This window comes from Cydia strobilella, chromosome 12 (assembly GCF_947568885.1).
Source record: "Cydia strobilella chromosome 12, ilCydStro3.1, whole genome shotgun sequence".
Taxonomy (NCBI): Eukaryota; Metazoa; Arthropoda; class Insecta; order Lepidoptera; family Tortricidae; genus Cydia; species Cydia strobilella.
In genome coordinates, this window is record NC_086052.1 from 7,301,769 (window position 1) to 7,445,947 (window position 144,179).

The 144,179-nt window shown below is 37.6% G+C and overlaps 9 protein-coding genes across 10 annotated transcripts in view; 3 read left to right on the forward strand and 6 right to left on the reverse strand.

The window, feature by feature from the left end:
* Positions 1-559: 559 nt before the first annotated feature.
* On the reverse strand, positions 560-2,259 carry LOC134745768 (protein hairy-like). The gene is made up of 3 exons (XM_063679847.1): positions 2,143-2,259; positions 1,438-1,705; positions 560-820 (listed from the first exon to the last, which is right to left on the reverse strand). Exons 1-3 carry the CDS (start codon positions 2,221-2,223, stop codon positions 564-566), a joined length of 606 nt encoding a protein of 201 aa, XP_063535917.1. The 5' UTR covers positions 2,224-2,259; the 3' UTR covers positions 560-563.
* A 17,067-nt stretch (positions 2,260-19,326) lies between these two features.
* On the reverse strand, positions 19,327-32,243 carry LOC134746042 (putative inorganic phosphate cotransporter). 2 transcript variants are annotated; one of them, XM_063680260.1, is made up of 11 exons: positions 31,871-32,243; positions 30,656-30,855; positions 30,342-30,422; positions 29,647-29,890; positions 26,516-26,730; positions 24,746-24,907; positions 24,029-24,161; positions 22,874-22,987; positions 22,444-22,574; positions 21,690-21,788; positions 19,327-20,879 (listed from the first exon to the last, which is right to left on the reverse strand). In XM_063680260.1, exons 1-11 carry the CDS (start codon positions 31,962-31,964, stop codon positions 20,805-20,807), a joined length of 1,548 nt encoding a protein of 515 aa, XP_063536330.1. In that variant the 5' UTR covers positions 31,965-32,243; the 3' UTR covers positions 19,327-20,804. The 2 variants fall into 2 exon arrangements, with proteins under 2 accessions (XP_063536330.1, XP_063536329.1); XM_063680259.1 differs by having other exon boundaries at positions 19,330-20,879; positions 30,656-30,858.
* Positions 32,244-33,921: 1,678 nt separating this feature from the next.
* On the reverse strand, positions 33,922-40,380 carry LOC134746000 (transmembrane protein 19). The gene is made up of 5 exons (XM_063680164.1): positions 40,044-40,380; positions 38,972-39,220; positions 36,883-37,032; positions 36,184-36,504; positions 33,922-35,707 (listed from the first exon to the last, which is right to left on the reverse strand). Exons 1-5 carry the CDS (start codon positions 40,192-40,194, stop codon positions 35,547-35,549), a joined length of 1,032 nt encoding a protein of 343 aa, XP_063536234.1. The 5' UTR covers positions 40,195-40,380; the 3' UTR covers positions 33,922-35,546.
* A 299-nt stretch (positions 40,381-40,679) lies between these two features.
* LOC134746052 (arf-GAP with coiled-coil, ANK repeat and PH domain-containing protein 2) lies at positions 40,680-71,562 on the forward strand. The gene is made up of 20 exons (XM_063680271.1): positions 40,680-40,868; positions 40,982-41,098; positions 41,522-41,695; positions 44,278-44,362; positions 45,008-45,151; positions 53,071-53,166; positions 54,131-54,384; positions 55,455-55,571; positions 55,969-56,136; positions 57,183-57,289; positions 58,578-58,666; positions 58,824-58,918; positions 59,287-59,427; positions 65,668-65,738; positions 67,036-67,179; positions 67,948-68,105; positions 69,045-69,158; positions 69,404-69,510; positions 70,620-70,768; positions 71,424-71,562. Exons 1-20 carry the CDS (start codon positions 40,816-40,818, stop codon positions 71,441-71,443), a joined length of 2,403 nt encoding a protein of 800 aa, XP_063536341.1. The 5' UTR covers positions 40,680-40,815; the 3' UTR covers positions 71,444-71,562.
* A 7,195-nt stretch (positions 71,563-78,757) lies between these two features.
* On the reverse strand, positions 78,758-86,984 carry LOC134746047 (uncharacterized). Its single transcript, XM_063680267.1, has 7 exons — positions 86,799-86,984; positions 85,201-85,312; positions 82,391-82,492; positions 81,893-82,009; positions 81,284-81,432; positions 80,760-80,937; positions 78,758-80,222 (listed from the first exon to the last, which is right to left on the reverse strand). Exons 1-7 carry the CDS (start codon positions 86,889-86,891, stop codon positions 80,035-80,037), a joined length of 939 nt encoding a protein of 312 aa, XP_063536337.1. The 5' UTR covers positions 86,892-86,984; the 3' UTR covers positions 78,758-80,034.
* A 3,906-nt stretch (positions 86,985-90,890) lies between these two features.
* On the reverse strand, positions 90,891-106,214 carry LOC134746051 (uncharacterized). Its single transcript, XM_063680270.1, has 3 exons — positions 106,058-106,214; positions 96,107-96,240; positions 90,891-93,567 (listed from the first exon to the last, which is right to left on the reverse strand). The coding sequence occupies exons 1-3, from the start codon at positions 106,121-106,123 to the stop codon at positions 93,435-93,437; spliced, it is 333 nt and encodes a 110-aa protein (XP_063536340.1). The 5' UTR covers positions 106,124-106,214; the 3' UTR covers positions 90,891-93,434.
* A 32,908-nt stretch (positions 106,215-139,122) lies between these two features.
* Positions 139,123-140,701, forward strand: LOC134746001 (transcription elongation factor SPT4). The gene is made up of 4 exons (XM_063680165.1): positions 139,123-139,318; positions 139,416-139,522; positions 140,110-140,165; positions 140,505-140,701. The coding sequence occupies exons 1-4, from the start codon at positions 139,244-139,246 to the stop codon at positions 140,621-140,623; spliced, it is 357 nt and encodes a 118-aa protein (XP_063536235.1). The 5' UTR covers positions 139,123-139,243; the 3' UTR covers positions 140,624-140,701.
* Positions 140,658-141,593, reverse strand: LOC134746002 (TP53-regulated inhibitor of apoptosis 1-like). Its single transcript, XM_063680166.1, has 2 exons — positions 141,357-141,593; positions 140,658-141,159 (listed from the first exon to the last, which is right to left on the reverse strand). The coding sequence occupies exons 1-2, from the start codon at positions 141,501-141,503 to the stop codon at positions 141,061-141,063; spliced, it is 246 nt and encodes an 81-aa protein (XP_063536236.1). The 5' UTR covers positions 141,504-141,593; the 3' UTR covers positions 140,658-141,060.
* Positions 141,594-142,114: 521 nt separating this feature from the next.
* The window catches only part of LOC134746003 (ESF1 homolog), a 14,057-nt gene continuing 11,992 nt past the window's right edge, over positions 142,115-144,179 (forward strand). The window contains exons 1-3 of the mRNA XM_063680168.1: positions 142,115-142,671; positions 143,202-143,325; positions 144,152-144,179. The exon at positions 144,152-144,179 is cut by the window's right edge and continues 75 nt beyond it. Of these exons, the coding sequence (XP_063536238.1) occupies positions 142,221-142,671; positions 143,202-143,325; positions 144,152-144,179 (603 nt within the window). The 5' untranslated portion in view covers positions 142,115-142,220. The remainder of the gene's footprint in view (positions 142,672-143,201; positions 143,326-144,151) is intronic.

Below are 144,179 nucleotides of genomic sequence, written 5' to 3' on the forward strand. Positions count from 1 at the left end.
TTAACATAACGCACAATTTACTTACTATTGAATACTTGTGCCAGGGTCTAATGAAAACTAAGTAAAATAGGACCCACTTCCCCCTTGCAAACGGCACTAGTATTCGTACAAAATACTGACTTAGATGTCTCATATATTTACAAATAATTTCTACATTTAACTGAAGGAACACTGAATAAGTTTCATCCGTTCCAAATAAAAAAGCTCCATTTTTCCTTTAATTTAAAAATTTGGAGTAATGCTCACGTTTCTGCCTCATAAAAGTCTACAAGTTACTGTAGATTTTACTTGAACTAAATCCACAGACAATTGCGTCTTAATATCGTCAGATGACAACCAAAACTCCATATCACTAATGATAACCACGAGTTCATATAGCCATAGTGACCCTAACGAGTAATAAACAAGGATGATTTTTGTTTAATTATTTTTTGCAATTAGGGAGTTTTCCGAGTTTTGGTTGTTACCTGACTACTACTCTTAATACTGTCTATAACTTGTTATTTCCGCGCGCTTAGTATCACAGAAGCATCATCATACATGCAATTATTATCAGCTAGCCGTCACCAAGGCCTCCACGGTTTGTCCTCTGGTGCTTTTCTCGCAGTCAAAGCTAGAGGGGCAACGTCCGCGGGACGTGGGGAGCCCACTGAACTGGCAGGCGAGAAACAAGGGTCTCGGGAGAAAGGTATTAAGGTCGGTGCCCCTACAGCAGCTCTTAAAGACCCTAATGTGTTTGCGTTCACGTTGGCTGGGAGAAGCAATGCGATGTCGCCGTTGGGTAGACGTGTAGGGACTAGGTGAACTGAGCCGGGGCCAGCTGCAACAGAAGGGGGGAAAGGTTAAAAAGGGTAGATAAACATTTGAAATATTGAGGTACCTATCTTCGGTGATGTAACACAGCTCTAATCTATATAACCCATTACTATATTCGTTTAATGTAAAGGTGTGCCTAGATCTGAAGAATGCGGTACTAAAGCGCCATTCGCAAACTATTTACGAAATGATATCTACGCTATATCGCTATACGCTACATCTAGACGGTCTTTTAAAAAATCGCTGATGAGATTAACTCGCTGATATGACACGGTCTAAGCAGATATTACCTAAAATAAGTTTTTTGCCATAACTTTTAATTTTTGACACACGCTTTTATCGCTGACTCTACTTTTCTTTTAACAGTCAAATAATACTCCTCCAGATAATTGTAACAAACCCAAACACAATGAGATTGCGCTGTTTTATCCCAGAGTTCCTATGGCCATGCTGGATGGTATGATATTGAATTTGTCACCCAATTTACATAAGCGAGTTTCAGCTCAATCGAATAAGGACAAAAATACAGACAACGGCACAGGTGAAACTAAATAAAAATTTGTAATAATACAATACAAACCTCACAAAGTATTTCGGACCAAATAGTGTAAACAGACTAACCAGTAATCAAAACAGTAGACGGCAGAACGGCATCTTCGACATCAGAAGGCGGAGTGGATATAACAGGCGGCCTGGCTTCCAATCCCTCTAAATGTGTCACCAGCTTCCTTCTTAATTCGATATCTAGCCCTGGAAACCGGGCCACCTCGGACAGGCAACGCCGGTAGCCGGCGCGAAATGTGTCCGGTGCACCGGAGCGTAAACCGCCTAAATGTTTGACGGTCATCTCGAGGATGTCGGCCTTTTCTAGCTTCGAGTGACTTGCTGGCTGGAAGGAAAGTATTCGTTTTTAATCATGGTATTCATGGTTAACAATGGATAAAAAATTTGGGCTCCAAAGAGAGAAAGAAATACGGAAAGCATAACAAATGGGTGTGCTAGTCGAAGAGGATTTTGTGTATTATGTGCTGTAGCAATACTGTTTCTGAACCATCTTGAATAGAAATAGAAAATAATGATTGTTGTGATAAATATCAGGTCTAGACAACGAAAAAGTAGTGTAAAATATTGAAGCCGAAAATTTTCAGCTGTATAATTTGCGTTATTTGCGGCTACAATTAGGTTTGTATTACTTTACGCGTATTTTAGTACCTATAGTTCTGTTAGTCTATCATAAGTAGGTAGGTATGTATTTAAGCCGCAACCGAAAATTTCTAAGTAATTAACTTATATTTATAAAATTTATAATATATTAACTATACTAACGTCTTTTTTCATAACATCCAGTATTAGCGCTTTCAGTTCGTTGAGACAATTGTTGATTCGCGCCCTTCTCCTCTTCTCCATTATCGGCTTATTGCTCTGCAATAAATAAATATCCTTATTAGACATAGACATTCATTTATAATATTTTAAACGTCAAGTTATCAGGGACACAGGAACATTTTATTACTTAAGGTTACGGTGCCGCTGACCCGAATAACTAGTGATTATTATGGGTTTCTCTGGCCTTGGGCTATATTCTAGGCTAGTTTTAGCTAACGTATAGTGTTTTGATACTCTTTAATTGCTCAAACCTTATTGATTCTCTAGACTCTACATAATCTAGGATCTAGATATTAGAGGTACTAGAGAGGTATAGGCATATTTGTGCGAACTTGCACGACGACGGCCCTCCTCGGTGGGTATGTAGAGGTCACATGCGCGTGGCCTACCCATTATACAAGGCTATACGAAGATTTACTGGGTTTACAGTGTATCGACGCAGAATTTGGATAGATTACTCAAAACTAAGTTGCGAAGTTTTACTATACGCGTTGATGTCTTTTATTGAATATGTATTTTGTCCAAAAAAGATAATTACTAGATTTACTATCACTGGATAAGCGGACAGCGGAAGCGGCGATCTGGGGTTGGCTATATCCTGAAGTCCATAAGGTCCATCCTGAATCCACTTAAACTCACCTTCCTATTATCACCCCTTCTCTCCAGTTGCTGCACCACCGCTGTCTGTCCAACATCGGCAACCATGATGCGCTTCTTGAACTCAAAGACTTCGCCAAATGTCAGGGACACCTCCTCCTCAAGGTGGTCCGTTCAGAACAGGATCTTCAAAAATAACATCCACTTTTTAACTGTCTTAAATACGCGAAGCGCGAACACAAGTTGTGTTACAGTTAATGTATTGGTGCTTAGCTAAACTGTATCGAAAGTTTGACAACTACGAGTATTATTATCACTGGTCACTGCAACGTGTATCTGGCACGGGTGTCGGCGCGCGACTGACTGAATCGACTGATGCAGGTCGGAAGCTACCGAGGTAGAGGCCGAACCGCCGGCCACGCGACCGGCGTGCTGTCGGGAGAGTCGCACGCGACCCGCCATCGGCAGCCACAGTTAGGTCGCTTTTCTACCTGAACCTGTAGAAAACCGACCTTATGGCCATTGGCTATGCAAATGCCAGCAAATAGAGTTCTACTGCGCCCTTCTTAAGTCGGCCTCGAAAAATATTTATTTTAGTGCCGTTCTAGAAAAACATGTATAGAGAGACCTATCTAGGTATATGTGTAATTGGTCCTGTTTATATGTATAGGAAACGTTACCATTCATACCTACCTATTGTAGGTTTCATTTAAAAAACGCTGCAATTTACATAGCAAATATTGCTCTGCTACACACCTCGCTTTTAAGTCATTCTGTACGAGTATACCTATATATTTAAGTATATATTATCTACACAAAAGTGTCATTTAGCTCAGGTGTGGTGGGATCCATCAGGACATGGCATGATAATAGGCGGCTCGTTGGACTGAGAAACAGCCTGATTCAGGCAAAACTATGGGTGTAACTTTATTGCCAGCCGACTTAAGCTTCGCTACGAATTTGGCGTAGCACACGCGCGTAAAGGTGACTGTCCAATTGTAACTGCCGCTGCACTGCAGTTGCGACGTTACGCGGTGCCGCACTACTGTAGCAGCACGACTGTGGCTGTTGCGGCGTGCAGTCGCGACAGCGTTCGTTGATGGCTTGTCAATGTCAAGTCATATAATGTCATACGTACAAATAAAATACTAATTTACTTTTGTATTTTGTACGTGAAGAAGCGAGTGACGATAATGCTACATGCTACATGAAAAAGAAGACCAGTTTGCCTTTCTACAATAGTCAGAGTCCGACGAAGGCAGCTACGCAATATTAATAAAAAATCTGATATTTAATGGTGATCCTTTATTCAGATAATATTGCCGATTAAATGAAAAGCAATTCAACATTGAATGAGACTTAATAATTGACGAAATACAATCAAATTACTCAAATAAAATTAATGCAGAGGAAAAATTATTCTTAACATTAAGGTAAGTTCACAATGTGAAATTTTCTTCCCCATCCTCTTGCCTAAATGCGTGACCACCGCACACAGCAATCCGACGGAAACGGGACTCATGGAGTTCGTGATATATACGGGGGGAGTGCGCACTTGATCCACCTGCATCACGTATAGGTACTCGGCCGTCAGAAACGTGCGGCTGGATTTAGAAGTCTGTAATAAACGTCCCCTCAAAACCATGCCAGGTAGGCTCTTTTAGCAGGCCTTTTATTGATTTCTGCAAAGTGATTCGTGGGTTCTGGAGATGACGATGCGACACGTAAGAATAAAATTATCCAATGGTGGGCAGGCAGTCGTTCGGTGTTAGCAAAATATTACAGATTTATCTTTCTAAGTATCCATATTAAGCCAATTTTACTTTCCTTAGGTACCAAACAGTGAAGTATGATGAATAAAATAATTTGTAATTTACACTTCATATTGTCCAGTTGCAGGTGTGAATGGGCGACGGCACTCTATGATATGACCGCACCATCCATATAAAACTTGACGGGCGAGACAAGAAATCCTTTATGAAGGAAGATATTTCCCTCGCCTTGGCCGATAGAAAGAACTTTTAATAAATTAATTTGAATAATAAATGGTTTCCTCGTGTTGGTGTGAAGAATTACGTGTTGCACTGTAACACAGTTTGTTTAACCCTCATGCCTTGAGACCTCCGCAACTGTCAATATTCTAAATTTTAAACCATTCGCTTCTCTCGTGGTTCAATTTTGTATCGTTTCGTATGTTTGGATATCAATATGTTACCATGAGGTATTAAATAACATCTTTGCCCCTTGTAATAAAAATAAATGATTGCTTCTTTTATTTAGCTCAGGAATGGCTTTGCAATGACAAAATGAGAGATTGTCACCATAAACGACATTATATAATATGATATATTACAATACTATTACAGTTGCCAGGAATATTCGGCAACTATTCGGTATTTGGCCACTTTGCCGGATATTCGGTATTCTATTTGCCTCTCTATCGCTCGTGCCCTGTCGAGCTTATAGCTATCCTCGCAAAACTACGAAAAAATAAAAGAACAGTTTATTTAATGAATCTATAAATAATATCGTCGTATTATTTGAATCCCTAAATCAATAATCTCAAAATACGCTAAATTTGTGAAAGCTGATTCCACAAATCTGCCTTAAGTTATATACCTTAGTTTTATTGGATGTATATAATGTACAAATTTCTAGAGAAGGCGGAGAATGTAAAGTTATAGCAAGAATAGTGCCTGGGCGTGGGCATAGATTTAATAATAAACTATACAATTATTTTCTGGATCAACAAGAGTAGAACCTAAATCAACTTCAACTGAATGCTACTAAACAAAGCCCTCAATGTCAACCTTACGTGCAGAACATGTTGAACATATAATGTATACACTTTTTTGGGAAACAGGTTTTTCGTAAATTAAAAAAAAAGTAAAAAATAAGACATGTTTTATTTTTCACAACTCTTTATTAACTTTAGTTTTGTCCGCCATGATCGTGATATCAGCAGCTTGAGCCTTGAACTGCAACTTGTAGGTACTTACCTGGAAATTAGAAATTATCTTTTCAGTTTCATGTTGTATTTTGAATATAACTATGTATTTTTGTATGTATATGATTTATTGCTTGCAAGTTACATAATATATGTATGTCTGTTTGTTGAATTTAACTTCAAATCAGTAAAACGGAGCTAGTAGCGGACAAGCTGTGTTAAACGATTTGTCTTTAGATATTCTGGCCACATCATCACAGAAAATAAATAGGTAATAGTGACCCGACCACCAAAATGGACTTTTAAATATTCGTAGTAAAATAATATTAATTTTATACTTACATCGACGTGATCCTCACAGCAATATTGTGTGTAACACTTGAGGTATTCCATTCCACATTTACTTCACGACAACACCATCTTTCACGTAGGTCTTCGCGGACTATAATTTTTGTAAATCATTCCCACAAGTGGAAACAAGGTTTTTGATATATTAAGCAATCAAAATCTACTGTTTAGGTATTAAAAATTATAAATCAAATCGTAAGAAACTAGCGGTTTAACTGAATTTTTTTATTATGACAATTGATGACAATGACATCTTTGACAATTACGTGAGTGACGGATTTATTTACTATGGTTCGATAACTTTTACTATACGATGACATTATTATATTCAGTCTCGCGAGAAGGTCAAAGGTTTGTTGAAATATCTTCAATCCTCGATTATTATATCGCAGCAAATGTCGGAAACTGTTTAAAAACCTAATATCTCGAAATGGTTTTCGAAATAGAACATTAAAAAAAAATTAACAATCCTAATTAGAGATTGGATTTTGCAAGTAGTGAGTGAGAAGTGCGACTGTGTGCACGTTTTCCCCCGCAAAAAATGGCGGAACGATTTGTACGGTAAGATATCGCTTGGGCTCCTCCCTTCCGACGTGTCGGAAGCCGGTGTTGCTCGAAGGGTTTGCCAGACTATAGTTAACTTCCGAATTTGACACTCTCTTTTTCGGACCTATCATTCTAGTTTCCTAACTGGCTCTGTGATACTCGTATGGCTCAATATAGATTAGCAAAAAAGTTTACAGTAGTACTACAGTCGCCATCAGATATGTCGGAGCGACCGAGGTGCTAAATATATCTGAACATGCACTCTAGCGCCTTGACAATAAAGGCGTGTTCAGATATCTGTGAGCTCCTTGGCCGCCCCGATATATCTGCGATATATGGCGACGGTACCATCGGGGTTGTTTATCCGTGGGTGTAATAACTCCTTAGAACGTAGTGGTTATATCCTCTTTGCTTAAAACTACTAATATCTGTGATCAAAGACAATTCAGTGCAGGTGACAGATTTGACGTGCGGTCTGCAGCCGCAGTTGCAATAATACACCAAATACGCAAAAATGGCCATGCTACGTGCAGTCGGTCTCGTCATTCATTTTACTATGGAAATTGACAATAACACCGACGTGTCGGAGCAGTAGTGCAGCTGCGGTCGGGAAAACGTTAAAATCACCATATTACGTGCAGTCGATATCGTCATTCATTTTACTATGGAAATTGACAATAACACCGACGCGTTTGGGCCGCCGCAGTAGTGTCGGAGCAGCAGTGCAGCTGCGGTTGGAAACGGACAGTCACCTTTAGGCCACATAATATTAGTTCCATAGAGTAACTTATACTAGAGCGGTACTGTCATAGTAAATTTTGTAACACCAGTAAATTCACTGCCATCTTTAAAACTAAAAATAAATATTTATAAAAATACGATAAAATGTATTTAAATATGGATATTTATCCATTTGCATTAATTATTTTTATGATTTTGACTCATGTTCTTTCACTGATATGCGTTAAAATTTGTTTAAATAACAAACGAAACCGTCAACGCCATCTATACGACAGTAAGCCAAAGCTAGTAGCGCCCTCTGAACGAGAATCAAATTTTCTTGATTTTCGAGGCACGTTTTTTCTTTAGACTGTATCCATCTATTACGGAGTTATATCTATCTTTGATTAGTACTCTACAATAATTTCGTAGCATTTTGGTGGCAACCTAAAATGAATGTTTATATTCGGTAAAACCAATTTAAATTACTAATTCCTAACTGTTTAATAAGCAAAAGAAGTGCGAGTGGGACTCGAGCCCAAAGGGTTCCGTATCACACTTTTTAACCGACTTCCTTTGCCAGAAGGAGGAGGTTCTGTTCTGTATTCGATTGTGGCTATTTTTTGTTATGTACCTATGTTCGCCGATTATTTTATCCTTATTAAGATCGGTTGGCGTTTGCCTTCCTTATAAATTTCCTGTAATCTATGGGTAATAAACTTTTTATTGTTTTTTTTTAAACGTGGCACATTTGTTTCGGAGATAATGGCCAATTTTCGCTTATTCCTTTTTTCAAAAATAACTTCAAAATTATCTCCCTTGAAATAATAAAAAATATATATTTATAGAAATCCTCACAAGCTCTTTCATATCATATCATGTCAAGCGATAAATGTAGTTTGAAAAATGTTTTTTTTACCCCCAAGAATAGCCGCCAAGTTTCTTTAATTACGTTACTCGTCTATGGGTCACTGATTTACAACGAGTATGTGTATCAAATTTTCAGTCGGTGTAGTAGTTTCGGAGCAAATTGGTTGGACAAACAGACTGACACACGAGATACTAAAAGCGTTCCGTTTTTCCTTATGAGTTACGGAACCCTAAAAATGACAGACGAGTCTCCTTAGTACACAATTAATTCAATTGCTTTATCACCCTTGAAAGGGCTGTTGTCCCAACTCTGCTAGTAATTCCTCAAATTTCCTTCCATTTATAGCCATTTAAGTATGTCGTCCCGAATAGGCAGCCGCAGCGCACGCTTTTTTAACCGACTTCAATTTCATAGAAGGAGGAGGTTCTGTATTCGGTTGTGGCAATTTTTTTTTTTTTTTTATGTATGTTCACCGATTACTCCGAGACCCGTGGTCCGATTTGAGTAATTATTTTTTTGTTCGAAAGGAGCTACTTCCAAGTTGGTCCCATATTAATCTGGTTCTGATCTGATGATGGGATCCCTGAGGAATTAAGGGAACTCCTCAATTTTTAAAGGCACATGTATGGTGATTTGGGTGTTTTCTTAAGCAACTCGAGCATTTTCTCTCGAAAACCACCAATTTGATGAAGTGGAGCTGATGATGATGATTGTTTTGATGATAATGATTTCAGCGATTACTCCGGCACCCATGATCCGATTTAAGTAATTCTTTTTCTTTTTGAAAGAAGTTACATCCAAGGTGTTTTCGTAACATTTTTTGTTTTGATCTGATAATGGAATCCGTGAGGAATTGAGGGAACTCCTCAATTTTTGTGTATGGTGATTTCGGTGTTTTCTTAAGTAACTCGAGCATTTCCTCCCAAAAACCACCAATTTGATGTAGTGCAACTGTAGCCTAACCACGAGTGTGACACTAAATATTCGCTAGCGTCTTCGTAACTTTGTACACTAATATTCCAGTACGAGCGAGATGCATAAACAGTAAGTTACGCACACGATAGCGAATATATCAATGTCAATCTCGTGGTAAGGCTACTGATGATGAAGACTACGGACGAAATGTGGAACTTCCCTCGTATGTGTATTATGATTTTTGATGTAGGTAGTGTTGGAAACAACCAAAGAGACTGAGAAGTGAGGGGTAGGTGTGAGAGGTGAAGGTAGCGGGTATTAGTATTTGGGGGGTTTGGGGGTTGAGGGGAGGTGAGTTGATGGGTCGGGGACTGAGGGGTTGGGAGTTAAGGGATTGTGGGTTAGGGTTAGGAGTTAAGGGGTCTGGGGTTGGTGGTTTAGGGTCGAGGGGTTCAGTAATCAGGGGTTAATGTGCTGTGAGGTTGAGTGATCGGGGGGTTTGAGGGATTGGGACAGTGGCGGGACGGAGAATAGATTTAGTGACAGGAATGATTTCCCAGACGGACTCGGGGAAAATTCTGATTATTTAATAAAGTTTACTAATTTAGAGTTAAACATGATTATGTTTTTCATTCATGCGTCACGCTCTTAACAATGTCAAAACTAAAAATGGAAAAATAAAAACTTATAAAAAAAAAGATAAACCGACTTCAAAAAGGATGAAATAAAATATGATCCTTTTTAGGGTTCCGTGTTTAAGTATATGCGTTACCAACTGATATGTTTGAAGTCGGTGCCAAGCCAAGTAGTAACAATACCAGTCAAAAATAATGAGCTTTATGTATATAAATCCCATTACAACTGTACAAATATTATAAACGTGAAAGTAATTCTGTCTGCCTCTTTGTTACCTTTTCATGGCTAAATAACTGAACCGCTTTAGCTGAAATTTGGCATGAAGGTTCCTTGAATTGTTTTATATTTTGAAATGTAGTCCTCTGGATAAGCTACAGAAAATAACTCAGTCCCAATCCCACACTTGCGTGCTATGGACTGTTCAAGAATTAGTAAGAAATGCTCTTTAAAAAATACGATGACAAATAAACGCATTATATTTACACTTTATTTAAGATTTACACTAATGTGCCGACAAGCATGGTACGAACTGCGCCAAGAAGGTTCAACCGTGTGTTCTGTTCTGAGGTGTGTTCTTAAATACCTACAGAAAGTTCGTTTATTGTCGTCGTGTAACGCTGCGTCTTACATAGGCGAACAGTCGCGAACGCGAAGCGAAGCGACACGGCGCGGCGCGGCCGGCTCAAGGCGTTCGCGTTCGCAAAAAGATCGCCCACGTAGGACACTTCTAGAGGTATCAAAGGATTAATTACGGCGCCGTGCCGCGCCGCTTAGCGTTTGCGTGTTGTTCGCCTACGTAGTACGCTGCGTTAGGCAATCCAACGTACATACTTATATAGCCGCAGCCTTTATCGAATTGCACCAAAATCACTATGAATATATGGTTCAAAATTTGGCTTGGCACCGACTTCAAACATATCAGTTGGTAACGCATATACTTAAACACGGAACCCTAAAAGGGATCATATTTTATTTCATCCTTTTTGAAGTCGGTTTATCTTTTTTTTATAAAAGTTTTTATATATATTTAAATCCTCTGACGTCACCCGTCCCGTGCCTAACGTGTTGACACTGCGCATAATGTTTTGGTTTGCATCTATTACCGCTGACACTTTAAAGCACCCGCGCTGCCTCCTAATGCAGTAGCTTCTTGTTAGCAGCAGGCGCGAAATGACTCCAGAATATGCTTTACATGGGTAAGTTATTTCGACAACGCAGTGGTGACACCTCCGGGGTTGCAAGTTATTATACTAGTTACACATCTCAACCGGCTACCTCACCTGCTCACCTCGCTAAATACATACATATGCCAAGCCAGGGGTCACCAATTAGTTTCTTCAGGGGTCCGGTTCTTAAAACAAAATGACCATCGCGGTCCGTTTCTCTTTGAGTTTATTAAATAAGCAAAAATATAAAAAAGGTTGGCGGTCCGGATTCGAGCGAGCCCTGTGCTAAGGTGTCCGCTCACCATTAAGCGAGCCGTAAACTTGTTTGCCACCGTCATGGTATCAAAAAAAACTTCTAAGACGGCTCACGCCCCAATGTAGAGTCCCGTTCCAAAAACATATTTCTTGGAATCCAACGGCCTTCTGATGTTTTATTATAAAAACTGTTACAATTTCGGTATTTTCACTAACGGACCCACTTTTTAATGATTGCGTACTGGCCCCAGTAAAAAAAAAACACAAAGAACTGCTCTATTTTACTTGTAGGTATACTACAAATATTTACGAGTTTAAATTAGAGCGACTGGTTTTTTTTTTAAAGCATCTGCTGGCTCAGGGGCGAAAATTGAGAAGGGATAAAATAGAATTAGCAAAATAATAATAATAACAGCAAGGTTTAGACTAGCAAGAACTTACATGCAATTTACGTTACATTGCCGACTACTAAGGTAAACTGCATTCAAAATGTTTATCAGATACCGCAATGTAATGAAAATTGCATGCAAGTTCTTGCTAGTCTACACCTCGCTTAACACTTAGGGCCACTTGCGCCATTCACTAACTCGGGGCATAGAGAAATAAGAATAAAGCATCGGAGTGCTCACTCCATACATCAGTTTTGTTACCAAAACGCTTATATTTGTCGTCGACATCTAGCGTCAACTAGCGGGTTTATCAGTATTGCTACTTGACAATAGATGTCGACTACAAAAATAAAAGGCGTTTCGGTAACAAAACTGATGTATGGAGACTATAAGTCTGTTTCCAGCAATTTTACCTACCTATTTAATGAAAAACGAAGAGTGCTATTTTCAAATTTTTGAAAAGTATGCAAATGCAAATTCACGCGTATCAAGTGTGATATGCGGCATTGTGCAATTAGAAAAGACTCATCGAATATCTAAGATGATCCGACTCTTCCCTCTACCAGTCCCATGTGTAGAGTCCCGTTCTAAAAACATATTTCTTATTCTTAGAACTCGACGTCCTTCTGTAATATTTTACTATAAAAACTGTTACAATTTTGCCAACGGACCCATTTTTTAATAACTGCGTAAAGTGCGTAATATCGGTCTCTCGCCTTCACAAAAAAAACAACAAATGAATGCTCTATTTACTAATTTTTATAAGCTTAAAGTAGAGCGGCAGGCATTTGTTTTTTTTTTAGTTTCTTACTCTTAGGAACAGAAACCGTTAGGCGATATTGTTTATTGTTTAAAAAGATAAGCATCCTGTGTTTGTGTTTTTGTGGCCATGCTAATATGTAATATTTGTATAGATCGAAAAGTGTTCAATGTTAGTACCTAGTTTTATCAAATATGTTTTACAACCGACACGACACACGACTTACGACGACGGCGTTGGGCTTATTGTTCTCGAATAAAATAAAAAAACTTAATTAGAGACAAGCCAAGCCCCAACGTTTGCCATGTCATGGCTGACTGCCATGATTGAATCCCATTCATTTTATTAAATGTTTAGAAATGAACCATGTAATTTTTAACACACTCCCAATTTATTGTTTATTAATATAATAAGATTATTACAAAGTAAATAGAAATACAATTTGAAAACACAACCTACCTAAATAAATATATGTAATATGTTTGGCTTTGCATATTACTTACTTGAGAAAATTCGACCCATGCCGCCGTGGCCCGGGTAGCCGAGTGGTTTAGGCATCTACCGTGAATGTAGAGGACGCTGGTTCGATTTCCACTGTAGCAGTCTTGGTCACTTTTTCTTTTATATACTTAATGATATTATAACAAAATGTGTGTGTCTAAAATTAAAACATTATTAACTGTAGGTTCGCAAACCGCGGTCGAGATTGCGCGTACTGCCTATTCATATTCACTTAGCAACCACTAAATATCGGTAATTCGTGCGGTACAACCACAAAGCATTCGATACGGGATCCATGCCTCGCCGATCGACTTTACTCCTTAAGAGTAAAGCTTCCTGGGAGTTAAGTCATTTTTACCAGCACGAATTAGACGGTGTCTAGTACCGCGAAGACTATTGTTTGTGTGAAGTTTCAATCTGTTTGTCTAGTTCGAGGAAAGAACAAGCCGGGAAACCCTTTGTTGCCACGCAAGTTTATTGCTACTGAAACCGACAACACCGTAAGTAATTGCTTTTCTAAAAAGCCGCTAGTTGAGGCATGGACGTATTTAACAATGTATTTGAGCGTAACGAACTCTGGGTTCTAGCTGATTATGGTTTAATTTGTGCGTAGACCTCCGCGGTAGAGCTGTGTCGTTGATGTCAAAAAACACTATTTTAGGTATAGATAAATAGGTAGTAAGTTAGATATTAGGTAGGTATGTCGCTTCTTTCCTGCAGGTCGAATGGAATTGGCAAAGGCTTGCGGGCCGTAAGTAGTTTTGTAACACAGTAAACAAAAACATGCACCCGATAAGCAAAGCAATGCCCCTCAGGCTCTACCGTTATCATCACATTATTATGCTAAGTACATAATATTTGTAAACAATCTACCTATTCGTTCCCGAATCCAATCAAGCGATAAATTACTTAGAGCCACGGGGCGTCCAGGCTTCAGTCTTCACATTCCCATTTCTCCTTGATGCAATTACTTGTAGTACTTACTATTGTTAACTAAAAAAAAATGTTATACCCCTGCCATAAAAACTTTGGCCGCGATGCTTTACTAGTTTCGCTTGCGTTGGTCGTAAACTTTTTCTTTAATATTATCACAGCGCCCGCAGCATCGTTTTTAAACAGTAAAATGACGGGTTAACTTCACAAAGATTGACAAAAGAACAACGGCCGAATGTTTAGCAAACACGCGTCAGGGCCGGCGAAATACTTTGTACCTAACGACACTTAATTGCAAGGGTTCGCCATCGCCAATAAATTCGCCATTGTTAAAAAATCCGTTGTTTTTTATATGACGTCGCGGAAAGGTTCGGTTTTTTATATTTTTAAACGTGCAGTTTAACTACCAAAAAAAGTTTAAAAATATTCAAAAACATGCGGCTTCTTGATCCTGATCGGTATAAGGAGCAAAGTTAGCAGGTAGACGTTATTATTTATCTAAATAACGTGCTAAAAATGTTGCTTGGTCAGTCTGACACATATTTCCATGATGTAGTACCTATAAGGTAGCTATTTATACCTATAGATAGGTAGGGGCTTAAGTTGTTATGTAGATTGCGTTGCTATAGATTGATAAAAACATTGTTGTAATGATGTGCAGAATAATAAGATACATCGCTTCTTAGTGATAAGACCGTCTGATGTTTTTAGGATACATATTTTTCTATATTATCACATAATACCGAGTTTGCGGTTTGAATCTCTAACCATTATAGACATAAATTTATAATTTTATTATTTGTTGTTGTAGCGGCAATAGAAATACGTCAATAATTTCAGCTGTCTATTTATTGCGGTTCTTGAGTATAGCCGATATACTTCGACAGACGGACGGACGGACAGACATGGCGTAAGCATACCGTTTGCCACCCTTTGGGTACAAAACCCTAAAAACAATAAAATATTTTTTTCGGAAACCGCCCTTAATTTTCAATTTAATTAAATTTTTATCATTTGTTGTTGTAGCGGCAATAGATATACAAATTACCTTATACATATGTATCTATATCTATCCATGGTCTCATGCACCGTTCCGGCCTCGATGTGATTCAATAGAAAACACTTACATTAAATTTTGTATTGTTATTGTTAAATACATAATACGCACAGCTTCCTGCACGATCCTTCAGACAGCCAAATTACCACAAACCCAACCCAGAAATGTCGCTCGCAGCTGTCGTAATCGGTCATCTTCATAATTATACCACCACACCTCGTTAAACTCGGCGAAAAATCACCCCGGGGCGAAAACAAATATTAGCATTGACGAGGCGGCTCACACCCGACAATTACAGCCGCCCAAAAACATGTATACAATTTCGAACCTTCGGCCTTTGAGATTGTAGGAAAGATACACTTTTTTAAAGATGTACGCCTCTAGTGTTAAAGTTTGCAGCTGACCGCCGCGCCCTTGGTGCACAACATATAATTTTCTCCCCAGTTTTAAGTTAGACCCGCAAAAAACTAAATGTATCATAATTCATAATAAGGCTCGTTCGCGGCAACTCAAATTTACTAATTTTGTTTTGGTTTTAAATATTGGTGATAGCGAATAATAACACATTTTTTTTTTGAAAAAATATTTATGTAAATATAGAAATACATTTTTTTTCTAGTAAATATATTGTCTAGATTACCTAGATGAATTAAAATATGAATAATCACAGCAACTTAATTTTTTATTACTTATGATATTAATGAACGTATGCGTAACACTTGTAATTGAAATATGAGATTCTTAAATCCAATAATATTAGAACTAATAAAAACATTGACAAGCCTAATTATAAACATAGTTATTGGTATCAATACATGTATATAATAAATGTATTATTAATTAGGTAAAGCAAATTGACGTATATACGCGCGCATGTCAGCTAAACCAGACCCCCTAATATAACTTGCATTGTCGCGCGCGACATCATTATGTCTAGCGTCAAGCGCGACTTTAAGTATGCAGTCGCGCGCGACAACGCCAGTCACGCTAAGGGGTCAGAAGTTCACAAACTTACTAGTTGTGCGACACTTCAAACGTTCTAACTATTTTGCCGCTCCCTTAAAAATGAAAATACCTACGTAAGAAAGCTAAGTTAGCAACCGTTAGCAAGCAAAGTTAAAGAATAACTTACTGCATCGTCATAATAAGCAGAACACTTATGAATTAATGTTATACTAAATTCACTACTGTTATTTCATTTCTGTATATATTTTAAGAAATACATGCCCCGTCAATTTACTCTAGCTTTATTGAAAATATGACTTAAGTATATTATCATAACTTGAGCGGACAAAAGAAAAACAATATTAACATCTTTAATAAAATATATTTCATACATGCCTGTAACAAAATCACATATGAATACTGATCTACGAACCAACTCACTAAAACATACTGCAAATTAAAATAATCGGGTAAACTTAATGCATGCATATTATTAGTTTATTACATTTATAATTGGAATGATACACTTAACTGAGAGCATTTCGCCTTAAAAAATATATGACGATGTATTTGAAGAATAGTTACAATATTGTCTCTTGATCTCTTTTCTTGTCTATTACAACAATAGCACTGTTTAATTATTTGATTTGTTTAAACATTTGTAGTTGTGTAAATTCGTTTAATTTGTTGACAACCACTGGGTCCTTAACCCTATGATCGCCAAAGATGTCAACTGACGCGCGCGGCTACAGTCCAATATCAACCTTCGTGCATACCGACAAGGTTCACTATGACGCGCCGCACACGATAGGGTAGATGTCATGTTATGAACAGGAATGAGGATTGTTTTGTATGAGTTCTGGGTACATATAATTAGAATTTTAAAGTAAAAGAAGGTCATAGCTCTAAATCATTTTAAAATTTGACAAAACAGATATAATAAAATTATTCATGCACTTCGTGCAAAATTGGCTCTAAGGAATGATGCTAATAATGCTAGGAACAATTGACTACCTACTATAGGTACATAAATACATTATGTTTTAAACTAAGGATTACGCATGCACCTTAATGAAGAAATAATCTTCTTAGTTTTTTTGTTTCGGTTTTGTTTGTTAATCAATAATTCTGCATTTCATTACAACGCCAACTTAAACTAATAAAACGGTTTAACTCACGTATTTTTAGTCACTCACGCGATATGTTCCAGAGAGCCTATAGGTCTCAATTTTCAAGCACTAACAGTGCATAAGTAGCGTTCATAAAGCTGCGCGCCGCATGCGTGTGCGTGCGCACAATGGTGCATGTCGTGAGAGTGACTAAAAATACGCGAGTTAAATCGTTAAATTAGGTAGGTAGGTAGTTTAAGTTAGTATGACTAACGACAATTTAAATTCGGTTTACAAGTTTATTTTATGTATGGGTCAAATTACATTAACTTGTAACTTATTGATTCCATGATGCATGATGACGATTTCTGATTTTTACGATTCATCATTATCATTTATTTCTCTACGATTTGTAGGATACAATTTTGTAGCAATTAGAAGCGTAAGTATGTTAGCCTGATTTCTTAAAGAAACGGCTTTAATAATCATTATTGAAAAATAAATCATTGCTTTCGGGCAGGGTGACGCTAAGAAAAGATAAGTTAAGGCGGTTCCCTGAGCCAGAAGGCGAAAAATCTCCTTATATGATCATGTTTTTCTAAGAGGCGTTGATATTCGTAGACGTGGAAAAAATATATGTAGTTCTTGACTATATTATCTTTAACAACATAGCTTCCGATACACGAATTATGACACTTCGCTCGATACAATTAATTCCCAAAGTAACCTCTAACTCGGACTTTTAATCCTACTTTACTCGGTTATTTATTATGTGATACTATAAACAAAAAAAGAATAAAATACAATCTTAACATAAATAGTAATTTCATAGCTTTAGAATTTCGATATTGTAAGGTAACGTTTTTAAAATAAATAAAAACCGACAAAATTCGATCAAAAATGACACTTGGCGCGTATGTTCTTTCCCGTTCTTTCTTGCGAAATGTGACAAAGACAGTTGCAAACCGATGGAACGGCCTTAACCGAACTTCTTGGTTCTTTATCAAGTTTATTATTTCATATCATATCATACTAACAAATACGTCAAACCGAAAACTGGAATAAGATGAAAAATTAAAACATTTGGTTTGGCATAATTGGTTGCTGAATACACACTGTTTAAAACTGGTATTGTCATTGTCAATTTTAAAATATAATAGCAACACGCTTAATAGCAATTGACAATACCTATTTATATACAATTCCTTTGCTTCCAGTCTCATTATCACAGTCCGCTAGGTTTATACATCCAACACATGATTGCCATTCCATTTAAACAGTAGAGTAAACCATCAAATGATTAACACTTAAAAGTACACTTAGTTTAACGGGAGAGACGGTACTTCGACTTAAAATATGGTTGAAGGTGCCTACCATTGGAGGGGTGCGAAACAGGTAGTTTACCTTATATTTAAGTTAACGGTTAAAAGACCATCTGACAACAGTATTCTACAGTAGTAACAACATGCTGCGAACTCGCGAGAGTGGGTAAATAGTCCCATACCCATAGTAGAAACAGTAGGCGCACAATGTGGTACACAATATCGCAGACATGGTATCAAGTCTTAAGGCACACCGGATACGTGTGCGTTGTAAAATACAGATTCTTGTGAGATACGTCACATCGCTTGCGTGACGTATGCGTGCACGGCTCCAACAAATCAGCGCACGCGCAGGTGCACGTTTACGCACACGCAGCCGGTGTACTCTGACCTTTAAAGTTTGACAATACCACAGTCACATCAATTATGGAGCCTTGCAGCGCAATCTAGGTCGGCTGTGAAAAACTGATGATTTTGGCTATCAAAACAGCTGATTTAGTGTTATGAAATAGTACATTTTACAACTAGTGTGAAAAGACATTTCACACGTGTTGTAAACGACGTTTTTTAATACAATTGCGAAAAAATAATAAATTAATATATCATTAGTAGAATCATACCACCAAACCAAACCAAAACCAAAAGTACCTATACAGCCCTTGATAGTTGAGCTGCCGCAGCCCGCGATACCTTCATACTCGTGCGCGCCCCGGCCGCGGCCGCCGCGGGCCCGGCGCGGGTTGCTCAACGACACCGAGGAGCAACGAGTGAGGCCCCAGTACCTGCTCAAGCTAAATTACATAAAAACTGCGTTTCGAAAGTATAGTTTGGAACTAAAAAGTAAAAAGCACTAGTTCGAGAAATTGAGCTTCTCGCACGCTACGCAGCCACAAAAAGTACCACTTTTTGAGCAACTGTATTAAAATATTTATTTAAACATCTATGTCTACAGTAGTAACAACATGCTGCGAACTCGCGAGAGTGGGTAAATAGTCCCATACCCATAGTAGAAACAGATAAACAGACAGATAAAAACAGATTTTGATTTTTATTATATCAGTGTATGGCTTGAAACATCAGCTTTAATGTTGTAGTACATTGCTTTAACGTCGACTTTTGGTTCGGTTGTAAAACCCAAATAATCGAATTTTTTTTTCATTATTTTGATTTCTTTTTAATTTTCTCTTAAAATGTTGTATATGTTGGTACATAGTGTAGAAATGAAATAATTTAATTGGCTTTCGTTTAATACCCCACACGTGTATGTGCAATGTATAGTTTGGGTGCAATATGCAATATTCGCAACGAGGCGAGAGTCATTTTGATGACGTCATTCCGCTGAAGTAGATGGCCGCCGCCGCTGTTCCCGGCAGTTTTGGAGATCCAATACCATGCCCAACAACATACTAAAAGTTGGTGGTGGTTTCCGGATCTGAACTGTCTCTTCGGCCGTTTCCCATAAGGCATAGTACTATATCGTAGAAATGAGGATGTGTTCCGATATATTTGGCCATTTTGGCCGTCACTATCTATTTGACTGTACAATACGCACGAAGTTAAACTTGTCTTCCGTCTCTGACATAACTGGTTAAATAATAACATAATGATTAATGAAATAAAATTTGGTATCAATATTACTTTCAAATATTATTAAATTTCACTAAACCACTTTTATATTCAATGTGGCCAAATTTAAGCCATAAGCATTTATATTAAATAAGTTGTCACCTGATACTCTTAAGAGTTGTTGTTATTGTTATTAGAAAGCACGCATGTAACTGACAATAGACTAACAGCACACTTAAGTGACTGGTGGCTTATGTTGTTTGCAGTAAGGTTGAAAAATTGACAAATTTTAACAGTTGTCGATGGTACGCTTCTGCCGCTGACTGTTATCGATAACTATTCATTAGTACTAAAGCAGAAACGCTTTCCACATAGATTTTCGTACACTGGCCCGCCTATTTCTATCTCTAATGCACGCGCATATAGTATATAGTAGATTGTACAACAGGGGCATAAAACACAGTGACATTTATGCCTGAGTAAAATATACATACAAAAGTATCCAATATTTTAGGTTATTTTACCGTATTTATTCAAGACTAAAGAAAATTCCGGTCCGGTCGGGGGCGCCGGCAGGGCTGGCAGTTCGTTGGCAGATTTTGGACTTTATTGCTAAGTCAATAGAGTCGTAATAGATGGTTTTACTTTATGCTCTAGAACATAAGACTAAGCAACTTTTTGTCGTCTACGCACGTAGTCAAACTTTACGAGCATGAGAAGTGAAAATTATATAGCCCATGATGCCGGTTGTCAATGTCACTGTGCGAGCACAGCAATATAATTATGCGCGTGCAATAGAGATAGCAACAGGCGGCTGAATGTACGAAAATATATGTGGAAAGCGTCTCTTCTTTAGAGCACTTCTCTGCCGAGCTTAAAGTTTTGTAAACCTTTTGACTCTTTGGACAGAAATAGTGGCGTCTTTAGGCGTTGCCGTAACAAGGGTTAACTCGTGTGTTCTGCTAAGTGTAAGCGCAGAGTGTCACCTGAGCGTCGCCGGCGTGGAACGAGGCCAAGCCCTAGGATTCGGCGTACATGATGCTCTCGACCGGCGCTGAGGCGGTCATGTCGTCACTTTCTGGGAGTGACCAATCCTGGAAAATAAGAGGCGTCAGTTAATGGCTGTAAGAAGATTAACCATGACTAATAAGGCTTACTATTATTTCCACTGTGCTTAGTAATGGCATGTGGACTTGGGTTGGAATGGTTTTTTTATTTCTACCTGTTCAAGTAAGGACGCTAAACACGAATAATTTCGGTCACGTCATATCCTATCTCTATCGCACGCGCATAATTATATTGCTGTCGCGCCGATGATGCCGGCGGTCATGCTACTGTCCGACGCGACAGCAATATGATTGTGCGTGCGATAGAGATAGGAAATGGCGTCTCAATGTACGAAATTCGTGCTTAGCGTCTAAAACGGAATTTTATTCTCAGTTGTTTCCAGTGATAAGGAAAAAACAAATCCCAGCTTTTACCAGCGGTATCAACAACGTGATAATAAGTTGGAATAACCCGTTCGAGTTGGAGAATAATGGATGAGCTACATTACGTTAAGTACCCGTGAGAGACGTCTTTGAGCTGAAATAGTACATTATGAATTTACGATACAAGTGGGAAAAATAGGAAATTCGCAACGAGTGGCAATAAATTAAAACACAACCGAAGGGAGTGTTTTAAGTCGACACGAGCTGCGAATTACCTATTCGACCATGTATCGTACAACGTTTTACAGTACATATGGCCCTATAAGTTTTCGACATAGTTGCGTAATGAGTTTATTATCGCACTAATGTGGTAAAGTAGCACCAGATGTACTGTAAAAAATATACATGTTATACCCTTGCAAGCTCTCGTTTGTAAATTTCATTTGTTGCTTTAGCCACGTGTAAACACATTACCTGTTCGTCCGTGCTAGCGAAGAATAAGTAGAATAGATTGGCCCCGAGGTCAATTGCCGCAGCCAAGTAGAACACTTCGCGCCACTGGCCCAGCGTTTGCTGAAACAAAAAGGGACGGTTGACACGGACGACAAGGGTGCCTATGAAACAAGAAAGAGAAACTAGAAAGAAAAGTTCATTGAAGTTAAAAACTCATGGCATTATCATATGTCTGGCAAATCAAATATGGCGTTACATAGTACAATCGGGGACATTCGCGGTGAACCACCTTAAGGGCGAAAATCGTTTCAACATCTTGAAGGCGGTCAGGCGATAGCATAAAAGTGATGACCAATAGCATGGCACTTAAAAATGCAGGTGTTGAAAAAAAAAAGTTAGCCCAGGTAGTTTATTGCCGTACATTGTCTTTGTGACGGCCGGCATTTGCAAACTATGATAAGGAATCCTAAATGCATCATCATTGGTTATTTTTATGGAGGAGCGAAGCCTAAACAACAACTAATAACATAATTAGCCAAACGGTAGGTGTTTGGCTCATTACCTGCTTTTACCCTTTTAATATTAAAATAAGATTCCTAAATGCATCATAACTGGTTATCTCTATGGGAGGCGGAGTTCAGCTCGCTCGTAAGGATTGAGGTACAAAAATTCTGAACTGGTTCACCGCCAATGTCCCCGATAGTACATGGTAATTGTATGCGTTGTAAATCTAGATACCTTATCATTGTTGTAGAGGGCGCTATTTATTGCTTACCTGGTCGCTGCTAATAATGCGGCCTATGGCATACGGCGCCAGGAAACCGCAGAGGTTACTGGCGGCATTGGTGATACCGTACATGGTTCCCGCGAACTGCGGTGACAGGTCGATGTGGTTCATTTGGTTACCTGGATATAAAAAAAATGTTTAAGTGTTAATTTGTAACTTAAGTTGCTGGTCACTAACTAAAACAAGTACTACTTACTACTACTTCTAAAACGAGTGTCACTTCTCATTTCAATACATTCAGCATCACCGGCAAGGAACCGCTCTCACCCTTGGCGTCCCGCGGACTGGACATCTCGTCGGCAGAAAGTTTGGTTAGAGGTTTTTAACATTTTTTTGTGTCTGGGACTCGGATTGATTGTTCTGACGATACTCATTTCATTTATTTGATATCTATCAGTTGCTTGACAATACTACTTACCGGCGTAGACTGCGCCACCGAAAGCGGAGGTGATACTGAGCAACAGCATTACAGCGGTGCGGTCGCAGCCCGCCCAAGCGATGCCCAACAGCCCAAACGCAGGGATGAATGCCGCTAAAAAACATTACGACTTTTTTCAGTACAAATATCAAATATGTAACCCGGAAAAAACATTTTGTCAGTAAAAAAGGCATCAAATTTGAAAAATGTAGGCGCGAATATACAAATTGGTACCGACAATTAGTTTGTCAGGTTATACTCGTAAGGTTTACCATTTCCGTCAATAGGAGAAGGCGTGAAATTCAATAATGTAGACGGGGAAATTTTTATATATATTTATTGCGTGTAGCTTTTTTAATTCTGGTAAGGGTAGGCGGTACTGGTTCTTCTTCTTCGTCGTTTTACTCTTTGCAGAGTGTCGGGTACCTATGCATATATGTACATATTTCAGTTAAGTACTTTATTCGCATTAAGGTTTTCGAAAAATTCTTTATTTATAAACTTTCCCTCACCAACTGTGTTCCACAGCTTCATGCTGTTGTCGCGAGATGAATCCCTTCGCTAAAAGCCAATCAGCAAAGATACTGCTGATGATACCGGCCACCCACGCTGTGAAGTACGGGATCGCTGATAGTCTGGCATTCTGTATAAAAGTATGACTATATCCTTACCGACTGTGTTCCACAGCTTCATGCTGTTGAGCCGCGAGATGAATCCCTTCGCTAAAAGCCAATCAGCAAAGATACTGCTGATGATACCGGCCACCCACGCCGTGAAGTACGGGATCGCTGATAGTCTGGCATTCTGTATAAAAGTATGACTATATCCTCACCGACTGTGTTCCACAGCTTCATGCTGTTGAGCCGCGAGATGAATCCCTTCGCTAAAAGCCAATCAGCAAAGATACTGCTGATGATACCGGCCACCCACGCTGTGAAGTACGGGATCGCTGATAGTCTGGCATTCTGTATAAAAGTATGACTATATCTTCACCGACTGTGTTCCACAGCTTCATGCTGTTGAGCCGCGAGATGAATCCCTTCGCTAAAAGCCATTCAGCAAAGATACTGCTGATGATACCGGCCACCCACGCCGTGAAGTACGGGATCGCTGATAGTCTGGCATTCTGTACAAAAGTATGACTATATTCCTCACCGACTGTGTTCCACAGCTTCATGCTGTTGAGCCGCGAGATGAATCCCTTCGCTAAAAGCCAATCAGCAAAGATACTGATGATGATACCGGCCACCCACGCCGTGAAGTACGGGATCGCTGATAGTCTGGCATTCTGTACAAAAGTATGACTATATTCCTCACCGACTGTGTTCCACAGCTTCATGCTGTTGAGCCGCGAGATGAATCCCTTCGCTAAAAGCCAATCAGCAAAGATACTGATGATAATACCGGCCACCCACGCCGTGAAGTACGGGATCGCTGATAGTCTGGCATTCTGTACAAAAGTTTAACGTGGTTAGAAAAATAACACCAAACGTAGGATACAGTACTCAATGATTGGCACTGAATAATACCTATACCTACCTCTCGTGTCAAATAATCGTCCCTATGACGGTTCATTTTTAGGGTTCCGTACCCCCAAGGGTAAAAAAGGAACCCTATTACTAAGACTCCTCTGTCCGTCTGTCTGTCTGTCACACTGAAATTTTCACAGATGATGTGTTTCTGTTGCCGCTATAACAACAAATACTAAAAACAGAATAAAATAAATATTTAAGGAGGGCTCCCATACAACAAACGTGACTTTATTTGCTGTTTTTTGCGTAATGGTACAGAACACATCGTGCGCGAGTCCGACTCGCACTTGGACAATTTTTTTAAGTGGCACATGTTGCGTTATTCGCTGGTTATACTTACAGACACTATGTCAAAGTGCAATATATTGTTCATGTAGCTCGGCAGCTCTGTCAGCTGCGTGTAGAACAGCCAGGACTGCCCGCACTGTGCGATTAGTATGGCCCACAGCGGAACACATGTTAGGAACTTCATCCAGGGTATGGCCATACCCCTTTTATCCTCCTGAAGCAAATAAAAATGATTCACGGTCAGTTTCACTAGACACCAGGATATGAACCGTGATTAGTGATTACCTTTTGTATTGTTTTCGGGAGCGTTATTTGTGTCGGGAGCTCGAAAACAATAGAAAAGGTAATCACGGTTCATATCCCGGCCGATATAAGTCTTGTAAAAATTTAAATTTCCTTTTAACTTTTATTTAAAAGATTTACCGAACCGAATTTCAAATATAAAATGAATACAAACATACAGTTCACGTGAGCGGGGGCTCATTCTGCTTCCTTAGACTACGAAGTTAAGTTAAGCGCTTCACACACCTTACTTAATTCAGTAACTGGCGACAGGGACGCAGCTATACGTTATACGTTAGACACGGTAGAGATATTTGCATCTCACTTATATGTATTACTGCGTCCCTGTCGTCAGTTACTGAATTATAGTCTGCATCATCTCAAATGATTTTTACGTCTAAGAGCCTAATCTGTTAAACAAAAGCCATATTTTTCTTTTGTGTGAGCGGTCGGCCATTGTGTGTAATTGTTAGACACAATGGCACGTGCTCAGAGTGGCACACAATGGCCGACCGCTCGCACAAAAGAAAAAAATGGCTTTTGTTTAACAGATTATGGGTCTTAGACGTGAAAATCATTTGAGAAGATTTATACTATAAGTAAGGTGTCTGAAGAGCTTTACCGAGCGCAATGCATAACCCTTCCGCTTTCTCAAGCTCCTTATCCACGGACCTCATGTGCGTAGAAGCAGACCTTTCATCCCTGCCTATGCTATGCCACATTTCTTTCGTTTTGAGAGTCAAAATGGTGTAATCTGAACCCTAATATCTATGTGTTTTGCGCCATGTCCGTTTGTCTGTCCATCTTACAATGAACTAACCAATAAAGGACGTAAGTTGAGGAAACTACTACATGTCCATTAATCAACTCTTATTGCTCAAGGCAGCAGATTTTGGATGACTTTGGATTGGATGTGAGCTTCGGAGGGCAGAGCATTTTGAAAATGGTTTATCTCTCTTTTTCCTTGCAAACGAGTAAGTTGATTGGCATTTAATAAATCATTCAGTCAATTAAACCCTTCAATAACAAACGGAGTGCATGTATGCAGCACCGAACAGCCTAGTTTGTAAGCGTTACGGTGTCGAATTCGCGTGTAATCATCGTTTTGTATGACGTGAGGTCAACGGCTGAGGCTGACTCACTCCTTGCAATTGATAGTGCGTGAACGGTTCATTTATGGACTAACAAACCTCTTCTTACTAATGCAGTGCACACAAAGGTTTTACAACTAACTCTTATGATTTTAGCATGTACGATTATGTATGTTTGTGTCTTGTTTTCTACCGCCAAAATGTCTAAGCCAGGATTTTTAATTTTGTTAAGTTAATCCATCAGTTTAATGGCATATTGGCTACATCCAACTTCCAAAAAGGAGGAAGACGAAAAAATTCAGTTTAGTAACAAGTTTTATAAATATTTTTGTAAAATTCTATTACTAAGGCCCGTATGATCAGTAGCAGAAGCAGAATGCAAATAACTTCGTTAGTAATTTTCGTATTTCAGACCTAAGACATCTGAATAGAATACTTAAGAAACTTACCTGTGGTCCTATACTCTGCGTAATATACTCTATCTCCTTCGGACATATCCTCGGATGGCTCTGCGGCGAGTCATAGACCAGAAACATCCATCCAATGAACCAGACCACTCCAAGACCCCCAAATAGATAGAAGCAGAGCGGCCAGCCGCCGCCCCAATCAAGTGTGCATAGCCACCCGGATATGGGAAGTGAGATCACTGTGCCGAAGTTTGAGCCTGGAAAATGAAACCTTAATTATTAACCTGTAAGGTGTAAATTCAAATAAGAGAAATGCCGATCACTTGTTAATAACATGAGTTTAGAACCGGTAAAGGTGGCATACTTGAAGATGCCTTTGCCCAATATGGTGACAACAAGCTGGCGATGAATCATGATAATATTAATAATGATTAAAGTCTAACAGTAGTACACACAAACTCAGATAAAGAAGCGTACAGAGAGGCAAAGAAGAGAGCAAGAATAAGCGTGGCACAGGAAAGAAGTAAATCAAACCAAAAAATTTACGATAATTTAGAAAATGCGAAAACTGAACAGGATATATTTAAACTAGCAAGGTATAAAAATAGAAACACTTTGGACATAAAAACTAATAAATACATCAAAGATAAAAATCTCAACTTACTAACGAACAATGAACAAATCAATAAAAGATGGTTTGATTACTACCAGCAACTTCTAAATGAGGAGTTCCCAAATGAAGAAATCACCCCCCTAGAATCAGTGGTAGGACCAATACTCGAAGTAACTTTCGACGAAACAAAACTCGCAGTGTTAAAAATGAAAAACCACAAAGCCATTGGCCCAGACGAAGTGCCAGCAGACCTGTGGAAGAGGCTAGGGAGCTCGGCTATCACCTGGCTCACTAAGTTGTTCAATATTGTCCTAGCGACAAAACGCATACCCGAGTCCTGGCGCTAGAGTTACCTTAAAAATAAGGGGGATGTGGTACAATGTAAAAACTACAGGGGAATAAAATTAACATCACATACACTGAAAGTTTGGGAACGCATTTTAAATACAAGACTCTCTGCTCTATCTAACAAATCAGAAAATCAGTTTGGCTTCAGAGCATCCAGATCAACCACTGATGAAATACAAGGCGTTAGAATCCTGATGGAAAAGTATATTTATTTTATTTATTAGGAAAACTTACAGCTGAAGTAACACGTTAGGTTAGGTTACATAGGGAACATAGAAGCAGTGAGCCAATTACAAGTTTCCACAAATAGAAACTGCGTAAAGTGCATGGTGTGCGAAATTACAACTAATAATACTTACTAACTTATAAATATACTTTACTTATCTTACTAGAGAGGGAAAATTGGTTTAAACAGTTAACAAGAAGAACAAAAGAGAGAAAAAAGAACAGATATATATATATAGAGATACAATGTTGAGTTAACACTTAGGCTGAACAAGAAAGACCTGCACCTTGCTTTTATAGAGTTAGAGAAGGCCTTCGATCGTGTGCCTCGCAAACTAGTTTGGCAGGCCCTCCGAGCCCAGAATATACCCGAACACTATGTCAACCTAGTGCAAGACATGTACCACAATGTTACCACAAAGGTCAGAAGTCTGGCTGGGTTAAGCCAATCGTTTGAAGTCAAAGTAGGGGTGCACCAGGGTTCCGCACTAAGCCCGTTTTTATTTAATTTAGTGATGGACTATTTGACAAAGGATATACAGTCACCTCTGCCCCGGGCTATATTGTACGCCGACGATATAGTGCTAGTAGCCGACACACCACAACACCTGCAGGAAATGCTGAACACCTGGACGCATTCATTAGAAACACACGGTCTTAGAGTGAGTCGAAGTAAAACCTAGTATCTAAAATGGTCATTTAGCGGGCAAACAACATCTGAACCTATTTACATTGGGTCGACGCCTATAACGGAAGTGCAAAAATTTAAATACTTGGGTTCCGTATTGTCAACAGATGCCAATATAGACTTGGACGTCAATCACAGAGAACGTCGCTTGGCAAAAATGGAGATCGCTGACGGGAGTACTTTGTGATCCACGCATGCCCATAAAAACGAAGGGCAAAGTTTATAAGACGGCAGTCTGTCCAGCACTCGGAGCCGTACATTAGGGCTCCGAGTGCTGGACAGTCAAAAAGTCACACGAGCAGAAGTGCCATGTAGCCCAGATGAAAATGTTGAGATGGGCGGGAGGTGTGACCCGATTGTATAAAGTTCGGAACGAGTATATACGTGGGAGCTTTAAAGTCGCACCAATCACCGAAAAACTCACTGAAAATCGTCTTAGGTGGTACGGCCACGTGAACAGGCGTAGTGATGATCATGTCGTCAAAGTCGCATTAAAAATTCCAGAACATAAGAGAGGCCCAGGCCGCCGTCCGTCGACCTGGTGGTCAAACATAGTAAGAGACCTCAAAAGATCCCAGATGTCAAAAGAGACAACCCAAAACAGAGTAGCTTGGCGCAGAAGAGTGAGGAGGCCCGACCCCAAATAAAGGGAACAGGGAAAGAAGAAGAAGAAGTAGTATTACACACAAACTGTTAAGGTAGCAAGTTAGCATCGCAACATCAAGAGTTCTTATGTTGAACAGTGCGTGTTTTATTAACAATATGACGTATAACAGTGGCAGAAAGAAGAACGTAGTGGCGGTTACTCCACCGACAAGAGCCAGGCTCTTAAGAGTTATGATGATGATGATGACGTATAGTTAAGGAATTTGATTTCTATGCCACACCATACCTAGCCATAGTCACAATAGTCATAGTCATATTGATTATTACTGTGACAAGGTATAAATGAAGTGGCACAGAAATCAAATTACTTGAAGGTTAAATAGATATTATTAAATCTATCACTCCGCTCAACGCTGCAGAGCGCGTTGTTCGTATACCCTAAGCTTTTAACGCTGTGACAACTACGACGACCAAGATGGTTTAAAGGAAAATACACGCAATTTAACTAACCTGCATAAACATACGCAGCAAATTTCGACCTCTCTAAGGGCGGGATCCACCGAACGAGCATAGAGTGCATGACTGGATAGGTCATGCCTTCGCCCAAGCACTACAACGCTCTCACAGCTTGAAATTCGTGTTTGCTGCCATTAGGGTAAAAATGGTGAATACAGTAGTTGGTAGGATGCCTACCTGCATAAACATATGCTGCAAACTTCGACCTCTCCAAAGGCGGAATCCACCGAGCCAGCATAGCGTGCATGGCTGGATAAGTCACGCCTTCGCCCAACCCCTCCAACGCTCTTACGGCTATGAAGAATTTGAAGTCTGTATAAGCGGCGATTGGACTAAGTATGGTGAATAAGGCGGTCAGTAGGACGCCGACACCGTATACTAGTTTACCGCCGAATAACTCGGCTATACGGCCTCCAGGGACCTGTGGAAAAAGTAAAGTAAAGAGATGCCCAGCTTTCCCTGATTTCGAAGTAGTTTGAAGCCCATTCAGGCGGGATTTACAATGGCGTCTAATTATTTACTTTTTAAATCAGGGGTATCACTGTAAACACAAGACAAAAACCCAATTGTTTAACATTCCAATAATAAAAAAATAATAAAAAATTAAATGATTTATTGTTTGTGTTTTTGTAATTTATGTTGTAATATGGATATCTTGTCCGAAATAAAATCTTTAATTTTTTTTTAAAGATTAGGTTGGTAATTAATTTTCATTAAATATTTTTCTATTGATCTTGACCTCTATTGCATCGTGTTAATGAAGGGTAGTCATGCTAACCTTGAATAACCAGGTTCAAAATGTACTCCCAAGTTCGCGATAATGTGATTGTCATGTCTAAGTAAGGATATCTATCAGAAATAAGATGATTTACCTGTGTCAGCACATATCCATAGAAAAAAGAGCCTAGAATTATACTCTGCTGTTCAGCAGACCAATTAAAGTCACCAGTTTTCTGAAACATAATAAAATTCAATTAATGTTTAATATAAATCTCACATTCTGATTTAAGTACACTACACATTATTTAAGGTAACACTTTTTTTATCCTTGTACAAAAAGGTAAACATAAAAATAAATGTCCAGTGACCACAAAAATTTGCACTACTACACTACTTTACATGTCTTTATATTCTTTAGTCTATGCCTGAACTAAACTAATGACACTGTAATAAGTGACATACTTACTGGTACTACTGTACTATTATCGGGTATTCCAGCCGGGCATACATCTAACGTGGAGTCGTTTGATGATGGCACCGGAGCTGTCGAGTTGATCATGGCCACTATAGCCACAGAGAGATTCACTCGCATGGCATACACATTGGCGAACCCCAGGAAGCCCATGATGCCAAGAACTGTGCGGCTTTTGATCCATCCTGTTGTTTCTTCTACAAGAGTAAATTTTTGACATTAAGTGCTTGTTGTTTACTAAAATATTGATTGCTTAAAGGTCTATGGGTGAATCAACTATTTCTTCTTGTTACTGTCCTGCCAGCCAGGTGAGAACATTAGGACAGTTTGTTAGAAACCACCAACATGACAATTAACAAACTTAGTACATGGTCCATTGTGAAAAGACACACAGAAATGCATGTTTAGGTTATTTAAATAACATAAAACCAGGTTTTTAAGAAAAGTGACAGATAAAATGTAGCAAGACTAACATGTTTAGAATACAATCAGCTACATAAAAAGTAATACACAATTATTTTGAACAAATTAGGTTCAATATCTAAGTATAGTATAAACTCAATAATCCAAACTAATTGCGACCAAGACTAGCTCAGATAATCGAAATGTGGGTTTTTTGAGATAAGAACAAATAAAAACAACAATTTTTTACATAAAAACAGTAAAGTATATTAAAAGTGATGGACATATTAACGTAAGCGGACTAAAAACATTTGAGTAAACAAAATGTGTATCAATACATTAGACACCCACCTGAGTGAAGCGGCAGCAAGAAACAAATTTGCACCAATGTTCGGATACAATACAACTACTCTTTAGTGCTCACCTCAATAAATGAAAACAATACAAAGAAAACAGAAACACAAGCGGAGAGTAAACAGAAGTAAAGTAAGTAAGTAAACAGAAGCAGAGGTAAACAACAGGCGGTTGTATCGCCAAAAAAGCGATCTCTGCGATAATCAAGAAGAAGATAATCAAGGTTCTACTGTAGGTATAACTTTACACCCTCTGACCTACATAAATAGATCAGTTATATGACTAATAACAATAGTAATAAATATGTACAATTTGTAATAATATATAATAAGGTGATATATGTGTAGTTTCCATAAAATAAATAGGTAAGAACAATATAAGTTGCAACGTGACCTTGAATAGGATCGACGCATAGGGTAGGCGTACTCAAAAACATAAATAAATTAGATGTACCTCGATCTTCCACAATTAGGTTTCGGTTGCTGCTGGTCACATTTTCGTCAATGTCCGAGTTAATTATGGGACTTTCTTCTATATCCAAAGACATCTTTAATTTATAAGACCATTCCGTGCTCCACTTATCATTTGGGTGGTTAAATTAAGACCAAATTCTTGTTTTGAGAACCTAAGATGGATACTGATTACAATTTACTTGTAATCTATTTAATTAGAACTAGGTCCGTTCATTACCCTACAATACAAAGTATGTTTTATTCAATTGTGTTGTTACGGTGACTCACTCGCGTTTTTTGTATAAAACGATAACGATTACGTCGTACATAAACAAAGAAAAATTGTTCAGCGCAAACCGTGATGCATTCCGTCCGCAGAATAGTTCTGTCAGCGTGTCAGCTGTCAAATTTAACCACAGATTAGGCAACAGACATACTTGTGGCCCATAGATGGTAGGATCCTATAGATGAGCTATACGCGTGCGTCCGTACGGGACATGGGTACACGGACAAAATAATGGGTATGGATGGTATAGAAAGGATGCCAATCTCTTATGGCAGAATTGTTGCAAAAGTGACCGCAATCAGCTTTAAATAATAGTTCCTAATCTCTCCGTTGGCGCTAGTTAGGCTCTGGGACATGAGTATAACATGAACCAACAAATAACCCGACTAAATTACGTAGGTTGTTTTTGGTAGTATTTCGGTGTATGGTGGCGCCGCCTAATTACTGTTTTTTGATGGACACTTTTCATAGATAGAGATTTGGCTCCTTTATATAGTCTCCATGATGTCAACATTATGAATAAAGAAAGTCTTTACGTACGAGGTATATGCAACCTTTTTAATGTTGTATTCATGCCTTTAAATTGTATCAATTTTATAGTGACATCTGGTGACGTAGTTTGCATAATCGGAAGTCTCCTTTACGCAATTTTTCTTTCATTCTTTCAAATCTACGCCATTACCTCTATCTTTAATGACGTTAACTATATTCCTAGTGTCCCCCCCTGCATTAGACTATTCTGTTCTGTCAAAACAAACAAGGCAATAACGGTGCTATTTTTACATTTGTACTTTAGAAAACATACAAAAATCCTTTCGACCCTTGTTTTACAATATACATACTTATATTTTTCCGGTGTATTCCCATTTGTTCCCGTCAATCCCGTCGGACACAGATGGGTATAGGTGGTTTCATATGAATCATTCTCACCTATCCCCGCCTCATGTATGGTGGCGGTCACGTGGGACGAGGATAAATAGGAATACACCATTTTTCCTGATCAGAATACATACGGCTAGACTGAGCGCCAAGCCAATGAGGCAATAATTTTTTGAACTTGAGTTCAATAATTAAAATTATGCGATTAGTGCGCATTGCCTAATTTACCTTCTTTTGTTCGAAATTTCGAATTAAGGGTTAGTAAATGACTAAGCGCCACTTGCACCATCCCACTAACCCGGGGTTAAGCGGTTAAACCGTTAACCCAGTGTCAACTTGTACTGGTAACCATGGTAACTCCAGGTTTAGCCGGTTAACCCGGGTTAGTGGGATGGTGCAAGTGGCCCTAATAGTCATTCAACATTCAGTGTCAGCTTCCATGAATTGGTTTTTATCCACTCTACAACTACATAAATCAAAAAACGAGTAATATATTAAAGAATTATTATTATAAGAACATAATGATCATTTACATAACAGTTAACCTAACGCTGACTTTATTAACAACATATAAACACCCAACAAAATTATTATTATTAAGTACTTAAAGTATACAAATTAAAAAACATTACATTTTATAGTCGATTGAGAATTAATTAATAGTTTCATTTAATAATCTATCAACAAGCCAGAACGGCAGTGTGTTAAGCAGTAAAAACGTTAAATGGACGGACAGATAAACAACGACGTCTGACATTTTTTTTGTACTTATTCTATAAGTAGAATAATTATTTTTAGGTTCCGACATTTTTTTTGTACTTATTCTATAAGTAGAATAATTATTTTTAGGTTCAAAGTTCAAAACAAAAATTGTAGTTTTTTTGCCATTACTTTAGTATACAGGTTCCGCCTATAACTATCTAGGTATTGGCAAAGAATAAATAATAGTACTAGGTACAGAAGGTTCACTCTCTAACAAAACGCGTCAATTATGACACATATGACCGCAAGGTGGCGCAAGTGCGAGCAGGCAACTACTATGGCTAGACACCAAAACAGACACCGAAATCGCGGAGTGAGCCATGCCTGGTATTGGTTAGAAAATGTACCTAACACCATAAATATTATAATTTATAATTAAATTTACTGTCGTCCACACAAATAACTGACCATTCATACGCCTAATTGCAACAATACAAGGTGTAACAAAAAAAAGTGGGGATCTGTTTAAGGGAAAGTGTCGTCAAAAAAAATTTCTTCTACTTTTTCCTAATCAGAACACGATACCAAATACGCCCTTAGACGGATCCCCGCTATTTTCGTTACACCTAGTATAAGGTCTAACATTCATCAATTATGTAGTTAGTACGGTCAAATTCTCGAGAATAATATATTACAGTCCATTATTTGATCAAATTTGTATTTGCGTCTCACATTTTGCTTTATGAGAAAGTTAGACGGAATGCACATTTGATCAAATATTGGACAAGTGGAATACCACCCTCAGACACTGCCACTTGTCGACCACTAGGTCGTGGAATATTTTTGGAACGTTGTCTTGTAAAGAATGTAAAGATGTTTAGATGTTTGCGAACTCGACTGTACTATCGGGGACATTCGCGGTGAATCAGTTCAGAAAATTTACCTTACGAGCGAGCTAAACTACGCCTCCCATGAGATAACCAATTACGATGCATTTAAAATTCTTTATCTTAATAATGAAAAGGGCAAAAGCAGGTAATGACGAGACAAACAACAGTTTTTTAGTTGTTGTTGTTTAGGCTAAACTTCGCCTCCCCAGAAAGATAATCAATTAATCAATTAGGATGCATTTAGGATTCCTTATCTCAATTTGCCAATGCCGGTCGTCACAAAGACAATGAACTGCAATAAACTTTACCTGAGCTAACCTTGTTTTTCGACACCCACATTCACAAGTGCCATGCTATTGGTCATCACTTTTATGTTATCGCCTGACCGCCTGCAAGAAAAAACGTTTAAAAGTTCACCGCGAATGTCCCTGATTGTACAATGAGAACCAGAAAACCCGCAAAAAATGCACCTACCATTTTTGACGATACATGTACATCCAATAATTATAATAAGTATGTCCAGTTATCTTAAAACCTTACTTGTATTAATTCTAAAAACATGACTCGATTTTTGACTGGTATAAAAATTTCTGCACATAGCTGCTTCTTGAGTAAAAGTTTAATTTTCCCCTTAACAAAAACAAAATACAGTCAACCTCTTGCCACATCACTCATTGTAATACTCATAGTAGTATACAAGGTCATTGTGGCAAGGTCCCAAGTAGCACAATATTTAATTGGTTGACTGTACGGGCTGTACTGTGACTTGTTTATTATAAGCACAATTTTATTCTCAAATCATTTTCTGAGAAAAGCCCTAATACATTAAATTAAATAAAAATTAGTAATAGTATGCCCAGTATTTAGTATTGCATTGTTCTGCTGATCTTATTTGTAGTACTTTGTCAGTTTTAAATATATCATATTATTGGCCATAAAGTTTTACTTATAAAAGGCATAAGTAGACCCATGATTACGGTGGTAATGAGGTTTACACTGTGGTTGTCCAGAATGTTTCTACCGCTTATATGCTTCACTGTTTTGGAGGAGTGCGACACAATCTTGCCGTCTTTGTCTAACCCTGTAAACATAAGAAAAACCTGTTAAAATTTACGTTACATTTACATGTAGTGTGGCAAAACAAGTTTTTGCTATTATACATGGTGGCTAAAAAATAAGTGCATTCCTCTCTAGTCAAAAAAATGGGAGGGTAATTTTTTTTTCGCGATTTCGTAGTTGGTCCCATAGTAAAAGTTGCTCAGTATAATTCCAAAACCTCTCTGGCAACGGGAATGCACTTATTTTTTAGCCACCCTATATAGAACAGCAGTATGAAAGAGTTTAACAGGCAAACCAACACTACAACAAACATTCGAACCGAAGTTAGCAAATGGCGGGCATCTGTCTTTGTCACTCTAATTACGCCTTATTTGGAGTAAAAGAGAAAGATCCCCGCAATTTGCGAACCTCGGTGTTCGCGTTAACCCCTCAGTTTTGTTGTCTCGTGTATTGCCAGAAAAAAAAATGCCTGTAATGTTACCAGCTCAAATAACTTACCCGAGTATTGCAAGGTAGCTCCCATAAGAGAATCAATTAAGCTGCCCAGAAATCCAGCTAGGGCTCCAAATAAAATAATGGGCCACTGGGGCGGGGCGTTCTCCCACGACGCCTTGTCAGAAAAGGACAAAATCGCCAGATACTGCGATATTCCTATGACAGTGCCGCCAATTATACTGAACAAAGTGCCTATGATTGTGACACCGCCATTAGTGCCGGGTGGAACTCGTTTGAGGGAGGTTATTAGGAAGGGCTCAGATTTGGCTAAAACGGTGCCTAGCTCGGAGGCCCACGTGTCACCGTTACAACAGGAGAATACACCTGAAACGGAAATATACTTTAAATAAAAGCTTTCATCGCCAATTGCACTTTTTTAGGCCTAGGTTATATTTGGATCCTGAGGTTTGAGGTTAAAAACCCACAGATCAACAAGAGACAAAAGTCTGTATACTATGGTTTATGTTTCTTTGGTGATGTTGGTAACAAAGACATTTTTTTTGCAGCGCTATCACCCTTAAGCTTTGAGCTTTTAGCCGATTACCCTCTTTCAGCTCTTTCCGCCCCTAAACAATCGTGTAAATGGGGCGAAATTCAATTGTCTAACAGTGATTAACCATTCACACCGAGGTACCTTTTTTATGTGTCTGAAAATAATATTGATAATTTTGGTCAGCCTACCAGTACAAGTATCAAACTCACCAAGGATTCCCATAGATAGCCAAGATGCTCTGTAGTAGTTAAAAAAGTCGATGGGTTTCTCAGCAGCACCAACATCCATCAGGTAAAGTATCCCGAGCTGTGTTGCCATGCCACCATTGCACAAAACTTGGATCCAATTCCTCTGGCCACCTGAAAGCAAAAAAAAAAACCATAATCAATTCAATAACAAAAATTTATAACATATAATCAGCCGTAACGCTTTGTGATACGAGGACGAAAAGGAACTTAACCCTTTTCTAGGCCGCACCAATCTACAAGGTTTTCCCAAAAAATGAAGACGTGACATATCCCGAAAGTGGAATAAAATTTGAACCTTAAATCGGAATGCTAAAGTTGAAATTCTATTGGCGCGTATGTGGTCGATAAATCGTATTATGCCTGGAAAAGGGACTGGGTGTCAGGGACTTAAAAGTGACATCTGAGCCGTCGCCAAGTCGCCATTATAAACGATATGTGTGTGAATTTGAATGTGGTCGCTACATTGTATTAGCTTAAGTTTTCTTTCTGCTTTTGTTAAACTAAAAACTACTTGTTGCTACGGAGGAGCGGAGCTTCCTGAGACAGGTATAATATACTTAAAAGGAAGTCCCAACCTACTACCTTGTAATGTAACATTTTTATTAATGAAATAAAATATTTTCATTTTCATTTTCATTTTTCATTTTCAACGCATGAATCGCATCACTCGCATGACACGATTCTTTTCTCGACATAGAGGTACAACAATATAGAGGAAATGGCCCCTCCCCCATTTGACCGAACGAGATGCTTTTATGGAACTTTCAGTAGGAGTAGCAGAAAGCGCTATTATTGTTTGTCCTTGTCATAGTCTCACTTTTCCTTTCTGCCTACTTCTAAAAAGTCCCTAGTGACGTAGACGTTTTTTGTTGCCCACCGTTTTTATGGTAACAATGAACCCGACCAAATTACGTAGGTTGTTTTTGGTATGCTATCAGGAATTTTAAAACGTGTTTTTAATTTTGACGCATTGCGTATGTTCTGTCCCTCAGGGGCGCACGCGTATAGCAAATCTATGTAATGCTAGGTCTATTCTATGTTTCTCGTTCATTTGACTATGACTGCTCGGAGCAGTCGTGTCGTGGGCCGAGGGTGCCCCAACATTGAGTGAAATACCGCTAGTCTAGTAGTAAGATAATAGTTTCACAAGGACCATACTTGACTTTAGTAAGGCCGCGGACTGAACTGGCTTAAGAAAGGTTTCCGCAGCTCGAATGTGACTGACCCTGGCCTGGACGCCCGCCGCTGCCCTCTGGCTTAAGTGTAAAGGGGGTGGCCAGACCATGGGGAATCAAGTTTCCGACGGTCCAAGGTCAGCCTGACCTTGGTCAGCGCGAAATGAAATGTGGTAGCAAACTACCATCTACGCCAGCATGGTAACCTTGGCTGGAAGCTGTGTTGGCGACCGCGGCCACCACTTAAGTACTAAATCCTCCTTTATCGTAATAAGAATACCTATATGAATTTTACTTTGCCATTGACCTAATTATAGTGAGGTATTGAAGAGTAGATAACATTTGACTTTAGATACTGGAGAGGTGAGACTAGCTTATGTTTATAGCATAATAATATTTAAAAGAAGTATCCAACAAATATAATTATTTGTGGATGACCTGTTATATTCTAATTATTAGAAGACTGTTTACTGAGGGATAATTACCATACCAATATGTCAAACCAAAGTCCAATAAAATTTATCTCTATAACTTCTAATCAGTCAACAAAATATCCTGCTTGGCTATTCTGTTTTAATTGAATAGATATCTTTAGTTAGACATTACAATTTATTTATTGTCAGTCAATTGTTATATTGTATAAATTTGATCAAAGGTTAATCAAAATAGATTACTTTAAAGGATAAGTTCGCCTTTTAGTAATGTAGAATACAACTCCTAATTATAAATATGATTTTAAAAGAGAGATGTTATTTAAAAATATGCAATGTATTTTGTGCTGAATGTGAATAGAAAATATTTTGTATGGAAATATGTTAATTACGAGTTGAATTACTGAAATATTTATTTATATTTCATCATATTTCACAACTGACCTTCTTTGAAATCCTCCTCAATTTTCCTTTTTAAATGTGGTCTGAATTTGGTTGCTTTAGATGAAGATATGAAGAATGTAAACAGTGTTGCTAGGAAGCAAAAATTGCTCAGTGTTAACACAAATCCCACGAAGAAACCAAGTGTGGCTCCGCTTACGTTGAGGCTATTTTTTCTGTAGCCGTAGAAGGCTATCATGATGGGGATGAAGCATGCCGCCAGCCAGCGAGCAGGTGATATTACCACAGGCTCTGTAAAATAAAGTTTTGTATCAGAGTATGGACAGTATTAGTGTTGTATTGGACAGAAACGGCTTTGGACAGAGTAGCATGGCGGTCTTTGGTGTCGGAGGCCAAGATCCACTTCGGATCGTCGCGCCACAGCAGTAAGTAAGTAAGTATCAGAGTATGGTTCAATAGGCATACATTAGTACAAAAGGAGCGGAGGGCTGTCCCGTACAAACACATTTTATTTCATGTATTACAACATTTTAATCGGCATTTAAAGACGACAGTTATTTTTATATTTCTGAACATTTGTCACAGATACAGAAACTCTTATACCTACAAATCTTCAGAAAATTCGCGCTTGTACGGGACAACGGTAGACAATTTCATGGAATGATCCAAAACATGTCATTTTGTAAGACTATTTTAAAGTGTTATTTTAGGCTATGTTTGTCTATGTCATGTTTCAAGATTGGTATCAACTGCTGTTATAATTATAATAAGTAGTATGCATTGAATATCAAATTTATAATTGGTATGCAAATATCTTGTGTACTGTGCACCTAACACCTAGTTCATGGCTAATGAATACTGCAGTTATAGAAAATAGGCCCTTGTTGCCATGCAATAAAGTCCAAAAGGCATCTTGATGTTTTCAGGTGATGAAGTCATAGGCAGCTGACCTTTGATTTTTAATACTGCAATATACTCACTAACGATCATGTAAACATGATAACATTACTTTTTAGTATTATGCATTTATTATTTTAAGTTGTTAAAAATGCAAGATAGAATTGAATTTTTAATGTTATATTAGAAAGTTTTGGTATTAAAAATTAGTACTCACCATCAAATCCTGCATTCTTAGCTATATATTTACTATATATTAAATTAATTATCCATAAAGACATAGATAGAGGTATTGCTATAGCACAAACTAGTACAGTCAAGATGTGATCATTTTTAATACGCGATTTATTATTCTCATTCGTATTCATTTTACTACACTATTTTGTTACTGTTATCCTAGATCCACAACAGACTGACAAACTACTTCTCAGTTAACACACATTTATTTTGATAAGCACGTAACGGCATAAATATGTGTTTATTCGTAACTTTTACTTTAAAGAGTTGAAAGCAAGAAAACAAATCACGTTCAAGCAAGTAAACCACAATACGGTCTCAGTATATATAAGTTACTCTATGCAATACGGCCGCAAGCCGCAAATCCACACAATCATATCGCTGAGACGCTGACTGAACTGACATTTCTGACAGGACATTTTTATCAGCTGTTTGTGACACTTTGCAGCTGTATTTCTGGGACGAAAAGCCAAAGTACATATTTAATTTTATTTTCTCGACGTTGGCTATCATGCTTTTATATGCAAAAATATAGACTTCTTTATTATCTTTTTGCAATCCTTTTGCGTTATCTGTCCCAATTGACAGAACAGATGTAGATGTGTGAATTGTGTGACGTTCTGACGTTTCGTGTCGGATTTGTGAAAGAGGTGGATCGCCAGTTTTTTGTTCGACACGAAGATAAAAACACTCAATTAAAATATCACATATCGTGTAATTAAATCAATGCAATTGTGTTCACAGTTTTGATTATGAAACCTTTAATAGATTTCGATGAGTGCCTCAGAGATTCACCAAAATTTCGGTAATTAATTGTACCTAATCAATGAAAGTTATTCTTCTTATGATAGAAAGTGAAATTCATACGTGCTGTGTGTGTTAAATATTTGTGTAAGAGTTCCTTTTTTATGTGTGCAGAGAACAGCTGGAAACGGAGGAGGCGAGTATCGACGGCTTGGAGTTGAAGCTCGATAAAGTCCTCAAGGCATGTTCTCTTATGATAGACACAGGAAAAACATACATGACTCATCGAGGGTAAGCTTGTAGTGTATATTTCTTGCAAATGCATTGCTGTGCAGTCATCTGAGACTGTTATATCATTGAATTGTTCATTATGGCTGTGGGAATGCTATTCCATAATTAACAATGCCTTTGTGTATTATCATAGACTCCCAAGACAGTTCTATTAAAAAAAGAGTAAATACTTATGTTATCAATAACAAGTAATGCTGTTTATGATTACTATTTCCAAATAAATGTATATTAAAGGTTCCTAATTATGTTTTTTTGGGCATAGAGGCTAAAATTCAATATGATCAATACTAAACCTATTATTACATTTTGCCACATTTCAAGGCGAGCTTCTACTATAAATTTTATTCAGATTACATCTCTAAAAATCAGTTTAAATAAATTTTGAGTTCTCTTGTCTATACAATATTTTGTTAATTGTTGTAGTGCTTTCACAAATGCACTATGGGATCTGAGTGGTTACTTCTCGGAGGACCCCACGGTGATAGCCACGCTGAACCGGATGATCCATGCACTGCAGGAAATGAACAAGTTCCACTCCATACTCCTGGACCAGGCCTCCAGGACTGTACTCAAGAATCTCACAGCTTTTATTAAAGTGTAAGTGTTGATGAAAACATATGCAACATCCCACCCTGGTCTTATCTTTAAACAACTGTTTATTTACAGTTTCACTTCTGACTCTTGTTCAAGCCTTTGATACTAATAAGGGTTCATCCATTAATTGCGTCACACGAATTTCGAGGTTTTTTGACCCCTCCCCCCTCCTTGTCACACTTGGTCACATTTGGCAAGCCCCCCCCCCCTAGTGTGACGCCATATTTTAATAATAATATAATTTCTTTATTCAGATTTCTATGATCCATTGGTTAGAGTACATAATTACTTAAAATATAAATATTTTATCAATAAAATAAAATTAAGTATATTAATATTTTACGAAAATATTTTTGACAAAATAAATATTAGTAATTTTACAACCCAAAACCCATGTTCTTACGTGTCATGTAATTAATGGATGACCCCTAAGTATATGTCTGAAAACTTAGCCTGTTATTAAAGTACAGAAAAGGGTAAATTATACACTAATGACTGTCCTAATTCACTAGCCAATCATTTTTGGCTAATCAATATCCAGTTTAACTGTAAACTTGTTTGGCTTGCATTAATGAGCTATAATTAGATTATGTTTCCTTGGAGGAAATGTTTACCTAATGGTGCAATGACTCATGAATGGGCAGCTTTAATGTTTACATATGGGCTTAATGGCTCTTTTAGAAAGGTACTTGTGGGTTATTTTGTTTATGTTGGATTTATAGACTTTATAACTGTTTATTTTTGAAAAACTACACATGATCAAAATTGGGTTTTATACTTTAAAATACCAATAGATAGTCTTAACTAACTTAGCGGTTTCACTCACGTATTTTTAGTCACTCGCGCGACATGTTTGGGAGAGCCTAGATCTTCATTTTCAATCACTAACAGTAAAAATAAAAATACGTTAGTGAAACTGCTAAGTTAGTTAAGTTAATATGTCTCACGATAGTTTAAATTTGATTAATAGCATAGTCTATTATTTTAAGCATTACATTTTTGAGGCGTATGTTTAAATTATAAAAAAACTTTGCTAGCCATAAAGAAGGCAATTAGTTTCCAAATCTTTTTATGACAGGAAATTAACAAAACTTAATATCTGTATGTATATCACAAAATAATAATGTGGGATTAGGTACACTAAACCCAAATAAATTCCTTTATCAATGTTCATTAGGCACATACACATTTTATTTATGTGTTCTGAGTAAGTTATCAACCACAAGTGATTCATCATTATTGTGATAAAACTGTAATAAAAATATAGACATGTCCTCTTGTGACAAGATCTTATAGAACTTAAGGGTCCCCTGCAAGCTCGATTCTCCATTCAAACGTAATTCTGCTCTCATTTTAAAATGACTAGCTAGATTGCTCTGAAACTTTGTACTTACAATAGGATAAGGTATGTATATCTGTAATTAGTTTATGTAGCTTCAGATACCATAGTTAAAAAAATACAGCAATTTTAAGTTTTTCATACAAAACTTGTTTTTGCTCTATTTCGTTTGTTTTTAAACTGGAGATTACAGACCTAGATATACCCCATGTCATTGTATGTGCAAAGTTTCATTACAATCCAACAAGTAGTTTCAAAATAAGAGAGGAACTACGTTTGTATGAAAAGGTGCAATTCGGCCGAGCTTGCCTTTACTCTTAATTTGTTTTGCGTAAATTGCCTTTTTATCACACTTGCTCGGAAAAAAACTTATTTCATGCAGGTGTGAAGGACAAGGGCCTATATTGTTCCCACGGTAGTTATGGATTGTAAAAAAAAGCTATAACTCCCTAGGGCCTTTTTTTAATTATGTCACTAATTCATACGAACCTAACCTGTCAAAAAAATGACAATATGGCAGATGGTTGTTTGAAATGTCACCATATTAAACAATTATTTTGCTTTAAATTTAGTTTTTTCTTCTCAAGTCGCAAAACATTGTGTGTTACTCCGGGGTAAGAATATTGCAAACTCGAGTTTTTAATTAACACCCTCGTTTGCAATACTTCACTTACCCTCCTCGTCTCGTTGCACAAATGTACTATTAATTGAAGGCATGTTTACAAAAACAACATAACTAACATTTTTTGCGAATTTGAGTTTTTGGTATCATAGCATTCGTCTAAGCAGGATCTACACGTAGAGCAAAAGATAGTGTCCAAAAGTACCCCAATTGTCCAAAATCAGTCCCCAAAAATACACCTATACTAGTTAAGTAAGATAAATCTGTACCTCTCTGATAGAATACATAACATAATTTCTATAGAAACTTGTTTTATTTTTTTACAAAAAGAACATAACTAACAAGATTTTACAAAAGCAGCATAAGTGACGAACTTATTTTTCAATTTTTTTCCTAAAATACTGGTCTTTGAAATGTGTAATCGTATATTTCGGAACTATTGGCCACTTACTAAAATCACCTATACAATGTTTATGTCCAATAAAAAGACATTTAGTTTTTTTCGTTTCCTGTAAATTCATGTCTAGTGTAGTTATGTTGTTTTTGTAAATATGCCTTCAATTGTATTACATGCATTATAATGATAACAATTATATTTAGGCTCAAGGTTCCGTTTTGTTTCAGAGATATTAAGGGTGTGAAGGAGAGCAAGCACCATTTCGATAAAATCTCAAATGATCTGGATCTAGCTTTAAATAGGAACTCACAGGTGAATATTAAGTTAACCTATAAAAAACCTATCGAAATACTAAATACTATACCTACCTACTAACAAAAAATTTATTATCTTTTGCAACATATTCCCCATATACATATATTTTAAGCATTAGAATTTTAGAAAATATGTATGTGACACGCTCTTATGGCTCTACAAATAAGATGGTGTCAGATATTTTTGCGGCCTTCGTCGTGTTACATATTATTGCAGGTGACTGTTTTACACCCATCATCACCCGTTTCTGCCTTTTGTAGTTTCCTTATAATATGCTTTCAAATAGATGTCAGTAATATCATTTATTTTTTTAGGGAAATTTACGATTCAATACTGTGAGATGGAAAAAGACCAATAGAGGATCCTTGACTTTGCCTGTTAGTTATATTTTTTATTTATTTTGTATACAAATAGTCACAAGTAAAAATAATTACTATTTTATGTTGCATAACCTTACAATTATTATTTTTAAATTCATCCTAACTCCTAACCCATGATTGTGCTGCATAATTTTTTCATTTTTTTTATTATGGTAAAAAATCCAAATACCTGGTCTACACTTTCCACCACTAATACCACAAACCCTGGATCCGTTTAAGTAATATGTCAAACTGTTAATGAAATTTGAACTCTATTACCCAGGTGTCAAGACACAAACCCACCGACGTGGAGGAGGCGGTGAATCTCTTACTGGCCACGCGGTCCTGTTTCCGTCACACGGCGCTCGACCATGTGCAAAAAATCACCATGCTGCAGGCGCGGAAGCGCCACGAGATATTGGCCACTGTGAGTTTATTGAGTTAACTTTATGATCTAGATGTCAAGACATAAAATCACTGACGTTGAGAGAGCTGTTACTCTCTTTCTGGCCACGCGCTCTTGATTTCGGCACATGGTGCTCAGTGCTCGATCACGCCCAGAAAATGACTATAGTCGCTTAAGAGGCATGAGATATTGGCCACTGTGAGTTTATTGAATTTAAACTTTATTATCTAGGTGTCACCGACGCCGGTGCCGCTGACGTTGATAAGGCTGTAACTCTCTTTCTGGCCACGCGCTCTTGATTTCGGCACACGGTGCTCGATCACGTCCAGAAAATTACGTGTTATAAGTTTATAAGTTACTAATGGAATAAAATATTAATCTTAGGATTTCATGATTTTTGGATTGGTGGACTCAGTCACGCGTCGTATCAGAAAACATAACAAACAGAAAAATAAATCAGAAAAATTTCCTCGTAAATGATTCGTCAAAAAAAGTAACTCCTAATCCTAATTAAATCTTGTCTATAACATAAGGTTTCATTGATTGTACTCATCATCTTCCTCGCGTTGTTGTCCCGGCATTTTGCCACTGCTCAATGGGAACCTGGGGTCCGCTTCGCAACTAATCCCATTAATTGACGTGGGCACTACTTTACGGTCCTATACATTAAGTGGTAATCGTACATCGCAATTTTCTTGAGCTGTAAAATTCGGGGGCACGGTTTTTCTTAGGCTTTAGTTTTACACATCTTATACAATCGAATCGATGATTCTTTGTTTATAACTAATGTTTTTTTACATAATAGAATCGCAACGAAGACCGGTAACATCAATTAAGTAACAATAAGTATCCGTCGATTGCTATCTCAAGGTAAAGCTATGCACATTCACGACTTTAGTTAGTACTATCGTTTAAATAGGTATTTGACTACTCGTATATCTTACTGCAAGGGAATAAGGTTTAACAATGTTCTTAAGTATTGCTATTAGTATACAGCTTAGCTGTTAGACCTGTCGGAAAACGTAATAAATTATCAAGAACTTATGAATTGTACAGGTTTACCAAGTGAGTATGTTGTACCTATTTATTAAGTGAGTATGTTGTACCTACTGGTGAGTTACTTACTATTTTTAATCGTCTGTCTAACAGAAAACGAGTAGATAGAAAATCTGAATCAACTTCTAAGCTAAAATAAAAGTGCGTTGCTATTGTTTAATGAAAAAAAGTCTGTAGTACGGACTGTGTAGTTCGTACTAGTATTATTGCGCCTAGTCTTAAGGTGAGATAATTTAATTGATTCCGGATGCTTAATAAATATTCATATGCGTTGAACTTGTCCTGCGCGTATGCAACCCACCGCGTGTAACGTGTAACATGCGAGTATTTATTTATACTTCACACCCATCGTCATACTCGCAAAGTAATGATATGTAATTACTTAGCCTTCGCCCGCGACTTCGTCAGCATAAACAAGACGAATAGAAGTCGTTAAACTGACAAACTTCTCTACTCTCTAGTTTAGTACTATCGTAATTCCACCCTCATTACGACCCCTTGAGAGTAAATACTGGGATAAAAAGATATATGGGATGGGAGATGGGATATGTAATTTTTCAGGCTATAATCTACAGGTTAATTCACAAAAGCTGGCACGAATGGAATGAACGAAACATGTCAGCGCCACCATATATTTGATTGTTTTTTCTTTGTATGGATTTAATGTCATTATATTTGTTAATGTGATACACCACATAGATATTTTCATTTACTCATTCATTCCATTCGTGCTTGGTCTCGTGAATCGACCTGTACCTCTGTACCAAATATCATTCAAAATCCATTCAGTCGTTTTTAACTGGTTGAGGACCAAACGTCGAAACACAAACTTTCGCATTTATAATATTAGTAGCATGTTTTATATAACCCGTGTATACAGCAGCACCCTACATGTAGGTATGTTAGGTTTTTTTTTACCAAACGATAAGGCAATAGAAGAGAAATAGTTACTTAATTTCGCGTAGTCTTCTGACATCTGAGTGTTTTCTGACATTAAAGTATGCTTGTTTCAGCCGTCGAGGTGGAAACATTACAATATTGTATCCAGAATTCTGTATCTATTAATTACATAAATTAACGTTTGCAGACTTGTTAAATATTGGACAGGTAATAATGGTTCATAATTCAGTAGGTTCATACAGACTTCTGATTACCACTTTAATTATCCTCCTTCAATGCACTTGGTACGATTATATTTAATAGGCGTAACATAATATGTAACTGTTAAATGATTTTACCAAATTTAAATGGCAAAGTTGGGTTCGTATAAACGAATAGCTTTATTACTACAACTTGCTATTGTCCGCGTTTTTGCTACGTTTATGTACCGCGCGTATCGGTCACAATTCCATATGAATAATCATGTGTCTTCCACTATTATAGCATCCGTACGTTATTTCCCGCGCACGGTATAGGCATAGCGGACTATTTACAGTATTTTTCAACATTTTAATATTTAGCATAATAGGTCTATCTAGTGGTATAACCACCCTCTCAGTGTGTTACATTGGTAAACAAGTCAAAGTTATTCAAATGTACCGTAACTAGGTATAGGAAGGGTTATATTAGGTAGACAAAAGGCAATATTTTCCAATTATATGAACGTGGCTGACAGGAGTTACTTTTTACAATCTTTGAATCAGGATTTACCAGTCTTAGGGTCAATATTTTAACTAGCTAGATTAGTTCATAGTCAAAAGATATTGTCTAAAGTTACCCCATGTGTCCCCAGTTATACCACTTGACAGTATAATAAAGTAAGACTTCTTCATATTGTGATTGATTGTTTAAATTGGTGTTCAAAAAGCGTGTTTAAATTTTAGTCATATTTTTTAAAAACACATATATTTATTTGTGCGAAATAATTCTACAAGGAACTATGTTATTTTGTCTACTAGAAAAACTACATTAAGCATTAATATACCTATTCTTTTATAAATATTGTTATTTTCCTTGTTAATGAATTAATTAAATCCAGTACTCTTTAATATACACATATATTTATTTGTGCGAAATAATTCTACAAGGAACTGTTATTTTGTCTACTAGAAAAACTACATTAAGCATTAATATACCTATTGTTTTATGAATATTGTTATTTTCCTTGTTAATGAATTAATTAAATCCAGTACTCTTTAATGTAATATCTTAAATATTTACGTATGCAAGCAGTGTGTATAGATTACCTCAAATAAAAACCTTAAGTTCTCTCGCTCGCTCGCTTACGCCTGACAGAGCAAAAAAGAACCGGCCAAGTGCGAGTCGGACTCGCGCACAAAGGGTTCCGTACCATTACGCAAAAAACGGCAAAAAAATCACGTTTGTTGTATGGGAGCCCCACTTAAATATTTATTTTATTCTGTATTTAGTATTTGTTGTTATAGTGGCAACAGAAATACATTATCTGTGAAAATTTCAACTGTCTAGCTATGACGGTTCATGAGATACAGCCTGGTGACAGACGGACAGAAGACAGACATACAGACTGCGGAGTCTTAGTAATAGGGTTCCGTTTTTACCCTTTAGGTACGGAACCCTAAAAATATCACCGAAAACGAGAATCATATTACGAGTATTTATTCGCTCCTACCTTAGGATGGCGGATACATGTAGTTGGATTCTTAAAAAAAACCTCTATAGTCGTGCATAACGTGCGTTCCGTTGTAAACTGACCAGCGGAGGATCATAGTTTCAAAATTTTGAAGACACTTAACCCCTCGAACGCCCGTGTCAAAAATTTGCTACTGAATTAAATCCTTGAAATTGTATGATAAAGTTCAAATTAGCGGCAATTGTGACGTATACGGGACAAGGCATTCGAAGGGTTAAGCGCGCGGTTGTTTTATGCGATAAACGCAGCGTCAACGCGAGAACGTAACTTACATTCTATGCATCTCGCTCGTGCTCGCATATTAGTGCGAGCGAGATGTATAGAAAGTAAATTACGTAGACGTTAGCGTATATGTCAGTTTTGATATTGTCAGTGACTTATGGTACGGGTACAGATAATCTAATGACCGTATATTGTTTTACGCGGTAAACGCAGCGGTAAAGGCATTTTCATTTTTCCTAAATTTCGTGAACGCATGCATTCAACGTTGCGTCTATAGCATAAAACAACCGCGCGCTTTAAATATACATATATTTGTTTTATTCATCTATTCTCATTATACAGATATACGAGTCGAAAACTACACTAATATTTAAGCTGTAGAGGTGTAGAGCTGTGTGTACCTATATAAACCTGTCCTTATCGATGGTTATCGATTCGATGCAGTAATTTCAGTATCTTCGTCAATACGAAAGAAATTACCCGTAATTGTTTACCTACATACATTACACACACTTCCGCCAATGATACCATAACACAACAAAAAATTTTTTCCAATACTCGTATTTGTTTTGTAGAGTGTTTGCGAAACAAATCTTATTGCCATCATCATTAAGTCTCTTTTTATGTCGTCGCAAAAAACCAATAGTTTGAGAATATCATTCAGATAAGCTAATCCATAACCACTGAGTACTTGCAAAAGCGATCTTGCTGCAAATGTTATAAGGTCTACATTTAAAGCATCTTTACTTTTGAATGAAGATTTGACAAGGTGAAGAGTTAATTTGTACTATTCGATATCGTAAATGGAACCGTGTCACAATGTTGCATCTCTGTCACACCTGTATTAATATTGAGGGACAAACTTTGGAGGATTGTTGGGAGGATTATCGTTTCGTATCGATGATCGCTGTCACGACGTCATCGTCATATCGCGTATTCGCGGTCTCAGTCGTAATCGCACACCTACGGAGTGTTCTATTGTTGAGTTCGTCTTCATAGTGCAGTGTTGTGTGATCCTTTGGAATAGTTGGATTTTAACAGATGAGTGTGTAATGCTAATAAGGATTTGGGAAAACCCTCACAAATATTATAGGTGTGTTAATTTTTTTAAGTGTCTTGAAATCTTACGTGCGCTAAGGTTTTGTTTATTTTTATGGGCGAAGGATCCTATTATTTTTAATCTATTTTCTTGAATACGATTTTATTGATATTTATTTATCACGTTCACGGTTTTTAGTAAGACTTGTTAATAAATATCGAACAGTTGCAAAGTCCTGGCTTTGAAATTTTATTGAAGTTCGCAAATACTTTATTTAAGTTGGTAAAAGTGCACTTGTACAATTCATAAAAAAAAAGTTTTTTAAACCTTCAATTTCCTAGGATATTATGGCCATATTACAAGGTTTTAATGGCGCGGTTTTCAATATACGCAACTAATAAACTTTATATTAAATTAACACATTAATTGCCGACGCATTACGATTACCAAGTTTTGTGACGCGAATTCGAGTCTTCGGCAATGAATGGGTTAAGACTTAAGATGTATTCGGGTAGGTACTTCTGAAAGAGAATCTACTAAACGGAATATGAGTCATTTTTAAATGATTTTCGGGATTACCCAATTTTCGTATTTAAATAAATAAATATTATAGGAAATTATGACACAAACTGTCTGAGTCCCACAGTAAGCTCAATAGGGCTTGTGTTGTGGGTAATTAGACAACGATATATAATTATAATATATAAATATTTATAAAAACTTAAATACATAGAAAACACCCATGACTCAGGAACAAATATTCGTGCTCATCACTCAAATGAATGCCCTTACCAGTCCACCAGACCGGTTGACCAGGATTTAACCCGGGACCATCGGCTTCATAGGCACGATCACTACCCACTAGGCCAGACAGGTAGTCAGGGAATTTACCTGATACACCTTAATATACAATGACCTTATTCAACTTTGAACGGTTTTGTATGTTTTGGCGTAGTTACTTACCTATTTAAGAGGCCGTAGTCGATTTTGGAACAAAAATTTTAAATTGATAGATTTAGTCGTTGAAATTATACACATTTTGTTACGTAATATCTAAATAACAAGTATTGGTTTCTATTAGCACGTTTTCTCATCTTGCCTTTTAATAATGAGGTCGCGAGCGTGCGTCACTGGTAATATATGAAGAGAAGGGGCAGTTTTTAAAAATTCATCAAAAAATTATGGTGGTAAATTATACAAATTGATGTATAAGAATAGTTTCAGCAAATGTTGTAGATTGTTCAAGTATCCAAATTACGTTGAAATTAAGTCGATTTTCAGAGAAATTGCAACTTGTTTTGAAGTAATTTCTGGAGAAAATTGAATTCGTTTAACTTTCATTTCCTCGAACTCTAAGTCATATAACAAAAATGTAATCTGATAAAGGTCAAGTACAGAATATGTGTAATACAAATTTACCATTTTTAGCAGTCCAAACTTTACGAAATGTACGTATTTTATTTATTTATTAGCGGCAAAATCAGTGCTTTACGCGCGTTTACCTAAACGTCCTTCAGAAAAAAAACATTACTAATTTAGTGAGTCTGTTTTTGAAAAAAAATGATCTGATAAAAGGCTAGATAAGAAGACGTGCTAATAGAAACCAGTACTTGTTATTTCAATTTGGTAACAAAAGGTGTTCAATTTCCTCGACGAAATCTATCAATTTAACCTTTTTCCGACTAAAATCGACACCAGTCTCTTATATTTTTGAATTCGGTATAAGAAATGGTTTTTATTTTTACCTTATCTTACAAGATTATCTTAACTGAGCAATTGGAACGTCCGTGCGTTTATCGCAATAAGGTGTGTCAGGTACTTTTACTGCTTTATATCCTGCCATTTTATGTTGTATTCGATTATAAAGTATCTATGTTAAATTCATACACTAAAAAGATGACCTAGGTTCAAAGATGTACGTATCCGTATAAGGGATCTCTCCCATTCAAATCGACCTTCTTTAATCCTACGTGCATATTATGTAGATGCTTACAAATGGCACACAAATAGTGTATAGCCTCACAGTTACTCACGAATACGTCCGCACGTACTTGTTTGTCATACTATGCGTCATAGATTAAAGATAATGTTACAAAACAATTAATGTTTTTGTGCGAAATATGTGTTTGTAAGTAAATTTATTTTCGTGTATATATTCTTAATTATATGCGAAGAACAAGCTCTTTATAAAAATTGTTAAAGAGTAGCCTTTATATTCTTTGAACTTGTCTGTGTAGCTAGGTAGCTTACTTTTACAAAATTAAATCAAATTAATTAATAAATATTATAGGACATTCTTACAGAGACTATACAAGTCCCACAGTAAGCTCAAGAAGGCTTATGATATGGGTACTCAGACAACGATATATATATAATATACATAGAGAACCAAATACCTGTGCTCATTACACAAATAAATGCCCTTACCGGGATTCGAACCCAGGATCATCGGCTTCATAGGCAGGGTCACTTCTCACTACCCACTAGGCCAGACCGGTCATCAAACAATTACCGGCGAATTTCTTTATACATAGGAATAGGAATAACTAATAGGAATTTGTTGACCAAAATTCATATATTAATATTGATTAATGTATAAAAATGATGTGGTAAATGCCTTATTTTCACACAAATCGGGAGACAATCAAGGACCAGGACCACTGCGTTACTGTGATTATATTTACAGTAGCTATTTATTGAACAAATCTATCACAAAGCATAAAATGAAATTAATGGCAAAGTATTCTAAAATATGCATTTTACGAAAAAGTGTCGAAAACGTAAATACAACAAAAAATTGAAATTGAAATTGAATTCGATTAATGGCCAAGTATTCTAAAGTATGCATTTTACAAAAAAGTGTCAAAAACGTAATTTCAACAAAAAATTGAATGGCCTAATTATCTAAATTTTATTTCTATAGATCTATTTTGTCAGTATTTCGCATTTGACGCGTTACTATTCCCCTGTATCGTTTCGCTTTTGATGACCATACACCTTGTCTTGTTGCAGTTCCTGTCGTACATGCAGGCGTGCTGCACGTACTACCACCAGGGCGCCGACTTGTCCGAAGATCTCGAGCCTTTCCTCAAGTCTACCGCTGACGAGGTAATTCTACACTTCTATATCATCCTCCTGAGTTCCAGAAGAAATGGTTTTGTTTTTGAATTTGGAACTTTCTACAAATGAATAAATGTTCAACGCATTTAGAATATGTGCAATATAGCGTACGCAAGGCTTCGTGAGATCGAACTTAGGTATTTGTGACGTTTTCAACCAAAAGGTACCACATTGTCGCTTGTTGATAAGGTTGATCTCTCATTGAAGCTACATGGAAATAGCGCCTTAATGACAAGCGACAATAAGTACCCTTTTGGTTGAAAATGGCACATTTTTTTATGAACTACATAGTTTTAAGGCTAACTTCATCAAAAAGATGTAGCATATAGGATGGATAGCAAACTATTACAAAAAAACCGGCCAAGTGCGAGTCGGACTCGCGCACGAAGGGTTCCGTACCATTACGAAAAAAAAAAAACAGTTAAAAAATCACGTTTGTTGTATGGGAGCCCCATTTAAATATTTATATTATTCTGTTTTTAGTATATGTTGTTATAGCGGCAACAGAAATACATCATCTGTGAAAATTTCAACTGTCTAGCTATCACGGTTCATGAGATACAGCCTGGTGACAGACGGACAGACCGACAACGGAGTCTTAGTAATAGGGTCCCGTTTTTACCCTTTGGGTACGGAACCCTAAAAATGATCCGTAACGTAAATTCATTTCTATTCGTGCTACACAAGAATATGTGCCTACCCATGACAATGACATGTTATTAAATTGAATCGTCGCGTAAATCGTGTATATAATCTCCAAATGAGTATAATATTTTCTTATACTCAGTACCGTTCTATCACATCTGCATGATCTGCAAAATAACTTAACACTAATTACGCGTCACATTACCCAAGTGTTATACGGAATCAGAAGAAAGTATACTTTTAATTGTCGACTAATTGGCACGATCAATGTTATTCCAACTGAATTCATCTCTAATTGCAATTGCAGGTGTCAACAATGCGTAACGACACTAAAATATTGGACAAAGAGATGGAGAACCGGCATACGATCGTCAATAGTAAGGACAGTGTGTTACCAAGCTGCAAGCCCCCTGATGGGAACTGTAAAGATGGACTGCTTAGTACCCCCTGCTTGAAAAGCTTGCCCAAAATGCAAGGGTATCTGTTCAAAAGGACTTCAAACGCGTTTAAGACATGGAATAGACGCTGGTTCTACTTATATGACAACCGATTAGTCTACAGGTGAGTTTGTTTCGTAAGTAATTGTAATTGTAGTGTCGTAACGGTAAATGGTTGCATTACAGCGGTCCTTGTAAATCAAGCTAATAATTTAATTGGATCGCGTTGCATTTTACGACCGTAAAGCCGACGAAACTCGTAATTATAATGAATTGGAAAATAGAAACTTAGCGTGAAAAGAGTTTTATGTGTGAAATTACTACAAAATTCCATTTTGCGTTTCAGTATTGTCTTATTTGATCTAGATAAATTCGTAATTAAGTAAAGAAAATTACTTAATACTCGTAACTTCTGCAGCTATATGCGGCTTGCGTCTACTGGATTATCGATGCATTGTCTGAAGGTCTTCTTTCTTTCGCTTATTTCGGCGACGAGTTTTCGTGTTTATTTAAACAGATTCGTACTAAATGTAACTAATCAGGTAAAACATTTCGCAACGGACAAGGCCGGGGTTAAGTCCTTGCAATGTAGGTCATTGGTCATAGTCGTGTAACTGAAGAATTAGCATCGAATATTCAGTTTACAATTCTGTATTTTTTGCATCATTGTATTTAAATCTATAACAACGATGAAGACGCCACTCTCGCTGAAAATACACGGCTGACTTAAGTTTCGAAATAACAAAAATATTGGAACTTTCAGTTATTTATTATAAAAGTATATGTATGACTATGGGTTGTCTTATTTACATTTCTGCTATTCTGAAACAATCGTTTTCAGGTTGCGATACCTGTGTGCTTTTCTTATTATATTCCCATTCCCACGTGTATAATGAAAATGGAATTGATACATTTTCCGTATATTTTCTGACAACTGACAATTTGCGTTTTATTCCTGACAAGGTGTTTTATTACTTTTCTTTAAAAAAGCTACAGAAATATTTTTATTGATTGAATATATAGTTCTGAATTTGTTACGCTATTTTATTCTCACCCTCCTTTCCAAACACAAACTTTGTCTACACAAAGGATTACTGAGACATGTATAGTGCAAAATATTGTAGGCGCATATTTGACGTAAACTCTTGACATCCTTGTTGCACTTGCACCTTACAGTTTATTATTTATTTGTAGGAAAAGGACAGGGGAGCTGAATGTGACAGTGATGGAAGAGGACCTAAGATTGTGCACGGTGAAGCCGGTGCTCGACGGCGAGCGTCGGTTCTGCTTCGAAGTGCTTTCACCCTCCAAGTAAATATTACATATACCAACGCCACACTGTAAACTGACAATAGTTTACCTTATTGCAAAGACGTACGACGTTCATAAACGTCTGTCAAATCTAGGCACATTTAATAATCCTTTGTCCCTATCTGTCATTTTGACTTTAGTGTTTGACAAACAACAAAATTTGACAAAGGTTTGCTAAGTTTTACAAATAAGGGGGTTAAGATCCACCTATGGTATGAGTAGTAAAGAAACCATTGAACCTATATTTGCTGATTTTATATTTTGCTTTCCTTACACTGGTGCTAAATTATGTCGAAACTGTCGACAGTTTTCTAACAAAAGCTGTACTCAAACCTTTGCCTTTGTATGGGTTAATGTTTCCATTTGTGTAATTTGACTGTAACCTTTCTAATTCAAGGAGCCACATGCTACAAGCGGATTCCGAAGAGATGCTCGCATCCTGGATCGCAGCTTTACAACATGGTATCCGGTCTGCCATACAACAAGGTCGTAGCCGCGATGACTCGAGACTCCAGCACGACGCACCTTCTCTGGAAACCATGCCTCCTGGCATGAGGAAGATCAGGTAAAGAAACTGTTGACACGGAGATGCTACAAGCTTCTTAAGAGATGCTTACTTCCTGGATTGCAGCTTTACAATACGGAAACCGGTCTGCCCGACAACAAGGCCGCAGCCGCGATGATTCAAGGGTCTAGCCAGACCCACCTTCTCGGGAGACTTGCCTCATGGCACGAGGAAGATCAGGTAAAGTTGACACGGAGTTACATACAACTGTCTTCCAAGAAACGCTCACCTCCTGGAGCGTAGCTTTACAACACGGGATCGGGTCTGCCATCCTACAAGGTCGCAGTTTATGACTTTAGGGACCAGCGTGACGCACCTTCTCAAGAAACCATGCCTCCTGGCATGAGGAAGATCAGGTAAAGAGAGGTAATTTTTAATTACATTTTGTAAAAGATGTGTAAGTAAATTATTACTAAAATTATTTTGTCAGCGTACTTTTGGGCCATTCTGTATTGTAACGCCATGTAAGAAAAAACAAACATTTTTTCAAAGAGCTACAGAATAAAAGACAAAAATATAAACTCGAATTACCCCCGCCAAAATTAGAAATATACCGTAAAAGCCCTCACTATGCAGCAGTAAAATATTATAATCACCTACCAAATTACTTAAAAGCAGAGGAAAGGAACAAGATGTATGCAAAGAAGTTGAAATCGTTCCTTGCTGAAAAAGCATATTATTCTGTCACCGATTTTGTCACTGATAGTTTTGTTAAGTAGTTTTGATCTCTTAAAATTATAAAGCTAGTTAATTTAAGGAAATGTTTGCCATACCCTTTTAAGGGTCCATGAGACACTACTATTTTTGTAATAACTTGTTTTTTACCATGGTGCAATAAATGATTATGATTATGAGTTATAAACATCCGCCAAAAGTATCAATGCTGTTAAAATTCGTTGGTCCTTAACTGTCACTTATTTACTCACGCATATGCGCTTATTATATAGCATGTTATAAAGAAACAAAACTTATTTAAACTAAAAGATACATGCTAAGCTTTATAAATTACCACAAGTCATCATACACGTTATGTATTTTTTGTATAGAATATGGGAGCAACTGCTAAATATTCCCGGCAACAACTTCTGCTGCGACTGCGGCGGCCCCAACCCGCGCTGGGCCAGCATCAACCTCGGCATCACACTTTGTATAGGTTCGTCACAATGCATACTATAATAAGTATAAGAACCTTCGTATCCTTTGTTTAAGATGCTTAACCTAATAAATGTACTTTCCGAAAACGTTTGGCCTCGTAAAGGTAATTATTTGTTAATTAATTTTAGATGACACTAAAGAAAATAAAGCAATTTTTTTTCTTTTTAAATTTAATGTAACAAACTGAAATGTCACTTTATGTGCATTAGAAAAGGTTAAAATTTAATCGAAATAGAATGAACATTTTATTGTACATTTAGCATGTGGAGGTCGTTCTTTGGAACCATAAGCGCAATTTCGCGTTCAAACGGTTTGAGATTCGATTTTTACTGCAGGCAATTGCCTCCTTTTAGTGGATAATGTGTAAGTACCTATCGTGAAAGTTTTAATCAATATATTATGAGTATAGTTTCACAGGAACTTTTATTTTCTCCAGAATGTTCGGGCATACATTACCTATCGTGAAAGTTTTAATCAATATATTATGAGTATAGTTTCACAGGAACTTTTATTTTCTCCAGAATGTTCGGGCATACATTACCTATCGTGAAAGTTTTAATCAATATATTATGAGTATAGTTTCACAGGAACTTTTATTTTCTCCAGAATGTTCGGGCATACATTACCTATCGTGAAAGTTTTAATCAATATATTATGAGTATAGTTTCACAGGAACTTTTATTTTCTCCAGAATGTTCGGGCATACATTACCTATCGTGAAAGTTTTAATCAATATATTATGAGTATAGTTTCACAGGAACTTTTATTTTCTCCAGAATGTTCGGGCATACATTACCTATCGTGAAAGTTTTAATCAATATATTATGAGTATAGTTTCATAGGAACTTTTATTTTCTCCAGAATGTTCGGGCATACATTACCTATCGTGAAAGTTTTAATCAATATATTATGAGTATAGTTTCACAGGAACTTTTATTTTCTCCAGAATGTTCGGGCATACATTACCTATCGTGAAAGTTTTAATCAATATATTATGAGTATAGTTTCACAGGAACTTTTATTTTCTCCAGAATGTTCGGGCATACATTACCTATCGTGAAAGTTTTAATCAATATATTATGAGTATAGTTTCACAGGAACTTTTATTTTCTCCAGAATGTTCGGGCATACATTACCTATCGTGAAAGTTTTAATCAATATATTATGAGTATAGTTTCGCAGGAACTTTTATTTTCTCCAGAATGTTCGGGCATACATTATCTATCGTGAAAGTTTTAATCAATATATTATGAGTATAGTTTCACAGGAACTTTTATTTTCTCCAGAATGTTCGGGCATACATCGATCTCTTGGAGTACATGTCAGCAAAGTAAGATCTCTTACACTCGATGATTGGGAACCTGAAATCATTAAGGTATGTGCTTTATGAAGGACATCGTGAAATTTTTTGGGTAGTAATATTTGATATTTAAATTAAATAATAGTTTGATATTCGAAATAATTTCAAGAAAAGTGGAAGTTATCTACTGTCTGTTTATATTAATGTTTGTATTTATCTTTTCTTGTTGCAGGTTATGGCAGAACTGGGCAACAAAATAGTGAATCTAATCTACGAAGCTAACACAGAAGGGACTACTGTCACCAGAGCAACGCCAGATTGTGAAACGTGAGTTATCATCTAATGAGTAGTTAGAAGGCTTTAAAATGAGCCCATAGAGCCCATTCGTAATTTTTTCCAATTTGTGTCCAATTTTTGTTGAGGTTTTATACCCTAACGGTGACAAACGAGTGTGGTTCCGTTTGTCACCGTTCCTCCTCCGCTTTCCGTATGTCTATCTTGCAGAGGTGTATATCTTATGCGTAATGATATGAAAGCCTCAAAATACTAAATTAACTCGCAGTTAGCAGTAGGTACAGTAAGCTGCAGAGATAACTGACCCCCCGCCCCTTTTTTTTCATGTCAGTTATCTCTGCAGCTTACTGCACATGTAGGTATTACACCATAGCCAATGAACCATCACAATTCCCTTACAGCTCGGTACGCGAAGCATGGATCCGCGCCAAGTACGTGTCGCTGTCGTTCGTGAAGGACATCACGGCGGGCCGGGCGGACGCGAGCGAGCCGTCGCCGCGCCGCGCGCGCAGCCGCTGGTCCGTGCGCCGCGCCCGACGCAGGTCCGTACTCCGTACTAACCATAGAGTAACTTATACTAGAGCGGTACTGTCACAATACATTTTGTAACCCCAGTAAATTCACTGCCATCTGTCGACACACTTTAAAACTAAAAATAAATATTTATAAAAATACGATAAAATGTATTTAAATATGGATAAATGATTTTTTTTATTTGAATTAATTATTTTTATGATTTTGACCCATGTTCTTTTACTGATATGCGTTACAATTATAAATAACAAACGAAACCGTCAACGCCCTCTATACGAGTGTAGGCCAAAATTAGTGGCGCCCTCTGATCGAGAATCAAATTTTCGTGATTTTCGAGGCACGTTTTTTCCTTAGACTGTATCCATCTATTACGGAGTTATATCTATCTTTGGTACGAACGAAAACTATTTTACGGTAGCCGCAGCGAGCGGACGTGTGCACGGAGTTCTGCGCTCCGTACAGTTTCCCCGAGAGACGCAATATTTTATATTGATATACCTTGCGCTCGTATGCTTGTCGTATCTAAGGGAGGGCCCCCCGGCCCTCCCGAAAACAGTGAAACTAGTGAAATGGACACGGACAGCATAGCTGCAAACAAAGTGAATGATAAAATAAACAGTGACTATAAATTAACTACTGCAAGTGAACTTTCACCGGATTGTGAAGAACAATACACCGTTGCCTGTTGGCACTGCGAAAAAATCAACTTAATTAAAAATTTCCACGAGTGGCAGGGCCTCCAAACTAAGATTAAACAATTAAATTGTAAATCTTGTAACAAGAGAAGTGCTGTTAAGTGTTTTCTGAAAATCTCACCAAATATCTTAAACGGACACCTAGTGAACAGTGTAAACGAAATTAATATCTACGCATGCAACATTAATTTCTGTAAAATAAATAAGAGAGACTGCCGCAAATGCCATAAACAGATAAATGTAAAATATATGCCAATTATGGGACTTCAAAGTGAAGAAAATGTAACCTGTGAATGCGGCATAGTAAACAAAGTAATATCGGAATATAAACAAATGCCCGATACCCAATCAAGTACTACGCCCGCGATAAGTGGCTCCCGCTTTGTCAATCGCCAAACGTTACGACAGGCGCTTAGTGGCTCGACTACCAAGACCCATACACCCGGCACTGTGACCACTATCGCCGCGCGCAGCGCCGACATACCCGCGTACCCTCGCGAAAAAAATATCAACACGAACGGCCCGACGATACTACGCGCCGACTCCAAGTTAAGGCTGCCGCTACGCGCCGATACCAAGTTAAGTCCGCCGCTGGCGCGGGCGCATTCCGGCTCCAAGCTAAGCCCGCCGCTAGCGCATGCAGGCGATGACTCCAAGTTAAGTCCGCCGCTGTCTCAAGCAGGCTCCGCCAGCCCGGCCGTCGGCTCTCAGCGACCGCCCGGCATAACAATAAATAACCGCTTCTCTTTGCTGCCCACTGAAGAGGAACACAACGATGATTTGGAAAGGGAAGAAAATAACGCCTTAATAGCGACTATTTCCTCACCGAAACGCAAGAAAAGGAAGAGAGATGGCTTCACTACAAATGCCGTAACAACCCAGCGGCCACCGAGAGTAATCACACCATCCACTCACATCCCTGACATAATTATAACGGACGTAAAAAAAATCAACGATCCACAATACCTTAATAAAATAAGAAAAATAAGCACAGAACATGGAGCAAGACACGTTATGGCTCCAAACAAAAGGACTATCACGATTCGCGTATACACCGCGGATATAAGAAAAATAATCATAGAAGAGCTGAGGAAACTTGACGACGGACTCCGCTTCGTGGCTCGTGTTCCTAAAGCTCAACAGACTCACCAAACAAAAGTAGTGCTCAACACAAACATCTACGACGAGACGAACGAGGCGTGCCTTGAAGAAATGGAGAGATGTATCGGTGTGAAACCAATCAAGATGAGAACCATCAAAGGTAACTTACACTTATTTATCTTTGATGGCGCCCTGTTATACGATGAAATCGCCACGCTTATGAAGACAACGAAACATGCGTACTTCGGAGCCTTCAGTATAAATCCCCAGGAATATAAAGACGATCCGAAGAGAGTAGTACAATGTAAGAGATGTTTTCTTTTCACGCATGCGACATCGGCGTGTCACGGTGAAAAGAAACAGCCCACCTTCAAATCCCCAAACGAAGAAGGCGTAGAGATCGAAATATGCACAGCATGCAAAAAACCGGGCCATGGCGCTAACCAAGCCAAATGCGAGAAGTTCCAGAAGGCAATAGAGCGCCAAATCGCACAACATGAAGAAAAAGAAAGGAGACAAAGAGAAGCAGCTGAACGCAGACACGCAGTGCAAAAATACCGCCAGAAAAACTACTCGTATGCGAACATAGCTTCCACTTCAGAACTCCCACCGCCGCCCAACCAAGCACCCCAAGCACAACCAAAACATCAGCAACCAGTGCAGCCAGAACAGATGGCAAACAAGGAAAACAGCACGGAGCCCCTTGCGCAACAGCTACATACAATCATGAAACAAGTATTACTCCAGTTACAACTACAACACGACATTCTCATAAAAATTCTCAATAAGTAATCGCAGAAATCAATATCATAAGCTGCGTATAATGCACCTAAATGCGCAAGGCCTCAAAGGTAAATTCCTCGAGTTAAAATCTCTAGCCGATCGTCACAAACCACATATAATCATAGTCAACGAATGTCGCGTGGATTTTTCCAGAACCCGCATGAATCTCCCGAACTATGACAAGCTCACTCACTCGATTGCACCGCATCTAACCACAGCCCTATACGTGATGCGAGGTATACGCTGGAGTCAGACCGACGTCACTCCAGGTACTGAAGTAGGAGACCGTCTCATCGAAGGCGTCGCTATCAACCTTACCTACGATCACGTAACTGGAGATTACCTAAAAATTAAAGGAATATACGTACCGCACAGGTCAGAACACATTGACGCCGCAGCACTTAAGGACGAGTTAGAAGATATTGTTACCGAAGCCCCGAACATCACCATAGGGGACCTCAATCTTAAAATGACCACACTAAACCAAACGCGAGACGAAGGGGCGGGAATACTCATCCGCGACCTCTGTAACTCTAACGTCTGCACCATACACCACACAGGCCTACCTTCACGTCCAAATAGTGCGGGGTATGGCATCCTTGATGCAGCCATCATCTCGTATGAAATGGAAGCCTTCGACACCGTAACATGCCGACAAACAACATCGGTTGGCTCAGACCACATGCCATGGCTACTAGATATAAATATAGTGGTGGACAGAGCGAAAAATATGATAAGAAACACCCGTGCTATCGCAAGTAACGAAGATACCAGACAGCAATTTCAGCAAACTCTATGGAACAAAACCACTCAGCTACCAAAGAAAATTACATCTGATTCAGAATGCGAGGAATACATACTACAACTAGAAAAAGCTATTACCGAATCTCTGGATGAGTATGCGCCACTGCATGAGTACAATAAAAGAGATCAACTTCCAGATCAGATTAATAAATTAATAGACGAAAGAAACAAAGCAAAAAGTAAAGCGTGGCGACTACGCTTTAACCAGGATAGAATAACGGAACAAAGAACGACCTACAATCATCTGAAACGGCTGGTCCAACAGGCGCTCTTGGAGTATAACGATCAGAAATGGGTGAGAATAGTAAATGACCCACGAAACAATAGAGCCCAGATGTGGCGAATCCAACGCAGTCTGAAGGCACCAGTACAGAGACTCCCCCACATCCAGGGATGCAACAGTGAGAAAGAAACCATCGACACTTTAGTCCACACAGCGATTGTAGCAGAAGCCGAGATAGATAACAAGGACAAGAGCACAGAGAAGACCACGCCCTTTCAACCTCTTGACGCTACATCTATAGAGGAGATTAAGATCGCTCTAAGACGTTTTAAAAATAAGAAGGCCCCAGGCCCGGACAAAATCAAAGCAGATGCTCTCAAACTCGGAGGCAACCCCTTTCTCATCCGGTACAAAGTTATAGCCGACTACCTATTACTGACAGGCTACTATCCCAATAGGTGGAAAATCGGAGAATGCATCTTCTTACATAAAGCAGGGAAGAATCACCGCGACGCCAAATCGTATCGACCCATTACCCTTCTAAACATCATGGGTAAATTACACGAGCGCTTGCTTCTTTCGCGCCTGCGACAGACGACCGACAGACTCCAACCGCCATTCCAGCATGGCTTTACTAAGAATAGAGGAACAGGCACGCAAATACTTCGTACCGGAAAGTTCATAACGGATGCCTTAGAAGCAAAGGAGAGCGTGGCCTTAGTATCGACTGATCTTTCGAAAGCCTTCGACTCCATAAATCACGAGGGTCTGGCAAAGAAACTTCAAACAGCCGACGTTCTAAATAACATTATCAAAATAATAGAAAATTACCTGAGCGGTCGAAAAACCTATGGACGTTTCAGAACCACCAACGGGGAAGAGAAAGCGGTGCCACACGGAGTCCCACAGGGTTCTATCCTGGGCCCAATCATCTTCAACATGTATGTACATGACGTTTGGGACCAACGGAACCGGATCCGCGGACTAAAGCTTTCTCAGTACGCCGATGACTTGTGCATACTCAACAGATCTCCCGAACCGAACAGCGCGACGAGCCGTGCGGGCTGGGCCGCCGAAACTGTCATCGATTACTACCATCGCTGGGGACTGAAGTGCAACGTAGAGAAAACCGAGTGTGCTATGTTCACTCACAAGAGAAAGTACCGCAGAACCATTCGCATCAAAAACGAGGTAATTGAATATAAAAACAGCATAAAATATTTGGGTGTACACCTAGACAAGACCATGACCATGGGTAAACAGACGGACTACGTAGTGCAGAAAGTACGAAGGGCGCGCGGTGCTTTAGCCCCCATTATAGGCTGGCACGCTAAGACGGATCTGACGGTGAAACTGGCTGTCATTCAGGCCTGTCTACTTCCAATATTGGATTATGGCGTGGTACAATTACTCTCACGTTACAGTAAGAGCAACCTACTCAGAATTGAACGTCAATATCGAATAGCTCTCAAGACTAGTGGACAGTTCCCAAAACGCCTAGAAACTTCACTACTCTGGGAGATGCTCGACTGGGATCCATGGCACCTCCGCGCACAAGACTTAAATGAAGACATGCTGCGCCGATTCAGGGAAATGCACATTGCGGACCTAGATACCCCTGGTAACGCCTACATCGGACACAGGCAGCACAATCCACTTCTAACTAACACTAGATTAGGAGAAATTGACTATGTACCAAAAAAAGACAGGAGTCGGCAGCTCAGCAAGCGAGCAACCGCTCCACGTCCCCATAGATTATAGGATATTAGTTGTAAGAATAGTTATAAGATAGGACAATATGAAACAACTTTTAAATTTATATAAATTTATTCTGTACGCACACACTAACAAGCACACAGCACAAACAACATGACACCTATACAGATCTTTTAGACACACATAGGTAGATTGTAAGTAGCTGACACACCCACAGGCCGAACACACCACCGACCTGATGGACATAATGTAACATATAAACTAGAGAAATAAACACCTTTCTATTCTATTCTATTCTATTCTATTCTATTACGGAGTTATATCTATCTTTGGTACTAACTTAGCCTCCTAACTTCTGTTACCACTATCTATGTTGGACGTGTCGTGCACGTCTGTCGTGTCTGTATAACGGCTTGATCTTTAGTGGCTATTAAATAGGAATCCATGGAAAGAACGTGGCGTACTATTCAAAAACCGGGCAAGTGCGAGTCGGACTCGCCCACCGAGGGATCCGTACTTTTTAGTATTTGTTGTTATAGCGGCAACAGAAATACGTCATCTGTGAAAATTTCAACTGTCTAGCTATCACGGTTGATGAGATACAGCCTGGTGACAGACAGACGGACAGACGGTGGAGTCTTAGTAATAGGGTCCCGTTTTTACCCTTTGGGTACGGAACCCTAAAAATACCCTACCCTATTAAAACATATTTAGAACCGGGTCTATCGCGAAATTATTTTCTTACCTTTAGTTCTGACGTTCCGAGGCAGGTTTTACTGGTCGTGGTCGCGGATAACTGATGTCCCAGCGAAATGTCAAAACAGACAAAATAAAGGTAACAAAATAAATTCGCGAGAGGCCTGGTTCTAATTATGTTTTAAATGTTATACTAGAATACCCTATTAACTAAATCGTTGTATTTTTAGAGTCCGCGGTCCACCAGCAGTCCCTGAAACCATACCTGATGAAAAAAGCGACGTGAACAGCAACACCAGCGGTAACTTATTCTATTAATTGTCAAATCATCTAATGTATTTCTCAATAGACTATTTGCGCGACGCTATGGGTAGTAGGCATGTTGCCCTTATTTAACCTTTTGGACGCCAAGGACGGATATATTATTTCGGCACCGCAGGTCCAACGCCAAAGACGGATTAATCGGTCCAATACCACAGAGCAACATAGACCTACGTGCATGTGCATAAAGTTCAATTTCAGTTTTGACACTTTGGTAACGTGGCGTCCGAGTGACAGCTTTTGTGTTTGACACGGCGTCGAAAAGGTTAAATTAAATTATTTCACCCCATGCACTAAAAACACTAGAAAGTTATTGGAAAAACAAATCGAAAAGTACTATAAAGGGGCAACTGCAATGTTATGGCTGTTTCATATAGACTTCATTAGTTGCTAATCGTTTTGACAGTTCTAGAAAAATAAGCTTATTTGACTTGCCAGTTGTTAGTCAAAAATCATAGTGGCATCCAATCATCGACTGTATTTCTCACGTGCGTGAAAATTAGGGTAATCATTCTCATTCGAGTCTGGGTTACCTACGAGACAGGCTAAGCCTAGTGTAGGAACCAGAGTAACCTGACTGTATTTTTCTATGCCAGGTACATTTTGTCAACTGTGTTTAATTAAGTTAATCTTAACAACCCTGTACATATTTTTGTGTACCTACAATAAAATTTTGAAGTTTGAATTGATTGACAAGTAGAATTAGAGTTTGTAAGCTTGTTTCGATTATAAAGATCCGATTCGCCTTATTATCACAGATTACTAACGGCAACACTCTTAACAAAATATCTATAGGATTTACGTCTTTGTAATAGTGTAGACGTTGGTACATCTTCAAAATTTCAAACTTTATTTATTTCGCTTAGAATAAATTTAAAAGTGGAAAAATTACTGCCTTGGGTGAGACTTGAACTCACGGCCTCTGGATCTGGTTTATTTATTTCGTTAACATACACATAGGTATGCGTCGATCAAAGTGGTAAATGTTACAGTTATTGCGATTACGTACGATATTGTGATTTAGTCTGCATTATGTATCAGTACCTATGCTGGTAAGACATAGTGATTCTAAGTAATTATTGTAACACCTATGTACCTATGTTTAACAAATAAAAACATTGATTGATTGATTGATTGTACCTTGTAATGTTACTATCCTCAAGTCGTTCTAACCTTGTATCTTATGTTTTTTTCTAAGAGCAACTTTAATGCTTTTGTTGTATAATCTAATAGTAATATTGAGAGACCTATTTTATTATTAATATTTATTTAACCAGAGAGTTCAACGAAGTCCGGATCGGGCGAAAACAGCCCGGTGCTCCTCATCGGGTCAGAACTGGCCAGTGAGCGGCAAGTCAATGTCACTCTCAGCCTGCCTTCCGACCACGATTCTACCGAGGGCGAGGATGAAAATGACCTGGGTAAGTGTGAAAACAGAAAGAGTGCTATTGCCGTTTTAGGCGCGCTTTTATGGTTAGAAGGTGCTCCTTATCGGCTTGACGTTGCCGGGAACGAGAGGAGTGGTGTGATTTCACTCTACGTCTTAGAACCGGTAGTTCGGATCAATTAATTCTCATATCACGCGGCGACCCTGCCCGACGTTCGTATTCACTAACTCGTATGTAAGTTCGTATTATCACTACATACATTCGGAACGGAACTTTTCGGCTTCGTCCCTGGTTCACGTGGAACGCGGCGTTTGAATGCTTAGTATAGATAAATTATTGGCAAAAAATTCATTTTTGGTACAAGCTTTTATCGCTGACTGTACTTTTCTTTCCACAGGCAATTAATACTGTTCCTATGGCCACCTCCTGTCTTCACCATCAGATCACCTCGACGGTACCATAATATTGCATTGTCACTTGACTTACATATGTATGCAAGTTTTCAGCTTCATTGGGAGTCAGGGAGGGGGTCAAATTTAACTTGCAAGATTTGACCTGTACATACATAGGTACAATGTTAAGTACATTAAATTAAAGGTTGTAAAATGGTAGTTGCGTTAGCGTAAAGCAGTATTTTACGTGAGCGATCGGCGCAAAGCGAGCGCGATCGGTTGGTTTGATCTTAGCGTCGTATCAAACCGTCTCGCAGGATCGCCCACCGGCCGCATTTACACCGGCGTGATACAGATGCTTGCATTTAGCCGGAGTATGTGGCCTAAGGTGAGGAGGTACATGTTTCAGAAGCGGAGGAGATCTGCATGCTGTCGGCGCAGGCGGTGCTGTGGCAGGCGGCCCGCGCGCACAACGTGCCGGTGATGCGCGCCGCGCTGGCCGCGCGCGCCGACCTCGACGTGCCCGGCGCGCGCCGCCGAGTGCCGCTGCACAACGCCGTGCTCAGTGTATGTACATATACAACGTGCCGGTGATGCGCGCCGCGCTGGCCGCGCGCGCCGACCTCGACGTGCCCGGCGCGCGCCGCCGAGTGCCGCTGCACAACGCCGTGCTCAGTGTATGTACATATACAACGTGCCGGTGATGCGCGCCGCGCTGGCCGCGCGCGCCGACCTCGACGTGCCCGGCGCGCGCCGCCGAGTGCCGCTGCACAACGCCGTGCTCAGTGTATGTACATATACAACGTGCCGGTGATGCGCGCCGCGCTGGCCGCGCGCGCCGACCTCGACGTGCCCGGCGCGCGCCGCCGAGTGCCGCTGCACAACGCCGTGCTCAGTGTATGTACATATACAACGTGCCGGTGATGCGCGCCGCGCTGGCCGCGCGCGCCGACCTCGACGTGCCCGGCGCGCGCCGCCGAGTGCCGCTGCACAACGCCGTGCTCAGTGTATGTACATATACAACGTGCCGGTGATCGACCTCGACGTGCCCGGCGTGCGATTTGTGGCAGAAAGAGATACCGCCCGACAGACGAATGTTTGAAGGTAACGCGTCGCCATATTACAGACGCAACACACAGCACCCCACTTTATCCGGCCGCTAGTGCGTATGAGCCCTAATCGTTACCGTGACGAATGATACGCCACAAAATTGTGTCACGTTCTAAAAAGTTAAGAGTATCATTTGGTTCCGTACCCAAAGGGTAAAAACGGGACCCTATTACTAAGACTCCGTTGTCCGTCTGTCTGTCTGTCACCAGGCTGTATCTCATAAACCGTGATGGCTAGACAGATGATGTATTTCTGTTGCCGCTATAACAACAAATACTATAAAAGTACGGAACCCTCGGTGCGCGAGTCCGACTCGCACTTGGCAGGTTTTTTAAAGTTTCCGGACACTCCATTGGTTAGAGTACGATAATACTTAATAATTTTGTTTTCGTACAGGGTTCCGTGATGGCATGTTCGTTCCTGCTGCTTAATGGCAGCAAGCTAAATCCGCAAGATGAAGACGGCAAGACGCCGCTCCACCTCGCCACCGAGGCCGGCCACACGGCTCAGGTAACATGTCAATCTTATCACTGGAAATACTGGCTTTGCTAAGACAAATACAAACTGTCTGAGAATGTGGCACCCTTGCAAAATGCCGCTAGGCAGGGTCGCCATGTACGGACGGCATTAGTGAAACAACAGCTTCATTGGTTTATTGCTGATAACATTGGGCAACATTGATAAACGTTTAAATAAACGTGTACATTATGATTGTTTTCTATTTCCTGACTATATATTTGAATATTGTGTTGCAGGTTGTCCTTTTATTACGGTACCGGGCAGACCAGTCAATAGCGGACCACGAAGCACAGACGCCGCTGGACATCGCCGTCAGCCACGCTAACGCTGATATTGTCACCTTGTGAGTATTGACATGAAGAGACGTCTAGTTGTACAATGTTATAGTATGAATTATCTCAGATGATTTTTTCGAGCTCGGACCCCAATCTGTTAAACAAAAGGTATTGTCCTTTATGCAGTGGTTACACTGCTTACTGATAATAGCCCCGACATGAGTAACGGGAACAGGCCCGTTTAAAAAGCAAATTTAGCATTCTATTTATATGGTTAAAATTCAAGGAACAGCCCTTTCGGAGATAACACGTTTTGTTATCTCCAAAGAAAATACCACCCTATCTGTTCTCTGAATGAGCTGTCACATAAATTTGAACCTTAATACTATCTCGATACTTGCTTTTTAAACAACATGGCTACTTTGGCACTTGCTCAAGACCGCTCTTAAAGAAACAAAGGCTTTTGTTTAACATCTGTTAAATCTTAGGGTCATCTGTTTGTTATGGGTCTAATCTTAGGGTCCGAGTCCGAAAAAATCATCTGAGATAATTCATACTATAACTTGTGTATACGTACTAGTGTCCGATCTAAGTTTCGGTTTGGGTTTCAGTTTCGGCAGGTTACAGTTAAAAATAATATTTCGGCTGAAGGTTAGGTTTCCGTTGAAACTAGAGCAAAACCGAACCTTCGGTTTCGGTCCGTCTCTAATACGTTCGTTATGTAACGTAAATTATATAGAAAGAAAGAAAGAAAATAAATTTATTCAGGACGCTTACAGTATTGCTTAAATGTAATACACTTTTATTAATATAAAACATAAACGTCACTGAAAAGGTCTCCCCTCAGCTTGATGTCAAGTTACCTTTCAGGTATCTATATATATAAATATAAAACATTTACATCAATAAAATGACAAAGGATTCTATTAAACAATGTTTTGAACTTAGTCGTTGACATATAAAACATTTACATATATATATAAAACATAATATATATATAAAACATTTACTTGAACAATGTTTTGAACGTAGTCGTTGACATGACCGGTAAACATGTTATTTGACTGTACATGACGTACGCACATTATTGCCACATGTAAGCTGCTTATAGCGATACTATCTCAAAGCCAAATATAATCTTGTTAAGTATTATTGACAACTTTACTTCTGCCCTCAGGTTACGGCTCACAAAGCTGAACGAAGAAATGCGCGAATCCGAGATGTCCTCCAACGACGATACGTACAACGAGGTGTTCCGCGACTATACCCAGCTCGCTCACTCGCACCCGGAGCGGCTAGTGAGAGCGAGACACAACAACAACGAGGGTAAGTAACTAACGACGCCGACGGCTCAGATTCATTGGTCGAGAGGGCCCGCATGCGGGGTGCGGGAGATTTTTATAACCCTAGTGGGTAGTGACCTAGTGACCCTGCCTGTGAAGCCGATGGTCCTGGTTTCGAATCCGGTAAGGGCATTTATTTGCGTGATGTGCACAGATATTTGTTCCTGAGTCATGGGTGTTTTCTATGTATTTAAGTATTAATATATTATATATATCGTTGTCATCGCTGTATATCGACCGAGTTATTCACCAACAGCCTTGAATGAAGATATGCGCAAATCCGCGATGGGACTTATTTCACAGGGCACAAAACATTATTAGCCAAATTACCCAAACAGTAAAGTAGTGCTAAACAGTGTAGCCGCAAATTTGACAGCTGGATTAGATGGCTCTATATTGTCACAAATCCTCTTGTAGATTGGCATAAATGAGCCCCACGATGCCAGCTCGTTTTATTTACAAAAAGATGAAAAGTAGTTTCCCAAATAAGCTTTTGGAAATAGGCTTGTGAAAACGATGAGAATTTTGATATCAACTGTGCAAAAAGGATTATTTTAAAATGAGTAAAAAGTACAAAAAGGCGCGCGTAAGCCTTAACTTAATTTCTTCCAGTCAACCGTAATTTTGTTAATTTTCAGGAGAACAGCCTAGCGAATGACGCAGCGGTGCCGCGCGGCGGCGTTGGCTGTGGTAGCGACTGAACGGACCGGGCTTCGATTCCAGCGCCCCTTTTAAGGTTGGACTATACCTACCGTAAAAAAGCTTGTGGATTATGTACTTCATTCAAACGTTCATTTAGTATTTTGACCATCACGAATATTTATATTATAACATAATAAAAAAACAAATGGTTGAGGCTATCAATTCGCCTGTATGTTCGTTACTTTATTATTAATCATTGATTTTGATGATTGTTTTTATAATAAGAAATAGTAAACCTCTTTGGCACTGACCCGATGTCGTGTATAGCCGACGGTAGCGTCCACAAGGTTAAACTATCTATTTCCTTATAGATCAATTTGAGCGATACACAAAAGGGCTTAACAATTGTACCAATTAACTGTTAATTTATTAGCGATTGTTGCATTTGAAGTTGCAGTTGGCCGTACTTTACATACGTAGCTATTAGAACACAATATTATTCAGTGTCATATTATATTTAACATTTTCATTTGGCGGGAAAAGTAGAAAAAATACAATCTTTATTGATTCAGGCTTAAGGCCAGTGAATATATTTTTAGATTTTTCAGTCGCACATGAACGCATCAAAGATTACTGCAACATTCAAGTATTTTCAATTTAAATTTGCTTTCATCTAAAAAATAAAATGTTTAAATAAACATAACTTATATTTTTATTCATTATTTTGATTAGAGAGAGTAAGTAGAGTAGGTATACATTTTATATAAAATTGCTTGCGTATCAGTTTTAATCAAATTTTCGGTTATTGGCAGTAAGTCTTAAATGGCGGAACAAGTGTCTTTAGATTCGTTTGTCTCATTCCAAACGTTTGTTCTAAAACAAATACAAGGTAGATTTGGCTCTTGGTAATTTGATTGTGTTAAGAATATTAAATAACATATTGACATCAAATTACTTGTTTATGTATGTTTCTATATTATAAGTTTATCGCATTCCTTGGTTCCAAATTGATATTTTGATTTGATTTCCATTGAGTGTATATGATCTGTTTAGGATGTTAGCTTCCTAAATTTCCAAACTAGTTAAACAATCAAATCGAAAAAATATCACAAACCGACATTGAATTTATGTTTATAAGCTGGTATTTGTGGTATATTGTATAGAAAGGGACCTTATTGTCGATGGCGCGTACGCCATTATAAACGATGCTCCGATATAAATGCAATGCTGCGCGACGCTCTGTGCGGCGTAAGCGCCATCGACAATAAGGTCCCTTTTCATAGAAAATGCCCCATTTTATTTACTTATTTGTATAACAGAACTCTGAACGAAAATGTAAACTTGAGTGCTAAATTAATTGTTTCTAAATGTTGAGTGTTTCGTATTAAGTATTGATATTTTAGATAAGATAAATGAAATGCATTTTGTTAAAAGTATTATATGTTAGTGTTTCTCCCAGTTTCATAGAAACTAACGAATTTTTTGTAGTGATCGTAATTTCATATTACATATTACCGGCGACTAAGTGCGCAAACGCCTTTATAAACTAGTAAGTCAAAGTCGCCGGCGACCAGTCGACAGTGCGAAAGTAATTGCTCTAAGGCCGGTAAAAGCTAATTATAGAACGCTTTTGGCAACGATACCTGGTCACCTTGAATCCCAGGAATCAAAAATTGCCAGCCTAAAAATTACCATGGTGTTTTAAATTAAAAAAATGAATTTCGATTTTGCTGACATCGCAATGGTTTAATATCAAAATTTGTCTGCCGGTCGAAACTAGTAAGTAGTAGTAGTAGTAGTAGTAAATCACTTTATTGTACAAAACAAAAATTGATAACATGAAATTCATATAAATTTAGGTACAAAGGCGAGCTTATCCCTATAAGGGATTTCTTCCAGCTAACCTTAGAGTAAATGAGTGGAAAATTCGAATTAGATAGATAGACAAACTTACAGAACGTACAATAATATTTAAGAAGGAAAACTACAATATTAACGTCTACGAATAACTAAAATACATCAATTGCATTATGCAATAAAATAAATATGTACTAGCATACATAAATATATAGTACTAAATAAATATTAAATAAATATATATATATATATAATATATAAATAATATATATATATATTAGCACTCAACCAAATCACAGTTCGTGGGAAAGCCAAAGCTTTTTCAGATTAACTTTGAGTGATGCTACAGACCGGGACCGTTTGAGCGACAGGGGCAACTCGTTCCACAACTTCACCGCGCGCACTGTGAATGAATTTGCGTACGTTCGAGACTTATTCGAAGGGATAGCAAGCGTAAGATTAGCACTAGAACGTAAGCGGTGATCACTTCCTTCAGCCAGATAGTTAAATCTCTCGGTTAGGTAAGATGGGGAACAGGGGTTGAAGAGTATGTTGAAAAGCAACGACAGAACATGCACATCCCTGCGCTGGCGGATCGGTAACCACCCGAGCTGCTTACGAAAATTAGAAATGTGGTCGTATTTACGGAGGCCATACACATACCTGATACAGACATTTTGTAAGCGCTCAAGTTTATTCAGCAATTCCTCATTAAGATCCAAGAACGCAATGTCACCATAGTCTAGTAGAGGGAGCAAGAGAGAGCGGGCAAGAGTCAATTTGGTACGAAGAGGGAGGAAATTCTGAAGTCGTCGAAGAGAGTGTAGGGAACCAAAAATTTTTTTACTCACCTCAGCCACGTGGGGTTCCCAGGAAAGCGTCTGGTCCATGATGACACCCAAATTTCGGACAGTAGAGGAAAAGGGGATTTTAGTCCCATCAAAAAAAATGTCAGGTATCACCATGTCTGAGAGCTTAGCTACATAGTAAGGGCCACCAATGACAATTGCCTGCGACTTCTGGGCATTAATCTTCAAACCGAATTTGCACGCCCCATCCCGTATGGACTCTAAATCAGAATTGATTTGAGTAATCATTGAAGCAAGATCATCTATATTAGCCGCTGCATAAATCTGTAGGTCGTCCGCGTAAAGATGGTATGATGACGTAAGTGCTTTCGTGATACCATTAATGAAAATAGAAAAAAGAAGTGGCGAAAGTACTCCTCCTTGCGGGACGCCAGCGGAAAGCTCACACCAGTCGGACAGCTTGTCGTCGACTCTGACACGCTGGCGTCTGCCAGTAAGGTAGCTACGAAACCAGGATAAAGTGGTTTGGGATATGTTAAGACTGCTGAGTGTGCCCAGAAGGATGTCAAAGTCCACTGTGTTAAAGGCACTACTGAAGTCGAGAAGAACAAGGACAGTTAGCATTTTGCACTCTATATTAAACCGGATGTCGTCGGTGACTTTAACTAAAGCGGTGACTGTGCTGTGCCCGGGGCGGAATCCAGATTGGAATGAGTTAAATAACAAATTTCTATTAAGATAGGATAGGGTAAGTAGATGGCGTATCAAGCGTTTGGATCCTTTATGCCATAGATAGACAATCAAATTGACTAACACTAACACTTATTGATTGACTAACGGACTAATCCTAACAAGGCCTAGTTCCTCCTCTGGATTGGAAGGTCAGATTGCAGTCGCTTTCGTAAAAACTAGTGCCTACGTCAATTCTCAGGATTAGTTGTCAAGCGGACCCCAGGTTTCCACGAGCCGTGGCAAAATGCCGGGATAACGCGAGGAAGATGATGATAAACAATCAAATTGGCAGTGGTTTTCCTCGATTGAAATTAGTAACTTATCGATAAACAATCGAACTATATTTGATCTGTACCGTAACGACATTGATTGTATGACCAAAGACGTCAACTGACGCGCGCGGTCACAGCCCAATATCAACCTTCGTGCATCCAGACAAGGTTCACGGTCGCGCGCCGCACACGATGGGCGTAGTGTTTAATTTACAAGCCAATCATATTCTGGCTGTGTTAGACAAAATTTACGTAACAAGATTTTCATCCAAGTAATTTTTATGAGGCAGTTGAAGAGTATTTTAATTTCTTACGGCAAAGCCGAGTAGAAACTTGTTCCTGGCATAATACACGACCTTTATTTGTTAGTGTGCTTTATATTAAATAATTGTATTTTATTGGACAATTATGATATTGTTGTATGGAACTGAGACATCGAGCGTAAGAATTTATAATGTTAATACATATAAAATTCAGAGTTAGTTCTAGACGACTCCGAGTAATGTTATCCATACAATCAAATGACACACACGTCGATTCATCGAAGAAAATGTAAAAAAAAAACTGCGAGTGTTGAAATGCGTTTATCCTCATGCCGCCCAATGTGCATTATAATGTACACTCTATTTCAAAACTTTCTTAAAACATAAAATACAGTCGCATTTGTTGTCTCGTAAAATTTTCGAAAAAATATAATTTAACCTAATTAACTTTCTAACTAGATTCAAACTATCTTTGCAAAAATGTTGTATAGTGGGCGGCACGAGGCTATATCTCTACAATCATTAACACATTTAGCTGACCATCGTTAATCCTTATTGCAATGAGATAACGTCTATCAACGATCAACTAATCATAACCGCATTCATTCAATGATAGATGTCAATTGTTTATTTCATTATATCCTAGCTTAGGTGAATTGATCCGTCTGTCGTCTATCTCTGTCACATCACACCGTTACACCGAGACAGCACGATAAATTATGAATAAGTCTGTTATCACGGCGTGTAACTGCCGCGTTGTTATAACGAATTTAGTGCCACCAAATGTAGGACACAAAGTCGGTTTAGGCTCTATATACATGTTTATACATATAATTATACACTTTTTTTATAGATTTAATGCACCATGTCAGTTTCAACGTCTTCCGCTAAGTTATACACTCTATAGAATCATGATAACATGGAGGAAAAAGCTGTTGGGATTTATATTTCGAAATATTAAAATGTTCTGCGTTTTACTTTTGACGCTTCGATACGCTATAGAACGTTAGGATACGATACAGTAGGCGCTATCGGTGCTTTCGGAGAATTAACCTATTGTCGGCACCCCACCAGTCTTATTTTAAGACTGCAGGTGACTTTTTTTACAAAAATAGGCGGTGGTGACAGTCCTTTGGTAGTTTACCCTATTTCAGAGACAAAGTCGGAATCGCATCTTTTGTATATGTTATTGAATGTGACATGTCACAATAAAAAAATATTCTATTCTATTTAAAAAAATGTGGTATTTGTAAGCTTATTGGAAGAAATTGAAATCGATGGTATAAATACTATAGCATAATTGATAAGTATATAATAAAGGGCCATAACTAATATGATAAAGGTTGGCTTGTCGATATATTGATTCAGTAAACCAAAGATTTCTAAAATTGGTTATTTTGGAATGTAAATCGTGTATTAAATGAAAGTTAATTTTAAAAATAAACTAATTCTACATATGCGAATCGTGTCACACTTTTAAGGCCGCGATATTTCTGCATGACCAACCAAATTATTCGCTTTTGGCAGCCGGACCCATTAATTACTTTATCTTTATATTATAAACCCTCTATGGTGCGGTCATAAACCGCAAATTACGGTCAGCATAGAGATAAACTTTTATCTCTGTTTTTGTAACTCCTGATATGTAAAATAACATTGCTTCTTCCATCGATATAACCATAATGTCGATGTCGATTTAATAATGACGTTCACATTTCGAACAGCTCTGAAAAACAAAGGAATTTGATTTGACTTAGGCAGTGTTGCATAATAAACTACTACTAATACTACAAGCGGAACTCCTTTTCTAATAAGTGGTATTAGAAAAGGATTTCCGCTTGTAATAATTGTTGTAGTTTAATGCAGCACGGCCCTCATTTCTAGTATCAGTCGAGATGGCAATGGCGGTCGTTACATGCGGTTCCTGAACACATAATAGAGTATAGAGAGCTTATAATATGTGCGTAGATAAAACAGTGTATGTAACAGGTACATAATTAGGCACTAAAACACTTGTGTGATCCCATTACATTAGTGTTGTGATTTCATTATGTACCTAGAAGTTACATAAACTACTATTATATTGAAAATTGTTTATTAATCTTTAGAAACCAAATTAGTTTGCCGCTATGAATGGTGTTATGTAATTTGTTTGCTGTTACGAGTATCGTCATAATCATTCAGTCCTGATTGGTTATTATTTTATGTAGTTAAAACCCAAATCATTCCTAAAGCATGTCTGTCGAACGGAAATATGCAACGTGTGGCACATTTATTTAATTGAATCTCAATTTATATTTAAGTGAGGTTTATTTTTTATATTTTATTTTTGATTTTAGTCCTATTTACATAAATCGTGTAAATAAATAGTTAAATGACTACTCACTCACTTGCCAAGATTTATACACAATGTACACATTTATAAATTAAAAAAATCTTGTTAATATTTTTGTTTACAAACTCCTGCTTGCCAATATTTTACTAAAATTGTTCTTGAATCTAATTCATCTAATCATAATCAACTTCAATTCCTATACTATTCCAATATCAATGTTTGGATGAATTTACTCTATCGATTTTAATCTTGTACGTACTGTTATGGCATATTTACACTTAGATGGCAACCGTATACGGCAGTCATCGGCCCTGTGTGAATAAGCCATTAGATTCTTGTTGTAACTTTATTATACCTATATTATAGAGTAGATAGGTATATAAGGTATATTTACCCATAATAAATTGTCTGTTTGTTGTTAGTGACAAATTGTATTTTAGTGTTTATCGAAAATAACTTTTCTTTAAGCTATTTGTTTAACGATTTAACTCACGCATTTTTAGTCACTTCGGAGACGCAATACGCGGCAACATGACCGCTGCTGATGCACAGTTAGTGCTTGGAAATAGAGACCAAGGCTCCCGGATCATAGGCTCTCCGAAACATGTCGCGCGAGTGACTATAAATACGTGAGTCAGACCGTAAAATCAGCTTAATGTTAGTACTCGTATGACTCACGACTTTTCTGTTTGCCTGATAACAAAATAGGTACTTACTACTCAAACTACGCGTTATTGAAGCTACGTGTATTTATAATTCAATAAAATTATTTTCGTATTTAGAGTAAAATAAACCACATGCTTGGTAAAATTATGATTCAACGCATTCCAAATCCTGTAATTTAGGTATTAAGGCATTTTTTTTACCTGAAAATTGATGTGACTGGCCTGGTAAAGTAGGTATAGGAAAGCGATATTTTATAATAGGTACTGTCTATCATAAAAAATCGCTTCCGTATGCCACATTGAATACTCCGTTGTGACGTTGATGTATTTATTGTACTGAGTTGTATTTGAAAATAAATAATTAAATTAATGAGGTGTTTAAATGAAATGGCCAATAATAAATGCACAAATTTTATTAACCCACACCCAAAAAAAGAGTAAATTTTTCATTGGTAAAACAACACTTCATTATCATATCATTAACATTTGCCAAAGCTAAAATATCAGAAATCGATGTTCAATTATTGCATGTATTAACAAAATTATTTGATGGAATCAGTATTGGCAATTAATTCATTGAAATTTGCAATTGTAATGATTGAATTGTATATTAATCGGAGGTGATACAATGTTGTAATTATTATATAAAACGTGTAATTTTTCAATTGTAAGCTGTAATATCATTTTTTAACCCCAATGAAAAATTTGAAGGAATTGAAAATAATAACTAAGGATTTTGAGTTGCGCTCTAATTCAAAATGGCGATCCTAAAGAATTCAAAAAAAGTATGACCCGCATACTGATATTTGAACGGACTCTATTACACTTGCATCTAAAACTGTATATCTCTTTCTACTATTAAGTAAATTTCAAGTGCGAAAGTGACGAGAGCAGTGTTCATAATATGCCAGTGTAATAAAGAGCAGATCGCATTTACTCGAACACCATGCACTATTCTACGATAACATAGAGAAGTCACTATGCCCAAGTAAGTATAGGTTTTTCTTTTACAAGCCTTTGAATTTTGATTATGACATTAAAGTCTAGTTTTGGTAAATATCTGTGAAATGAAAAATGTGTAACGGAATAAGAACGCAACTCAATTAGATAATGTATGATTATCAGCAAAAACCCTTAGCGCGGTACTCGATGTCCAGCAACATACCATTGTCGTGCCCATGGGCAAAGAAATTGAATTTATCATGAATTAGTTTCATAACTAATAGCTGCTATTTGTAAACAGTACTTAAAATTACTAAGGCCTTAGCTTAGAATCTAATAATAAAAAATAAACATTGAGCAATAATCAACAAAGTAACATTCAGAGTTCACCAAATCTGAATAATACTCGTTGAAAGAATTGGCTGCAATTTCTATATCAAACCTAAACAAACAATAATATTTCTAGGCCAACAAAACCGATTTCAAACATCGGTCCAAACATCAGTGCTCGTGCAAGCTTTGAGGCCGACATTGTCGACGCCAATATTGGGACCAATATTTGGCATCCGTGTTCATTAACGTTGTTTCCACGTTGCGCGCGCTTTGAACATGAAAACAAAACGGCTAATGAATATTTGTGACAAGTAGCCTATTTGTTAGGCCGAGTTTCCACTGCGAGACATTCAAGCTCAACCTTTTCACAGTGGAAACTCAGCTTTTTCCGCAGATATTTTAGTTTATTAAGCCGTAGGAAGACCACACCGACGATGAGAAGGCCGAGGACGGAGATGGCGACGGGGCAGGCGGCGCGGGGGTCGCGGGGCAGGGGCAGGACGAGGGCCCGCTTGCGGCCAGCCCAGTCTGGCCCAGCAGGAGTGATGATGGAGGCCCGCGCCGGCGGAACGATACGCCGTTGCGATCTGTACAGGTAAATAACATTAGTAGGTATTTTATAGTACATTATTGTCGAGGCTCGGAAGTAGCTACTTGCTGGTTGAGGTTTCGACTGCTGCGACTGACCTCTGCCTTCATTTGATATGGATACTTCAACTTTTAAGAAGTTTGGAACTCTACAAGTAATGGAATTTGTATGCAACATTGCAGTCCCGAAATCGAGACTGCAATGTTTTAAACTTTTTAATTTTTTGACTGACCATAAACTACGCACTTCGCGACTTACTTTTTAACCGGCAACGTCGACTTTGCCGTCCATTTTTGAGAAAAATATATTTGAAATAGGTTTCTGCTACAGATGTAGACTAATCTACAAAGGCAAACACGTGCAAGGTAAGGGACGGTCGGATCAGTCTGTAGACAGGTACGGCCCGGCCCTATTTGCTCTGTCCGAAGTGGGAAAACTATACTTGTAACGCAAGCATCTGAACATTACACATATATTTCAGAGTATGCGATGAGTAGCACAGCCTCCTTGGACTTCATCCTCGGGGCGCATTTACCTTTGTCACCATTCTCCGGGCAGTACTTGATGGTGTGCGCCCGGTCCCCAGTAGCCCCGCAACGCGGGCATCGGAAGGCCCGCAGGACGGGACATAGTACGCGGCCACGCCAGTCCTTTAAGGCATGCGACAAGTAGCACTCTTCGTTCTCGCCGTTGTTTTTGCAGAACGCGCATTCCTGTATCATTAAAAGAGGAAGTGCAGTTAGTTCACTTATCATTTCATTTAACAGGGATGCCTGTATTTACTTAGGGTGCAACGAGTTTAATGAAGTGGGGTAATTACTATGTTTATCGCAAGAACTTGCCATAGCAGGAACTCCTACAGCAGGTTGGGCCTGACGCAGCGCAGTATGGACACAACTGTTGCTGACCTGACATTCGAGACTTACGTTGGGCAAGGGTCGGCGTGTGCGGTTCTCCGTGCGCGCCTTGAACACCTGAAGGAACTCTTACAGCAGGTTGGGGCGGATGCGGCTCGTTAGCATGGACACAGATGTTGCTGATCTAACACTTGATACTTACGTTGGGCAAGGGGCGGCGTGTGCGCTTGTCCGTGCGTGCCTTGAGCACCTCCTGAAGGAACTCGTACAGCAGGCTGGGGCGGATGCAGCGCAGTAACGCGAGCTGTTCGCGCGTCAGCATTGACACGTAGCTATTGGCTGATGATAAACCTACACACAATAAACCATGTTGTCTTTTAAGTCTTTTTACGCCGTAACGTAGGTACCCCTACTTAGTTGCTAATTATAAAGCATCCTACGTTAATGACATGACATATCATTAATATATATCATATCATATCATATCATATCATATCATATCATATCATATCATGATCATATCTGCGAAGTATGTAATTCAAAGGGTATGAAGACCCAAATCCGTAATTTGGGGACTGTAGCCCAAGCCGTATCCAATAAAAGGGCTATAAGCTCATAAGGCGACTGCTGTGCTGGACTTTGGATTTATTGCGTAAAGTTAATGTGTTCATTAGTTAAATCATGTCGATCATAAAGATAATGAAATGAATTATTAATAACTCCAAAATATACATAAATATAGTTTAGTTTAGTTTAGTAAATATAGTTTGTAAAACAAAAACAACCTATTACTAAGAATAGAATACTGTACTTTTGATAAGAAACTCGAAGGTGTCCATCATCTCAGACTTGCCCGAAGCCACGCCGCTGCTGTTGGTCCATATGTTGCTAGATGACATCGGGTCAGGCCGGTTGGAACCTGCAGCACCTTGTTTAGAAAAAAATGCTTTCTTTTTAGGGCTTATGTACACATTGATTAGTGTTTAGTAAGAGTTCATACGAGTACACTTTTGCTTTCGAAGAAAAACATTTTTTTTTTTAAATCTACCTCCTAAATCAAAATGTAAAAAAATGAAACTAAGCTGCATAGCTAGTACAGTCAATAAATACTAAATGTCAATATCCAGGGAGGAAAATGGGGACTAGATTTGTACGGAGAAGCGGTCGTCGACTATCTACTTAACCAGTAATTTGCAATAATACCATGTTCCATGTACCATGTTTCACCTCGCCCTCGCTACTTCTGATGCAGACTAGAAAGGTATTCATTTCAAGGGTATGGAATATAAAATCTTGTAATTAATCATACCCAAATAATAGTTAGAAGTGGGTTCATCATCAAACAGCACATCGGTGCCGTTCATTCGGAAGTTCATCATGTCCTCGGTCATCATGTCAGCAGTTGTTGGTGCTGAAAAGGAAAAAACCATCATTATATTACACCCAGTGGCGTAGCTAGGGGGGGTGGGGGGCATCACAAATTGATGAAAAGGCTCAATTAAAGGGTTAAAGAAGTATTTCCCGTTGGATACATGGATATTACGTATCATTTTATGATTAATATGTACCGTATCTGCAGTACAGCTCCATAAGTCTCGTGAAATAGGTATTGAAGTAGAACTGTGCCACTTTGTAAAATTAAAAAAAAAATGAAATTATTTTCAAAATGGCTTTCTTGGGGTTAGATACGAGGATATCACGTATCACTTGTGGTATATTGTACAAAAAAAAACTGCCATATCGTATCTGGAGGAGTCCAAACTCGGTAAACACTTGCCCAGCAGTGGTTATTTCTGCTATTACGGCAATTATGCATGTGGGGCAGGGTAGTCTTACAGTAATAACATATACTAATCTATGGGGTAGTCCACCACAGTATAATAGTAGCTTTTAGTAATCATAATAAATAAATAAAAACCGGTCAAGTGAGAGTTCGTTTAACTCGCGCACCGAGGGTTCCGTACAAAGTTTCAATTTTCTCATGTACATAGAATCACGAAAGACTTGACCAGAAGTATACTAAGCGTAATTGCGTACAGCGCCTCCTATCGTCAAATTGGCTAACTAATTTGCACGACCTGCATGTATGTCGGTTTTACAAGGATATAACATTTAAAACTTTCGCGTTTTGAACACATATTAAATCACATTTACAAACGGGTCAATCGCGAATTTATTTTGTTACCTTTATAATTTACAAGGATACTTAATTCTTTATCATGTGAACAGATTTCAACAACGTTTGTTTTATTTGAATGAAGATATTTTAAGTGTAATCTCAGACATTTTAAGTATAAAAAAACCGGTCAAGTGCGAGTCGGACTCGCGCACCGAGGGTTCCGTACATTACATAATTTTAACAATGTATTTTATATGTGAAACGCGAGTGAAAGGTAAATTGCGGTTTACGATTTATGACGTATTAAAAAAAACTACTTACTAGAACTCGTTTAAACCAATTTTCGGTAGAAGTTTGCATGGTAATGTACATCATATATTTTTGTCAGTTTTATCATTCTCTTATTTTAGAAGTTACAAGGGACACACACACACACACACACACACACACACACACACACACACACACACACATTTTACCACTTTGGAAGTGTCTCTCACGCAAACTATTCAGTTTAGAAAGAAATGATATTAGAAACCTCATTATCATTTTTGAAGACCTATCCATAGATACCCTACACGTATGGGTTTGATGACATTTTTTTTTTGAGTCAGTCAAGTATGGGGAACCCCCAAAATTTATTGTTTTTTTTTTCTATTTTTGTGTGAAAATCTTAATGCGATTTACACAATACATCTACTTACCAAGATTCAACAGTATAGTTCTTATAGTTTCAGAGAAAAGTGGCTGTGACATACGGACGGACGGACAGACAGACAGACATGACGAATCTATAAGGGTTCCGTTTTTTTCCATTTGGCTACGGAACCCTAAAAACGCCCGCAAATGGGCTTTAATTGCAAATTAAATAATTATAAATGTTTTTTTAATGATTAAAAAAAAGTTTTTAAGACAGGTGTGATTATATTTTTTAAATGATAATGTTATTATGTAAAAATTTCAAAAATTTAAGGGGGTGGAATGGTATTTTGTTTCACATTTTCCTTCATAAGTCCATTTTTTTCACTATGAAAAACAAATAAAAAATTGTTTTGTAGTGTTCAATTTGAGCTCTTTCAAATGATATCCCACTCGACCTAGTAACTACATTTTGACTTTTTGCCCCCTCTTTATATTGGGCATTTTTCTTAATTAATAAAGGTAAAATATAAAAATTACACGTCCAATGTGTTAAGGTTAGCGCTGTTCATAACTATTCCAAATTTCAAATCGATAGCTTCAGTAGTTCGAGATATTTAGCAATGTGACAGACAGACAGACGGACAGTCGCACCATAAGGGTTCCTTTTGTACCTTTTTGGTACGAAACCCTAATAATAGAATAAATCAATATTTGGGGACAATATTATACACAGTATGGAACCCTAGCTATAAATGTTATAGTCATAGTATTGAAAGAATTCAAAAGAAGCTCATCAAACATTAAAAATATAAAAACCTTATGTAAACTCCACCGCTTAACTTGAAAAAACTGGTGTCTCTTGAAAGCCGGCGCACATTAAAAGATCAAATATTTTTGTATAAAGTATTAAGAAATTTAATTGACTCCCCTTATTTGTTAAGTAGACTTGGTTTTAAAGTTCCCCGCTTGAACACACGGCGTAGCGATGAATTATTTTGTATTCCCTTTACTAAAAAGAAATACAAATCAAACTCCTTTCTGATAAGAGCTTGCAGATTTAATGTGGTTTGGTTTATGAAATATGTATAAGACACTAGTTATAAGAAACATGTACAGTTTGTGCCCAAATAAACATTAAAACAGACCGGCCAAGCGCCAAACTGCAAACTAAGCAAAGCTTGTACAGTCGAGTTCATAAATATGTATACAGTTTTTCACCTTATTGCAATGGATTAAGGTGAGAAATGTATACATATTTATGAACTCCACTGTACTATGGGTACATTGGGTACTATACTATAGGTATAGGCGACGATATAAAATACATACTTATAATGAAATAATAAAATGTTTGTTACCAGTGTCTCCGGGTCGAGGCTCTTGCTGAGCCAGCAGGTTCAGCAGACCGCTGCCGCCGGGGTAGAACTCCTGGCCGCCCGCCATTCCTCGGTTCGATGGTGCAAAACTTTCCTGTTTCAAGGTACGTAGAGATAAATAAATTTGTAAATTTAAGCAAATTACCTTATTGTCTGTCGACTCGGACTCAATTCATTGCAACAACTTGCAAGTGGATTTCGATACATTGAGTCGAACAAATTCAATCGATCAATCAAATTTATCTGCAGTTCTCGTGGCTACTCTAAGTTGAAAGGCAGTAACTATGTATGCATCCCATACATAGATACAACTTTTTTTTGGTTGACAGAACAAGATAAGAGTTTTTTTCAATGTAATGCCGAATCTCGGGAACGCGTGGACGTATAGAGTTGAAAATAAAACCATATATTTACTTAAGTCTACAGTCCTTGTGAAAAAATCAAACTTCTAAGTTAACGTAAAGAAAAACGGCCGTTTATGCCGCAAAAAACGTATATTTCGACACTCAAGGGAATCAAAATTTATAGGGTACTTTCCGTTGACCTAGAACTATGAACTTTGGCAAGTAATAGCGTCTTATACTACAAGTACAGGGAAAAACCTGAAACTATAAATTTGCAAGAAATAATCTAAAAAAATCCGAAATATGTACGAAGCCTCTGTGGGCGAGTCAGACTCGCATTTGTCCGGATTTTTCCTTAAATACATCACAAATACATCTATCTAACTACATTATATATAGATATTGGTATGAAAATATAAACGTTTTTACTGTAATATTTAAGAATGTTGAATTTCCTTGAAAGAAATAACATGCATTGGGATCCAGACATCCAGGCGGCTGAATGGCGCAGGCAATGAATGGCAGGGAATGGGAATGGCTGATCGCACAGGATAGGAACGAAAGGCGAAACCTAGTATCGGAGGCCAAGATCCACTTCGGGTCGCTGAGCCAGCGAAGTATGAGTAAGTATAAGTAAGTAAGTATTGGGATAACTTCGAAAGCGGGGTATTTTGAAAATGGTAAATATACGATACTAAACTAGAAAGCACTTTCTACTGTAAACAGTTAGCAAGACGCTTTGCTAAGCGTTGCAGTAGCGTAAGTGTTGCTAAAGTATGTAGTGCATCTGGTTTTGTAGATTTCTGCTATTTTCAAAGTTACCCCGCTTTCGAAGTTATCCCATGCTCCTTGGTAAGACCTATATTATATTATATTATTTAAGTAGCGGGTAACTGAATGTATTCGCGTTACCCACTCCTTCGGCAAAAATTGCATAGGTAAATGGATTTTAATCTTCCCCAGTGGTAAGATTTGACTTAAAATTTTGGCAAAATGGGCAAAGGCATATAATCATAAAACGTTTTTATAGATCTGATGATAATAAGTTAAAAATAATCAACCCCAAAAAACAAAACATCCCTACAACCAACCTAATATCTACCTAATCCCTAATACAACCAATCTAATATCTACCAATGTTCTTTCTAAATTGTGTATTCATTTATCTTTCGTAATAAAAACTACACACTCACACACAACAAAACATAATCTCCAAAAATTCAATAAAATTCTTACCGTGGTCGTTGTAGGTATTACTGTTTCGTTCGCAGTTGTAAAAATCGGTTTAGTGTCTTCCATATTATTAAAATGAATCTTCAAAGAGTCCATACTCAAACAAGGTTTTATAATTAAATCGTACAACCGTTCCTGCGCGTCGCCACGGAATGAAAGAAGGTTCCAGATGCCGCTGACTTTATATTGCCACTGCACTCCTAGAAAAAATACGAATGTGCAAAACTGGTAAACACGCCAGCGAAGCGGGGGATCTTCTGCATCTACCCTCAATTTAACAAAATGCAGCGCGCTCGCGGCCAATAATCTCAATGCACCCGCATTCTACAAGAATTATCAAATGGCGATTTGAAAATAAATAGCATTACAACTGTATTGAAGATTTAAAAACAATTCGTATTCTAAATGAGATGTAATATGATCTAAATTTGTCACTTTTGGAAAATGTTAGTTGGGATGTGGTTGAAACTAACAAAATAAACTTGTACCTATATAAACTCAGATTTCTACTTATATGTAATTTTCCACATCTGTTAGTTGTATCTCTATACACCATGATCACAACACAAGTTATAGTTATAGGTAGCAATAGTTTTAGGTTTTAGACATGTTAACATCTCTTAACTCATTTATATCCAACTGCTGCTGCCCGCGACTTCGTCTGTGTAGAATTAGTACTTTCATATTCCAGTTCCAAAGTATCCCACCTTTTAGATAGAAACTACCCTGTATCCTTTCCCGGGCCTCAAACTTATATCCATACCAAATTCAATCTAAATCGGTTCAGCGGTTTAAGCGCGTGAACAGGTAACAGACAGACAGACACACATACTGTCTTTCGCATTTATAATATTAGTAGGGATTTACAAAGTACCTTGCCTAACCTACTGTTGTACTCTGCAATTTGTATGGTAACTGCAAGCGGACTGCAATTTGTATGATAACTGCAGGACAACTGCAACGTCGTTGTGCAGTTACCATACAAGTTGCAGTCGGGTTGGTCGGAGGGCGTTGAGTGAAGCCAAGAATATTTTATAGGAAATATGCCAAACTAGACCAATACCCAGACCATAGGTACCTAATACCAATACCAACTATAATAGTACATTACGATACAAGTGCGAATTACCTATTCGCAGGGGTACCGTACAACGTTTTACAGTACATATGGCCTTTTCAAATGTCGTCAGAGGCACGTAACGTGCTAATTACCGCACTAGTGCGGTATAGTAGCACCATATGTATTGTAAAGCTAATTATTTATTAAGGGTTCCCGGCAAGCTCGGTTCTCCATATAAACGTAGTTACGCTCTCATTTTAAAACGACTATCTAGATTGCTCTGAAACTTTGTACTTACAATAGGATAAGGTATAACTATGTCTGTAATTAGTTTATGTAGCTTCAGATACCATAGTTAAAAAAATACAGCGAATGTGTTTCATACAAAACTTGTTTTGGCTCTATTTCGTTTGTTTTATAAACTGGAGCTATATAAACTAATTACAGACCTAGATATACCTCATGTCATTGTATGTGCAAAGTTTCATTACAATCCAACACGTAGTTTTAAAATGAGAACGAAACTCCGTTTGTATGGGAAGGTAAAATTCGGCCGAGCTTGCCAGGGACTCTTAACTTGTTGAAGTTGAGCACAAAAGAGACGAGTACTAGACTTGACCACAACTTCGATTCTCAGCGTGACTTCATTATTTGAAGTACAGTAAGATATAGACTAGTCTAGGCCATGTCATTGTTTCATGACCTCATCAGTGTTGTGCATTTTCGAGCGAGTACCATTGAAGAGGGCCTATTGATGTGGAAAGACCCAGAGAGTTTACCGCGAACCACGTTTGACGTGTTGCCTCTGTCGCACTTGTACATTTGGACGCAAGTGTGACAGGGAGGCAACACGGCGAACGTGAATCGCGGTAGGCCCTCAGGTCCTTAGCACTTATCTCAGGCCGTTGATAAAGAAGATGCGCAGTGCTTTTTTACGGTTTTTTAAGTAGACTAGCAGAGTTTTGGTATTAAACCTAGTTTATATTGCATTTTTACTTTCTTAAACATAATACAAATCAGCTTCATGCAGCCAAGCCTTCAACCAGTCCGTAGCTGTCCAGTTTAAGTTATTAAACTTCATACTAACCGCCTCAGTTAAAAAGATTTGATAAAAATGGACTAAGTACCTACGTGGTAACGTAGCTATATACATACTTACTTGTCTGCTTTGACTATGTTAGAGTGTCTGGAGTCCACGTATCTATACCTGTTTTAGCATTAGAAAAATAGTAAACAATCTTGACAAGGTTTTTATTGAAAAACGCTCGCCCACCGAGGGTTTCTTACTTTCTAGTATTTGTTGTTATATAGCGGCAACAGAAATACATCATCTGTGAAAATTTCAACTGTCTAGCTATCACGGTTCATGAGATACAGCCTGGTCACAGACAGACGAACAGACAGACGGATAGACAGACGGACAGACAGACGGACAGTGAAGTCTTAGTAGTTTTAACCTTTTACCCTTTGTATACGGAACCCTAAAAATAGTAACCAACTATATTTATATACGAAACCAAAATAATGTAAACGTATATCTTTGCTATATAATTGTTACATATTTGCTGTAACTTATTTCTCAAGTGTTTTTCAATAAAAATACATCAAGATTGTTTACCCTTTTTCTAATGCAAAAAAAAAACGAGGTATAAAATAAAGTACAATCGAACAAACTGATTTGTAAGCTACCGTCACATAAAAATTTTAGCTGCTTGCAAGATATAAGTTAAAAGGCCTTTTCATGCAAAAGAAAACTTTAGCATTACTTTAAAAATCAAAGACCTGCTTTACAAATGTCATTTGGAGAACATTCAGTAGTAGTAATATTGGCTTGGATTCCGAGCCATAGCGGAATATCAGGTAATGAAATGGCCGACCAGTGCGCCAAGGAAGCAATAACGATTGGCAGCTACAGGTATGACCGATGCTTTCCTCGAGATATTAAGGCCCCAGCTCTAACCCACTTGCGAGATACCTGGAACACCCGATGGCATACTACTCAACTACAAATCGCTAAGCATTATCGCGGAATCCAACCAAATATTCCCCATAAACCGTGGTTCTCTGGTACTCGGAAGTCCTTGCCGAAGAACATTACCTCAACGATCGAACGCCTTCGACTGGGCCACGTTTGCACCCCCGCCCCGTTCGCTTGAAAAAAATGCGTGTTCGAGACCACTCTCTATGTGAATGTGGTCTGGCGGAGGGTACTCTCGAACACGTATTTTGGGATTGTAATAGTCTCGTCACCCCCTTGTATGACATCCTCCCCCCTAAAATTCCCCGTCCTGTTAACATTAATTTCCTCCTTACATTAGTTACCTCCCCTTTTGTGAACGTTTTAGACTTTTAGCTAAACACATTAAAAACAATAACCTGTATTTGTAGTAGTTAGTTTTAATAATATATGTTTGTTTTGTTAGATCTACATTCGATTCTCATCTGAGTGAACTGCGTCGTGGATATTCACCGGCCAATTGTCTTCATAAAGCACGTGCCTTCTTAAACCTTGACGTTGGCGGAATCATCGACAATATCGATGGAGCCATAATACCCAAAGATTGATTGTAGTAATTGTCATAATCATTTTACTTTTTAAATGAATGTTATGCCAATGACGTAGTAAATGTAAAAAGGTTTCACAGTGGGTCAGAAATAAAGTTGACCGATAGTACCTACATACCCACTTATAATATAGGTACATTAACTTTAAAAATAGACTATTTGGTAATTTTAATCATGTTTACTCATTGTAAATAGGTAGATAAACCACTCATGTCTAATTTTAGCACTGTACTTAAAATAATTTATTTAGATTTAGTGGTTTTTGTCATTAAGTAGGTGCGAAAGTAGGTAAAGTCACCTGTAATACTATGTGCCTCTTCGAAGGCCGCAAAAATATGTGACACGCTCTTATGGCTCTACAAATAAGATGGTGTCAGATATTTTTGCGGCCATCGTTGTGTAACATATTATTGCAGGTCAAGTATGAGTATTTTTGCTAGGTAACCTATAAAATAAAGGAAACGAATAAAAATTAGTCATTCATTTTATTTCTTTAAAAAGTAATAGAAATAATTATTAAGAAAATCTTATTAATGAAACATATTTAATAATACAGTTCAGTATGTCATAAAAGAAACGTACAATTATTACAAAAAGCATGTTTCTAATGAAATCTAGATCTAGCCCTCACTCTCACATACTCGTAATTCTCGTAAATGATTAAAGAAAAAAATAGGAACTGCAAATGTGAATATTCGAAAGACGAATATCACCTTATATTCTACTTATTATTTAAATCTATTAAGTACTTTAATTATCGCATCATTACTCATACCATCCATCACACATTTACTAAAAAAAATACTAAAAATAAAAATTAATGAGTAGTAGCAAAGAGTTATTGATTGTAAGAGAGAGGTAAAGTCTAAGAAAGAAACGTATCCCGTAGTTTGACAGCCGAACCAGATGGCGCTGTATTGCGTTTTATAGTCACTGAATTGTTAAATGTCAACTTTTAACAAAAGTTACAGGATATTGTATGAAGCCGTGCAGCGCCATCTACAGTACTTGCCAATTTCAAGGTAGGTAAACTTTTGACAGCAAGGTAGGTCAGCGTATAGGAATTTGTTTTTACTTTACACATCTTACACAATCAATGGATCTTTGGTAGTAGGTACGTTCACCTAGTAATGATGAATGTATGGAAGTGACTGCAACACATTAACCATTGGCTATTATTATATTTTTATTTGTACAGATTGGTGAAAAATCTTACTTAATATATTATTTAATTTATATAACATTGGAAATCAAATTGTGAATTTACAATAACAAACAAAATTGTAATCGTAGACTCGTACTTGAATTTCGTTATAGCGTTTTCGTGGAAAAAATTATCTGTAGTGTATCGCGGACTTATGCGGTATCTCCAGTATAAAGTCGTCGACAATAGAACTTGCAAATAATGTAAACATATATGACAAATTTTGTTAGCGGTTGACACATAACCTAACCTAAGGTAATTTTCCTTGAAATATTAATAATTAACATTTAATTTAACCACAATTTAACTAAAAAATATTAATAAAATATTTAAGTATACCTATATATACTGTTGATAAGGTCATGGTTGTCCTTTTAAAAAGCGAGATTACGAAGTAATGAAGGTAAAATGGTTTGTTGACATTGTTTGCAAGTTCTATTGACGACGACTTTAGCAATTCCTAAGTATACGTGTCCATATAAATAGCATAAACAATAACGTTACAATTTGAATACAATTTTTCCTTTTTTGTGACTAAAAATGAATAGTACCAAAATTATGTTAAAGTTGTCCACGTTCGGTTTTAGAAAAGTATCTGTTGTGCGTTTTTTAATCAATATATAATTTAGTTACAGAATATTTATTAATTTAAAGCCAATAAGTTTACATTCGCCTGTCGAATATCACTTTTCATTTCACTTTATATTTTTAATGTACATGGTCAACTTAATATCAGTTGCGGTCACACGAGTGATTTAATCATTAGTGTAAGCTGTACGCAAAAAAACCGCAAATCGATGTACAGTTTAGCCGTTTGGCACACGCATACTAGAGGTCAAAACAATTTTTTGACCCGCAGTTCCCAAAAAGAATTCCCTTAGGAGGGGAGTGGCTAAACTGTACATCGATTTGCGTTTTTTTTAATTGGGCTCGTACGGCTTCCACTACATGTCAACATAAAATTTAAAAATAAAAAGGCGGAATACAAGGGTGTCAAATGTTAAAATATCCAAGACTGCACAAAAATTAAAATAATCTTAAAAAATGGTAAAATTAACTTTGTCCTGGCAACATTGAGTGCCTTTTGCTGAGAATAGACAGTACCTTATTAAAAATTCTTGTTTCTTATGGTTTTGGTTCGCCTCTAACCTAAAAGTATGTACGTCATTTGAGCTCGAGTATGAAAGCTTGGATAATTTCCTGACCTACTCGTATTTGTCTTATAACTACAATATGATGCTTCGATAGCATCTGTACTGATAAGTAAAATTTGTATTTATCTCCGACATAAGCAGCTGTTTTTTAAGGTCTGATAAAAATCTATTCTGCGCTGGACAATTATGATAATCCCACATTACGATAAAAATTTTAGTGCTTTCAACATTATCGCTCCGATCGAATCAGCTTTTTGATCAGACGTAAATATTATTGTATGATAGCTGATAGGGCTTCGACAAGTTTGCTTAGAAATCCGATATCGGTTGGGACAATGGGAAACGAAACGGCAATTTTACACATAGTTATAACTACTGATGTGCCGTCGGAAAGTTTCCAAAACTGCGAAATACGGATTTTTTTGTATAGAAATCAAAATTTTCTAAAATGAAAATTTCCTCTGTTTCCTGTCAAATTTCCAAGAACTATTCCAACTTTTTGGTAACTTTGCGCAACATACACAACACATCTCACACATCTGTAGTTATACCGGTCGCTGACTTCAATTATTAATGGGACCACACAGATAGGTTCTTAAAAGAGACGGATGCTTTGTCGTCGATACACAGCTTAAAGTTTGTCGAAGCGTAGCTCGCTAGCTCTCTGTGTTGTCTGACTTTTTATCGTCTTGGGCCGGAGGCACCGGCACTTTACACAGCTTGACGATGGCTTTGGCCAAGGTATCGTTTTCGTCTTCTTGACACGTCAAATTTGAAGCGCATACACAACTGGAAAATGGAAAGTAAGATATTGATATACATTTACCTATTAGTAAGAGTAATAAGAGCATTACAAGGCCTGTTTACAGTACCCTTAGTGTAAATTTCATTCGGTTTGAGTTTCCAAAACGTCCCGCTTGGCGCGCTGTTCAAAATCCCATACAAAATGAGACTTAAGACAAACGCGTACGTCACGTCACGCTATCGAATGAAATTTACACTAGATTTAGAGAGTAGCAGAACTCGAAACCTATTTGCCTGTTAAAAATATCTATCATGGAAACGATGTGGAAAGGATCCATGCCGGTATAGAATTATTATGTTATCCATTGATAAATTTGATAATCATGAACTTGGTATCGTAATCAATCATCTAATTATTGGCAGTATATCGGTTTACAACAACGGATTCGTATTTCAAATTAAATTAAAACCATTTAATTTTGGATTTAGAATACTCATATAGTTGGTCAAGCAAATCTTGTCAGCAGAAAAAGGCGGCAAATTTAAAATTTGAAGTTCTTGCCCTTTCCTACTGACAAGATTTGTTTGACCAACTATAAATACCATAAATTGGGTTGGCAACTGTCAAAGGTTTGCATAGATGGCGCCATCATAGCTTGCCCCTTTTTCTATGGCTTAAAGGGTATAACATTCCATTAAAATAACAAAAAATTGACACTATTCTAGGGATTGACAGGACAAGCTATGCTGGCGCCATCTGCTAAATACTTCAATCGGTACACCTCATTATATGAAAACGGTCGATCACTACTTCTAATACCTACCTACTGTCCACAAAATGGGGCATTTTCTATGAAAAGGGGCCTTATTGTCGATGGCGCTTACACCGCACAGCGTCGCGCGGCATTGTATTTATATCGAACCATCCTTAATAATGGCGTAAGCGCCATCGACAATAAGGTCCCTTTTTATAGAAAATACCACAAATTATATTCAGAAAAAAAAATTACAACTATACTTCTCTCTCGCGTCGAAAAATGATCCCTGACCTGTGTCCCTGGCAGTTCATTTTTGTACCTGTCTCGTAAAATGTTTGTAGACATTTTTTGGTTAGCACATTAATTTATTTAGAAATGTTACATATAAATGTATTTTTAATTTTTCTCAATAAATTTCTTTTTATTCTTATTCTTAAATAATTAATTATAGTAAAAATATAATTCTTCAATTATTTTTCAAATTAAGCCGTATCAAAAGAGACTTAAAGGATCTGTCATAGTGATCATGATTCGACTCGATAGGTATAAAGCGCACCCCATACGGGCTGAAATTATCAGAAATTAAGCACCGGAATCTCCTTCACAGAATTTCCGGTGCTTAAGAGGAAAGTGGAAGTCCGCTAAAAATACTTCTACATACAAACGTGGACTAGGTACTATTAATATTTGTCTCTCTGGATATTAACATTACGGAAAATATTTTTACACAAGTTTATGTAGGTATTTAACCACAGCTAATATGTATGTCGGGGTTATAGATTTTTTCGATTTTTAAAATTATTATAGGAGCTTCCAAAATCTGTATAAAATTCTTTTTTCGCTCATAACTTATAATACCTAATCAAAAGATAAAAAAAACGAAGGGGCATAGCTATATAATTTAAACTGTTGTGAGACCGTACTTAACTTACTTACTAACATTAATATACACATTAGATATTAACATTAGCTATGGTTAATATACTATACATCAAATTATGTGAAAATATTTTCCATAGTGTCAATATCCAGAGAGGAAAATGGGGACTACGTTGGTATGGAAAAACGGCCTTCCCCTTTCTTCTGAACTTTAATATAATTTAATGTTTTTTTTAGGTTAGAACGTCATTGTACTGATATAAGTAACTGAATTTATTACCAATTTCATGTTTTAATTAAAAAAGGACATATTTGTTGCTTAATTCCCCATTCTAATCTCAGTTTCATAATACGAATAACAGAAAGGTCAATTCGAACTTACATTTTGATATCAAAACGATGTCATTTAGTTATCATTCGAGAGTGCATTTCGCTCGAACTTGTTCGTATGAATTGGCGCGAGCGAGATGCACGGGCGAATGATAACAAATAGGGAGTATTACTGCAATGTTCTGCCGCCAGATTGCAGCACTAGTGCAGTGTGCACATCCAAAACCATAGAGTAACTTATACCTATACATATTACATACTATGCCTTAAACAGTTTTTTGACAAGTTTTCACTATGACATTGCAAATGCATCAAGGCGGTTTGTTTACAGGTGGCCTACCGCGAAACGCGAAAATTGAAATTTTGTTATCTGCCTCTCTATCGATCGAATATGCAAGTGATAGAGAGGCAGACACCGACTTTTCGATTTTCGTGTTTCGCGGTAGGCCCTGTGATTGTGCTAGTGGCGCCCTCTACGCAGAGTTTTGCGCAATATTCCCTATTGGCGTCTAACGCGCGTGCAGTGTGCGAGCGCCGAAGAAACGAAATCGCGACATGTTCTTTTCTAAACTAAATAAAAATGCCCATAGGCAAACTAAATAAAGATAAATACTTACTAGTCATTAGTCCTTTCCCATCTCTCATGAATAAATTCAATATTATCCTTGTAGAAGAGCCAGCCACACGGCGTCTTCGACTCGCAGATTGGCTTCTGGATGCTTGCGGGACTTTGGTTGTCTTCCATCGCCCTCTGTAAAGAGAAATGGAGGGTAAAGGATGACTCACGCTAGACCGGGTCGGGGCCGGGCCGGAGCTTCCGGCGCTTCGTTTTCTATGGGAAGCACCACGTGATCACCGCTCAGCGGCATAGAAAATGACATGTCGGACGCCTCCGCCCGGGCACGGCCCGTTCTAACGTGAGTCATCCTTTATGCAGGATTGCTCAGACATACGTTTGTCAGAGCAGAATCTGTTTATACTATGGCAGAATCACTTAAGAGTAACACGAACCTAGCCGCCGCCATATTACAATCGAACTTAGAGCGTTTTCACATTGTCCGATCCGATATCGGATGTAGGATCCTACATTCCCGTTACGTAGTCAGGCCGCGCCCGAGCGCAGTCTTTAGCGGTCATGCACACTAGAATAAACATTATGCCTACCTACACATATGCACACAAATATTATCGGTCCGACAGCTGACGGGGGGCTCCGACATGTCTGAATTTATCCGAAGCGCCTTTCCGATATCGGATGTCGGAAGGCGCTTATGAGAAATACAGGTGCAGGAGAGTGCCAATATGGCATCAAGTCCAACTTTTTTTGCGTTATCTATCGTTTTTTAGTAATAACAATTTGTTAAATGAATATATAAATACAAAGAGACACATATGTCTCACATTTTACTTCCATCCGACATCCGATATCGGATCGGGCAACGTGAATACGACGTTCAAAAAGCCAGTCCAGACGGAATGATCAAGTCGACCGATTTGATCAGAAAAGAAATTGGCGTCAATCTCCAATTAAATCACCTATTTTAGATTAACGGTGAATGGTGATACTTGAGCGCTCTAAACTAAAAAAAATGTCCCCAATCGCGAATACTATCGTCACTAATTGATATTCTTGCGTCCGCACCTCCATTTTATTGGTAATATCGGTCATAATCTGCGTTCGAAATCGGCGAGCCAAATTGGCGTTTGCGTCCGCACCTAATTTGATCGGACAATTTAATCAGATTGGCGAAGTATTGTTCCCGTCTGGACTGGCCTCTAAATAACATAAAATTTGATATGAACATTCAAGTAAGTAACATATCTATGTCTCGAATTAGTTTTCGTTCCTACATAATGTAATACAAAGAAATTAGAGCGAGTGGAAGTTTTACATACAAAATTTCTACTCTCTATTTTCTTTTTATAATTATAATACAAGCATATCGTTTTAAAATGATAGCGTAACTTGAATTGTATGGGAGTGGCCTTTAGGCGGCGGGTTCGCCCCATTACAATGACTAGCTAATTGTCTTTACACGTGTTTTTTTTTTCTTAGTTTTCATCATTCAGCAAGCTAAATTTACCCATGTCTAAAGCGGTCCGCGGTCTTAAAATAAATATATGAAGTGATTTCATTTCCAGGTTTAAATCCCATTATGCGAACAAGTCTTTTTGTGATGGGCACGATTACTTGTTTCATATAGTCTGGTATTTTTTCTATAAATATATAGTCAAATTGATACTGTGATATATGGGGCATTTTCTATGAAAAGGGGCCTTATTGTCGATGGCGCTTACGCCGCACAGCGTCGCGCGGCATTGTATTTATATCGGAGCATCGTTAATAATGGCGTAAGCGCCATCGACAATAAGGTCCCTTTTTATAGAAAATACCACATATTATATCTTAAATACTTTTTGTCATTAATATAGTTAGTAATTTTTATAAATTCAGATTTGTAAAACAACGTAACAATGAAGCTACGTATAATATAAAAACCGGCCAAGTGCGAGTCGGACTCGAGCACCGAGGGTTCCGTACTTTTTAGTATTTGTTATTATAGCGCCAACAGAAATACGTCATCTGTGAAAATTTCAACTGCCTAGCTATCACGGTTCATGAGATACAGCCTGGTGACAGACAGACGGACAGACGGACAGACGGCCAGACGGACAGACGGACAGACAGCCAGACGGACGGAAGGACAGCGAAGTCTTAGTAATAGGGTTCCGTTTTTACCCTTTGTACCCAAAACCCTAAAAATATCTCCCAAAAGGCGATTAGAAACTCACAGAATAATTTATTATCTACACTACACAATACTAAATGTAAAGTTACTCCATCGTGTGATGGAGTATGTTATAATTTCGTTGACGAAGTAAGAGATTAGGTACCACAGAAATGCGTCAACCACTGACGCCAGTCTTATGATAACGGTGACAAATAAACATATTTTCTTTTGTTCTAGTCATAATAAATAGTTATTTGGTTTACAAGGGGGCAAAGTTGTTTTTTAACCTTTCGTGCTAATATTGATACCCGAGCAAGCGAAAGATTCTAAAATGAAATTCCATGAGCGTAACGAGTGGTTCGAAAAGTGGAATCTTAAGCGTTGCGAGGGTTTCAAGGCACGAGGCTAAACAAATTTTGCCCCCGAGTTGACCACATCAACGCAAGGAAAATACCTACTAACAATAAAAATATCAAAAAAAATCCATTCGAAATGAATGTTATTAAACATTTATCATTTAAAATCATCATTTTAAAGTCAATTCTACCAGCCCACATAACAATAAAACATAATGAAATCAAATTCATAATAAAATCATATAATGAAATTATTACTGTCACAAACATAGTTTTTTAAGTTTTATTGTAAGTACTAACATTTTATGAGCCATGAGCTCGAAATAAACGATAATTTAATTTTTTTTTATAACGAAACTACACAAAATTTGCTGTTGATTACTTTGCCACACACATGTGTTTCTCATCAGTTTTTGAACAACCAAGAGAGCCTTTACCAGCTGGTGTGGTGAAAAAATAATTATACCGGTTATAAGACAATTATGTTAAGTTATTTACCATCTCGTGAATTAAAGTTGACCTACGTTTTAGAGGATTTCTCAAAGGATGCCGAAGGGTTTATGTACGAGTATGTATAACTAAATCTTCACTGGAGGTCCCTGAGCTACCGTAAGTACGGTAAGTACCTAGCCGACAGCCGTAGGTATCTTTAAGGTGCACCGGGCTCAGAGAACGGAGTTTTTGAAAACTCTGTAGCGCTTGTTTAGTGGTAAGTAGTACTTAGTAGTAAGCACTTTATTGTACACAACACAGGTATTTAGATCACAATACGGTTGCAAAAAAACCGGCCAAGTACGAGTCGGACTCGCGCACGAAGGGTTCCGTACCACTACGGAAAAAAACAGCAAAAAAATCACATTTAAATATTTATATTATTTTGTTTTTAGTATTTGTTGTTTTAGCGGCAACAGAAAATCTGTGAAAATTTCAACTGTCTAGCTATCACGGTTCATGAGATACAGCCTGGTGACAGACAAACAGACGGACAGTCTTAGTAATAGGGTCCCGTTTTTACCCTTTGGGTACGGAACCATAAAAATTAGCAATCTTGAGGCCCCACTCTAGTCTAGGGACCTCAGCGATTTTAATTTAAAGTTTTTGACTTTCGCTCGATAGAACAAAATCACGAACATTATAGGTCTAAAATGCACTTTAAATATAATACATTTTGCACGAAAACTAAAAATATGAAAATTATTTCTAAATGTAAGCTATCTATGCTTGAGGGACTCCGCGATTACTTTTTTTAATTTAAACCCAAATAATTAAAATTCGAAAACATCTGCGGTCCCGAGCACGCACATACATCTAGTTTACTTTTACACTTACGCTCAATGAGAGAAGAACACGAACCTACTGGGCCTTAGGGGGCGTTCAAATATTTCGAAACGCAATTTTCGAATGTTTACGTGTACCCCCCCTCCCCTTACCTAAAAGTTACGTAAGACCCAAGTGACCATTTTTACCTAAAAATCGCAATTTATGTTTAGCAAAGTATAATCACAAAATTGAAGAAATGAGCGAGCGTGTACGAGGAATGTTATGAAAGTGAAGAAAGCGACAGAGGTTTGTCAGGATCGTAGCAAGTGGAAATTCGTGGTCTCTGCCTATAGACCGCGGGCCAGGAACAGATTTCCATGACCAATCGCCTCCCGGGCGAAAACTCGTATAGTGGTTAACGGCTATGTATGATGAACCCTCGTGAACGTCAGCTGCCGCTCCGTTGGTGGGTTGAGGAATGGCAGCAAATAAAGTCTATAAAAAAAAATTGTGATCGCCTCCCGCTTGATATTTTGTCAGATGATAGTTTAGATGCTATTGTGAGTAAACAAAATCGTCAGCCGATTGTATCGCTGTGGAAAGACCGTCAGCTGGTCACATGAACATGTAAAAAAGAAAATTCTTTTCAGTCATCGGCGTCTTCGCCTCCCGTTTGATACTTTGTCAGATGATAGTTTAGATGCTATTGTTAATAAAACAAATCGTCAGCCGGTCGTATCGCGGTGGAAAGACCGCGTTACGCGTTTCGGTAGCTGCCATTCCTCAACCCACCAACGGAGCGGCAGCTGACGTTCACGAGGGTTCATCATACATAGCCGTAAACCGCTATACGAGATTTCGCCCGGGAGGCGATGACTGACGAAATTTGCGCCTGGCTCGCGGTCCACTACCCCTCCGGGAAATTGGCGTGATTATATGTAGTACCTAGGTATTTTATCTCAAAATATTTCACACTAATTTGTAATGATTTAAAATAATTGCACTTAACATTACACAACAGTGTTTTGGAGTGTTTCTGGATTCTCTTTGTACAATATACAAGGATGGATGAATGGATTGAATGGAATGAATTTCCAGTGCAGCCGTATTACGTTGCACCACGGTTTAATACATTGTTATTGTAATATACCGTAGTGCAACGTAATACTGCGTCCTTGAGCGTATCCGGCACTCTCGACACGAGCCATGAATGAACGGAATTGGGCGACGATTCCACCCGATTACCACGTGGAAACGCGATACCACGTAAACAGGAAACAACGTAGGTCGTTGACCCATTCATAATTTGTTTACTGCGCAGAAATATGTCAAGTTTCCCACCCGTAGTGTGAGTCAATGTGTATTAGTGGCTCGCCCAAATAAAATGTGAAAAGCATGAAAGGGATATCGGAAATAGACTCTTGTTAGTGTCTCGCAGACTTGCACCAGACGCTCTCTTTAGTCTCATTACGTGAACCACTCCTATCCCCTTCAATCGGACTACTTCTAGCTTGGGCCCATGACGCATCAGTTAGAACTAATCGGTACTGAAATTTCGTTGGTTACGCAATAATGTGTGCGTATTCTGAGATACGTAGATTCGTATTCCATGACAAAAGTAAATAACGTAAAAACGTAGGTAAATAATATTCAACGCAGATAAGTAAATAAGCAATTTCCACTGTAGATAACAATTCGATTATTATAGGGACAGTCAGCAATGTCAGCATCAAACAGATAGTGACGGAAAATCGCAATTATATATCCGGCTCATCTAATTATACATATAATTATTAGTTATGATGTGAGAATTTCGATCGCCTTGCCTAATTGCTGTGGATCAGGTATATTCACCTGCGTTTACGTTTATCGACGCGATAGCTACAAGATAATAATTATTTGTTTTACAAGGGGGAGTGAAGGGGGCAAAGTTTTTGTTCAACCTCTCGTGCTATTATTGATACCCGGGCAAGCGAAACATTCTAAAATTGAACCACGAACGTAGCGAGTGGTTCGAAAAATTGAATTTTGAGCGTTGCGAGGGTTTCAACGCACGAGAGGGTTAAACAAATTTTGCCACCGAGTGAAACACAAAAATTTTCACCACAGTCACCACACCAACACAAGGAAAATATTAAACAAAATCAAAACAAATCGATTCAAAATGAATGTCAATTAAATATTTATCATTCAAAATCATCATTTAAAAGTCAAAATAACTAACTAACTTTACTACCTGACAGCGTCAAATAATTTAGATGGTAAAGTCGTCGTCAATAGAACTTGCAAAAAATGTAAACAAATATGACAGATTTCATAGCGTTTGTTTACAAAGGTTATTTTCCCTGAAATAATAATAATTAACATTTAATTTTACTAAAACTGTATTTTAGGTTTAAAGAATGTTGATAAGGTCATGGTTGTCCTTTTAAAGAGCGAGATTACGAAGTAATGAAGGTAAAATGGTTTGTTTACATTGTTTGCAAGTTCTATTGACGATGACTTAAGGTATAATTATCAACTAAAATTGGAAATATTTTCATAGCTTTTTAAACCAAACTCTCAAAGGTGTAAATAAAAGTAGACGTGAATCTACTTGCCTACCTGCCAAGAATGGAAATAAGAAGTCTTTCATCCATAACCATTTTAACCTTTATTAAAGGGGGCCAACAATTACCAGTCCGCCGGACGATATCAGCCTGTCAGAACAAACATTTGACAGTTCCGAACAACCGAGAGGCCGATCACAGACTACAAAGACATAGGCCGATATCGTCCGGCGGACTGGTATTGGGTGGGTCCCTTTATTTTCATACAAATCGGGATACAGTCAAGGACCAGTAAAAATATTTTCATAAGTTATTTATTGAATATAGCTGTCGGGATTGATAGCCTAATTAAGCCTCTTTCTTCATCACATAACAGAAAATGAAAGTAATGGCAGAGTGTTCTAAAATATGCATTTTATGCAAAAGTGTCAAAAAGAGAAGAGAGTAATATCACGCTCAGCGATTGTTGAGCCATTTAGGGTCCCAGCTAAATTTGGTTATTCAATCAATACTCACGCTATGGCGATTATTTAACGGAGTAAAATTTTAGATAAGACATAATAAAAAAACGCAATAAACAACGTACAAGAATAACAATCTGTACGGGCCACTTGTACCATTCACTAACCCGGGGTTAACCGGTTAAACCTGGAGTTACCATGGTTACCAGTACAATATGACACTGGGTTAACGGTTTAACTGGTTTACCCCGGGTTAGTGGGTTGCTGCAAGTGGCGCTTAGTTAGCAAGATTAACTACTGAAGGTAGTTATAAAATTAATTTAACCGAATTGTCCGAAATAAAGAAGTAACGGATGCGATGTTTAAAAAAAAGGGAGTAATTATAATTACCAAAGCTATATGTAACTCCGTATAAGATAAATTAAGTGTTAGGATATAACGTGCCTCGGAATATTAAGAAAAAGTTATACTCGAGTAGATGGCGCCACACCTTTGGCCTATACTCGGCGTTGGCGACACCGTTTGATATTTAACAATTGTAAACACATAGGTATCAGTGAAAGGACATGGGTCAAATTCATATGGCGTTCTAAAAAAATATCCTATATATATTATACACATTTTTATATATTTTAATTTTTTGGGTTCCGTACCTCAAAAGGAAAAAACTGACCCTTATAGGATCACTAGTGCGTCTAGCCTAAACGAAACGAAACTACTACACCAAATAAGTTGAAATGTGGTACACATATGTAAGTTTGTGACCCAAAGACGGACATGTAACGTAAACAAAATGAATTTTAAACCTGGGGGATGGGGGCCACTTTTGGAGGCTAAATGAGAAAATTAAAAAAAAAACTTTTTTAAACTATGTCCTGTTACATAACAAATGAAAGAGCTCGCTGTAGGAACCTCAAATATATATTTTTGTAATTTTAAAATTAATAGTATAGAAGTTATTTAAGAAAATAGCCAAAAAATAACCATTCCCTCCTTTATCTCCGAAACTACTTATCGTGTTACATAACAAATGAAAGAGCTCGTTGTAAGAAACTCAAATGTATTTTTTTTGTAATTTTAAAATAAATAGTTCAGAAGTTATTTAAAAAAATAGTCAAAAAATTACCATTCCCCTCCTTTATCTCAGAAACTACTAAATCAAAAATTTTGAAAAAATACACAAAATAGTTCTAACCTATAGATCACAGGAAAACGAAGGATTTTTTTAAGACATTTCACTTACGTTTCAAATTAAAAATACATTGTTAAAAATTGTGTAATGTACGGAACCATTGGAACGCGAGTCCCACTCGCACTTGGCCGGTTTTTTGTTTTAATCACGTGTCGATAGACGGCAGTAAATTTACTGTGATTAAAAAAAATACTACCTATGACAATAACCCTCCATACTATCTAAGTATCTATTCTCTTTGTAATTACCAAGGTAACTTAATGCAAAAAGAACGATTACTGTCAATAAAGTCAAAAAATAAATAATTGTTTAGGTAGATACCTACTCGCTTCGACCGCGGACTACTATTTCATATTTGGTTAGGTACAGATTGAAATTCAATAACTTTTCCTTGCAACTCTAAAAGCTTTTTTACGAGCCCATCAACGTGCTCACTAGCGCCACTGCTAAACAATTGTGATTATTTAAATTTAACGATAAATATTTAAAAACCCGGCCAAGTGCGAGTCGGACTCGCGCACCGAGGGTTCCGCTTTTTAGTATTTGTTGTTATAGCGGCAACAGAAATACATCATCTGTGAAAATTTCAACTGTCTAGCTATCACGGTTCATGAGATACAGCCTGGTGACAGACAGACGGACAGCGGAGTCTTAGTAATAGGGTCCCGTTTTTACCCTTTGGGTACGGAAGTACGGAACCCTAAAAAGGGGGCCGCTACGTGCTGTATTTTCTATCTATGTACCTTTTGAATAGGATCAAACTAGTTTTTATGGGATTCGTCGATCTTATGATCTATGACAAAACGGCCATTTTAACTTTGGACGCATAGATTGACGAATCCAGCAACGTAAAAACTATTATAAGGTATGTACATTACGTAGCGGCCCCCTTTTTTAAATATCTATCGTTAAATTTAAATAATCACAATTATTTAGCAGTGGCGCTAGTGAGCACGATGATGGGCTCTTAATGTACTAATGTGTATGTGTATGGATAAGTCCGCCTTTGTACATTGTATTATTTATGTTCTTTTATTGTGTTTGTAATCTGTCTTATGTACAATAAAGTGTTTACATACATACATACATACATACATACTTATTTAAAGCTTTATTAACAAAATTACCTTGTTATAGTTATTTTTCAGCATATTAAAATATGACTGTAATTTCGCGACCGTCATTTGAAGTTAGAATTTCTTAAAGTTTCTTCGAGTCTTTTGCGACCGTTGGAGTTTGAATTTTTCAAAGTAGAATGTTTCACTATCGTTTGAAACTCGAATTTTTTTAAAAGCATCCTTGGCTTTGATGTATGAAACCAATTTTATTTATATTCTCGTGTAATTACTTAATTTAAATTAAATTAGTTATATTGCAATGACAATTTGAGATGTTGGGCGCAGAGAGGTTAGATTCTAACCGTTAGAGCATAAAATGACGAGGCTCCTGAATTCAATAGTTATATGCTGCAAATATTTCCTTTATAGGTACCTATATATGTATTTGTTATACCTATCTTGTTTTCGCAAAACATGTTAATCTTGCGCTCCCTGTGGATAAATATTATGCGTATATAATCGTTTATTTACGTTTCTTACGGTCGTAAGTCCATGTTTATTTATGTATGAGCCTATTAAGATAATGATTACGAACGTGTGCTTAAAACATTGTAGGTGTAGGTCATGAGTTAATTTATATAGTAACTATTAATCAAATCAGTCAATAAATGTCGCTCACTATTGTTAAATAAAGATGTATTGTATCAAAAACACGGTTCACACACTATATTAAACTACCTTCCAACTTATATCTTTAAAGCACTTGTAACCGTTTTTAAAATTTAAAAAATATCCGTTAACCAAATTCAATCCCGACAAACTAAAACCGTTTATGTTTAATTTAAATGCGCCAATGATATTTGCCAAATGCGTAGTTTATAAACAAATAAATGGTAATAAGGGAGTATTAAATAAGTGAGATTTTTTCCAAATTAGTCGATAAATAGGGGTTGTACTCACCCTCTGCCTAGGGACCATGGCCACGGCGAAGGTGCACAGGGCTGCGAGAAGTAACAGTCGTTTCATGTTCACGTTTTCAAGTGTACGGTGACAGTGGAGAGTGTGTAGTATATCGCGCGAAGGCGGGACGTGATGTGACGGCCGCGCGTCGCCCGCCGGGTATATGTAGGCATTGGCAGTGGAGGCCCGCACGCCGCGCCGCGCGCTTTACCAGATTTTCCTAACGAAATCTACGCCTCGCGCCTACTACGATACTATGATTACCATGATTTAGCAATATTTTTTATAATAAATCTTTTTCATGATTTTGTATCCACCGCTTGGTTACTCTTATAAGGCTGCGAAAAGGTATGTATGTGAAAATTCATACTACGAGTTTAAAAAAAATTACCAAGTATGTAGGTACTTTTTATGGATGACACTGCGTTCGAAAGAAAAAACGGTTTTTTTTCGGCGCTGTAGACTGGACCGCTAGAATAGTACTACTTGAAATGTAAAATATAATTGCGAGCATTTCCTAAACATTCGTTTGATTCGTTATAATACAAGGATACACCATCGTTTATCATAAACGAAGAAAATTCATAAATTTGGTTAGTTTACTTCATCCTCATCTCGTGCCTAAAACTTGAACTAATAACATTTTATTCGTTTTAGGAAGTGATCTATAAAATTATCATTTTGATTTTTAGTCATAATTACTTTATTTATGCAATTAAAATCATGTCTAGAAAAATGTACCGTATTGCACATTAAAAATTGCAAAAAATATTTATAAAAAAGGTATTTCGTTTTTGGCAAATATCTAATAAACTTTTAAGAAATTAAAACAAAAGATTACTAAATTACTAAGAGGAGAAAATTTCTAATAAAAAAATCCTAACTACATAGACATAGTATATACTAGTAGTTATAAGACGCGCCACCGAGCGAGGGGGTAAGAGTAAGAATATTCATGTAAAATTTGGGCAGCATAAGATTTTTTCTCTTTCACTCTTATAAATTTCGGTATTCCGCCATCGCCACCTACCTATGATGCCACCCGGTCGGTGATAAGGACAAAGCATGGCACTATTTTCTCTTTCCTCTTTAGGAATCGCAATAAGACTATCTTTCTTTATCAAAGAGTGTCAGGCCCTTGCCTAACTAGGAATTAACTCTATTATTTACAATTTAATTTAACGCAGAAAATAGCCCTCTGCGCGTTTCTGAATGCGCGCACTGCGTCAAAAGCGAGTACGTAAGTACGTAACATTCAAATTTTTGAAAGTATTTAATATCAATTTAAATACTTCAAATAATTTATTTCCGTTAGAAAATTATCTTAAAGTTAATTTTACAAACAATCAACTAAGAATAAGAATAATTTATTATTTTAACAGAAACATGGCATAAGTTGCACAAATGTAGTCCTGTGTGTCCCAAACTACGCTGAGCCTGTATCTTGGGACGCACCGAGTCGGTTTTACATGAACATTTTACCCAATGATAACTAAACAAATTTCGTGGTAAACTATTTATTAATTTTTATGTTTATATTTCTTTGTTGTTTAATACTTTTGTATGTTATAGTTAATCACGAATAAATGCGATGATTGCGATGATTTCTGATAAAATTTTCTCGAACTATGTTCTATGTTTCTAGCTTAAACGAAAACTTGTAGTACATATAAACTTATATCCCCCGTTTAACCCCCTTAAGGATTGAATTATTAAAAACGTTGAAATAACTTTTTTTTGCCTTCCTAAGAAGTTTCAAAGCATTTGTAATGGATTAAAACTTTCAACCCCTTTTTAATCCTTTTAGGGGATGGATATTTAAAAACGCTTAAATTACTTTTCTCGTATTCTAATAATATGCCTTTATACAAAGACTGAAGTCCTGTACTCAAAAAAAGGTTTGATCTCCATAAAGCATTTGTAGTAGTTTCAAACTTTCAACCCCTTTTTAACCCTTTTAGGGGATGAATTTTTAAAAACGCTGAAATTACTTTTCCTGTATTCTAATAATATGCCCATATACAAAGTTTTAGGTCCCGCATTTGATAAAATTTTTGATCTCCATACAAACTTTCAACCCCTTTTTCACCACCTTAGGGGATGAATTTTCAAAAACGCTGAAATTAGTTTACTTGTTTTTTAATAATATATCTTTTACCCAAGGTTCGAATTCATAGCTTAAAATAAAACTTGCACCCCATACAAACTTTAAACCCTCATTTCATCCCCTTAGGGGATTTAGTGGATACTAACGTTATAAAAACTACCTATTGTGAAAAATTCAGCTCTCTAGGTCCAACGGTTTGGGCTGGGCGTTGATTTAAGTGAGTCAGTCAGTCAGTCAGGACTTTTACGTTTATATATATAGATATATAAGAAAAACTCCACGACGGAGAGAAATGTTTTAGCGCCAATTATTAAAAAAAAAATGTTTATAATGAAGACGAAAGTTCGAGAAAGTTTTATTAATTAACAATTTGATAGCTTGTTAAAAAATTTACTTAAATTACACCCAATTTTTTTTTAAGTTTTAAAATTAATATTTAATACCTTAAAAAATTTGATGGTTATGGACCTACTTGCTTATGGCGCCGCGCGCGCATCCTGAAAATGACGCGAGAAGGGCTTTTTTCGGCCTAAATTAATAGTATTTTATGCAACCGTTGTTTAAGAGAGGTCAAAAAAGGCGTGGCGTGAGTAACAATTTAAGGCTAAGCCAAGTATAAAGGCAAAGTGGTAGGTAGGAACTAGAACTACGCTATCGATTTAAAATTGGAAATTGTTTATAAATAAAATAAAACCGGCCAAGCACACCGAGGGTTCCGTACAAACTTTAAATTTTCTCATTTAACTATAATCACGTAAGACTTTTGACCAGAATCATAAGTAATAAGCGTAATTGTGTAAAGCCCCATCTATCGGCAAATTGGCTTACTAATTTGCGCGACCTGTATGTATGTTGGATTTTCTGGGATAATTCTTTATCATGTAAAACGATTTCAACAATTTTTGTTTTATTTCAAAGAAGGTGGTTTTAGTGTTATCTCATAGATATTTCAAGTACACATGTGGATAAAATGCAACTTTCTCATCAGTTTTTGAACGATCAAGAGAGCCTTGACCAGCTGGTGTGGTGAAAATAACTATTATTATTATAAAAAACGTCCAAAATGAGGGGGTCGCAAAAGTTTAAAGTCTAGTGGTAGGTCAAGTGTTGTGTTTAATTTTAAAAAGTTTCTAAGAAATCAATTTAGTTATATCTTCATTTAATTAAAATATTTTTAAGGGAACGATTATGCTACACAGACTTCCTTGAGGCCAGGGCGGACACGCTATACATCAAAAATCAATTGCGTTTCTATGTGTGAACGGCACGTCTGTACACGCGTCATGCGTCATAGTGTGAGTAAGTTGTTTAAAAATAGTACTGAGCGGCCGGCAAACGGCCGTCAATCTGCTGTCGCGGGGCGAGGTAATTCGAGTCGTGGCGGGGCGGTGCGTGGCTGTTCTGTATGATAATACTATTACTTATCCTGTGCTTGAGGTGCTGATAACAGTGATAACGGCCTTAAGAGTCAAGGCTGCTGGAAGAACAGAAAAAAGTCTTACCAAAATTTCAGAGATAAGCACTATCTATCTGATACCTAATATAATATAACATCACTTCCTCCGAAAAAAAACAAAGCGTGCATCTGTTATAAAATGTTTCCCAAATAAAGGACCTACATATGGTTACTCTTATCACTACTTTATGAATGAACGTAAGTACTGGCTGGTCTGTAATTCCAATTGCTTGGACTGCCTGTTATTGCATGTGACCGAAACTAACCAACATGAGTGACCTCATTATACGTAACAATTGTAAGTTATCAGAGCTCAGATATTATTGGTTAGTTAGCCAGCGTCCGGCCACGGCAATATCTACTCTATGTAGGATTGTAGATTACATACTATGGTTACGACGAAATTGTTTGTTATTGTATATCTACTTGGGTGTTGTACCTAGCTACTACCTTGAGGAGTTGAAGGCCCGGGCTAGCCATATAAGCGCGTTCCGATTTTACTCGTTACTAATTGATTTTGACTATTTTGAGGTCAAAATTACAGTGGCCGCATGAATAATCGCCTCTCCTGTCCTCGGGTGTTTGTTATTGTGCACTTAATTTATGTTATGTACACGAGGGACGAGCCTCTATATCACTTAGTGGTTGCACGAAGCACTTTGAAATGTTTTAATGGAAAATTACGAGTTGAGGAAACAGTGACAAACAAAAAGCCTATACATATAGTCTATGTGCTAACGATTTCTTACCGATTCTAATAGCTCGTTTCAGTCAAAACGGACGGATTGCGCTCCTGTAACATCTGATGCTGGCACCATCACACTTCGCCTTATTTGGCAAATATTCGTGTTGCATCTCTTTCCTTTGACATACAAAACAAAAGGGATGCAACGATGCAACACGAATATTTGCCAAATACAGCGAAGTGTGGTGCTGGCATGAAAATTGTATGGAAACTGCACGCCGACTGCACAATCCCAGTATTTCATTATATTCAATTCAATTCAATTCAATTCAATCTTTATTCGCAACCAAGTAGATACAGTTTACACAATACACATGCAACTTAATGCTAGGTAGGTACATACATAACTACTAGGACCCGGTAAGGGCTTAGGAAAGTATTAGGCTTTTTAAAATATTCCTTATCTAGATTTCTTTGGCTTTCATTAATTCTTTCTTCCAGTTGGTACATAATTCATTAGTATTTTAGGTACTTATAATAAAATTTTCACTAAAAACAAAATAACAATAAACAAAATAAAAATTGAAAGCTATGTCACAAATTTAATTACTATTATGATAATAATGGTAAAACATTGTCAAGATAAGTTATTAAAGCATTTATACCGAATAATTTGTAAAAAAAGAAGGTAAGTGATTATTGACTTGCACAGGAATTCCTACCGTGTGTGTGAAGTGTGTGATAATCTTTATCAGAAAAAAAAAACAACTTCACAAAATAGTTTTTAATACAGTTACTCAAAAAGTGCTACTTTACGTAGCTGTTTAGCGTGCGGAAAGTTGGTTTTCGCGAACTAGTGCTTTTTACTTTTTTCCAATTTTTTTAAATTTATTCTTGTTCCAATTCATGACTAGTTATTGATGAGTGTTAATATTACTTTCCTCTAAACGTCGTAATCAACATAAAAACCTATTGCAATAAGAAAAATATACATATTTCATATTTTATTACTTACCTCTTCATCATTATAACACGTCTATTTTTTTTATATTTAATATTGAAAAACCGTTCTTAATAAGTTGTCTGAATAGAACGGAACGCCTGTCAAAGAAGAGGCGTTTTTTCTTTCTGCTTTAAGTTTTCAAAGGCAACATTCGATATTGTTTTTATAAATGTACGATACATAAATAATCGTAATTAACGATATTTGGGTAATAATAGTACAATGTTTTATATTTACAATTGTTTCTGTCTTATAGAACATGCATTAAAAAAAATCTTTCATTGAAGTGGGTTCAATAATAATAACACCCAGAAAAAAAAACACCTCTTCATAATCTCAATGTCAATGATGTCACAGAATTAATAATATAATAGTTTCGAATTCCTTACTTGTTGTTTTTCTTATTTTTCGCAACTGTATTAAAAAAACGTCGTTCGATACACGTGCGGAAATGTCATTACTTCACGAGTACCGAGATATCTTGCCACGAGCCGCAGGCGAGTGGCAAGACTCGTCGGGACGAGTGAGTGAGCGAGTTATACTTTCCGCACTAACATCGAAATGTACTATTCTAAATTCCTATAAAATAAAATCAGCCTCAACTATAACAGTGCAACTAATATAATAGGTTTTATTTTTACACCTATAGCGGAGGTACCTGACAAGAAGAATGTTTTTGAAAAGTTGTAAATGCTATAATACAACTATTTACTTAAGCCACTTACTTATGCAAATAAAATCGAAATGCAGCGAGTAATCTGTGTTGATCCATTCTGAAATGCGGATATCAACAAATATTAACATTGTATCAATACTATCAATTGCATAACAATTCGTAATACTTACTCGTACGACAAATTATCGCGTGTCAAATAATGAAATATTTTTTTTATATTTATTTTTTGTGTTGGCTTTATTAGTTTATTTTGTGTTTGCATAACATTTTTAATTAAAATATGGTTAAATTTTGATGGTTATTGCCTATTTTTGGGTTAACAATGATTAGTTTGGAGTTATTTGCTTTAATATGATAGCAAGATGTAAAAATATTGGTTTTAATTTTACATAAAAATAATTCAATTTATTAACATTAAAATATACATTCAAATAAAATAATAATGGCGATAAATAATTTACATTAAAATGGAGTTTTAATTTTGGTGATCATTTAATATTTTTGGGTTAACAATTATTAGATGTAAAAAAATTGGTTATCATTTCACATTAAAATGGAGTTTCAAATTTGGTGATAATTTACAAGTATTGGGTTAACAATGATTAGTTTAGTTTGGTGTCATTTGCTTTAATAGGATAGCAAAATATAAAAAATTGGTAATTATTTCACATTAAAATGGAGTTTTAATTTTGGTGATCATTTATTATTTTTAGTGGTAAAAATTTCTTTTTTATGGTAAATTTTACTAGAGTTAGACCAAGAAAAGTCTGCAACGATTTTGATAGCAAACGCAGTGCAAGTGTTATTTTAAACGTCAAACTTCTATGAAATTATGACGTATAAATAACACTTGTACTGCGTGTGCTATCAAAATCGTTGCACTTTTCTTGGTCTAACTCTATATCTGGCGATTAGTTAAATACCAGCCATTGTAAATTGTTGTGTTGCTTAGCAATAAAAGACGATTGCAGGCAGTAATGTACTATTACACTTACAATTTAAGTTTTAACATTTTGTCTATAGTTAGGAAATGACATCATCGAGAATAAGTAAGTAAACTTTAATAATTCATATTCTGGTTCGATTCTGGATTCATTCATATTTAAAAGACATCGGAAATTTTACTTTTGAATAAAAATTGCAACACTTTTTTTTTCTCTCTTGCAACGCAGTTTTAGAGTTCCACTTCCCAAAAATAAGTCCACTTATCAAAGTCTTTACAAGAAAGTTTATTTAGTAAGAAGTAGTATTTATTTAGTATAAAGAATATATTGATATTGATATTGTAGCAAATTTGAATCATAGCTCCTATTTATCCGGAAGAAGTAGCAATTGGATTCTTATTAGGTTTTTTCTTCATAAAATACAGAAACTATGCTAGTTAATAGAATCATAAAAACCGGCCAAGTGCGAGTCGGACTCGCTCACGAAGGGTTCCGTACCATTACGGAAAAAAACAGCAAAAAAAAATCACGTTTGTTGTATGGGAGCCCCATTTAAAAATTTATATTATTCTGTTTTTAGTATTTGTTGTTATAGCGGCAACAGAAATACATCATCTGTGAAAATTTCAACTGTCTAGCTGTCACGGTTCATGAGATACAGCCTGGTGACAGACAGACAGACGGACAGACGGACATACAGACAGACGGACAGACAGACAGACGGACAGACGGACAGACGGACAGACGGACGGACAGCGGAGTCTTAGTAATAGGGTCCCGTTTTTACCCTTTGGGTACGGAACCCTAAAAAAACGGCCAAAAGTATGTTGGGCCGTGGGCATTTCATAGTATGTATAGACTAAATACATACTGTAACATCATATAAAGAATACATGCAATATTTTATCAATGCACCAAACCCTTTTTTAACTGCCGATGCAAAAAAGGATGTTATAAGTTTAACATGTGCATATCCTATCTATCTCTGTGTACCATCGCAGCTTCCAAATGAATGAACCGATAACCGATTTGACGGTGTTTATTTATTTTAATCGAATTTATCAATCGAGGTATACTGTTGTTATACCTAATTAAGCCGGCATATATTATGTTTGGTAGAAATAACAGCCGACGTCTCCAAAAGAGCAAACTCTGAGTGCTCATCTAATCCCTCTGCATCGCGTCGGAACATCATCATCATCATCATGGTGGCCTTTTGGTGATCCAGTTTTGGATGAAACTCATGTAGGCCTCTTCTCTCTTCTTCCACTCCCGCCGATCTTGTGCCCGATTCATCCAATCCCGACCTCCGTGTAGTCGGATGTCGTCCACCCAGCGCTGCGGTGCGGTGGTCTACCGCTCCCTCGGGTGTCGACTCTGGGCCACTCATTCAAGGACTTGGTCTTCGCGTCGGAACACTAGGAACTAATCACACTAATGACAGAATCTCAGTCAACATTGAAACAAAGTTCTCTCAAGGGTTTATTTTTTTTATTTACCAAAATCAGTCCGACACGAGTTCCGTGCCTTTTTGAGCTAACGGAGCTGAATTCGAGGAAGCAGGATGGTGTGCGCCGGCCGTGGCCTTGCAACAAGCACTGACGCGTGGAAGGCCAGCAGGGTTCCTATTCTTGGAACTTACGTGCTGCACAAGCACAACGAGTACAATAGGGGTGCTAAAACTTTCAGCAGAGTGTAATTTTTTTTATTTAAATACATTGATGCTATGCTCTTGATGTGGCTGTTATATGACATGGCAACTCAATCAATTTCATCTTATTTACTAATACAGGAAAATGAACACATTTTAGTTGTCTCAGATCAAGTAAATATAGAAAACATCGGAGACCTTGAGTCGTGACCGTGGAAAGCCAATACGCGGGAACAGGACCAAAATAGATGCATGTCTGCACCTGTCGGTGAGAGCGACCAAGTCCATTGGAGTGCATTATATCACCCGCTCAGACAGGCGAAGTGTTATATGGTCGGAGAAAAAGGATTTTAGTCAATTTTAGTGCTTTAAGAAGAGGTGTACAGCCAGGAAATTAGAAAGAAAAAAAGAGAGAAACTTGCAGCGGGAGATATAGCAGTCGCGTCGCGTCGAGCGGGTTTTTATCTTTTATCTCAATTATTATTATTATTATTAAATGTATGTCTTACTATATCTCCTTTGGACTGGGTGTTTAGGGTTCTGTAGTAAACAAGGAACCCTAATGGACGTTATTTAAAGAAAGGGATCCATTCTACAAAAATCTGCCGAATATTTTGATTTTTTTTTATCAATAAGGAAATGGCCCGATTCGAACTCGATTCGAATAGGGCCGAAAGACATTGAATTTAAATGTCAAACTTTTAAAGTTAGATTCTAATAATATAATATTTTTAAACATCATAATTACCTTATAGGTGATGTGAAAAGAAGTATGTGTCACATGGTAGCAAAGTATTTCCATCTTGGGCGTAACACATTTAATTGAATCCCTCACTAGGCTCGGGATTCTATTATTGAATCCTTCGCTTCGTTTAGAATTCAATGTACGCCCTCGCCGTAAATATGTCATTTTGCTCCCTTGTGACACAATCTACTATTTCCCTTTCTGTAACTCATTAGGAAAAACAGCAGAAATACCCTGTATTATCTAAGAACGAAAAGTCACAGTCAAAGATCAGCGCCACCCGGTTATCTTATGGATTACATAAATGTAATAATATGGATGAAAGCAGCGTTTTGTTTATAGTTCGGCGACGCGACTTGTTGACACGGTGCCAGCTCGTTAATCGTCCCTCAGCATCCAAACATGTCCAAAGCCCTTTCACACTATTGGCCTGCCGTGTCCGATATCGGGAACCGGATGGAGCAGGGTGGAAAGATGCTAATGATGGCGGGTACCTAAGTAAGTTGGTAGTGGTCGTGCCTGAGAGCCTACCGGGAACATCGGAATTCAAAATGTCGTTATTGGCCTCTCTATCGCTCTTGCCCATTCTATGTGGTGGAGTGCATTCGCAAGAAGGAACGCCACGACTTGAGGGTGTTCCAGTTACAACACACTTCAGTCCTTTTGTGAAGCGGGTGCCGCATGGGTGCTGCGGGCGCGCGCGGACTTCATCGCAAGCGCGGACTTCTGGCTGGAGAATGCTATATTTCGGGGTTTAGGGGACAATTTCAATAAATTATTTATTAAATTAAAACATATTTTATATGTGAAACCACTTTCACCGATCTCGTATGCGAAAGTGTGGAAGCACTTTCAGTTTTACGACCCGACCAAAAAGCACACATTACAGCGGATAAACAACAATATTATTGTAGACATGGACATTTCTATATGCGTATCTGAACGTCTCGTGAGTCGTGAGTCAGGTCCGTCTGAGGCCACTTCGGCTCATAGTCATAAAGCTTGCCACTTTACTGTGTACAGACAGACGAGCAAGTGTACTATTTGACAGTCGATTACATTGAATCACTCAACTAAAATTTTCCCACGTATATGTTAATACATAATGGGTGGTCTAAACATTTTTTTTATGTTTCACAAGGTTCTTTTGGGTCCAAAATGTATAAAAATATGTAAACCGATTAAAATATGTTTGATTATTCTTAAAAGAACAATCAAATCAAGCATTATTTAGAAGTTGCTCTAAATGAAACAATTCTGTAATACTACATAATAAGTAATAATAATATATGTATGAAATGAATTTGACCAAAGAAACTATTTTACCTGGGAGCGTTTTAATGGTTTTATAACATTTATTTCCTATTTATTTATTACAACTAAATAAAACATAAATTGGCCATTTTAGCGCAATAGAAACAGATAGCGTTTTGATTCTTTTCTCTAGACTAATTCATTCACTACATGATAGTATAATTAGTATAATTACTCCTCCTGCGGCCTGGTACTCTCTTCCAAGACTATATAGCGGAGCGGAGCTAAAATTGCTGATAAATCATGGTATAATCATGATTTATCAGCAATTTTAAGTACTTTACACTAAGATGTAACATATTACTTCTACCCTCAAGTAATTTGAGAACAGGACAACCTACAATAATTTATCCAATAAATGACATTTTTGTATTGTATAATTCTACTGAATGTAGCAACTTCGGTCACTTTCTTAAGTCAAATTAGGCCCTATGGTTATAAATACCGACCAACTGACTTTAATCGTTTAATGTTTGTTTGTTTTCTGACAAAACAGATTACGGCACACAACGTAACGTGCGTCGTTTGTCGTTTAGAATCCATTGCTTAAATTGATTCAATTGCTGCAAACGAGATTGTTTTTGAGTGAAAGTACTTTGCATTGTTTAGTAAACAGTTTATTTTACTTTCAGGGCCGATGCCGGCTTTCTAATTTGGTATGTGTCGTCGTGTGTCTATGGCCTCTGAAGGCCTACCGTGAAAATCGAAAAATTATGCAAGAATCGCTCGAATATGGAAGAGTGATAGAGATTTTCACGGTAGACCTTCAGGTTCAGTCTACATCAAAGCTCTGTTTACACTTGTTTTAATGTTTATTTGGGCACAAACGGTACATGTTTCTTATAACTAGTGTCTTATACATAATTCATAAACCAGGACAGTTGCCACCACTTAATAGCTCATTAAAGAAAAACAAAATACGGGATAACTAAACTTAAAGATTAACAACGAAGGTCGAATTAGGACAGGGGCTTAATTAATGAAGATAAAACTATTTTTATACATTAAATTTGCAATTAAGTGTAAAGTTACAGTGTATTTAATTCGTATGTTTATTTAAAACCAAAAGTACTTGACGTTTAAATTTAGACAAGGAGTCATTAAGTCACTTGTGCACCTTAAGAGCGTTTTCACATTGTCCGATCCGATATCGGATGTAGGATCCTAATCCGCGTAGTCAGGCCGCGGGGGTTCGCCCGGGCGCCACCGTCTTGAGCGGTCACGCATACTACAACAAGCATTATGCCTACACATACGCAAACAAACAAATATTATCGGTCCGGCAGCTGACGGGGGGCTCCGACATGGCTGAATTTATCGGAAGCGATTCAAAAAAGGAGTGTACAGGTTTTTAAAGGGTCGGCAACGCGCATGTATATAATATCTCTGGTGTTGCAGGCGTCCATAGGCTACGGTGACTGCTTACCATCAGGCGGTCCGTATGCTTGTTTGCCACCGACGTGAATTAAATTTTAAAAAAAGCGCCTTTCCAATAGCGAATGTCGGAAAGCGCCTATGACAAAAACATCTTCTGCAGGAGAGGCATTTGGTCCGCCTTTTTTGCGTTATTTATCGTTTTTAGGGTTCCGTACCAAAAGGGTAAAAACGGGACCCTATTACTAAGACTCCGCTGTCCGTCTGTCCGTCTGTCCGTCTGTCCGTCTGTCTGTCTGTCACCAGGCTGTATCTCATGAACCGTGATAGCTAGACAGTTTAAATTTTCACAGATGATGTATTTCTGTCGCCGCTATATAAAAAAAAACACTAAAAAAGTACGGAACCCTCGGTGCGCGAGTCCAACTCGCACTTGGCCGGTTTTTTAATAATAATGTTTTATTAAATGCATAAATAAATACAGAGAAATACATATGTCTTACATTTTACTTCCTTCCGACATCCGATATTGGATCGGACAATGTGGAAACGTATGCAAAAGTATTAGAGTTTCTTTGTGATAAGGCAATTTTTTTAAATAACTAACGCCGAATGTACATTGCTCTTTTTACAAATGAGGGTAGATGTAATATGGTAGGCGTGATAAAGCCGATGTGTGTAATGACCAATGCACACGAGTTTCATATGACGTTTTTCAACACACTTGCGGGGAAAAAAAATAGTAGATTGTGTCACAAGGGAGCAAAATGACATATTTACGGCGAGGGCGTACAATTGAATCCTAAACGAAGCGAAGGATTCAAGTGTTAATGCCCAAGGTTAAAATAATTTTGCTACCATGTGCCACATACTGCTTTTCACATCACCTATGAGGAAATTACATACATATTCATTAAGTTTCAAAACATTATTAATTTAAGCAAAGATCGATACGGACAAAGTGCCAAAAATATGTATACACGACCTTATCGATATTTTCAGACGTGACTGTACTGACAAATTAAAAGTACCTACAGCTCATAATTATGTACCTAATATTTTTTCGAAGACAGCAGCAAACACCTAAAATGATACAATGAAAATCAAGTACATTATTTTTGTAGATTTTTCTGGTAACAAATTAGCTCTTACCCCTTTGAACCAAATCTTCGGAAGAACACTATGAAGACTGATATCACTTATATTTATTATTATAAAGTTATTGATTTAAACTAAGGTTTTACAAATTTATAATACAGAACCGCATTAAATTATGCTTTGTGAAATATTTGTACAAAACTTTTTAAATATAAACTTTTTAAATTGCATAGACAAGTATGGCTGCGTTTAAGGAGACCTAAAATGTCAAAATAAAAATTAAATTATTAAACTAATGTTTTTTTTACGTTTCTTTGTAAATATTACGCTAATTAATTAATTTACTTAATTTAAATATGCTATTAATTAATTCAAAATACGCTAATTACATTTATTGTTTACAATTACAACAAAATATTATTTAAGTTTAAAAAATTGTATGCACGTAATCGATTATAAAGAAATTGGAATCGATTATAGGCATACTAATTTCATATGGCTTTGTGTCAATATTTCATACTGGCAACAAAATGTCTTTGAACAGAAAAGTGCCACTTTGATCCCTCCAAGCAGGGAAGAAAAGTTCCCTTTTCACATCACGCCTACGGCTCGTGGCAAGATATCTCGGTACTCGTGAAGTAATGGCATGCTTTCCGCACTAGCATCGAAATGTACTATTACGATACAAGTGCGAAAATAGGAAATTCGCACCGAGTGGCGATTTTTAAAATACGACCGAAGGGAGGCAGGGAGGGTGACAACGTTTTACAGTACAACAAATGGCCCTTTAAATTTTCGACCTAGTTACGTAATGTGCTTATTATTATTATTATAATATATATCCTCGGATTTCACGGGCCTATATATCCCGGTCTTTTGATAGGCTTGCGTGGGGATATAGATCCAACACGTAGAGGCCCCTTGGAGAGCTTTAATGTCATGTAGAACGCCTGCTGGAACCCGTTCACAGGCGCAACAATAGACACCCATGAACCGGTCGCAGCAGGCATTGGTACTATTGTAGAAAAAGTGAACAGTATACCGATCTATGGATTGAATTTTGGGTGGACAATGAGACTGGGCTATTGTAAAGAAGTCCGGACACCTGCCATAACACTGCTAACACACGTTATCGAGGCAGGCGGTGACTCGCCGCTGACTAGATGGGCCCCTGAAACTGCCGTCGTGAAGACGACCAGGAGCAACACCGGTGTGAGCGGCTCAGGGGTGTCGAGAGGTGTGCGCCGCTTTCTACCCAGTGACTGTTAACAGCCACTGTGCCAACTCGCGTCTTATGCATCTTTCACTTCCACCCCTGGAGCATATAGCTCTTACGACTCCCCTCTGGACGGCCAATGAAGGCAAGCCAGAGCTGAGAGTCCTGCGGGTCCCCTTGGGGTCCACTCCGACCGACGAAGACACGCCGGAGACGGAGACCCTGACCGACTCTCTGGAGCACTCGGGTCCGTGGGGTCGTCACTTCCCAACAGCTCGCCACAAGCTGCCCTAATATATATTATTATTATAATAAGCACATTACGTAAGTAGGTCGAAAATTTAAAGGGCCATATGTACTGTAAAACGTTATCACCCTCCCTCCCTCCCGGTACATTGCATTGTTCACAATTTTTAGTCTTACGGTTGTTTTTCTTTGTGTTTACATTTCTCACTTAAAACACAAGCCTCTACAGTCTAGGGACTCTAGGGAATCAGGAGAATATTATAGCTTCGTAGGTAGCATAGGATAAATACCTACTACTACTACAAAACGGTTTATTGCAAATTACCCACATAGAAACTTGATTTTATATTTTTATAAGAGTATTTGGTGGCTTTTATGCTCGATGTTTTTGGTAACAAATGCACAATCGAATTAAATTTTAAGTTATAAAACTTAAAATAAGGTTGTTAAAGTTGAAGCGTTGCAGGCAGACAGCCGCACTTTCAGTGCTGTCGTTATTAAAAAAGTCTGCAGAGTTCAAGAGGCCTTTACAAAAGTTATTTTATAGCCGGCAAATATGCCCCGTAGATTCATGCCACAGTTCAGTACCTATCGACAAGAGTTATTCATCAGTTCTAATACCTTCCTTATTAATGTCGAAGAAAAGATGTGCAAAAGCAAAGTATTAAGAAATAATCATGCCTCGAATTTGAAAGCTGAAGTAAATGGGCGGATTTTCTTTTTCGATAAAATGTAGACGTACATAAGGTACTTAACTTATAGAGTTCAATATTATGTATAATGTAAGCGCAATTTTACCTTGTCCTACAAAATCTTCCTGTGAGTTACGAAAACTTATGATATTTTCCTAACACAATGGAAAATTACATAATTATTTTTTTCGTTTTATTATTTGTTGTTAGCGCTAGCCTTAAACATTAGAGAACAGTATTATTGATCACAAGATAATCTCTCGGGAGCTAAACGGTCAGTTTAAAAAAAATTAACTATACCGGTCTTTAGGTCAAGGTTTAGGTAGGCATACACAAGGTGATTCGGGAGCCGTCGGCAGGACCAACCCTACATAGACAAAAAGGCCTAGTATCCCGTCTGGGATGGAAGGTCAGATGGCAGTCTCTTTCGTAAACATCAGTCTAGTTTAGTGCCTAATATGTCAATTATTGGGATTATGTTGCTCTTACTCGTACCCCAGGCTCAGCTTGAGCTGTGGCAGAATGCCGGGACAAGGCTAGGTTAATTAATTGTTATTATGTGTATCTCCTATTAAAATAAACCATCTTGAATGCAATAAACTTCAGTAAGTATTTTCATGTCATCAATTTCGGAAAACCACCTATATTTCTTCAAACGTTCACGCTTAAATTAAATCCATTTAAGTAGGTAAATGGTAATATAAATGGTAATTCAGAAAAAAAAACTCTTTACCTGTAAGTAGTCGACGAGTGTGACCGAGTACCTGATACCTACCTAAATTTGCTTGTTTACATTCACTAGAGTTACCTACATACAATACAACATTGCATGCACATGAAATGGCCCGGCCCATGCACCTTCGAGTTTATTTTTGTCAAATAAATATTTATTTAGCATTTCTGTAATGGATGGTCCATAAGGCGCTAGCATTTATTGCAAGCAATATATTTCAAATGTGAAAGAAGAGAGTTATTTTACTGTGAATTTTACAATTTGCAATATTGCGGAGCGAAAGGTGCGGTGAAGCACGACCATAATTTACTTTAGCAGTATATTGACTTTATTCTGAAGCAAAGTTAGACCAAGAAAAGTTTGCAACGATTTTGATAGCATACGCAGTGCAAATGTTATTTACACGCCATTGTTTCATAGAAGTTTGACGTTTAAAATAACACTTCCACTGCGTGTGCTATCAAAATCGTTGCAGACTTGTCTTGGTCTAACTAAATCTTCTTCTTCAGTACAATACGATTTCAAGTTTTAATTTAAATATTATTTATTTTTAACTAGCGACCCGCCCCGGCTTTGCACGGGTGCAATGTTGATGTATTATACATATAAACCTTATCTATCACTCTTCTTCTTCTTGAATCACTCTATCTATTAAAAAAACTGCATGAAAATCCGTTGCGTAGTTTTAAAGTTCTAAGCATACATAGGGACAGACAACAGCAGGAGGCGACTTTGTTTTATGATAATGTAATGATATAATGCATTGTTCTAATTCAATGTCAATCAAGAATCATGATCGGCCTAATTTCTAATTTTGACTTCTATCTCCTAAAGATTTCCTTAAACTATTTGGGATTTTTAAAGCTGTACTAAAATTAGGACATTTGTGCTACCAATGTTCTTAACTTTTACTTAGGTAGGTACAGGTTACAGAAAAAATACAGTATTCTTTTGTTTTCATATCCCTGACACTACAAAACAGTTCGAATCCGTTCTGTCATTTTATTACAAAATTAGTACAAAAACAGGATCGTTGGGGGTAAAAGTAAACACATAATACGAAATAGGATTATTTGTAATAATAATAAATTAGGTAATTTTTAATAAACTAATTTAAACTGTCGTGAGTCATACTAGCATTAAGCTAATTTTACGGTTTAATTTAGGTATTTTTACAGCGCGAGTGGCTAAAATAAGTGAGTTAAATCGTAAAATTATTTTCTGATATTAAAGAATGATGATTCTTGTAATGATTTTTTTGTAAGTACATAAGTATGTATGTTATGACTTATGTACCTATTTTTATAATTTTATTTAAAGTTTAGTTTTTATTATTATATGACATACCTACCTATCATGTACTATATATTTAATAACTAAATAAATGCTTTTAATATAACTAAATAAAAACTAAATTAAACTATGTCTAAGTCAAAATACTGGTTATATGTATATATATGTTTACTTCTGCTGTAAAGAAAGGTTGTGTAGAGGGCGAAAAGCAATGAACTTATAAAAGTTCCTTAGGTGCCTATTGTGTAAAGTGGGTTACTAAGGCCCAGACAAATAGTTCAGCCCGATGACTCAATTTAATAACGGTGAAATATAGATAATATACAGTTTATGTATAGTTTATTTGTGTCTGGACGTAGTAGATTGACAATCTAGTTTACTAATAGTGGCTTTGTGAGCTGTAGAATAAATAATATATATTTAAAAAAAATCAAAACCTGAATCGATAAAAATCTATTTAATTATCGTATCCTCAGTCTCTTTAAAGCAAGAGTGAATAGGGTGTTACTGAATCGGTGAGCTCCATCTTAGGCCCTGTCTTCACTTTCCATCAGGTGGGACTATAGGGCCAATCGCCGATCAGTTTATAATAAAAAAAACTGCCCACAAAATTTCACGAGAATTGCAACCTGTAGGGGAGAACATCCGAACATACGAAAGTATTTATGCCCAAGCTGAAACTGAGACCTTGGCTAACGCTCGGTCAAAGATAGCAGGGAACGGTTAAAAGTTTCAAACGGTTGGTACTAGCCAAGATGGTCTATATTTAAGCTAACACGAGCTATTATTTATATTTAGTAACTTTATTTTTGAGTATAAATACATTGAGGCACCTCGTTCGGTTAATTCTCGTATGTTTTTTTCTCTCTTTATGAATGTTTTAATTAATTATACAACATTTTGACTCTTGGAGACCCTATACATGTCTATGGATAATTTGATTAACTATATATATTCAATCTTTTAGTTCTGAATGGTTCTGACACTTAAGACATTTACACCAATATTTTTTGTATTTTTTTTAAATATTATTTGTATCTCATATAAACTCACGGGTATATACATCCCGGTCATTTGATAGGCGTGCGTGGGGATACAGATCCAACACGTAGAGGCCCTGTGGAGAAGTTTGCTGTTATGTAATACACCTGCTAGAACCCATTCACGGGTACAAATAGATACCCGTAAATCGGTTCCAACAGGCGTAGGGGCTATTATAAACACAGTGGAAAAGAGTGCCGGTTATAGTGTTGAAGTTTGGCTGGTCAAAAGATTGGGCTATTGCTGAGAGGTCCGGACACCTGCCATAACCAATGTCTGTACACGTTATCGAGGCAGGCAGTGACTCGCCGCTGACTAGATGGGCCCCTGAAACTGCCGTCGTGATGTCGACCAGGAGCAACACCGGTGTGAGCGGCTCAGGGGTGTCGAGAGGTGTGCGCCGCTTTCTACCCAGAGGCTGTTAGCAGCCACTGTGCCAACTCGCGTCTTATGCATCTTTCACTTCCACCCCTGGAGCATATAGCTCTAGCGACTCCTCTCTGGACAGCCAATGAAGGCAAGCCAGAGCTGAGAGTCCTGCGGTTCCCCTTGGGGTCCACTCCGACCGACAAAGACAAGCCGGAGACGGAGACCCTGACCGACTCGGGAGTACTCGGGTCCGTGGGGTCGTTACTCCCCAACAGCTCGCCACAAGCTGCCCTGCCGCCTAAATATATTTTTTTTTTTTTTGTAATTCGACATTTAGATACTTTATACATCTCTTAAGTAATTATAATACTTTAGTTTGAATTGATATTTATTTGCAGTTAGATGGATTTTATAATAAAATTGTCAATGTGTTTTTTTGCTTGTATGTAAATTCCATGTTGACGTGTAAAAGTACCCTTGTGGCCTATTTGAGAGAATTGGAAAAAAAGTTAACATTAAAATCTGTAAAAAAAATGTTGCACATACAATCATTTTAAACACTTACATATAGTGTAACAAAATACTTAATAGGAATTTTACACTTTTACAGTAAAAAATTTTTTTACGAAAATATTGAGATGACGAAAAGTCATGTGATTACTTTAGTTTCGATTGATGTTTTCTATCAATGATTGTCACTACCCCCCTGATGTCTGATGCCCCCTGATGAGCGCACGACATCTGATATACAGCGGCCGGAATTCTCGTAGCAGTTTGAATTGTCATTAGGGATTTCCCATTTATCGACTTTCGATATACCTACCTATATCCATCCTATATCGATATTATCGATACAATGTAGAATAAACATATTAAAAAAGATTGAAAGTAGAAGTAAATAACAGGCGGTCTTTTCGCTAAAGAGCGTACTCTTCCATATAACTTTTGAGTAGATGAAAATGCGAAATAGAGATGTGCCATAAAAACAATGAAAACTTAATAGTTTCCCATTTGATTACTTTCACAGTCTATTAAAGAAATAAGTAATCAATCATCTTTTTTCCCCGTCAAATATCCAATGACTTATAATTGTTTAATATTTTGTGGTCTACATTGTATCGACATAATATGTAGGTATGTTGGAAGTCGATAAATGAGAATGACATGAATGATATTATGGCAGTTCAAAAATGCCACAATAATTCCGGCCTCTGCTGATATATGATGATGATGACAATAACTTGCATAATATATCTAGAGGAAAAAAAAACTCGATTGTGATTGTAACATTTGCAAACTTGTCTTTGGAGGATTGAGCTTTGCTTTTAAGAGTCCCCGGCAAGCTCGGCCGAATTTCACCTTCCTATACAAACGGAGTTTCGTTCTCATTTCAAAACTACGTGTTGGATTGTAATGAAACTTTGTACATACAATGACATAGGTCTGTAATTAGTTTATATATCTCCCGTTTATAAACCAAACGAAATAGAGCAAAAACAAGTTTTCTATGAAAAACTTAAATTCGCTGTATTTTTTTACTATGGTATCTGAAACTACATAAACTAAATACAGACATAGATATACCTTATCCTATTGTAAGTACAAATTTTCAGAGCAAACTAGCTAATCGTAAAAATGAGAGCGTAACTACGTTTGTATAAAGAACCGAGCCTGCCGGGGACCCTTAATATGTTAATAATATATTATGACATTTTGGAGACCTTCATTTCTCCTAGTCGGAAACTCGTGATTCTGAATCAAAATAACATAAAATATTCCAAATTCAAATTTGTTCCTACGTGACCGAGCAACTCAAGTAAACCAGTGTAAAGTGATTTTGATGCGAGACCGAGCGATTCAGAATAACAATGTTACGGTTTTGATCTTATTTTATTACGACCTTGAAGATCTTACTCTGATGTGTGCATGCAAAATGAAGTTAAAGTCGTGCGTAAGATGCACGCCAATCTCTAAGACGATCGTCAAGGTCGCATCAAAACCAGTTCAAAACCGTAACAAGTTGTTGTATCTGAATTGGGTTAAAGGTAGGTTATAAGTCATTTATACAAATTCGCCTTTATTTGTGTGCTTATCACGAATGTTCCCGAGTTATGGATGTTTTCTATGTATCTATGTATGTACTAAAGTATATACTCATCTATTTCAGTATGGATATCGTCGCATAGCCACAAACTCGCATGCGCATGCTTAAATCGCGCGCCGTCTAATTGAGTCCTAAGTGTCGGTAAGCGATTGATACAATAGCCCAGTTGGCCAGCGGTCAAACTGGCCACGTGTGGGTGTAAGACGATCGCAGACTGCTGGGCGGCAGCGACCGCAACCGCAGTGGACTCGAAAAGACGCCTCGTCTGAAACATAATTACACATAATGACACTCCTACTTACTCTATATAGTACTGTTGAATTATATGCGGTCAAGTCTCTTCTGAGGACATAACTAAGTTCTCCAAATAAAGGGCTATTAAAACCTCATTTGTTGGTTGAAGCCTTATCCTCATTAACCTCTCGTCAAATATTTCAAAAATAAAGATCACGTTACCCGTGGCCTGTTCATATAACGCCGAGAGAAAATGCGCACCAACGAAATGTGCACAAACGCCATTTGCGCACCAAATTTCTGGCCCCACTTCGTAGTGGCCGTAAGGCCCGTCTTTACGAAGTAATATAATTATGTATACCTAAAAGTCAATACCTCTCGTCTGTGTATGTCAAGGGTCCTGAGTTCCTGAACGCAATTTTAGTCATCTTTTTTCATATTTGTCGAGAACGATTGATTCTGCTGTATTTGGCGCGACCGAGGTTTGAAATCACGATTTTTGACCCCCAATATTTACATAGGTACGAAAAGCTAAGAAGTACCGTAAAACCACGCAACTACAGTTCAAAAACTGCCAAGTTCCAAAATTAACTGTAATATCTTCGTTAGGTTATTTGAATTGTATATTACTAAGGCACAATATTTTTAAATATGGACGGAAAAACTCTGACGAAACCGATGGACTATAGTTGGGTGGCTTTACGGTACAACTTTTCTATTAACTTGTGTGATAAAAATGTAGACACAGAGAATCCTTGTATAGGTATTTAGGTATCTACGAAGGCGAATGGGGCACAACACAACTTGAATTGCAAACTAGAGCTGCAGAGTATAATAAGCGAACTATACCTACGCTTATTTGCCACTTGGTCACCGACGGGGTATAAACTAAACATTATTAGCTACGTAGGCCAAAGCGGCGGAAGCCCGCGGCCAGTCCAAGCATTCCAAATCGTGTAATTATCTCATTATAGATCCCATCAAATACATAAATGTGAAATGAGAGCCAAGTTCAACATTATTAAGAATATAATGCGTCGTTGTTGACTTCGCCGGCAAAAGAATTGATATCCTCTACTTTTCGCACTTGTATTGTAATGTACTATTTCTTCACACTCGCTCAGTAAATGTGGAATTGCACGCAGGCTTAGCGGGAACTATGTAGAAAAAGCGTTTTCCCTAGGGAGTTATGAAGTTTCTAGTATTTTAATTAACAGTTTTTTGTCTTTATACTTCATTTTTGTATCGCAAGTGTGATGAAAACATTGTGTGAAACTCGGGGCGTAATAATATTGCAAACTCGAGTCTATAAATCGCTCCGGCAAGCCGTCGCGATTTAACTATACTTCCGTTTGCAATATTTAACTTACGCCCCATGTTGCAGAATGTACTATTGAGTTACACAGGGGTTAAAAGTGACTCCAAATGGTTCGTGTAATTGTAATATTACACACGGCCGCTGCGACGTCGCCATGCAGTTCTCTTCTTTTGGCATAGACTAGCATTACATAGATCAGCTATACGCGTGCGCCCGTTAGGGACAGGGCTATAACCGAGAAAAACGAAGTTCGCAAATTGCGGGCATCTGTCTCTGTCTTCCTAATTGCGCCTTCATTGGAGTAAAAGAGAAAAATCCCCGCAATTTGCGAATTTCGGTTTTCGCGGTAGCCCCTCAGAACTCACAGAAGATACGTAATGCGACAATATGATTGGTGGAGTAGATTTGTAGCCCATCATAAACCATATATACTAAATTTACGGTAGGGAATTAAAAAAAATGTGAGACTCTGACAAGGACAAACAATAACAGCGCTTTCTCTGCTACTCCTACTGAAAGATACATAAGACTCTCCCGTTCGGTCATTTCCTCCCACCCCTCACGACCGATCCAGTTATACTAGATTCATGTCTTTTGAACTTGGCTTCTCTGGAAGAACATATGATAGTTTTTATCCCAAAAATCATCCCTTAAGGGTGCAAAAAGGGAGGTGGAAATTTGTATGGGGGTTCCATAACCGCTGGACCGATTTAGATAAAATTTGCTATAGAGTGGCTATAGAGATAGTTTGAGTCCCGGGGAAGAACATAGGATAGTTTTTATCCCAAAAAAATGGTGTAGAATTGTATAAGGAATCAATAACCGCTGAACCAATTTAGATGAAATCTGCGTCTACATCTTTGATAAATGATACTAAACTTGACTTAGAACCTCTTAAACGTCGCCTACGCTTAAACCCCCCGCCCCCCACCTCCCGCCCTCCACCTACATCAAAAATCTGGGTGGTTTCACTTCTTAAATACATCTTAGGAACACAGATTAATTCTGCCAAAGGAAATCTTTTCAGAGAACGCCGTATTCGACCTTTTGGTCTGAGCACATGCACTCAACTATTAGGTACCTACATACCTATCTTTGCTAATGCCGATAAGATAATAGTTATTTGTTATACAAGGGTGTAAAGTTGTATTTTACCCGCGAGTGTAGAATTGAAACACGAGTAAGCGAAAGGATTCTATAGGTGAACCACGAGCGAAGCGAGTGGTTTTAAAATAGAATCCTGAGCGTAGCAAGTGTTTCAACACACGAGAAGTAAAATACATTTGCACCCGTGTGTAACATAACTTTTCACATCACTATAGCGAGGAAAGTGCAACATCCACAGGCGTTAGATCATCTTCATCACTGAAATCACTCATTTTTTTACGATATTATAACAAAAAACTCTGGAAATTCTGTATTTTTACGTGAGAAGTTTTTAAGTAAAAATTTTGTTGACAATGTTGACATTTCTGATGTACGAAATGTCAACGATGCGTTTTGAAATTGCATCGACTCAACTTGTGCGTTCAGAATTATATTTAACATCATTATAAAAAAACAAACGTTTCTTATGGAATTTTAAGGTTTATGACTTAAAATCATTAAATAAAGCTAAATTTGGTATTTTTTATTAGATTCTCAAACCATGTATTTAATGATAATTAATATCGAACGAACCATTATCATGAGCGTTTTACGTTTTGTTATCTGTCAAGCTACTTAAACACGCTCCATCCAAGGTCAAATTACTTTCCCCACTAGTGGATAAAACGCGTTTTTCCCCGCTTGTATTGAAGGATAAACGACAACTTTCCGAGCTAGTGAGGGGAAAAGGCAATTTTATCGTAATCGGGCGTTTTCAGAAGTCGTAGATTCAAGAGTACTTCGGATTTCGGGAAATTTCAGTTTAGTAGCTCCCAATAGATTAGTTAGTCATGATTCTGGGTAGATTATTCATCAAACATTTCTCGGAATTTAAAGAACACGTGAACCAACAACGATTCCCGAAAACGCCTATTATCCTTTCATATGTAGGTACGTCATGATCAAAACTCGTGTGTTCAAACCTCAGTTCGAACCAGATTCCGTATCAGTACTTATTTAGTGTAAAACATTAAATAGGTATCTTCATATTCGTAATGAATTGGAGACGGGATTACATAAAACCCTGAACAAGAGACACTGTTGTTAATTCTATTTTTTCTGTGCCAAAGCGCAACACAATCAAAGCCGATCTAAATGCAGATCTGTTAGGCAATAGGTACATTCAGTTCAATGCACTAAGACAAGCAAAAGGGCCGAGTAGATAGAAGCAATCAATTTAGCATGATCTTTCGTTGATTACACGTCTAACCGGTGTCTGTCCAACTGAGTCTGGCTCAGCTGCCGACCCAGAAACGTTTGGCAGGTGCCGACGGCGCAGTTCATCGGCCTATCTCGTGGAAACAGGATAAAAGAAACCGGGCTCATGGCCGGGTTCTGTAGGTTTTGAAGGGGTTTTACTCTCCGCCCAACATAAGAGCGGCAAACCATGTTGGATATCTGTTTCAGCAGTCGGCCTACCGCCAACATCGAAATTGAAAATCGTTATCTGCCTCTCAGCTCTTGCATATTTGAGCGACAGAGAGGTAGATAACGATTTTATATTTTTCTATGTTGACGGTAGGCCCTCAGATACCACTAATTATCATAAGACTATACCACTAATTAGGGACAAAGCGCTGAAATCGCATCAGATATGTATACTTGCAACTTGAAAGAATATTCACGTGGACGGCGCGGCGCAACGGGCGCTAGTTTCCGCAACTGATTGGGCTTAATCACCGCGAAAATCGAAGTTTGTCAATTGCGGGCATTTTTCTCTGTCACTCTAATTACGTCTTAATGAGAGTAAAAGAGAAAGATCCCCGCAATTTGCGAATTTCGATTTTCGCGGTAGATGGGGTCCCAGATGTTAGATTTTGCCCTCGTTTAAGCGTTTTCCCGGTTGCACCCTAAAGGAGCCCAAGGTCCTCAAACCAAATCATAAAAATTGGCATATTCACATGTTTTTACGAAAACGACTGCCAGCTGATCTATCAATTTTTGTATGGAGAACCGAGCTTGCCGGGGACTTAAACGTATGGTAAGTAGGTACCTACTTGTGGGTCGCTCCCACACTTTAAGGTTCAAAGTTCAGAAAAAAAAGTTTTGTACATCTTTTGTGTACCCGCGCAACGACTGACGAAAATTTCAGAATTTAAATAATATCTGAGGTAACATTTTTTTAAGAATTCTTCAACAAAAAAGGTGTACTATTCTATAAAATGCAATGTACATGTTATAAAACGTATATTTATTCAAAAACACAAAGGATACGTGTTTTACAAATTACTATACAAAACGGTCAAAAAGCGTTAAAATAATTAAAATCCTTATGGGCTCACAGTATTACCAAAGATAGATATAACTCCGTAATAGATGGATACAGTCTAAGGAAAAAACGTGCCTCGAAAATCACGAAAATTTGATTCTCGATCAGATGGCGCCACTAGTTTTGGCCTACACTCGTATAGAGGGCGTTGACTGTTTCGTTTGTTATTTATAATTTTAACGCATACCAGTGAAACAACATGGGTCAAAATCATATAAAAATAATTAATGCAAATAAAAAAATCATTTATCCATATTTAAATACATTTTATCGTATCTTCATAAATATTTATTTTTAGTTTTAAAGTGTGTCGACAGATGGCAGTGAATTTACTGGGGTTACAAGATTTACTATGACAGTACCGCTCTAGTATAAGTTATTCTATGGTATTACTATTTTAGATTGCTATTTAAATTGTTATCATTTTAGATGTTAAAAGAGAATACTTTTTTAAACTGATAATGACACCTATTTTCGAAACTGCGTTTTTGGCGATTTTCAAAAAAAATTAGACGCAATGCGCGGGTAGAAGACATCGCCAAAAAAAAATATTAGAAAATATTCTGGTGTTTGTTTTTGTCAGGATCACCAATCCCGCACTATTAGAAATCGTTAATAAATATTTTTATTTTTCGACCCACCCTAATGCTCGTAAGCGGATTTCATTTTCACCTCTAAAACATTTTACGTCCAAACTAACTGGAGTAATTGCTTTTCATTTCATTATCCAGTAAATAGACTAATACTCACCTGGCCCGAAATAGCTAGGGAGCTAGGGAGGCTAGGTTACACGTGCCTGAGTTGATTGGACTAGATCTACACTATCTAGATTATTAAGAGACAACTTAGTATTGAAATGGATAGGGAGTTGTGCCCTTTTAGTTTAAGCGGCAGTAAACGTGTTTGTTTGTGTTGATAAGCAATTTGTTAGGTCACAGTGCTCTAAGGGATCTGTGTTTAATTGGCACGTAAACAGGTACCTATATATACAGGGTGACATTTTAATCACCAGCCATACTCTGCGTAGTGACTTTATAGGTCATAAACAACATTATGAGACCAATGCCGAAATCGCGAAAAAGTTTTTGGCTGTTTCATACATTCCGGCTGATATACGAGTATGTGATGCCGATAGGTTAATTTCAACGAACTTTTACCTACGTTCAATTTCCATAGGCACTTACAACAATAATGTAAGTAGGTAGGTACCTATTTACTCTTAGAAGTAGGAGTAGTACTCGTATCTAGTAGGTGCACATCTCTCTACCTCTACAATTCTACATGATGGGCCATCATACTAGCCCACTAAGATGAGCCAGCGTGTAGAGAAGATAGTGGTGTCGGATGCCTAATGGCGCGGCGGGATGGGATGGCCGCAGTGTCGGTTTTTCGTCCGCACATCAAAGGTCATGGGCCAGCAATGGTGCGCACGCATCCACACGTGTCCCATTCCATAGTGCGTGCTCTCAACCATCGCATGGCCATCTCGCTGGTGCAGCGCTGGGCCATCGTGTAGAGGAGCCATAACCATCGCATGGCCATCTCGCTGGTGCAGCGCTGGGCCATCGTGTAGAGGAGCCATAACCATCGCATGGCCATCTCGCTGGTGCAGCGCTGGGCCATCGTGTAGAGGAGCCATAACCATCGCATGGCCATCTCGCTGGTGCAGCGCTGGGCCATCGTGTAGAGGAGCCATAACCATCGCATGGCCATCTCGCTGGTGCAGCGCTGGGCCATCGTGTAGAGGAGCCATAACCATCGCATGGCCATCTCGCTGGTGCAGCGCTGGGCCATCGTGTAGAGGAGCCATAACCATCGCATGGCCAGCTCGTATCGCAGCCATAAGAAGTTTCCAGAAAATCATACAAATACATCATCATGGTTATCAAACCAATGACATAAATTAACTTTATTGACCGATATCGGCGCCCGTACTCGTAGCGTAACCCTGCGTGGCTTGTGCCCCGATATGATAATAACTGTAAATATTATGAGTAAGTGCTCAATGATATCATATTGTGGGTGTACAATTTTGATTCATAAATCATAATCTAATCGTGGGTAAGTATTTATTGATTGCATGCTTGTATCTCGGGAATCTTCCTATAAAGTGGTGAAATGAGTAGGTACAACTTAAATGTAGTATTGGAGTGCTACTTGGGCGGGCTAAGGGGCGGGCAGGACTTTTGGCAGATTCGGAAGCAGACCCGGACCCGGATTCTGCCTCGAATGGACCGACCAAGACCTGGGGGCCTAGCCAAGAAGCCAAGAACGCAATCGTTGATAGAAAACGCCAATTGAAACTTACATTTATAATGTATGGAAATAGTCATGTGACTTTTTGTAGCATCTATCATCCCGACACATTTTTAGGGTTCCGTAGTAAACTAGGAACCCTTATAGTTTCGCCATGTCCGTCCGTCTGTTTGTCAGTCTGTTCGAGGATTTGCTCCGTGATTGTTAGTGCTAAAAAGCTGCAATTTCGTATGGATGTATAAATCAATAAATCCTTCGTACAATAAAATCTAAAAAAAAATTTTTTTAGAGTACCCTAATTTTTTTTTAGAGCACGTAAAGTGCGGGTGTAATTTTTTTTCGCTTTAACCCTACAGTGAGGGGTATCGTTGGATAGGTCTTTCAAAACAAATACGGGTCTTCATAGAACATTTTTTAATAAAGTGAATGTTGTCGGAAATAATCGCTCCCAAAGAAAAAAAAATTGTGTCCTCCCCCTCCCTTTTGAACCATGGGTCCAAAAAAATATGAAAAAAAAAAACGGCCAAGTGAGAGTCGGACTCGCGTTCCAAGGGTTCCGTACATTACACAATTTAAACAATGTATTTTTTATGTGAAACGTGAGTGAAATGTCTTTAAAAAACCCGTAGGGGTCGGATCAAAAACTAAGTAATTAAATCCGACTCACGCTTGACTGCATATTTCTAACAGGTTTTTTTGTGTACTTTTTTCGAAATTTTTGACCCAGTAGTTTCGGAAATAAAGGGGGGGAATTGTCTTTTTTTGCCTAATTTCTTGAATAACTTCTAAACTGTTTATCTTAAAATTATAAAAAAATATATTTGAGATTCTCAAAATGAGCTCTTTCATTTGGTATATCACACGATATAGTTTGACAAACTTTATTTTTTAATTTTCTCATTTATCCCCCAAAAGTGGCCCCCGTGTTTAAAATTCATTTGTTTACGTTACATGTCCGTCTTTGGGTCACAAAATTACATATGTATATCAAATTTTAACTTAATTGGTCTAGTAGTTTCGGAGAAAATAGGCTCTGACAGACGGACAGACAGACAGACAGACAGACAGACAGACAGACAGACGCACGAGTGATTATATAAGGGTTCCGTAATTTCCTTTTGAGGTACGGAACCCTAAAAATCGTAGAAATAGAGCTTAAGAAAGACATATATACCTACTACTAGTAGGTATATAGTTACACGTTAGCAAGTATAAGCTCCTTAGGCTAAGTCATTTCTTAAGTTTTTGATCGGCGAAAGTATAGCTAACCCGCCGGGGCGGGCCTTCATTTCCCCCTGTACAAATACCTTTTTTTTCTCTCAATTCAAATTTCATGAGACCAAGAGTGGCAGTAGGTTTACCCGTGGCTCATTCATATACTATACATCAAATCGTGTCAAAATATTTTCAATATCCAGAGGGCCCAGAGAGGAATATGATTACTACGTTGTAAGTTTGTATGGGGCTGACATGTTCACCTAGAGTGTCCAAAGCCTCCATAAAAACCAGATTAAAAAAAAAAAAAAAAAGTTTGTATGGAAAGGCGATTTCACGCGAGTCGTCCACTTTCGTCTTAAAATTAAATTATTTACTCACTTACATATTATAGAACTTTAATATCGGTCTTGATATATAATAAAAGGTCGTATAATTTCCATGTCGCGTGGATAATTGTTAATTCAAATGTGTGAGTTCACCGTTTTCATTGTGGGTTAATTATAATATCAAATCCTGGTATAATGTTCCGTTTGGACGATTTAGCAATATTTATATGTATTAGAATATATTGTGAAACAACAGGTGTTCCTCAAAACTTTTCAGGGTTACCACGACCTTCTAAAATGTTATATCAAACTAAATAAGTAGGTAAATTCAGTTCTAATTAAAATATAGTATAATTTTACCTATATAAACCTTACCTACCTACTACCGTAGAGTACCGCCCGATAGTTTCTACTAGATTACTTTTCAAGTAGGTAGGTAGTTATATCTCTAACATTTTTTGACCGAGCGAGTGCGAAGTGCGAGCGTAACATTTCCGTCTTACGTTTCCGTTATGTCCGGCTGTTTGAAACGTCTTTATCTGTTTTGGGATATTTTTAAGCCATGGGGTGTTGTGAGGTTTATAGCTCACAGAAGTCACAGAGCCACTAGTTTAATTTATATAAGTATGTCATTATTCCGCCTTAATTTAGATCATGCCTAATTCCCTACTAAAGAAGTAAAGTACCAGCTCCACCTTAGAGAAAACTGCGTTTAAAATGCGTTTACGTGGAAAATCGTATTAAGCGGGTACTGTATTTCAGGTATAAGGTACCTATGCTAGAGAGATTGGAGATCTCAGCTTAACCAGTTCAATCCAGTTCCATCCCGATACCATTGATTGTATGGAACTGCGCACTACGGCAATTAGGCTTTCATTTCTATGATGAAATTATAATAGATAGTGGATAATTTACTACGCAGTTGAATAGTCGTTTGGTTGATTCGTGCGCTATAGTGCGCAGGCCAAGTTGTCAAAATTATAGGCGGAATATCCCGTCATCCATATCAGTTGGAAGCCATCCATATTGGACCAAGGCTTGCCTTAACTCAAATAAATATACTTAAAACGTTTGTTTGGTTGTTGCAAACACACACAATATACAAATACCTACACAAAAACAAAAAGGATTCCGATTCAGTTATACGCTTTACTCTTTCGAGCAAAGAACTAGAGCCTCTACAGGGGTGAGTGGTCGTGCTCTCTCGCGATCTCGACCAGATTAACAGTTTATCTTGTTGGAACCCTTTTTCTAGTTCGTGATTACTTATCCAGAATTTGTGCCCCAGCTGCAACAGCTTTAGGTACTTACTACCCTACCCGTTCTGGAAGCAATGTGTCCCGTCCACTGCAGCTGATAGGGGAAAACCTGCTACGTCGAGAATCCTTTAACCATTTTCCAAAATGTAACAATTGACATTTGCACTAATCAGTGATCACTAGCGGCGATAAATCTTTGGTAACTAATGAAGTAATTTTAAAAGATAATTCAACACTTTCGACAATTGAAGTTTTTCGGTTTTTCCCAAGAGCTTGTTCAATGAAACCGAACGAAGAAGCCAGTGATAATCTGCCGTAACTACATAGGTTGTATCGAGGTTACGTACAGATGTAAATCGGAAACGGCCTTTTGACCTGCGTTGGCTCGTAAAATGTAACTTGTTGCTTTATAGTAATAAATAATAAAATTGTTTTTTAGTTATAAAATCAAGCCCTAAGCAAGAGCTATAGAGACGGAGATAACTAGGTTTCCGTGCCCTGAGTGCTCAGAAGTTCCTTGCCGCATTTTTACCGTGCACATTTTATTCTAGCTTTATCATTCGCAGCTGCCTATATACGTGACGTCAGTTATCTGAGGGCTGACCCCTGCCCAGCGTTCATTCACGGATCCTCACGCTACTATCGAGTAATAACCCTAGCGATTGTTTTCAACCGTTGACTGTTATCGAGCCGAATGAGTAATCGTTGCTCTTGTTGACAACAGATCTGATAGAACAAAACATGAATGAATACATTACAACCCCTACATATGTATGACTTGGTATGACGTTACCGTGCAATAGATTTTCTGCGAATAAAAAAAGCAAAAATAAATACATATTAAAGCATTTCGTATAGGGTTGCGTAAGGATTTTCTAAAAGCGTCATAGGTTGCCGACCCATTAAAAACAATGTGGGTGAGCTCCTTTTTTGATGAACCCCATAATAATATGTACTTTAGTCCCTCGAGTAAACCTCGGCAGCTTATTCCACAACCGGAGCGTACACAGGAGGAAATTCCTCTTAAACCGCACAGTGCGTGACCATTTAGGTTCCACATGATATTTCGTACTTAAGCTCCAAGAAGTCCATTACGTAGGTACGGGTCTTAGAACGCACAATCGCCGCGCCGGTGTGAAAAGTCGCACGCTGTACCGATATGTGACCACCGGTCGTCTTTTTGATTAGTTTCTAAAGCATTGTACCCACATTGTACCTATTGAACCTAATTGAAAAATATCTGGATAGGCGAAACTTCTTACCTATAAAGGGGTCCTAGTTAACTGGAAATAAATAAGAGGTACCACATTTTTTTAAAGCCCATATTTCTCCCTTAGCGATAATGGGGGTGATCCTATATTTTCCTCAGAGCACAATCATAGTTCTCGAAAACGCTCTTCAAAAAACACAAGAAAAGAAAATACAATCTAACTTACGTTGTTTTGTTGTTTTTTTGTTAAATAACATGAAAGGCACGAGCATTATAGATTATAGGGTACTTTTGTACACACATGTAAAACTATGAAATTGAAGTCGGTTAAAATCAGGTAAAAATGCCTCATCATCGCCATCTAACGTGGAGATTGGACACGAAAATAACCACAGACAAATAAATAAAACGGTGTCAATGCTACCACCTGCACAGTTTTTAAACGTCGGCACCAAGGTCGCGGTGCGGTGCGGTAGTGGGTTAAGGATTTAGGCCTCATACTCACGAGCGCTTTTTCAACGCGCGTTAAATAAGCGTTTGAATTACATAAATGGACACATGTGTATTTAGGCCCCATATCTCTTTCTCGCTCTTATTTATGGGTGCGTCTGACACACAACGCTTTTTAAGCTCTCGTGCGTATGGGGCCTTATTCACACGATGGCGGTAGCGCTTTTTATCAAGCGTTGTTGGATTTTCAACTTAAGCCTTAACTTTAAATCGAATTTAGCGTGCGGGCAGATTGAGTATGAGGCCTTAGTCCTCTCGCTCTTGTATATTTGAGCGATACAGAGGCAGATAATGAAATTTAGATTTTCGTGTTAGGCGCTCTTTTAATTTATACGAATAATGCAAACGGCAAGAGCTGAAAAAGCCGGATTCCAAAACCTGACAAGTTTCTATCTTCGATAAATTAAATTCGTTAGCAACTATACTGTAGTGTTGGTTAACCTGTCTTTTCCAATACGATAACGAAAATTAATAGAAACAGACTATCAATACCACAGACTACTTACCACCAAAATCATTTCCTATGTTATCTGTGCTTTGCGTTACTGACGTTACTGTCAAATCAAGTGTCAATTTGGTGTCACACTGTTGTTTGTTGCATTTATCGCATCTTCCAAACAGAAATTTCGTACCCAAATTACTCCCTAGAATATTCGATACAAGCGCACAATTGGACAGAGTTAACAGGACAAAATGTCTTTGAATTTGGATGTGGTGCCAAAAGATTTAAGAGGCCTTCGGGCCTGTTTAGTTTGCTCCTTAATAAAGGTAAGTACGTCACCTTATGTGCACCTCATCGCAAATTTAGTTTCTTCATGTGATTGTTACCAAGCATTCTCTTTTCGCACCTGTGATTTGATTCCAGACATTCGACCAATTTGAGTACGATGGATGTGACAACTGCGACGAGTTTCTACGAATGAAACAAAACAAAGACAACGTTTATGATTGCACCAGTAACAATTTCGATGGGTGGGTAAATTACTACAGTTCACAAGTTCTAGACTCATAACTCTCTCTTAACATCCTGTGGATACTCTATTTATTCTGTAACCACAGTTTAACAACATATAATGTCTACTAAATCACTTGTCAACTTTTTGGTTCAATATTAAAATGTTATGAAATTGTTTTGAGAAAAGGAACCAACCCACAGGGGTTTGTACTCAAGCGGGTGGCTGCACATAACTAGTTGCTTTGCAGGGAAATTGCGATGTGAAGCAGCTTGCTGTGTGAATTATTGTTGGTTCTGGCAAATGCATGCAAAGCCACAATGCATCTTATGAGGCAGGCCTTTGCAGCTGCTTTTGAGAGGCCATTCCCTTTCATTCTGTGTATGAATTAAGATTGATTATCTGTCAATTTTTTTTGAGGTTTGGTTGTTTTCTCTATACAGGACAGGTCCCCTCTAAATTGCTCAACAGTTCTCAAATATTACATGTATCTGAGACTTTTCTATGTAATTAGTAACTTAAAAGAAGGAATTTAAAAAGTTCAATTCCTTACACAACAACCTAAGAAAAGTTGATAAATCTGACTTGAAGTACATTTGTTTTCAGAATGATAGCAGTAATGAGCCCAGAGGACAGTTGGGTGTGCAAGTGGCAGCGCATCAGTAAGTCCATGTTTAGATTCACCAATTCTATGTGGACAAAGACACTGCAGTGGCTAGTATACACAGTACACAGTCTCTGAAAGCTATCCCTGTCCATGCCCAGTTAGTGCCCTTTTGCATAGTTTGTGCAAAAAGTATCCTGATCTTGAAAACAAGATGTCCATTTTTTCCTATATTCTGTTGCACTTTGCCCATAATAAGTTGGACATTGCTGGATTTAGAAATTTTGATGCCATAAGCATTTTCATAGGCCATGGTGGACTTCGGTTGTAAAGTGATTGTGGCTCATAGTCTGGTTTCACCACATGGAGTCTAAATCAACTCATTTTTTTCTGACAGGCCGGTTTCGTCAAGGAGTCTATGCAATCTCAGTATCAGGACGACTGCCAGCCGGAGTCATCAGAGAAATGAAGAGCCGTGGCATTGTATACCGACCAAGAGATACCAGCCAGCGATAAAAACAACCAATCATTTACTTATGTCAATAACTCATTTTCAAAATAAATCAATTTATTAAATAAAATTTGTAGTATCTATTGTCTATTTACATAAACATACATTCTAACGATTATGTGCTTAAACATGATATGCCACAAAATGCAATTAATAAGCATTTTTAACAGTATTAAAAAATGGTGTATGCTCTAAGTACATCAATAACTTTTCTACCTACTGGTGGCACTTAAATAAGAAGTAAATATGGATTTTCATTTTACATACATATTTCTTTTATATTACTGTAACTAGTGTAGTTAAAACTTTACGACCAGGAACAACCAAACATTGTTCTCAAACTAGTGAGGTATTTATTCACATTGTACTTCATTTGTTGTTGTGGCTTTTGTGGTTTCCAACATGTCATGGAACTCAAACCACAAATGTAACAATACATCTGTCAACTGCTGCCCGGTGGCGGTGCTTTGAACTCGAACTCTGTGCCTAGGACATCTTTATCAATTTCTTTAAAATCGATGTTGTGCGCCTTCATAGCGTTCTGAAACAATAAGACTCGAATAAACTTATACTGACCGGGATATAGACCGTGATTACCTTTTGTAATCACGGTCTATATCCCGGTCAATATAAGTCTAGTGAAATTAACCGTGAATCATTCAAAACTCTTAAGACTCGAATAAGTATATTCCAAACTCGAATAACTAAATTGATCTCGAGCTGTATAATCTAATATACCTTAACACATTCTTGATAAATCTTGAATATTCCGGCGCACATCGAATCATCGTGGTCGCCCTTCAGAAATCTGTCCGAAAACCAAGAATTAAAGCAATCGTCATATTTCTTCTTAAGCTCAGTGCACTCTTCTCCGATGCTGTTCATTGCGTATATAGATAATTGATCGTATTTACTTTGTTTTATAATCAAATAGCGTGAATTTGAAAGAAATCGATTAACTGCTGTAGTGCAATGCAATTTTATTAAAGTAAGTAAAGTAACAAGTAATTTGACATTGACTTGACACAACAGAATGGTATTTTACTGTAATTTTTTTATTTAGCTGACGATAAAAATATGTGAAACAGTAGGTTTTAACTGGTTTTAACATATTTAAGGGTATTTTTCCCAAACATTTATACTACTCATACTCAAAGCAGGCATTGTTCCTCTGAATATGCATACCACAAACAAATACCTTCCGAATGCTACACATGAAAATACGGCTTTCGACCAGCTGTGTCATTTTAAAACAATCCAATGTACGCATTCGAGCTACGCGGTGAATTCGAAATCTTGTTATTAAAATACCCCTTATTTCGAAATTACTCCTTAAAATTATAGAATTTAACTACACAGTTTGAAAAAAAAACTGCTTTTACTTGAAATTTGACTAAAGGCAAAAAAAATATGTTACTCTGCACAATAGTAGCATAATATATTGCGTATATAGGAAGGAGCACGGTATCTTGGTTCACGTTTTTCTGACGTTTCAATATATTTTAGGATGATTTTAGGTTATGATTTTTGAAGATTCGGATAAAGAAGAAAACATTGATTTTTTGTAATATTTCCATCGTTACTACTTACTCTACGGTAATCATGGGTGATATACTCAAAGACAGTCGTTTTGCAAAATATCTGAACGATCCACGTTACAGACAAATACCTAAACATGAAAGGAAGGTTAAAATCGACAAACGATTTCAGTCTATGTTCAATGACTCTAAGTTTAAAGTGAAATATACCGTGGATAAGAGAGGAAGACCTGTAAATGAGACTTCAACGGAAAATTTGAGGAAATACTATGAATTGGAAGAGTCTGAAGGAAGTTCCGAGTCTGAAGATGAGGAAGTTAAGGACGAAACTGGTGCTGAGTCTCAAAAGGACGAAGCTACTCCAGGAAGGTTCGTCAAACGACCACAGAGCGACGATGATCAGAACGACGATGCTGGTCCCAAGTTTCAGAATGATAAACTAACGCGAGGCAAATTGAACCCGAAAACTAAAGAGAGGTTGTTGGATCTAGACATTGATTATGCTCGAGGTGAAGGTAAATATCGAATGACGCTGTTTAACTGTTAAATAAGATGTTAAGTAGTAGACATACTTTATGATGTGTTTTAAATTCCATCAAATGAATCCCCTTGTAAACATTATAGTATAAAATCATTGTGCTTTGGTTTATATGATTTTTTAAATTTGTGTTACTTGAAATGTAGTGCTTTTTAACCGATATAACCTCTGCCCACAGTATTGTCTTTGAAGAAATGATTAAAATGCCAAACACCCTTCAAACCCTTCCTGCTTAACACATTCCAACCCTCATTTCATGCCCTTAGCCCCCATAGTCAGTAAAAAGTATTCTAGGTCCATTACAGTTAAAACAACTTGTTTTGTGTTCTGTAACTGCTTTGTGTTATGAAATAAAACACAACAAAAATAAGTATACTCCACACATGATGAAGAAACCAAATGCTATGTTAGAGTTTTGAATGATTCACGGTTAGTTTCACTAGACTTATATTCACGGTCTATATCCCGGTCAATATAAGTCAAATGCTATGTTCTTGGTTGTTGCAGGTGTCCTTTTAACAGACAGCTCCTCAGATGAGGAAAGCAGTGAGGAGGAGGGGGAGAGTGAGGTGGAACATGAGTGGGGGGAACTGGATGCAGAGGCAGAGACCACTGAGGAGTCAACTAAAAGGTTGGTATGGCTGTTAATAACTTTTTTGTCTCACCAACAAGAGGGCAAAAATTGGTGAGCATTTTTGACCTCTGGCTTGCACCAAATGGCGGCAACAACACTTCATGATAGGGAATGCAATAACTGATCAAAGTTCATAACTGGTTTTGGTTATGGCCAAAAAATAGCCGATAATCGGTTACGGTTATTTTCGATGAAAAATGATAAATCTACAACCTAGTTATCAAAAAATTACGAAAATAAAGTACCATATTAGGGAATGTGAGTAGTCTTCGTTTTTTAATAAAATATAGTAAAAGTGAAAATATGACCTTGGATGTGGTACAACATTCACTCAAAATATTTCATTTCACCTAGAGTGTCCAAAGCCTCCATAAAAACCAGAAAAAAAAAAAAAAAAAATAAGGTAAGTAAATTTGGTATATTTCGCTATTAAAGTACATGTATGACAAAAGTTATAGTCACAGCCAAAAGGGCAGGATTTTGTAGTCATTAGAAGATCAATTCATAGATTTAGGTCATAAACAAATAACCATAACCAGTTATCCGAGTTTCCAATAATCAGTTATGAATTTTTGTCAAAATAATTGGTCTTACCAATTATTTCAGTTACGGTTATAACCGATTTGCATTCCCTACTTCATGATAAGTGTGTTGTTAAAATCCACCAAATCCTTCCATTGTAAAAATTAAAATAAAAAATCAGCATTGGTTTATATGTCTTTAAGTTTGCTTTACTTGAAATATAGTGGTTTTTTACCACATATTGTTATTTTAGTTTAGTTTGGTCCTTACCCAAAATTGAAGTGTTTGTTTTAATTTTCAGAATAGCAATTTGCAACATGGACTGGGAC

Coding starts and splice junctions, on each gene's coding strand:
- LOC134746051 (XM_063680270.1), bottom strand. CDS start 106,123: ATGAAACGACTGTTACTTCTCGCAGCCCTGTGCACCTTCGCCGTGGCC. Junction 96,241..106,057: donor CCATGGTCCCTAGGCAGAGG/GTGAGTACAACC, acceptor TTCTCTTTACAG/AGGGCGATGGAAGACAACCA. Junction 93,568..96,106: donor TGGGAAAGGACTAATGACTA/GTAAGTATTTAT, acceptor TCCATTTTCCAG/TTGTGTATGCGCTTCAAATT.
- LOC134746001 (XM_063680165.1), top strand. CDS start 139,244: ATGTCTTTGAATTTGGATGTGGTGCCAAAAGATTTAAGAGGCCTTCGG. Junction 139,319..139,415: donor TAGTTTGCTCCTTAATAAAG/GTAAGTACGTCA, acceptor ATTTGATTCCAG/ACATTCGACCAATTTGAGTA. Junction 139,523..140,109: donor ACCAGTAACAATTTCGATGG/GTGGGTAAATTA, acceptor ATTTGTTTTCAG/AATGATAGCAGTAATGAGCC.
- LOC134746002 (XM_063680166.1), bottom strand. CDS start 141,503: ATGAACAGCATCGGAGAAGAGTGCACTGAGCTTAAGAAGAAATATGAC. Junction 141,160..141,356: donor TTTATCAAGAATGTGTTAAG/GTATATTAGATT, acceptor TTATTGTTTCAG/AACGCTATGAAGGCGCACAA.
- LOC134746052 (XM_063680271.1), top strand. CDS start 40,816: ATGAAACCTTTAATAGATTTCGATGAGTGCCTCAGAGATTCACCAAAA. Junction 44,363..45,007: donor CTTTAAATAGGAACTCACAG/GTGAATATTAAG, acceptor TCTATTACCCAG/GTGTCAAGACACAAACCCAC. Junction 69,511..70,619: donor AACGCTGATATTGTCACCTT/GTGAGTATTGAC, acceptor TTCTGCCCTCAG/GTTACGGCTCACAAAGCTGA.
- LOC134746042 (XM_063680259.1), bottom strand. CDS start 31,964: ATGTCTTTGGATATAGAAGAAAGTCCCATAATTAACTCGGACATTGAC. Junction 30,859..31,870: donor CCTAATTGTGGAAGATCGAG/GTACATCTAATT, acceptor TTACTCTTGTAG/AAGAAACAACAGGATGGATC. Junction 20,880..21,689: donor TCGCTAGCACGGACGAACAG/GTAATGTGTTTA, acceptor CTTATTTTCCAG/GATTGGTCACTCCCAGAAAG.
- LOC134745768 (XM_063679847.1), bottom strand. CDS start 2,223: ATGGAGAAGAGGAGAAGGGCGCGAATCAACAATTGTCTCAACGAACTG. Junction 1,706..2,142: donor TGGATGTTATGAAAAAAGAC/GTTAGTATAGTT, acceptor CTTTCCTTCCAG/CCAGCAAGTCACTCGAAGCT. Junction 821..1,437: donor GTCTACTGTTTTGATTACTG/GTTAGTCTGTTT, acceptor CTTCTGTTGCAG/CTGGCCCCGGCTCAGTTCAC.
- LOC134746000 (XM_063680164.1), bottom strand. CDS start 40,194: ATGAATACGAATGAGAATAATAAATCGCGTATTAAAAATGATCACATC. Junction 39,221..40,043: donor TAAGAATGCAGGATTTGATG/GTGAGTACTAAT, acceptor TTTATTTTACAG/AGCCTGTGGTAATATCACCT. Junction 37,033..38,971: donor TGAGGAGGATTTCAAAGAAG/GTCAGTTGTGAA, acceptor TTTTGCTTTCAG/GTGGCCAGAGGAATTGGATC.
- LOC134746047 (XM_063680267.1), bottom strand. CDS start 86,891: ATGGACTCTTTGAAGATTCATTTTAATAATATGGAAGACACTAAACCG. Junction 81,433..81,892: donor CTTCGAGTTTCTTATCAAAA/GTACAGTATTCT, acceptor TATTGTGTGTAG/GTTTATCATCAGCCAATAGC. Junction 80,223..80,759: donor CCCGGAGAATGGTGACAAAG/GTAAATGCGCCC, acceptor TTACCTGTACAG/ATCGCAACGGCGTATCGTTC.